At 44.0% G+C, this 135,689-nt stretch overlaps 1 protein-coding gene across 2 annotated transcripts; it reads right to left on the reverse strand.

The window, feature by feature from the left end:
- Positions 1-53,437: 53,437 nt before the first annotated feature.
- On the reverse strand, positions 53,438-112,970 carry NPR3 (natriuretic peptide receptor 3). 2 transcript variants are annotated; one of them, XM_048502711.1, is made up of 8 exons: positions 111,837-112,970; positions 95,736-95,858; positions 91,616-91,782; positions 63,982-64,117; positions 61,367-61,461; positions 60,683-60,815; positions 57,912-57,996; positions 53,438-54,386 (listed from the first exon to the last, which is right to left on the reverse strand). In XM_048502711.1, the coding sequence occupies exons 1-8, from the start codon at positions 112,558-112,560 to the stop codon at positions 54,275-54,277; spliced, it is 1,575 nt and encodes a 524-aa protein (XP_048358668.1). In that variant the 5' UTR covers positions 112,561-112,970; the 3' UTR covers positions 53,438-54,274. The 2 variants fall into 2 exon arrangements, with proteins under 2 accessions (XP_048358668.1, XP_048358667.1); XM_048502710.1 differs by having other exon boundaries at positions 57,912-57,999.
- Between the last annotated feature and the right edge of the window lie 22,719 nt (positions 112,971-135,689).

Raw genomic sequence — 135,689 nt, forward strand, 5'->3', positions numbered from 1 at the left:
GTTCTTTACTGATTTAGTAGCTATTAAGCCACTTTTATTTTGACATCCCCCCTTTGCTTGTTGAATGAGTTCTGTGCAAATGGTGAAGAATGGAATGAAAATAGTGCCCTTGGTATTTAAAATGGTATCGTATTGGCAGAAAAGTAAAATATCTTCTCCTGCGCATGAATAGGAGTGACGGGAAGTATGTCTGGAATGCTTCGACCATGTGTGCTACTTCCAGATGTGCATGTAAGGGGAAGAAAGTGACATTGTACCAGCTGTAACTTTAGACAGCCATTAGTTCAGTTTACACAGTGGCTTTTGGAGTTCACATGAAACCACAGAAACTAGAAAGCAGTTTACTGAAATACCTACACTAGACCCAGCTAGCTAGTATCATGTTCTGAATGACTTCCTTACTTTTTGATCAGAGTGATCCAAATGCAGTAATTAATATGTCGTACTTATCTCTAATCTGTATTAAATGTGAAAGCAAATGTATCCTTCCCACTTCTTATCCCAAGAGCTGGGGAAAGAGTATGTGCCCCAACTTAACTCTTTAACAAGAGGAGCAGCAGTATCTAATCTGGAGGAACCGGGTTTGATTTCCAGCTCTGCCGCCTGAGCTGTGGAGGCTTATCTGGGGAATTCAGATTAGCCTGTACACTCCCACACATGCCAGCTGGGTGACCTTGGGCTAGTCACAGTTCTTCTGAGCTCTCTCAGCTCCACCTACCTCACAGGGTGTTTGTTGTGAGGGGGGAAGGGCAAGGAGATTGTAAGCCCCTTTGAGTCTCCTTACAGGAGAGAAAGGGGGGGATATAAATCCAAACTCCTCCTCCTCCTCCTCCTCCTCCTCCTCCTCCTCCTCTTCTTCTTCTTCTTCTTCTTCTTCTTCTTCTTCTTCTTCTTCTTCTTCTTCTTCTTCTTCTTCTTCTTCTTCTTCTTCTTCTTCTTCTTCTTCTTCTTCTTCTTCTGTCAGCAGAATTTGTTGGTCTTAAAAGTGCTACCGGACTCAAACTTTTTTCTACTGATTCAGACCAGCATGGATACCTACCAGAATCTGATTAGACAATGTAACAGTAAAGATACTGATTTAGTAGTAAAGACAAGGAGGAAAAATCACCTCAGATATGTAAGCCCTTTAGCAGCGGCCACCCAGTTGCCATGTACTTTAATTTCCTGTAGAGTTCATCCCATCTCCCTCTTCACACAGCAATAAGTAAAAGTGAAATGCATCAGTCTTTATATTATCATGTAATTGAGGCCAGCTTATTCTAAAATCAAACAGCAGGTAACCACATTCTACTCTACTCCTGACACAGTTCAGATTAGCATTGAGAACATTAAATAGCAGTCCTAGGCCTCCGTTTCAGCAGCTGGTAGCAAGGTAGTAGCTCATAAGAAAACAAGGTGTCAGGTCCTGGTAGGATGCCACATTTGCAGGGGCAAAGCCAGGAATCTGAGATGGTTAGGAAGGTCATGTTCAACCTATTCATTTTCTTTTAACAGCTCAGTAGTCCCAAAGACTTGAGACAGTCACCAACAGCAATGGAATAAAAGAGTGGGAAGGGAATGAAAGACCAACCTTTCTGGTATAAGGTAGGACCATCCATCACCCAGCTTTCCCCGTCTCATTCCAGTTTAATTCACTTAAGTTACAACTCATAACTGTAAACAGTTAACCCTGGGCCTTTACCCACTCACTGTTTGCTGTGTGCTACTCTTGCCAAGTAGCGCGGGGTCCAGCGACACTCCCCACTACGGGGCGGCGACAATGCAGCCGCCCCGACTCTGCCGCTCTCGTGCCCCCTCAGTGCGTGTCATTTCTGGCGCTGCTGAAAACGGCGCCTTTTGATGACCCCGCGCCGGGGAACACAATCCCCGCGCTGAAAAGGTCCATGCTGGATGAAACCGACGTCATTTTTAAAAGTGGGGAAATGGCCCCTGTTGTCTAAAAGTGGGCTCAGAGAAGAGTATATGTAAAATACCTCATTCACCCAGGAACAGAATGAGAATTTTCTAAGGGTGAACAGAGCAAGATATAGTTTTACTCAGAACAGACTAGTATGAACAATGAAATTGGAGGACCCGGATAATCCTTGATACCAGTCGATTCAGTGGGTGAAAGAAAAGAAAAACCTGGTTTGGGCATGCTCCAAATTTTAATACTCTGTTGATATGATAAAGCATGGAATGGATTACTGGATAGAGCAGCGTCGTACGGTGCTGTTTGGCTTTCTGCAAGATGGTTGTTCTACTTTTTCTGCACTTTCTTTTTTGAAAAAGTGACACTTTACTGGATGAGAACACTAGCTGCAGGCCACACACATTCACCAAATCATCCCCATCCATCCCAAGGCTTTACGCTTGACTGCCCCCCTGCAATAGATCGACCTCTAATATGTGATTTAGTACCGGTGGTCATTCATCAAGGATGCCTAACTCAGAGCTACCACTCCAGAGCCAGGCTTCCCAGCAGAACCAGACTGTGACTCATTTGGGTCTATACTTCATGGAAGATGTTTATGAACTGGAATGAGTTCAGAGCCCAGCAAAAATGCTGACATTAGGGGAAAATAAATTAGGAAGCTATGGTGGGTTGAGTGTTATGAATTTTTTTTCAGCATTCATACAGTGTGATGCAGAACAATCTAAGAGGGGTCTGCAACCTTTGGCTCTCCAGATGTTCATGGACTACAATTCCCATCAGCCCCTGCCAGCATGGCCAATTGACCATGCTGGCAAGGGCTGATGGGTATTGTAGTCCATGAACATCTGGAGAGCCACAGGTTGCAGACCCCTGATCGAAGAGGTTTGCTACACATTAAATGTTAACCATAGTCCCAGTATCCCTTAAAAAAATGCTGAATCATTTGGGTGCTCTTTTCCCCCTCTATTCTCCATAGGTTCTCCATAGGTACCTTGTTACTCCCATATGTTCAAAACACATTTGAAAGAGAGAGGAAGGAAGGAAATGTCAGGGGGAGAACCGAAGGGGTAGAAGCAGTGCTGGGATTCAGCAGGTTCGCACCACTTCGGCAGAACCGGTTGTTAAAATGGTGCTTGTAAACAACCAGTTGTTTAATTATTTGAATCCCACCACTGAGTAGAAGTCAAGTGTAAATTAGGAGCAGCAGTGGCGTAGGAGGTTAAGAGCTCGTGTATCTAATCTGGAGGAACCGGGTTTGATTCCCAGCTCTGCCACCTGAGCTGTGGAGGCTTATCTGGGGAATTCAGATTAGCCTATACACTCCCACACATGCCAGCTGGGTGACCTTGGGCTAGTCACAGTTCTTCAGAGCTCTCTCAGCCCCACCTACCTCACAGGGTGATTGTTGTGAGGGGGAAGGGCAAGGAGATTGTCAGCCCCTTTGAGTCTCCTGCAGGAGAGAAAGGGGGGATATAAATCCTTCTTCTTCTTCTTCTTCTTCTTCTTCTTCTTCTTCTTCTTCTTCTTCTTCTTCTTCTTCTTCTTCTTCTTCTTCTTCTTCTAATAGTGGTGGGATGCGGGGGGGGCGCCTGGAGCAGGTGTTGCCCCAGGCACCATTTTCCCACCTTATGCCTCTGAGCAGGAGGGGCCATGACAGACGCTTACCTGGCAAAGGGGCAAAACCGCCAGCATGCACCTGGACACAGGCCTTCCCGGGTGCTTTTGGTACTTATGAAGAAGGGCATTCCGTAGTCCAAGTTAGTGGAAGAGAACCTGATTTTTTTTTCCAGATGTATGTGTTTGGCACCGTTAGTTTCATATGTGGGAAGAAACACCTGCAACTTAAAATAATGCGGGTTTGTCCGCCTTTCTTAAAAAAACTTTATTAGCTTCCCAGTGCAGTCAGCAGATATATTAACAAGGGCCAAAGTCTCCCGTTTTGTGTTTTTCTCCTTCTGTTTTGGTTTATTCATTAATAATGCTCTGAGGTTCGAACGAGGAGAAACTTTTTCCAGTGAACAATCTATATTTATAGATTTAATCATTGTTTTTTGGCTGTGTAAATATTGACTAAACAATTTGCTATATTCAGCCAATGCTAATATAACTTGTAGGTATGGCCCATAACAGTCCTAAGGGCAGGCCGCACTGGGTGGTGGGGGGGGGGACTTGATTTTTCCATTTAATTGGCTCCCGTGGGCTACGGCATGTTTGTTGTTGGTATAACTTTCTGTACAACTTCATTGGTGTAGTTCTGACTAACTGACCCCCAGAACCACCCAAAATCATGCCAGCACAGGGGTCTGTGCCTCAGTTGTACCACTGAGCAGCAGGGGTGTACCGCTCAGGGGGACACATGCAGCGGTGGGATTCAGCAGGTTCACACCACTTTGGCAGAACCGGTTGTTAAAATGGTGCTTGTAAACAACCAGTTGTTAAGTTATTTGAATCCCACCACTGGACATATGGGGTCAAATGTCCCAGGGGGGAGGCCATTTATCCATGTGGGGGGTGGAAAATCCGCTGTGGCATGGACCATTGCTGTGTTCAGGTTTGTGAGTTGGGGCATGTTCTATAATGTGGTGGTCAGTGGTGGGATCCAAAAATTTTAGTAACAGGTTCCCATGGTGGTGGGATTCAAACTGTGGCGTAGCGCCAATGGGGCTGGGTGGGGCACGACGGGGGTGTGGGCAGGCATTCCGGGGGTGGGGCATTCTGGGGCGGGGCTGTGGCAAGGACACAGTTGTGGCAAGGACACAGTTGCTGCGCCGGTCCTTGGGCGGGAAACGAATGCACGCAGGCGCAGGCTGCCACGCACGCCGGTGCACCTCCTGCTAGACTGGTTCAAGTTCTGCGCGCTACTGCTGAGAGGAGGGGCGTAACTAAGGCAAAAATCACGTGGCAAAATCACCAATTAGTAACCCCCTCTCGGCACACACAAATAATCAGTAACCTACTCTCGGGAACCTGTGAGAACCTGCTGGATCCCACCTCTGGTGGTGGTGACTTTGAGATGACCTGGTGCAAAAAAAAAAGTTTGGTCTTGGTGAGGAAGGGCAGCTGCCCATATGGGGGCAGAAAACTCAGATTTTCCACCAGGCTACATTTCCCCTAGATACGCCTTTGCTGAGCAGCCATTGAGGGGCTGTCCCAGTGCCCAAAAGCAGCAGTGTGGTGCTGAGGGCCTGCACCAGCACAAATTGGAGATACGCCAGAGTAAAACTCAGTCACCTACCCGAGTGCATTCAGCCCTAGCAATCATGGAATTAAAATGTTTAGTCTCTTGCAGCGCACAAAACAAAAAGGAGAGTTCATGCGGTCCAGAAATTGTTCCTGTCTGACAACTTGGTTGATTTTTTTTTCCTTTGGGTCACTTATCTGCTCTTTGTAGCTAGCACATTTTCCTAACAGTCACTTCTAAGTATTCACAAGATAGGCCCAAGTTCACTGTTTCCACACTGACCCGGAATGGCTGAAATGATTTCATGGTCTCTGCAGAGCACATGATAGCGACAGCAGATACTTGACTGGTTTGGCATAATCAACGTTATCTTTCTAGAAATATTTACCCATAATCCATTGGCTATGTCCTTTTGTGCTTGTCAGTTAACTGGAAACAGTAACAGTATAACTAATGTTATACCTTTGCACCTTTTCACACCTTGATTGAACTGTATGGCTAGAAACTCACGTGCCCCAAAGACCAATATAATTGCAGATAAAGTGGAATTTTTGGTCTGTTATAATTGTCGATGGGAGTTGTTTTGAAAACACTCTTTTAAATGGTACGCAGAATCATGCAACAGTGTTGCGTTTTCCTAATGGATTGCTGCTCTGTTATTCCACTTGTGGAAAAAAGTATAACACATTGCGGTTAGAGGGATGAATCAGAGGTCACCAAAGCCCTACACAGACTTAAAGACAGACTTTTTTTTTCTGGGCGTACATCCATATTTAAAGAGATATAAGAAGAGATTAAATTTCTTCTTGACCTTTTCTGAACCAAGGATGAAATATTACTGTAAACTAAAAATGGGGATTACTTACAGTATTTGCAGAAGTTATAGCCTGAAACAGAGGAAGTACAATTCTGATCTTGTCAGACATTAAGAAGATATAATTAAATATCTTAGACCCCACCTGGTCCTATGTGCTATATACCATGCTTCCTTCTCTCTCATAACCAAGGCTTAATGAAATGTTATTTACCAGGTGATGTTATTTTCTCCTGTACCATGAAAAGCTTCAACTGTTCATTTCATACATTGAGCCTACTAAGGAGGTGAGGCATTTTCCCTCTGGTCATTGACAACCTTAGTTTACAGCGTAATTAATTATGCAAGTATGCTTCTAAATAAGCACTGTCCTATTTCGAAATAGCTACTGCTATCAAAACATGTATTTTCCATCGAGCATCTACAACTGAAGCAGCTTTTAATTACAGTGATTATGTATTAATATAATTACTCACACACTAGCTTTATTTTATATTCTTATATGTTCTGTTATATTACACATGCTTTGGCTTATGCATACTGAATGTGTGTGTGTGTGTGTGTTTGATAACTTGAGATATTTTCAAAACTATCCATTAAGGCAAACTGCTTGAGTTCACCTTTTTAAGAGGAGCTGGCTCTATATAAAATGCTCAGAAGATGAATTTTCTGTAATTCAACACAGTTCTTATGATGATTTTCCTAGCTATTTGATAGCTCAGGCATGCACATCTTTCTGCCAGACATTTTTAGCTGTCTGCATTTGCGCTCCACCCTAGAATGTAAAATGCACTTATTGACAGGTGCAATAAATGCTGCGCAGCACAGAACAAAACAATTTTACTTTTTTTGGCTCAGTGTTCCCAATGGAAACCAACACCCAGCTTTTATTTAGTAATATTGTTAACTTCAGATCTATCTTGATCCTGCAAAGCTTCATGTTCTCTTAGCTGAAATAAAAGACCCTCTTTTTAACATTTATTTGTGGCCATTTCTGTATTGGCCAGTTTTAAGCTACACTGCATGTCAGGGTCTGTTCCCCTTGCCTCGTGCCTCCTTTGCGGCCAGCCCGTGACACTGCAAATGGTAATTACAGCCCTAATTCAGAGGGGTGGTGGTGGGGGGGAGAGAGAAAGACAGATCTGTGCTCCCAAGGAGTTAGGACTAATCTTGAGTCCATGCAGTCACATGTAACATGTTTCCCCGAAAATAAGACAGGACCTTATATAAATTTTTGCACCAAAAGATGCATTAGGGCTTATTTTCGAAGTAGGACTTATATTCGGGGAAATATGGTACCTTCACAGTTCATTAAGGTGGACTCTCAGCAACCTGTTGCTTCCCCTGTCACGTGTGACATAAGCTGCGTCCTCATTGGCAGGGAGCATAGGGCATTGTCGGCGATTGTGATCTGTAACTACGGATAGGGCCCAAGTTAAGGATAGCCCCTATCTTATATTAGCTCCCCTTGGAAACAATGGGGGATAGGGGCTACCCCTTTGGGGGCCATAACTTGGACCCCACTGAATCACATTGCACCAAACATGGGGGGCATGATGAGGACAGTGTTTGGTGCGCCCCCTGCAGGCCGAAATGCAAAAAAAGCAAAAAAATTAAAAAGGCATCCAAGAATCTCGAATGTCACTGCAAATTCGGGTGTATCCGAGCCTCACAGGCTCAGAGATAGGGTGATCTGACCCCATACATCCGAACTGGCCCCGAATCCGAACCGGGGCTGAATTTTTTCCCCATCTACCAACCCTAATCAGAACCATGGACTGAAGATGGCAAAACAAAACCTAATGCCTTTGTTCTGGATATAGATGGGGATGAGAAGTGATTTGAGAAATCACAAGCCAGTGAAGTGATTTGAGAAAGAAAGTCATATTGTATGGCTGTTGGGAGGAACAAATGAATTTTAAAAGACTGAGGTGTGACAAGCGAAGCCAGAGAGAAGCTTGCAGTAGTCAAGGAATCACGGATGTCTGGAGTTCTAGCTGAAGAGATGAATAAACCCTACCATATGAGCAGAGACTGGAGTGTCCCACTCATTGCCACTCAAAGGGCTCCCAATGGAACCCCAGCAGTTAGGTTTGCATGGTACCTGGAGTTTATGCAGAATTGCAACTGTTCTCCAGACTGCAGAAATGAGTTTCTGCATGAGCAAATAGCAGCTTTGAAGGACAGATTGAGCACTCTGCTGAATTACCAGATTTTATACAAAAAAATATCTAACATATAGTTCTCCTAAGGTGCCAAAAAACCTTGGGGAGAGCCCTGGTTGGGTCAATATACCAAGTAATTTTTCTTAATGCTAGGGTTGGGACCTGCTATGTTATAGGTTAAGGGTAATAAGCAAAACTGCCCTGTTCAGGTGATATACCTGGGGTGACAGAGACCCCTTCTGCCTTGCAGAATAACGCACTTTCAATCTACTTTCACAATGGTTTGCAAGTGGATTTTGCTGTTTCGCCCTGTAAAATCCAGCTGCAAAGTTCATTGAAAGTGGATTGAAAGTGCATTATTCTGCATGTGCGGACGGGGTCTGAGTGTACCTGGGGACAGGTAAGATTAATGCGTGATTAAAAGAAAGGCCAAGCAACATCCTGTAGTTAAGATGTAATTAAAGAGTCCTGAAAGTCCACTGATCCACAGAGGAAGCTGATTTCTGCATCACAGCAAGAATTACTTCTTCAGACTGGCCTCTTTCTAATGAGACAGTACACACGCACACACACACACACACACACACAACACACGATCAATGATTCGTGTAGAAATACAGGAGTACGGCTCTCTGAGGTTGGATACATTTTGCTTTTACATGCCACAAAGGTAAATCATTTTTAGCTGTGTGTGCCTGTGCCATCAGAAGTTTGGGAAATGCTCTCTGAGAATAACATCCCTTTGTCTGATGGGCATTATGCAGCTTCACAATATGCATGGATTCCACATTCTTCTTTAACATTATAAATCATATTTCATGAATTCATGTTTGTTCTTCCCCAAGACAAACATAGTAAAATAAAGCAAAAGTCCTTCTCCAATATAGACTTAATTATGTTAAGAAAACATAAACAACAGTTCCTACAGGGGCATTTTCTACATTTCTGGTATTTGTGGTGAATATAAAAAGAAAATGCAGCATTGTTTTCTGCAGTGCTCAAAAGAATGCAGATTGAGTTGTGTGTACTACACGAACTTTAGGAGAAATGTTATTTTTGTTGATTTACTCCTACACACTCAGTGGGGTTGCACAGATGTAACTATAACAGTAATGTGACCTTCTAGCCCTTATATCCCACTGCCTTGAGGCCCCGCAGAGAAGTGGAACATGCCACCGGCAGAGAAATGTACATTGTTACATTCATTCTGCCAGATAAAATGACAGCATAAAATGCTGGTCTGCAGGGAGTGTGGTCCGTTATTTCCATGGCAGTAAGCTATATAAAGGTCAATGAAGTTCATGTGATTAGTGAAGTCCCAGGTATTTCTTGTTGTTGTTTTTCTGTTATTTCCCTGTTTGTAGACAAAGAAGAACAAATGGTGAAACGCAATAGCATCAACGTATTTATCACATGGAAGATACTTTACGTTATGTTGCGTTTTGATGCCCTCCTTTAGGAGATACGCTAAAATTACAGTGTTTAAAGCATTAAAGGCCAAAAACATTCATGCTATTCACAGGGCCATCATTCTGCTATGAGGATTGTCATTCCAGGCCCAGATCAGTCTATCTGGGCAGAAAGACCTTATCTCAAAATACATTCTACATTCCTGGTTCCGGTCCGATGGGCCTTCAAACCTCTCCCACTATTCTCACTTAGTGATTCTGTCCTTCGTTTTAGTACATCCCACTGAACTTGAGGCTCTGAAAGCAGCACCAAATGCCAGAGGCATAGCAGGGGGGGAAAGTGCCTAGTCCACCGGTGAGTCCTCCGCCCCGTCCCACCCCGCCCCAGAATGCCCTTGCCACACCCCCACAGAAACACGCGCCCAGTGCGTCGCACATACCCCTGTTCCCTTGGAGCTATGCTTCTGCCAAATACACATCATGTGTTTACTCCCAATTATGCAGCAGCACAATACTGTGTACAAAAAGTAGACTGGGAAGGGAAACCTGGGGAGAGGGGAGGGAGACAGGAAGGGTGAGAGGGCCCACCAGCAGTTTTCATCAGTTGCTTGGTGCCCACCGAAGCCCACTCCTGATGCCGGGCATTCACAATATTAAGCTAAAGTCATATAATCTGCACTGTTCAAAGCTTGAGAGATTCCAGAGACTCCAGCAGGAAACCAGTCCTTAACAGTATGGTACTAGATACCTTTGGTATTAGAATTTCAGGTGTTACTTTCTGTATCTGGATACTTCTAGTTAGCTCTTGTTCCATCCAAAAGAATTTCAGGAGTGCCTAATTGCACTATTGTAGGTCAAAACCTGTTTGATATGTGGATGGATTCAAATTTATTATTATTATTATTATTGTAGATTTCACAGCTGCCAGATCTTTAGCTGGTTGTTGACCATCATTACAATTCGAGCCTCACCCAGAGGCCCAGGAAGTTGTAATGTATCAGCGTAGTATTCGTGCAGATCCCAGTAGGGCTGCCTTCTGAAGTTGACAGATGTTAATTTTGTCAATTTGAAGATGTTTCAAGTGCTGCCCTAGTGTTTTCGGGGTGGCGCCCAGCATGCTGATTACCACTGGGACGACCTCAGCTGGTTTGTGCCATAGATGGTGAAGCTCGATTTTCAAATCGCGGTATCTAGTGACCTTCTCATGTTCTTTATCAATGACCCTGCTGTCACCAGGGACTGCTATGTCGATTTTTGTTGTTGTTGTTGTTATTTATTACATTTGATAAACCGCTCACCCCCAGAGGGCTCTGAGCGGTGTACAAGGGCCGTATAGGCTGATAAAACAAAATAGGATAAGTAGGTAACTTTTTTTGGCTTTCGTTGAACATGATACATGTGATGAATGTACAAATCCACGCTTACATACAGCTTGCTATATATAGAAATTAAAATTTGTGGGCCAAGACTGACCTGCCACTTAAATTCATTAAAAGTTTAGTGCCCCTTTGTCCTATACCACTTTTAGAAGAACGTTCATGTCGTACCAGTTTTTGGAAAGCATACAGTTCAATTGAGTTCATTAATACTACTTTGCAATAAGGATCCACCACTGAGATTACTTTTTAATAAACAAGAGGAGTAGGCCATGTTTATAAAACTCATAGAGGCATACAGAGCGGAATGAAGTTGCAACCAAGAAAGAAATCAGCCTTATGATAGCTTTAGACCTGGATTTAACTTGTAATATCTTTTCATTAATAGCAGACACAGTGCTATTGAACCTTGGCACAAGTACAGTGGCCTCAAATTAGAGGAAGACTGGGGATTTGTCACGTCTTACTCGTGTAATTGTCCAGATCGCTGAAGAATCTTTTCAAATAGTGTAGTTTGTCTCCCAGAATTATGACACAGGACAAGCTTTTGAGAAACAGAGCAGGCCAACTTAAAAATAGTAATGCCTGAACACATAACTATGTGACTAGATTAGAAGATCAGGAATGCCTGGTGGGTTCAAGCATTCCTCCCTTTCTTTCTTGGATTGGGCAATGTTTTATCTGAACAGGGCCATCATGTTCATGACAAATATAGTGGCCACCATGGATAGCGTGGGCTAGCCTGAACTCATCGGACATTAGAAGTTAAGCATGGTCGACCTTGGCAAGTATTTGGATGGGAGGCCACCAAGGATTACCAGGGACAGGCAATGACAAACCACCTCTGAATGTTTCTTGCCTTGAAAACCCCATGGTGGTCACCATATTGTTACAACGGAGTAACGAATTAAAATAAGCTCAAAGAAGCTCAAGCCGATACGGAATAAAATCAGAGTTTTTATTCGGCCAACTGCTGGCAAAAACAATAATCAGGGGAGCCACACTTAAAATGGCTCTCACTTTTATAGTATTAATGACACGCTACATTAAAATGGCAGCAAAGAATACACCCCAAAATGCCAACATCATCAATCAATCACACAAAAGGTGGAGATTTTCCCTGTTCCCACAGCCCTTTGGGGTTGTCCAGAATCCCCATTGGAAGATGTCAGCATTACACTTTTTGACGTTCTATGAACCAAGAACCCTTGTTTTCTCTTATCATTAATGTTTCTAGTTGTCCTATTTCTCTGTGTATATATCAATGTTGTGCACCGCCCAGAGCCCCTTGGGGATGTGGCGGTTTATAAATTGATTGAATGAATGAATGAATGAATGAATGAATGAATGAATGAATGAATGAATGAATGAATGAATAAAGAAAGAAAGAAAGAAAGAAAGAAAGAAAGAAAGAAAGAAAGAAAGAAAGAAAGAAAGAAAGAAAGACAAAGAGCCTACGCTTTCCCATAGGCCTTTCTATTGTCTCAGAAAAGGGCAACTTTTTAAGGTATCTTTTGGGTACAACAGGGTCTTGAAAACAGTTTAGTTTTGCACATTTTGCATAATTGTGAACAAAGGGGCATTTTGGGAGTTATTATGCTAAGGTAGCAATAGAAAAGAATAGGTTTAAGGCCTGCATGATTTCTTTGGTCAAGTCAGCTGCATTATGGTTGCCATCTCTCCATTATAGGAAAAATAATGGAGGGAAAGAAGAAATAACCTTTCTTGTTTAATCCAAAACCCTTTTCTCTGTCTGACTTTCTACCACTTGCTCTAACTTTCTCTTTCTTCTGCGCCTACAGAATTTAAACATGTTACTTTGTTAGTAACAATATGTCAGCTGTGATTTGATAGCAAAAAAAGCCTCAAACACAAACGAACGTATTTTTATTCCAGTTCTTACTTCAGTGTTCAGTTAACCATTTAGAACTTGAGAGGTGAAAAACGGTATTGTCAGTTGGACACAGACACTAACAGGCAGCCAGTGACGAAACAGAAGAAAGATGTTCTTGACATCTTGGTATTCCCAGGAACTTGGTGGTCGTATTCTGGACCAGTTTCAGTCTAAAAACTCTTCAAAAGTAGCCCCGCAGATCACATCTGGATATTACAAAAGTATAAGTATATTCTGAGAAAAAGCAGCTGATTCGTCTATGGCTGGTAACATGCCCAGCACTTGAAATCCAGTAAATAAATGCCATGTCCATTGAAAAAAATTAATAATTCCAGAGTGTACAGATTGTGTCCAGCAAGTGCATATTCCAATTAGATTTCTGGTGCAGCATTAAATATTTGAAATCCTGGATTATGTCTGCTTTGTACACTTGATTTTTCATGGAACTGAATGGAATCGAGACATTCGAAACTGAAATGCATTTAAATTGTTGCCATGTTTGAATTTGGGGTGACTGGGTGGGTGAATGCAATGCCTTTGAATTGCATGGAGCCATTTTCTATACAAGTATTCTTTTGCTTCATTAATCCAAGAATATCCATGGACTGTGCAGTTGCTCTCCTGAAGTCATGCATATATGTACATAACTTTAATATTAATAATTTAATGTGATTATACTTTAGTTAAGCGATAGGAACTGTTGAATGTTCTTTAGTAAGAATCAGAAACATTTTTTGTTTCCCTTTGCTAATGGAAACAACAGGAATTCCCCAAGTCCCCATATTTGGAAGTATTCGCTAATTTTTTGGAACCATTGCATATGGAATATGTCATGTACAATTTTAACTGGATCTTGTGGAAGTATATCAATCCAAAAATGTCAGCGCTGGGCTAATTTCTACATTTTTGTACTGAAGAGACAATGCTTTCACATAGAGAAGTCTTGGTTTCTTAGGAATAATATTTTAATAATAAAACAGACAGAAGGAGGAGGAGGAGGAGTAGTTTGGATTTATATCCCACCTTTCCTATAAGGAGACTCAAGGTGGCTTACAATCTCCTTCCCCTTCCTCCCTCACAACAAACACCTTGTGAGGTAGGTGGAGCTGAGAAATCTCTGAAGGACTAGTCCAAGGTCACCCATTAGGAATGTAGGAGTGTGGAAACACATCTGGTTCACCAGATAAGCCTCTGCCACTCAGGTGGAGGAGTGAGGAATCAAACACATAAACCCATATTCTGTCATGAAAGAAACATGCAATTTTTCCCCATTTGTGGTATTTTTCTGGTAACATTTTGAAAGAAGAACAGAAATCACTGAATGTTAAGCAAGAAGATAATCTAGGGCTGGTTCTGCATGGGCCAAAAACAGTGGTGTGAAAATGGCGTAAAAGGGTCTAAAACGGTGTAAAAGGGTTTATACCGTTTTCACACTGTTTTCACACCGCTGTTTTTGGCCCATGCAGAATCAGCCTAGTAGAATTTATAGTGGTCCTAATTAAACAATAAAGTGTCACAACTTTGTGACAATTACAAAACCTTTTTCGTGCAAAATTTTGGATGTCGATAACAGTCATGGCTGGTAACATCTACTGTGCAGAAAAAAAGTATACTTAGATGCATCTAGTTGAAGTGCACTGTGCCAGCATATTAAAGTTATGGTTCTATATTGATGAACCTGGCTGTGGGTCTTGAGTTCAAATTCCCACTCTATCATGAAGCTCATGTGTGAATCTTGACAGTCATTCTGTCTCAGCGAAACCTACATCAACGGGTTATTGTTGCCCTGTTTGGGGAAGAGTCAGGATAAAAATATGATCTCCTATTCCCATTCTCTTTCTGTAATAAAAAAAACTCTTTCAGTTTTGTTCACAAAAGCAGACACTGGCATAACTGAATTTTGGAGTATTGCTGAGATACTAAAATTATTGATGTCTGTTTCCTGTTCACGGATGCACAAACTATTAAATAAAAATATATTCAGCTGTACACATTTGTGCTTGTATAGATTCTGTGTGACAATTTACTTTTTGCTCTTTTTATACATAGCATCCATTTTCTCTTGACCGTTGTGCTGGCCTCCAACTTATACATACCCATATGTCTTGAAATAAAACTGCCTGATGTTTTGGAATTGACATATATTCTCTGTTTAGCTAGCATGGCTTAAATGACACAGTGTTCTGTCAACATTTCTACTGTATCTCCATCACTGGAGATAGGGAATTTTTGAATAAAGCTAATGGACTAGATCAGTGGTGGCGAACCTATGGCACTCCAGATGTTCATGAACGACAATTCCCATCAGCCCCTGCCAGCAGGGCCAATTGGCCATGCTGGCAGGGGCTGATGGGAATTGTAGTCCATGAACATCTGGAGTTCCATAGGTTCGCCACCATGGGACTAGATAAACTCTGTGATTCCAACTCTATAATTCTATGATTCTAACAGATGCTAGCTGTCTCTAGACTTCTGATAAGGAAACTAACATCCTAATATATCTGGTCATCATTAAAGAGCAATATTACTCTCATTTAAGAGAGGAAAAACTGATTTTGTTTATCTCTCTGTCTGTCCCTAAAGCTAAAACAACTCCCATCTCCAGCATCAAACACTACATGCACACGCACTGTCTCGTCGCTCTTGGTTCGTTCGTGTTCCAAATTCATTTTGGGAGGATACTGTCCAGGGATCCAAGCTAGCGTGTGTGACCTGTAATGGACGTAAATATGGGAGCGCTAAAGGAAAGAATGCAGCATGGTAGGAAATACACTAATTCTGGGTATTCAACACTCTGCTGTTTTCCAAAGGGTGGAGTGCATTCTTGTTGATCATTCAGCAGGATTTGCGATCTGCAAAAAATTTTTTTTCCAGTGTTCCTCTTGTTCCTCAGAGAGGCTTTTCCAATAGTATGTTGATATGATTTGGACTGAGAGGCTGCTAGCTGAAACCAACTCGCCTAACAGTACGTGGTTTTCTTATCACAGGCATTTGATATTCCATAGAGAATGTTTTTTAATTCAAGAGAGTGTTGTTAAGTGGAAAAAGACGAACGATTGAAAAGTGACGCTGGGGGACAGAAGCCAATTTGAAAGCCATGGGGTGGGGGGGAATATAAATTCAAACTCCTCTTCTTCTGTTTCAAGAGGAGTTTGAATTTATACCCCCCTTTTCTCAAAGGGATTTACAATCTCCTTTCCCTCCCCCCCCCCACAGCAAACACCCTGTGAAGTAGGTGGGGCTGAGAACTCAGAAGAACTGTGACCATTCATTCATTCATTCATTCATTCATTCATTCATTCATTCATTCATTCATTCATTCATTCATTGGATTTATGTCCCACCCAATCCTCGAAGGGCTCTGGTCACCCAAACCAGCCCAAGGTCACGCAGCTGATGTGTGTTAGAGTGCACTGGCTAATCTGAATTCCCCAGATAAGCCTCCACCGCTCAAGTGGCAGAGCGGGGAATAAAACCCAGTTCCTGCAGATTAAAGGAGCAGAAAAGAGAAAGGAGCAGCAGTGGACAAGGCATCTGGGCCAGGAAGAACAGAGTGACTCTGGTGTTCATTTTGGAGGGCTTTTCTCAAAGCCACATCTTTTAAAACAGTGTATTTTTAACAGGGGTTTGCAGGGGTTATCTCTTTTTCTCCTTAAGGCTACTTTCTTTCTTTTTTCTTTTTTAAAATTAATTAATTAATTAATTAATAAGGACATTTCTTGAGGAATAGTAGATACAGATAGCTCCAAGGGGCACTGACTAAAAGTTTAATATCTAAATATCTAAACAAAAGCAGATATGAAGGCAGGAAGCCAGCAGGGGGATGGGGGCTTGTCAGTGTTTTGCACTGAGTGTCACATGTATGACTATCTGCCACTAGGCCAGAAGTTGTGGAGTGTGCCCTGCGCTGCAATGAGCTCCTGGCACCTGCCAAGGAACCCGTGTCCGTTCTCTTGAAGCCAAGGAGTGGCAGACCTGCAGAAGCTGAGAGAAGGCAGAGGAGGGTAACAAACAAGGCTTTCAGGGACCCTAGCAGCCGGGTCCCACTTCCTCCCACAGTGACATCTCTTCAGATGTCATGGAGAATGAGAGTCTGGGTGACAGAGGGTGCCAGTCTGAGGTGGGAGAAAGATGCTCCCCTTAGATGGGGATCCCTTCCTTAACTGAGGTGATCCAGCCCTATCCCTCTACAAGCACTCGAGGATACACCCCTCCCGGGGAGGCGGGGGGCTCCCTTGTAGTGGGTGGAAGATTCGATCATCCAGGAATATAGAGAGTTGGGTTTGTGGACAGGCGTGATGACCGCCTGATGGTGACTTGCCTGCCTGGTGCGAAGATTGGCGGATGTCTCGCTACGTCTAGATAGGCTGTTAGACAGTGCTGAGGTGGAGTCAGCAGTTGTGGTCCACAGTTGGTACCAATGACATTGGGAAATGTAGCCGGGAGGTTCTAGAAGCTAAATTTAGGCTGCTAGGAAAAAGGTTAAAATCCAGAGGACCCCCCCAAGCTGTGGCATTCTCTGAATGCTACCTGTTCCACAGCGCAGAGGCGAAGCTAGGCAAGCGGAGCTACAGGGTCTCAATGCGTGGATGAGAAAGTGGTGCAAGGCAGAGGGTTTCAGATTTGTCAGGAACGCTGGGGAACCTTTTAGGATAAGGCAGGCCTGTACAAAAAGGGACGGGCTTCTATCTTAACCAAAGAGGAACCAGGCTGCTGGCATCAACATTAAAAAAAGGTGGCAGAACAGCTTTTAAACTGGGATTCCTGGGGGAAAGCCGACCCAGGAGCTGAGGTGACTTAGGTTCGGAATACAGAGTCCATGCGGGGGATGCAGACAGAGAAGGAGGTTTTTAAATCAACCACATACAAGTGAGGAACATATGGCAATGTGATAGAGTGATGTAGTGTCTACAAAAAAGGCTTGAGGGCAAAACACATAAATCCCAGGTTAGGGACAGAGACAGAGTATACAAGTGTCTCTATGCTAATAGTAGAAGCCTTCGACCTACAAATGGGGAGCTGGAGTACAGAGTTTTGAAGGAGGGACATTGATATAGTACAGGCATCCACAGAGACATGGTGGAATGAGGAGAACCAGTGGGATGCTGTTATCCCAGGTTTACACAGGCTCCTTACTAGGAAGGATAGGACAGAGGCGTGGTAGGGGGTGGGGTGGCCCTCTACATCAAAAGAGAGCATGAGTGTCACATAAAATAGACAATGCAGGGGGGAGCTGATTCCCTCTACAGAAGCACTGTGGATCATCAATACCAGGGGTGAAGCTATTAGTTTAACATTAGGAATATATTATCGTCCCCCTGACCAAAGCGCACAAGAGGATTCTGGAGATGGAAAAAAAAAAAGAAATTAAGAGAGGCCAACAAAAGCAAAATAATGTACGTGGTAATGGGCGCATTTTAACTATCCCCATATAAGAAGCTGTGAAAAAAAATGCACGCATGTCAGTGTCCATAGTAAGGAGAGAACATTCCTGGATATGCTAAATGACTGTGGCTTAGGAGCAGATGGTTGTAGAAACCAACCAGGGGAGATGTGATCCTAGATCTAATTCTATGTGGGACCCAGGACCTGGTCGCGGGGGAAGTCAGTGTTGTTGAGCCGAGTGAGGGAACAGCGACCACAATGCTGTCAGATTCGAGGTATCTCTGCATCACCGTAACAAGTGACAACTACTAATGTAGTTTCACATTCGCCTTCAGAAAGGGAAATTTCTCTCAAAGATGATAAGGGGGATGAGTATGCGCAGGAAGCTGAAAGGGAAAATCAAAGAGGAGTCAAAAAATGTCCAAGATGCTTGGAGGTTATTTAAAAAAAACACAGTCATAAAAGCTCAACTGGAATGTGTTCCACAGGTTAGGAAAGGCAGCTACTAGTCCAAAAGAAAGCCACCATGGTTAACAAGGGACGCTTGAGGAAATTATTAGGGAAAAAAAGATGTCTTTTAGAAAATGGAAGTCCAACTTAACTGATAAAAGAATACCAGAGAGAACACAAAAAATGGTGGCAAAAGAGAAGCAAAGTTAGCTGTAAGGGGAGGCAAAAAAGGAGTTATGAGGGAACGCATGGCTGTGAACAACATCAAAAACCAGCAACAAACAGTTCTTCAAGTACATCAAAAGCAAGAGGGAAAGCCAGCAAGGGAAGCGGTAAGGCCCAAGTTAGATGACAAAGGAACAAAGGGGTGTGCTAAAAGATGACAGGGGAGATTGCAGAAAAGCTGAATGAATTCTTTTGCATCTGTCTTCACCCAAGAGGAGGTGAGGAAAATTCCTGCACCTGAACCAAAGCTTCTTAGGAGGTGAATCCGAGGAACTAACGAAGATGAAGTGGCGGTAGACAAGGAAGAAGTTCTGGCAGCCATTGATAAACTAAATGCTACCAAATCCCCTGGCCCACTGATTGCATTCACCCAAGAGTTCTTAAAGAGCTTCAGAAAAAACATGTAGAATTGCTGATGTTCTCACTTTAATAATATGCAACTTATCCTCTTGGAAATCCAGGCTCCATCCCTGAAGACTGGAAGATGGCCAATGTCACACCAATCTTTAAGAAAGGATCTAGGGGACCCGGGAAATTACAGGCCAGTCAGTTTGACATCTGTTCCTGGTAAATTGAAGTGGTGAATCTGTCATTAAAGATAAAATTATAAAACATGTAGAAAAAGCAAAACCTGCTGAGAAAGAGTCAGCATGGTTTCTTTTGCAGAGGCAAACCGTCCTGTCTTACCCTGAAACTTACTAGAGTTCTTTGAGGATGTAAATAGAGCATGTGGATAAGGGGGAACCAGTGGACATTGTCTACTTGGATTTCCAAAAGGCTTTTGACAAAGTTCCTCACCAGAGACTATTGAGAAAACTCAGCAATGAAGGAATAAGAGGGGAAGTCCCTCCTATGGATTAAAACTGGTTGAGAAACAGGAAGCAAAGAGTGGAGTGTAAATGGGAAATTCTCACAATGGAGAGAGATGTAGGGAGTGGTGTCCCCCAAGGATCCCTGTATTGGGGACCAGTGCTCCTTTAACCTATTCATAAATGACCTGGAAGTAGAGAATTGGGTAGCGTGGGTGGCCAAGTCATTGCAGGATGATACCAAATTATGTAGGGTGGTGAGAACCACAAAGGATTATACCCGAGGAGGTCCAAGCGGACCCGATAAATTAGGTGAGTGGGCTAAGAAATGGCAAATGCAGTTCAATGTAGCAAAATGCAAAGTGATGCACATAGGGAGCCAAAAATCCAAACTTCACATACACGCATGCAGCAGGGTCAGTGCTATCTGGGGTCACAGACTCAGGAAAGGGATTTGGGCGTCTTTAATTCGATAGTTCCATGAGAATAAGCCAACTCCAAATGTATGGGCGGCAGCTGTGAAAAGGCAAACTCTATGCTGTGGGATAATCAGGAAAGGAATAGATAATAAAACTGCAAAGATTGTCATGCTCCTTATATAAAAGCCGATAGTGCGACTCAATACATGGAGTACTGTGTTCAGTTCTGGTCCAAATTTCACATCTCAAAAAAGGATATTGAAGAGATAGAAAAAAAGTGCAGAGAAGGGCAACGAGGATGATTGAGGGACTGGAGCACCTTCCTTATGAGGAAAGGCTGCAGCGTTTGGGACTCTTTAGTTTGGAGAGGAGACGTCTGAGGGGGGATATGATTGAAGTCTATAAAATTATGCATGGGGTAGAAAATGTTGACAGAGAGAATTTTTTCTCTCTTTCTCACAATACTAGAACCAGGGGGCATTCATTGAAAATGCTGGGGGGAAGAATTAGAACTAATAAAAGGAAACACTTCTTCACGCAACGTGTGATTGGTGTTTGGAATATGCTGCCACAGGAGGTGGTGATGGCCACTAACCTGGATAGCTTTAAAAGGGGCTTGGACAGATTTATGGAGGAGAAGTCAATTTATGGCTACCAATCTTGATCCTCTTTGATCTGAGATTGCAAATGCCTTAACAGTCCAGGTGCTCGGGAGCAACAGCCGCAGAAGGCCATTGCTTTCACATCCTACATGTGAACTCCCAAAGGCACCTGATGGGCCACTGCGAGTAGCAGAGAGCTGGACTAGATGGACTCTGGTCTGATCCAGCTGGTTTGTTCTTATGTTCTTATGTTCTTAAAGTGCTCCTGCTCTTAACCACTATGCCACTATGCATATATGAGAGACTCTCATATAGGCATAGAGAGACGGGAGCAGCAGTGGCGTAGTGGCTAAGAGCAGGTGCACTCTGATCTGGAGGAACCGGGTTTGATTCCCAGCTCTGCAGCTTGAGGTGTGGAGGCTTATCTGGGGAATTCAGATTAGCCTGTGCACTCCCACACATGCCAGCTGGGTGACCTTGCGCTAGTCCCAGCTTTTCGGAGCTCTCTCAGCCCCACCCACCTCACAGGGTGTTTGTTGTGAGGGAGAAAGGGGAAGGAGATTGTCAGCCCCTTTGAGTCTCCTATAGGAGAGAAAGGGGGGATATAAATCCAAACTCCTCCTCCTCTTCTTCTTCTTCTTCTTCTTCTTCTTCTTCTTCTTCTTCTTCTTCTTCTTCTTCTTCTTCTTCTTCTTCTTCTTCTTTCTTTTTCTTTTTCTTTTTCTTTTTCTTTTTCTTCTTCTTCTTCTTCTTCTTCTTCTCTGATATGCATAGGCAAAGGACCTTTTCTGATATTCTTTTTCTATCCACATGAATTCTTTTGAATCATTCCTGTGGCAACAGAGGTATATGTGTGATAAACAGTGCACTGGAATATTTCAGCAACCAGAAGGAATCTAGCATCCTCCCTATGAGCCTTTTCTGAAAAATCTTCCGGAGTGACCAACTCCAGAGCAATGTTTTCCAGCTGTATGCTTCCTCACACATTTTCATCAAGTCAGATCTTACGTCCCAGTTAATTCTAAGTAATTAGATTTCATCATTCATTTCAACGGTCGGGCAGGCAAGTCCCAAACGCTGCCATAGAACGTTCAGCCTGCCAAGCACAGTCCAGAATTCAGCGTGTTGATTCAACTTTTTTAAAGTGGGTTTATTCTGATCTCCCTGAGCCTAGGAATACTTTCATGTCAGAATGAGAACTTCTTTGTATCAAGATTGTAGGATGGATAATCCTCAAATCAGTTCATCTGGATGAGTCTCGAGTGGTTTGATTTAATTTAATTCTTTAGCAAGTAACATGCCCAAGGTCACCCAGTGAGTTTGCACAGCAAACTGGACCCCCCAGATTCTAATCCTGCATGCTATATACAATAAAAATAGAGGGAAAGATGATAATGCTTGGAAAAGTTGAAGGCAGCAGGAAAAGAGGAAGACCACATGGATTGATTCAATCAAGAAAGCCATAGCCCTCAGTTTGCAAGACCTGAGCAAGGGTGCTAATCAGTGGTGGGATTCAAATAATTTAACAACTGGTTGTTTACAAGCATCATTTTAACAACTGGTTCTGCCAAAGTGGTGCAAACCTGCTGAATCCCACCACTGGTGCTAATGATAGACTGGTAGGGTCACCATAAATTGGAAGCAACTTGATGGCACTTACTACACCATTCTGTCGACTTCGGTGGAAGTACTGTACCATTGATGGCACTTACTACACCATTCTGTCGACTTCGGTGGAAGTACTGTACCATTGATGGCACTTACTACACCGTTCATAATGGAGCCGGTTGGAAGTACTGTACCATTGATGGCACTTACTACACCATTGCATGGAGCTTGATTGGAAGTGCTGTACCATTGATGGCACTTACTACACCATTCTTAATGGAAGCGATTGGAGTACTGTACCATTGATGGCACTTACTGCACCATTCTGCAATGGAGCTTCGGTGGAAGTACTGTACCATTGATGGCACTTACTGCACCATTCTATGCGACTTCGATTGGAAATGCTGTACCGTGATGGCGCTTACTACACCATTCTAATGGAAAACTTGAGTGGAAGTACTGTACCATTGATGGCACTTACTACACCATTCTGTCGACTTCGGTGGAAGTACTGTACCACTGATGGTACTTACTACACCATTCTGTCGACTTTGGTGGAAGTACTGTACCATTGATGGCACTTACTACATCATTCTGTCGACTTCAGTGGAAGTACTGTACCATTGATGGCACTTACTACACCATTCTGTCGACTTCGGTGGAAGTACTGTACCATTGATGGCACTTACTACACCATTCTGTCGACTTCGGTGGAAGTACTGTACCATTGATGGCACTTACTACACCATTCTGTCGACTTCGGTGGAAGTACTGTACCATTGATGGCACTTACTACACCATTCTTAATGGAAGCTTCGATTTGGAAGTGCGTATACCATTGATGATGGCACTTACTACACCATTCACAGCGACCCGATGGAAGTACTGTACCATTGATGGCACTTACTACACCATTCTGTCGACTTCGGTGGAAGTACTGTACCATTGATGGCACTTACTACACCATTCTGTCGACTTCGGTGGAAGTACTGTACCATTGATGGCACTTACTACACCATTCTGTCGACTTCGGTGGAAGTACTGTACCATTCTGTTGTCTTCTATGGAACATTGAAGTATTCTTAGAGTGTCACTCAGTAACATGGTTTTCAGGATCAGTTAATGAATAGTTAAAATACTAAGCTGGAACAATATCAGCCTGATAGGAATGAGAAAGGAAGGATTTTTTTTTTTAAAGATAGCCATTGGCCATTGCAAACACATCTATAGTTATATTAAAAACATTATGAACATACATGATAAATTAAAATATACAACACTGGCTAAAATATACAGTGATATTCAGTAAAATATACTACAATATACCGAGAATCAGCTCCCTTAGCAACCACATTGGGCCTTATTTTCTTTGCTGCCAGAGCATGTGAAGACATTCTATGAGAAACATACACATCAGAGTCTGATAACAAAGATATTAGTTTCTCAGCATTGGAGTAGGTATTTAAACCAGAAAACCATCCCGGCAAAAAATTTAGCCATGGGTTCTGCTTACAGTGGACAGTCAAATATTTAAGGGGGGAAGCCCTCTAGCGTTAGAGATTCATAGATACAAAACGCTGACCTTTTGGCGTTTGACAACAGTATCCGGCCAATACAGCCGTTGGCATTGTTTGAAAGCATAAAGACATTAAGGCCGCTCTAAGATTTTGATTTGAGTATCAGCCTGATAAGATCACTATTCTAGACAAAAACAATTCTGATGAAAAGAAAGACGCCAGGAAGGAATGTGGGAATAGCAGAAGTATTTCAGCATCGGTCCCAAGCCTACAGGCATCGAAAGCCGTCTGTCGATTAATAAAGAAGCAATGGAGGTCAGCCATGTTTTGTGTCCTTGCTTCCTCAGCTCTAGGAACTATATATGTAACTGTTTCTCATGACCTTATGAATGTGGAAAGGTTAAGATCATTGCCGTGGTCACAACTCCACAAATGTGGGGGTTGCTTGTTCCTTCTCCCAAACTGTGTGAGGTCTTTGGTAACTGCCTGAACTACAAGATGTGCTCAGTTCATCCCTTTGCTAGAAGAAAAACTAAAATATGACTTTTCATGTTAACAAATTGGGAGGAGGAAAATATGAAGAGTGATAACCAGAGGTGGGATCCAACCAGTTCTCACCACTTCTCTAGAAGTGGTTACTAATTTTTTCTGAGTGCCGAGAAGGGGTTACTAAAGCAACCTCCCTGCCCAATAGGGACTGGAGGTGCGTGTGTGTGGCGGCGCCACTGTTTGAATCCCACCACTATCGGAACCAGTTATTAAAATGTTTGGATCCCACCACTGGTGATAACTATCTACATAGGATTACTGTTGGGCTTCCAACACTGGTGCTAGAAAAGACCGAATTCCTTTGCTTTGACCCTGTTTGCAGGGCTCGCCTCCTGTGCATGCTGGTGCTACTGCATTACACAAACACTGTGGAAAGAGAAGTGGTATACTCCAATTTCAGTTCCTGGCATTTGCGTGTTTGTAAAATGTCATGCTATGGCAAACCACCTCTGAAATTTCGTTGCCTTGAAAACCCTTTTGGGGACACCATCAGTAGAATGTGGCTTGACACACAAAATGCCATAAAGTCACAGCAAAGTGAAAAGCAGAGGTGGTTTGCCATTCCCTTTCGCTATTGTCTTCTCTGGTGCTCTCACTTCCAAGTACCAACTCTGCTTAGCTTCTGAAATCTGATGAGATTGTCAGCCCCACCCAAAGGGAGGGGCTGAATCCACCGCTGGGAACTAAAAGCAGAAAAGCGCATGCTTAAATCAGGGGATAACCCAAAGGAGTATGGGGCCAGAACCAACAGCAATAAACCCCTGCAGAAAAGCCCCAAGGTGGTACTACACAGGGAAACATGATTGAAGCTTCCACCTGCCTGCCTGCAATTTTCCAAGAATTGAAATGACCCTGGGAAACATCTGTTTGCCCCATCTGGGTAACTTAGGGGTAGTCTATATAGGGGCCAGTAAGAAGGCAAATGAGGTAGGTGGGAGTGAGACGCTTAAATCTATTCTTCCTGTTTATTGTGGTCATGATCTGAATTGGGTTTGCATGAGCTTGGGAATGAAGCTCAGACCCCCCCAGTGTGTATTTATCTGACCATCCACCACGTGGACTTCATAATATGTGAATTGTTGAACTCAGATTCAGTCTGCCCTTTTGTCTTCTAAAAAAAATTCAGTCAGTCTCTTCAACACTGGGATTAAACATAGTGTCATTAGGAAATCTATCTGACAATTGTTTCTTTTTTTTTCTATAGGCAAAAATGCCTCTCTATGTGTAACCTGTCCCTCCCCCCCAACTTATTTTCAGACATTTCATTCTCACTGAGGGAACTCTCCCAGTGGTGGGATCCAAAAATTTTAGTAACAGGTTCCCATGGTGGTGGGATTCAAACTGTGGTGTAGCGCCAATGGGGCTGGGCAGGGCATGACAGGGGCGTGGTCAGGCATTCTGGGGGCGGGGCATTCTGGAGCAGGGCTGTGGCAAGGCGCTGGCAGCTGCGCCATGATCCCTTGAAGCCGAAGAAAGCTTGAGATGCACGCGCCCAGGCTGCCCACGCTACGTAAGTGCACCTCCTGCTAGACTGCTTCAGGTTCTGCGCACTACTGCTGAGAGGAGGGGTGTAACTAAGGCAAAAATCACGTGGCAAAATCACCAATTAGTAACCCCCTCTCGGCACACACAAATCATTAGTAACCTACTCTCGGGAACCTGTGAGAACCTGCTGGATCCCACCTCTGAACTCGCCTCTGTAATTGCTGATAGGACAAAGTGCTCCTGTTTCATGAGAAATAAAAAGTTCCCTTGCACAGCAAGCTCCAAGAGGCAGGAGAATATTGGCGTGATTAGCTTTTCTCCTTTTCCCAATATACTTAAGTGGCAGTTTGGATACGGGGCCTGTTGACAGTTGGAATGAAAGAGCATGAGCAGCAACTGAAACCAAAGATAGTTCTCGGTTGTGACTCTGCTGGGAATCTCTGCACTGTAGAGCTTGAGATACAGTTAAATCTGTGCCGTCTACAGAGTAGGAGTTCCAGCCTCTAGGTGGGACCTGGGAAACCCCTGGGATTACAACTCATCTCCAGACTACAGAGATCAATTTCCCTGGAGACTGTCTGGCATTGTATCCACTGAGATCCCTGTCCTTTTCAGACTCCACCACCAAATCTCCAGGCGTTTCCCAAACCGAAGGTGGCAGCCCTTCCCCTCCCCCGTCCAACCCCTGCCATTTGCTAGGAGGAACCTGGCAGCCCTACTGCAGAAACTTATTATAGTTTGAATTATTACTTACCACTCTCTTGCTGACTGAAAGCTCCCTTGTTTTTGCTAACTGATTAAACCGCCTGTAGTTGCTGGAACCGACCATGATCTAGTGTAGAAGCTGTTGCCCCAGGGTTCCCTTAAAACTCCTGATTGTCTGCCTAATGATTCTGATTGTCTGCCGTTCCGAATGTCTGCCTGATCCTTTCAATTTTATAAAAATATGCTACCGATTCATATTGTCATTTAATGTCATCTCTAAAGCTTGTCGCCTCTAATGGGGCGTCTATGACAAACCTGCCGAAGACGAAAAATGTCAGCATGTAGAAACTGACATTTATATAAACGTGTTATTTCAGAGGAAATTATAGAAAGAATCTCTCACTAGGGGAAAAACATGAAATAAAATTCTATATCTGTTTATATACAGAACGGTTAAAAAGATTTTTATGATCTCAGAACCGCAAGACTGGCAATAGTATTTCATAGACTTCCATACATTTAGGCCTGTTTACAAGTTAAAGTCTGGGATGTGTGAATATGGATTTGTGAAGGTTCCCGACCATGTCTAAAATCTACGCGAGGACTCTATGCCCTGGTTTATGTCAGATGTATCTCAGGATGAGGTCAGGGTCAGAAGGCATAATGCATTCACTCCCCTGGATTATCAGTTGTGAATAGGTGTGATCTTCCTGTCCAGATTTTAATGCTGAAAGTATGAGCTCACTGTCTACCTACCACCTCACTTTGAATTTTTTTCATTCTTTGTCAAAGAAATGTGTTAATGCTAACAGGACTCGCTGACGCAAATAGTTATATTACCTTGATGAGACTACTGTGTGTGTTTACTTTTTCAAAGGAAAAGCTGGTTCTCAAAAAGTTTGATGACATCAAAGATGAGGCAGAGGAAACCATTATATCTAATCCATCATATCTAGTTCTTTTCCAGCACTGTTTACAAAGGAACACAGGCAGTTCCTCCCCGTAACTGATGTTCTAAGGATTAGGAACATTGCTAGTACTGAAAATATAATTTATGGTCATTTAGTTCAATGCAGAATGATCATAAGCACTCTTGGTGGTTTCTTGGTTGGGATCAGACACAGGAATACAGCCAGCCTTTCTCACCGGATTTAGGCAACCATATTTCAAGGTGATGCTTCTAACAAATTAATGGAGAATTGGTCATTTCCTCAAAATTACCATCAGGGTATGCTTTAGTGTCTATATTTTAGTTATGCAGTGTAGACATCTTAAACCGTGGGGTAACATTTTAAACAAACACAATTAATACAATGCAGATAGAAGGGAACCACAATGTAAACTTGAATGCAAAGCTGTTTGATTGATTGACTGACTGACTGACTGATTTAAAACATTTTGATATCACTTTTTCACCCAACCAAAGTGGCAAACATTAAAAAAACAACAACACATTACAACATTTGAACAATTAATAACAACACTTACAATTATATAATAATTCAATAAAATGATGTAAACAAACAACACTAGGACCAGGAAGGAGGGCCAGTAGCCATTGTTAGGGGTTTACCTGCTAGAAGAAGACACCAATAGGAGACAACACATTTTCCTGGGGAAGAAGTTTTAAAGGTTATGCTCATAGATTCTGATACAGGAGGTGATACTACACACAAACTTGACAACAGATGGAGATCTTCCTAACTGGAAATGGTTGCAAGCAGTGGTAGGATTCAAATAATTTAACAACCGGTTCCGAAAGGACTCAGTGGTAGGATTACAACCAGTCCCTGAACTAGATAAAAAATTAGCTACCGGTTCTACCGAATAGGTGTGAATAGGCTGAATCCCACCACTGGTTGCAAGGTTTTAACTTACAAGAAGATGATGATGATGATTTTGGATTTATATCCCACCTTTCTCTCCTGTAAGGGGACTCAAGGTGGATTACAAGCTCCTTTCCCTGCCGCTCCCCACAACAGACACCTGGTGAGGTAGGTGGGGCTGAGAGAGTTCTGAGAGAACTGTGATTGGCCAAAGGTCACCCAGAAGGATCGGCCAAAGGTCACCCAGCAGGACCTTTGGATTGGCCAAAGGTCACCCAGCAGGAATGAGAGAACTGTGATTGGCCAAAGGTCACCCAGCAGGAGTAAGGAAACACATCTAGTTCACCAGATAAGCCTCCGCCACTCAGGTGGAGGAGTGGGGATTCAAACCCAGTTCTCCAGATTAGAATCCACCTGCTCTTAACCACCTTAAGTTTTTGGGTATTTTAGTGGTTTTCCATTTTTGGCCTGCAGGGGGTGCAGTTTTTAGGCTAGCAGCACCAAAATTTCAGCATATCATCAGGAGACTGTCCTTATGCTACCCCCCAAGTTTGGTGAGGTTTGGTTCAGGGAGTCCAAAGTTATGGACTCCCAAAGGGGGTGCCCCTATCCCCCATTGTTTCCAATGGGAGCTAATAGGAGATGGGGGGTACAGTTTTGAGGGTCCATAACTTTGGCCCCACTGAACCAAACTGCACCAAACTTGGGGGGTATCATTAGGGCAGTCTCCTGATGAGACCCTGAAAGTTTTGAGACTGTGCCTTCAGAAATGTGCCCCCCCCCAGCCTGCAACCCCCATTGACAGCAATGCAGAAAACTCAATGCAGAACAAAGATTCTTGGGCAAATTTCTAGGATGTTCCTGCAGGGGGTGCATTTTTTTGATGTATCGGCACCAAAATTTCAGGGTATCATCTGGAGATGATGGCACCCCCCAAGTTTGATGCAGTTTGGTTCAGGGGGGCCAAAGTTATGGACCCTCAAAACTGTAGCCCCCATCTCCTATTAACTCCCATTGAAAACAATGGGGGATGGGGCACCCCCTTTGGGAGTCCATAACTTTGGACTCCTTGAACCAAACCTCACCAAACTTGGGGAGTAGCATAAGGACAGTCTCCTGATGATATGCTGAAATATTGGTGCTGATATGTCTAAAAACGCACCCCCTGCAGGCACCAATGTCCTGGTGCAAAAAAAATGGTCATGGTTGAGTGGCCGCCCATGGGGGGGGGGGGCATCCAACTCAGGTTTTGCCCAGGGCTACAGTTTGCCCAGGGCTGCCTCGTTACGCCCCTGGAGGCAAACCTTGGGCACGTGCTTATCCTCATATGCTTCAGTACCGTTGTTTGCTTGAAAACAGCACAGCAGCATTAGACCTCGGTGATAGTATTGTCGAAGGCGTCCCTGAGAACCAAAGAGACAAAGCTGTTGGAAAATATGAGTGTTTGGTATGTGGGAGGTTTCTTTTTGTTCATAGCAAAGCAAATCTTGTTACCCAGCCAATTTGCACTGGCACAGGTTCCGGGGATTGATGACAGTGGAATTCCTGTGTTTATATGGGAACTATTTAATTGAAAGAAAGTTTCTGCCATGCCTTCCTGTTTTCAGAACGTATTCCAGATTTAAGCTTCCTGATCAAAAGAAATGGGGCACTGTGCCATATACACACATGCAGTTTTGCTTTCAGTAAGTTACCCTTGCCTGCGGTCACAGGCTGTTTTCTCTTAAGGATTTCTTTTTCTTGATGAATGCCAGCCACAGACGCAGGCGAAACATTAGGAACAAGATCTACCAGACCATGGCCACACAGCCCAGAAAGCCCACAACGACCAATTGGGTCCGGCCGCGAAAGCCTTCGACAATACATTTCAGTACTCCTGTTTCTTAAAATGCTCCAAATGGATCCAAATGGATTTATCCATGTGAAAGCATTAAGGAAAGAAATGTGATATAAAATGTACTTCAACAGAACTGGTTGAACTACGGTTGGCCTTTTCAGTCACATTTTGAAATCCTTTCAAAAAATGTCTTAATTTTGTCATGCTTTGATGTACCTGATCTCCTAATTGTCCTTTTCAAATATGAGGCCAATGTGTAATAGTTCAGCCACGTATAAACTCTTCCCCAAAGGCTGCCAGCTTTAGGTTGAGAAATACTTTCAATTTTGGGGGGTGGAGCCTGAGGAGGGCAGGGTTTGAGGAAGGGTGGGACTACAATGTCACAGAGTCCACCTTCTGAAGCGGCCATTTCCTTCACATGATCTCTGTTGCTTGGAGATCAGTTATAACCCCAGGTGATCTCCAGCCACCATCGAAAGGCTGATAACTCTGTTCCTCTATTAATAGAAGAAGAAGAAGGAGGAGGAGGAGGAGGAGGAGGAGGAGGAGGAGGAGGAGGAGGAGGGGTCGCAGGGCAGCGTGAGCGTGTCTTTCCAGCCTCCTGGAGCTGCAGAGGAAGGCAAGGTAAGTCCCTCGCAGATACTGGAGGGGCCAAAAGTGGTGGCCTCGTGCTGGTGTGATTTGCACCATGCCGGCGGGAAGACGCTGCTTTTTAAAAACTTCGCTCCCTGAGGTTTAAAAGTGGCGTCTTCGCGCCGCTTGGGCGGGCCCAGCACGCTGTGGGAACGGCGCCCCAGGGATGGTGTTTTAACTGTCCCTAGGGCGCTGTTTTCCATCTGTGCTGAAACAGCCTAAGCTTCCTTATTTTGATATCTTTATCATAATATTTTCACCTAGTCTCCGTACCATCTAAAATTTAGAAAAAAATTGTTGCCATTTCTTTTTAGTGTCATTCTTCACACGAAAAGGAATATTTCAGAATGAAAATAAGATTTTAGCTAATAAAATCATTTTATGATAGCTATTCTTCCAACCCACGAAGGAGGAACAGATGACCAAAAAAAAAATGATAACTTCAAGACTCTCAGATTGAATTTCAACATTATTATAATCTATCTAATATTCCTTCTGTATCTTGGGGAACCCCGGTGCCTAGATATTTAATAGGGGTTGCTTTATATTCAACATGTAATATGTCAGACAATTCAGCTAGCTGGGAAGATCATAAATTAAAGCCTTATGCTGCTATCTTGCTCCATTTCTCTGAAAGTCTTCCAGCCAGTCTCCCTGTTTTTGGTATCTCAAACTACTAATCTCTCTTTCCCTTTCTTTCCCTTCCCTTGCTCAGTTATACTAAATTTGTTTTTGGGTACAGGGTCGGAAACTTTCTGAGCCGTTCCATCCTTGGCTGGACCAAGAGCCATCTTTATATGTTTTATATATTTTAGCATATTATTGTTATTGTATTCTAATGTTATTGTTTTGATATTGTTGTGAGCCACTCTGAGCTCACCGCAATGGGGGAAAGTGGGATTAAGATCAAATTATTATTATGAATAATTAAAAAATCTCAGTGATTGAAAACCAGAAAGTGACCATCACAGACGTAGCCGTACCTGGTGATGGTTGTTGAAAAAGAAAGTCTCTTAATACCACGATTCGACAACCAACATTGGTGATATTCAGAAGAAAGCCTTGCAGAAAATCAAGATACAGCAACTATGGCACAAAACAGCTGAAGTTGTCCCAGTGGTAATCGGCACCCTGGGTTCTGAAAACACAATGGCGGAGCTTGAAACATCTTCAATTCGACAGAATCAACATTGGCCAGATTCAGAAGGCAGCCCTGCTGGGATCCACAGGAATACTGCACCAATATATTACAACACATTAGGCCTCTGGGTGAGGCTCAAATTGTAATGAAAGGCCAACAACCAGCTAACAAACTGGCAGCTGTGATATTAAACAAAACTAAAGAATAAGTATTATAACAAATCTCCCTAACTAACCACTGTACCACGTTGGTCACATTAGAGAATTCGCATTGTTATGGACTTGGATTCTGATAAGTTTGAATCAGTCTCTTTTCCTTGACACAAAGAACCATAACGTGTTTTGGAGCCCCATCCAAAGGGGAGGCCGAACCTGCTCTTGGGAGCGGCACGCCAGTGGATTTGCCCTCCCTGGGGTACTTACCCAGGCTGAGGGGCAATTTTACTGGTGTGGGGTCTTCGCCGCTCCTCTGGTGCTGGAATGCAGTGCTGAATGCCGCATCAGCATCCCAAGGGCTCTGCCACTGCAACCGGCATAAGCAGGGGCGTGTTCAGGGGAGGCCTTTGCCAATGTTATGCTGGCATGCCACCCTTTGGGGTAGAGTAGGTCTATTGAGGCCCATAGAGCACAGGTGTCAAATTCGCAGCCCTCCAGAATGTTATGGACTACAGTTCCCATCATCCCCATGATGCTGGCAGGGGATGATGGGAACTGTAGCCCATAACATCTGGAGGCCCACAAGTTTGACACCTATGCCATAGAGCAGTGGTGGCGAACCTTTGGCACTCCAGATGTTATGGATTACAATTCCCACCAGCCCCTACAATTGGCCATGCTGGCAGAGGCTGATGGGAATTGTAGTCCATAACATCTGGAGTGCCAAAGGTTCGCCACCACAGCCATAGAGGGTTCTCAACAGGGGGAAGGCTCTTTCACCTTGCAAGCCTCCCCAAGCCGCCAGGAAGCCTCTTTGAGAACTGCAGGTGGCTACGGCTATGGCTGTGGCACCACACAGCCAGGCACCTGGCTCTTGGATAGGGCTGCCCATCTCAACCCCTACCAATGGCCAAGAGTTACCTGCCAACCCTAGATCTCATACGTGGCCTTGTGTTTTGAAAAGTGGGTGAAAGATGTGTCGTCAGAACTGAAGTCCTAAAAAGCTCAGAATATCTTGGTTAGGCACCAAGCTGTTCAGTTATTCTGCAAATGCATAGTAAATATTTGGTCTGCACCTCTTAATTGACAGTCATATAGGCAATGAGCGTGACTGAAACCAAAGAAGTGAATGTTCATTGGACCTTGAAACCCAAATCCCTTATAAGCTTGCTGAAAATTGCAAATTACAAAACATTTATAAGAACTGGCAACCTCAACCTCAGATAGTTTCAATGGGAAGCTGGTCACGGCACCTCTAATATGGGAAGCTGGTCATGGCGATTTCATGCTCAAATTGATTGTGCAAAATTTCTGTGTGTTGTTTTTCGCACTGCTCATTTCATGCCCTTTAAACTGTCTGCCGTCAATTACTTTTACTGCCGAAAGCTGTAAGATAATTCCTATTTAAGGTTGGCCTTGTCTTGATGCGCCTCCTGCCTTTCTGTACCCTAACCTTGTACCCTTTGTCAGCGAAACCTGGGTTCATGTGGCTGTGTGATATGCTTGAGTGCACCTTACTCACTGATCCCAAATTTCTACCCTGTGACACTAGAAGTTGTATCACTGACCCTTTTAATTCCCATTCAAAAGAGCTGAGGACTGTAGCAGTACTGTGGACAGCTGCGTAGACACAAGTCCATTTAAAATATTTTGATTCAAATAACATCTGACACTTGCATGAAATACAAACGATATTTGTTGCCAGATCTTGGAGGCGGAGGGGCTTATTTACAGAGCAGGACACTGCCTGGATGCGACCCAGCAATTCACTGTCTGTTAGAGGTGATGGAATCTGTCTTCCACACAGATTTAAACTGGTCTCACTTTGAGTACTGAGCTGATTCCACCGGGCCTTTGGTGAGGCTGGCCGTTGATGGCCCCCCCCCCTTTTAACATCTGTGGACCCTGCTGTCCCTCTTCTCTTCTTCCCCTCCCCCCTTTTTTAGGGGATCTATTAGTAGGACGCCATTGCTTACCTGATGTTGGAACGCTGCATTTTAAACGGGGTTGATTTTAAAATGCATAGAGCCGTTATTTAATGATTACTTGACGACATTGTGCCTTCTAGCGATTTGAAATTTGTTCATCACTTGATCCCTTCGGGGGAGGGCGGTTTATAAATATAATAAATAATAATAATAATAATAATAATAATAATAATAATAATAATAATAATAATAATAATAATAATAATAATAATAATAATAATTTATACCAGCACTGCCACACGCAGGCATATCTGCTTAACCTCTGCAATATATAATTTAACACCTGAGGAATTACTACATAAAAGACATCCAGCCAAAGCCACAACTCATACGAGTCCAAAGTAGTTGTATTTCAGCTGATTTCCTACCAAGTGGAAACTACCATTGAAAACTTCCATAGCCTTTTCAAGTAGGCTGATCCAAGAGAAGTGCGCTGTGGACCGTAGTCAATTGGATCGTGCTGGTTTAAATTCCAGACATTCAGCTGAATCAAATTATGGCAGGGACTTTTAACCATTTGGTACAATTTGTCCTGTATTTAGTCTATGTTTATAAAAAATGAATCACTGAACAAAACCTTGACAAATTAATATCTAACTACATAGAGATTATTACCATCATCCAATGAGAGAGAGCTAAATAAAGAATCGCACGTAAAAAGAAAATAACTATTTGAAATCTGGGAAAAAACATATTCACGACTCAGACCTCTGACTTTACCTTTAAAGTCTCCGATAGAAGCGCATTATGATGCTGAAACTTTGAAGAAGAACGATAATATAGTATACAAAGAAATGATCAACCAGCAAGGGAAATTAAATCACGGCAAACAATAACGACAGAAAGAAGAAAAATACGATTGACATACTTTCGGTTCTCAACTAGACTCAAAAGAGAGCTAAGTTCACAGAGAGGAATATTATGGGACTTAACAGACTTCAAAAAAGAGATTATAACACAGAAGCAACATTTGGTGGGTAGAATATATAAGATTTTACTGAAAATGGAAACAGACACAGAACAAGTAAAATATGCATAATAAAATGGATGCAAAACTTCAAGGAAGAAATAACCTTTCAACAATGGGAATCATTATGCACCAATGGGTGGGGTGGCCAAACTGCACCCCCCCCCCCCGCCCAGTTGTGCCCAGGACAAATGCCCTGGCCCGACCCACCCACCTTCTGCCTTCGGGAGTGGGTTTAGGGGAAAAAATTATGATGGTTAACAGACTGTATTTGGGCAGGTGCTCATTTTTTCCCTTCAGTTAGAGAGAAATTCTGCAGTGCCACCAGATAACAGTCAACCTGGAAAGAAGGCAATATGAATCTGTTCCATTTCTTTGAGTCCTTGAAGAATCACAAACTTTATTTCATTCCAGTATAAAATTAAATAACAGGAAGATGGTTAATTTTCTGGAGAAAAGATGAACTGATATAGAGCAAGTAGTCCTCTTGTTTTAAGACCATTTTAATTTCTCATTTTTTCTTTTTTAATTAATTTTTAAAAAAGATTTAAAAGGGAGAAGATGAAAGAAGAAAAAGGATTAATAGAAGGAAAACAAATAGGGACGTGGGGCTTTTCTAAGAGCACAACTGCTCACACTGCTGATTCAAGATATTTTCAGAACTTGTGGGTCTAGAATCCAAACCCTTCCAGTCCACCTATCAAATTCAAGGTCCCAGATTGAGGTGGGCGCTAAGAAGAACTTGCTCTACAGTGGGCAAAAGAGCACCTATCAGCAATGTGCAATCTGGGAGCTCTCAAAGGCTCAACCAGCTTGAAACGCCACTCCACCACAAATCCCAGACCATTTTAATTTCTCAACACATTAGTTAGTTTGTAAACTTAGGTTGCTGAACATGGGGGGAAATAAATCCACTCCAAGTCTTGTCAGGACCACTGCTTGTCAAAATGTATTGTTCAACAAAGAATTCCCAGAGGTAAACAGAGAGATCTCCATCCAGGACAGCTGCAATAAACCTGATGAGAAACAAGTTGCCTTAAAGACTCTGGTTTGGTTATTTTGCATTTGGTTGTTGAGGAAGTGTGTGTATGTAAATTCCGATCAGCATTTACAAATCCCACTGATGTCAGTGGAATTTCCAAGTTCATGGGCATCATGCTTGCAGCTTGTGATCGATTAAGCAGAGTATTTTCCCAATGTTCCTTGAAACATGTACAAACACAGATGTGGAAGGGACCTCAAAGGTCCTCTAGTTCAACCTCCTACACAATGCTGGAAATTCACAATTACCGCCCCCCACACACACCCAGTGACCTTTGCTCCAAGCCCAGAAAATGGCAAAAAAAATTTCCTTCCAGGATCTGTGACTAGCCTTTTGTCAAAAAGCATGATAGCATTAAAGTTTTATATGTTCCAACTATTTCGTTACACTTAGCTAACACAGGGCATTTATGTATTTAACTGATAATTTATTGGATTTCTAGTTCAGTGCTTGCATACACAGACACCTCAACCTCATTTTGCTTTCTATCTACGTGGGTTGGTAGCAGGAAAGAAGAAAAAAAAGAAAGAAAAAGAGGGGCATTTTAAGCAAGTTATGTGAAACAAAAAAAGAAATAGGGCGCTTCTTGAAGTTAGATGGTCCACAGCTTTTCATTATAAATAGTTTCGATGCAGATTATTTATGGTGACCCACTCTCCCTATTTTTATTTTGCCATCTTTTATTAAGCAATATCACTAACATCTGTCAAGTGATGGCCTTTCCCTCTCCCCTTTCTTGGGGATTTGTTGGGCTACGAATTGTTGTTGTTGGACAGAGTTTGTGTTTGTTTTGCTTGTTTGTGATTTTTTCCCCCCAGCATGCGATTGCATCATAACAGGCAGCTGAGGATGAAACGGTTAGTGCATATATGCATGTTCATTGCGGAGCTCAGAGTTCTGTGGATGAATTTGCTTCTGAGACCCATGAAACAAACGTGTAGGCCACCTTATTTTGTCGAAGGCTTTCACAGCAGGATTCAACTGGTTGGTGTGGGTTTTCCAGGCTGTGTGGCCGTGGTATGGTAGATCTTGTTCCTAACATTTCGTCTGCATCTGTGGTTGGCATCTTCAAAGGTGTATCACAGAGGGAAGTCTGTTACACTCTGGGCACAGTGTCTACCAGCCCACGGCCACACAGCCTGGAAAACCCACAACAACCAGCTACCTTAGGTCGATTTCGCACTTGCGTTATCGACCTAAGTTCGAGCTGCGTTCGACCTAAGTGCTCCGCACAACCACTGGGATCGACGTGGTTTTGTACCAACTTCGCCCTGTGTAACGGTCAAATTTCCGACTCCAGTTGGGAACTACTACTTTTTCAGGGAACCACGCTCAAACTCAGCTCGATTCCAGTAGAGTGCAGAATCTCTGGTGCCAGGAGTCCCCCATTCAGCCAATCACAGCTGAGTGTTTCGGGCATGCATATAGCTGGCCAATCAAAAAACGCCACCTTCGTCCCTCCATTCCTGGGGCAGTTTTTTTTATAACGTGTGTGGGGATAGATGGAACATGGCCGTAGAACAGTAGCCAATCGGAACATAGCGGCGAAGAGGCACAGGATGATTCCGCCCTCCGAGCTGGGATCAAGCTGGTTGCAGTGGGGAACAACAATGGCTTCGACCTAGGTCAGTACCCTTCTCAGGGAACTAGGTCGAACCTATTTTACTTATGTGCGGAATCGCCCTTATTTGTCCTCCTTCTTCTTTTTCCCTACACAACCTTAAAATAGTGTCTTGATGGAGGGTGTCGCAGAAGTGTCTCCTTTGTGCTGGCCTGCAGAATGGAGGGGGGTGAGGCAATGGGGGGGGGGGTTGAAAGCCAGTGTGGTGTAGTGGTTAAGAGCAGGTAGATTCTAATCTGGAGAACTGGGTTTGATTCCCCACTCTGAGTGGCAGAGGCTTATCTGGTGAACCAGATTTGTTTCCGCACTCCTACATTCCTGCTGGGTGACCTTGGGGTAGTCACAGTTCTTCGGAACTCTCTCAGCCCTGCCTACCTCACAAGCAGTGGTGGGATTCAGCAGGTTCGCATCACTTCGGTAGAACTAGTTGTTAAAATGGTGCTTGTAAACAAACAGTTGTTAAATTATTTGAATCCCACCATCGGAACTGATTGTTAAATTATTTGAATCCCACCACTGCTCACAAGGTGTCTGTTGTGAGGAGGAGGAGAAGGGAAAGGAGTTTGTAAGCCATCTTGAGTCTCCTTACAGGAAAGGTAGGGTATGAATCCAAACTCCTCTTCTGAAAGCACTATAGAGCTTTCACCAAGTGTATTAATTCATAAAGAACACATCTGTTTTTGGTACCTGTTGCGGCAGGTAACTATCATGGTAAAACAAGTAACTGTTATCATATAACCTTTTTCTTCAGTCATGTACGCTATAGTGTTTTATTTTTAATTAGCTTACCATTTGCTGTTCAAATGGTAATAAAACAATTAGGGCATGATAGCAGTATGTTTAACCATAAAACAGTCAGAACTCCACTGACAGCAATCTCAGTTTTGTATGTATACAGCTGTCTTCTTTCCTCAGGGATCACAGAGGCCTGTTTCTGAAGCCAAAACTGCTAGTGCATGTTCTAAACTGGACCTAGTGTAGACTTGTGATAGGATTTTTCTAACTCATAGTATCCCTAATCATATTTTGATGGCTAGCTCAACCATATTCTTCTTTAGGTATTCAGATGTTGACCCTCGGTTGACCCTGAGGAATATTTAATGCCCAGTGTATAGATTTTCTTGGAAATCCTCGCCGAAACCAGATGGTCATCACAGATTTTGCCTCAGCACATTTTTGTCATCTTCATCAACATCCTTGGCATATTTCAAGTGTTGAAACAATCTATTTAGATTTGTTTCACTTTTGTCTGTCAAAAAACCATTCCCCAACATAGCTAACATCCAGGAAAAAAGTTGGATCCCTCTTTGTTAGGACTTTCTTTTAGCATATCTCTTCTCACATTAACTCCATAAGTGCGCTAATATGCTACTTAAAGCCGGTTCTGTGAACACTCCAGAAGAACCTCTCAGGGTTGGAAAGCAATGAAGGTAGTTAATCCAAACAGATTCCACCAAGAGTTGCTTTTCAGTTATCTGTGTCTGAAGATGCTGTAGTGTAGATATGTCTTTCTCAGTCCTAAAGTTCTTTTTAGGCCACACCCAAGATTATTGTACCATGAACAGTATTAGCAGAGGGAGATCCAAGTACTTTTACCGCACCTACTGTGTTCTTACAAGGAAGCCAGCACAAAATGGAGGGCGCAATTATAAGAAAAAGGCAAGAACTGCAAATACTCTTTGGATGAGCTTAAAATGCTCTTTTATCAAAGGACCAAGCTTAATAGTGCACAGAGTTAAGGTTTTGACATAAGTGGCGCTTAAAATGGCTTTTAAAATACTACCACAGAATTGGGCTGGGGTGGGGGCGCAGAACTGGGCAGGCACTGGGATCACAGACATCTCCTCTCCAAACTAAAGAGTCCCAAACGCTTCAACCTCTCCTCATAAGGAAGGTGCTCCAGTCCCTCAATCATCCTCGTTGCCCTTCTCTGCACTTTTTCTATCTCCTTGATATCCTTTAAACTTCGTACGTTTAAATGCTGTTTTAAATGTTCAGTTTGTTCATGTTTGCCTCCTGGAGTCCCTAATCAGGTGGAAAGGAAAGGTGGTAGAAAAATGTTTTGAGTAAATAAACTTTTTTCCGTTAGCAATGCATTGCAAATTTCTCAACAACACCATACTGGTATAGATCAGTTTAAGTGTTTTTGAAGAGTTCCAAAAGAAATGGAGCTTACTGCTTTTATGTTCAAGATTCACTTGTAAGAACCTTTAAAATTCAAGTAGCTCCTTTTGAATTGTAGTATTTTATTTATTACAAATACAAATACAAAACCTTTAATGGCATATAAAGAGTGGTAAAATACAGATTATGTTAAAACCAATTGACTAAAATTTACACAAAGGTTTCGCTCTTGATCCAAGTGCCTTTGTTAAAAACCTGGCAACTGATTCAGTAGTGTGGGGATGATGGTCACTAAGCAGGTGTGAAACTATTTCCTTGTCTGATCTCACTGAAAATTTCTTCAAGATGGCCCTCGGTGAAAAAAGCAAACCGATAGACTGCCAAATCTTTGCAATGAAGGAGCCACGTGGTTCAGTTGTTTCGGAAGGCCAATTCGCACAGGAACAAGTCCTGTTCTCTCTCGGATGCCATGATATCTGCCTCTTTGTTTTTGGGCAGCAGTGCACACATTTAGTCACGGAAGCAAGCGCATAAAAAAATACTCTGCGGAGATGTGGATTGATTTCAAATTACTTCATATATTTAGCCCATAAAACCCGCAATGGTGGTGAAATGCCATAAAATGTGTGGGAGAACAAAGTTCTGCAGGCTCCAGCTGCAGAAGCTAGCCCTTCAATGTCAAAGAGTAATCAGCAGTTTCAAAACTCCGAGAAAGCCTGTCTTCTTCGCCCCATCCAGTAGGAGTTGGTCAAAAGATACACCTATGTTGTTTATTTGCTTGATAATTTTGTGCCAGGTGGAGTGGAAGTGGTCGCTTAACAGAAAATATGTGAGACTGCCCGGGAGGGCTCTATAATGAAGGCGAAGCATTTTATTTATTTACAATATTTATTTATAGTCAGAGGTGGGATCCAACCAGTTCTCACCACTTCTCTAGAAGTGATTACTAATTTTTTCTGAGTGCCGAGAAGGGGTTACTAAAGCAACCTCCCTGCCCAATAGGGACTTATTTATTTATTTATTAGGCTTTTATACCGCCCCATCCCCGAAGGGCTCTGGGCGGTGTACAGCAGATAAAATGACAATATAAAACAAGTAAACATTTAAACATTTAAAAGCAGCGATAAAACTAGAAATTTAGTTTACACAGTCTCAATAATATATGGTTGGCGCCCGATATTCCAGATTTAAAATTCCCTCTCCCCTGGAAAGGGAGGCATGGCGAGTCCCGTTGGATGGTATGTGGCCTAGATGTCAGGGCCACAAAAAGGAGGGGGGCACCATTAGCGGCTGGTTTCTCCAAAGGCCCATGAACAAAGCTCTCCATCTTACAGGCCCCGCGAACTCCCCAGAACCTACAAGCGAGGGCCCGGACAGCTGGGAGGAAGATGCTGCTCCACCAGGCCGGGGCCAGGGGCTGTAAAGGCCTCCATGCCCGCGTGGGAGTGCCAGCTGTACCACCAGCGCCATTGGTGGGGACCACCAGCAAATCGGCCTCCCCCTAATCGGAGAGGCCCTGCACAGGGACATACATGGTGATGCGGTCTCTAAGATAATGACGGTCCCAGGTCGCTGCAGGGCCTTAAAGCGTCAACACCAACACCTTTGGAAGGTGATCCGAACTCCACTGGAAGCCAGTACAGCCGGGACGAAAGTATTGGTAGTTGGTTATGTTCTCAGGGTGGCTGCTGCCTGTTAACAAACGCCAGCTACAGCACATGCTGGACCAATTTTTTAAATTCCTCCGGATCAGACGCAGCGGGAAGCGTCTGCCGTAGAGCGAAGTTACCAGTCTAGCCTGGAGATGACCGCTGTGTGGATCACAGTGGCTAGGTCCGCCGAGAGTGAAGGGAGCCAGCCGCCGGGCTCGGCGGAGATGGTGGGAAAAAGGCAGCTCCGGGAAAGTTGCTAGCGGGCCACCTGGGTCTCCATTGACAGAGACAAATCCAGGTGGGACCCCCCAGGCTGCGGACGGAAGGGGTCAGCTTAATGTGACCTCTCCCACACCGGGCGGCTGGAAAGTCCCACTTCCGCCTCGCGCCTGAGCCAAAGCACCTCCGCCTTCGATGGATTCCGGCGAAGCTCGCTGCTCTTGTTGTAACCAACCAGCAAAACTACCTCCAAACAGTGCTGTAGAGCTGCAGGGTAGGCGACTCGCTCCCCTCTCCATCAACTGGTGAATGAGCTGCGGTGTCATCAGCGCATTGGTGACAAACTGCGCCCAAACCTCCGCACTAGCCTGAGCAAGGTCGCATGTAGATATTAAATAACAGCGATAATAGCTTCCCCTGGGGTACACCGCGATTGAAGCTGGCGCCCGGAGGCCTGGATCCCCGACTACCATATTCGATTCCAGCCCCGGAGAAAACGGTATCTATCCATTGAAGCGACAATGCCCTGCGACCGGAGGCTGCTAGGCGTGGGTCAAAGCAAGGTCGTGGTCGCATCACGCCAAACGCCAAGCGGTGAGGTCTAACAACACCAGTACCGCCGATCCGCCTCCTGGTCAAGCTGAATACCGAGTGCATTCCGTGACGGCTACGCATGTTCTCTATCCCATGCCCAGCATGCAAAGCCGGATCGTACTGGAAGGGGTCGGACTGAGGTGCTGCAGTAAAAAAGCGGTAAGTACCACTGTTTGAATCCCACCACCATCGGAACCTGTTATTAAAATTTTTGGATCCCACCACTGTTTATAGTCCCCCTTTCTAACTTGGACTCAAGGCGATTTACTCAGGAAGTAACACTTAGAGACTTGTGTGGAATGGCACAACACACTAGAATTGAATATGTTTTGCTAGCAGATGAAAAAATAGACACAAACTGCATGCCCAAGGTTTTTCTTTTTTTAATTCTCTTTTTGTTTGGAACCAACATCAAATATGTCTTCAGCTGCATTTTGCATTCTGCACTGATTTGCTAAGAACTCTGAATTGAGGGATTTGGCAGTCCCAATGGAGACTGCCATATTTTTGAATCAATGATGTTATTAAAAAGAGTTATAGGTCTTCATTGCAGGAGTTGAATTCATGAAAGAAAAATGAATAAGAAAGCCTTTTGAGAACTATGTACTGCTATACAATGTGCTGCTGTACCCTCAAGTATTCTGCTAATGGTCCTTAATTTTTAATGGGTAAAATAAATGTATTTAAGGCGGATGTTGTGAAATTTAACTAGTAATGTTATCATTCGTGAAGGATTAACTGTAGATGGTCAGGGAGACCCCTTTTCACATTGCAAAATATATTCAACTTACTGTCACTTCTAGAAGGAATTATGAAGGTTCTGTCATTTGTACACATTTTAGGCTGTGTTGCTTCTCTTCCCCACACAGTACCCTTCCGAGTCAAGAAGATCTCACATGGAGCTTATCTAACAACTGCTACTATAAGCTGGCATGTAATGGATGTTTCCACTCAGAGAACCAATGAACCACTAGTTCAAATGCTTGCTATGGATAACAAATTTAAACAACATTTGTGTCTCACTCAGAAAACAATATACTTTTCAACACTCGCTAGCCTGTATCTACAATACTCCTTTGGCAGCTCTGTGCTGATTCTACTGTCCCTAAAACCTGGTATAGCTGAGAGAATTCCTAAAATTGTGATATTGGAGTCTGTGTCCTTTTGCTTCATCTTTCAACTTGATCAAATAAGCAGGGTTGGGTTTTTTTGCCTGTTCAATTCTTGTACACTTTTTCAAGATCTATTTTGCTAGAGCGTAAGGGGGCAAATCAGTAATGCAGAGAGGATTAACGCTTGAAGGAACTAGGCTGCCACAAGCCGAGGGTGTACGATTTGCACACAAGAAATTAAGAAGACAGATAATCAATGGATGATTTCTTTTACTTTGAGAAGTCAGCTTACAATTTGGAACACGAATGGGAAGAACTTTGAATGAAGAAAATATCAGAAGCATCCATATAAGACACAAAATCCAAGATGTGGGAATACCTGAAGAAAAGTCAGACTTAACATTCCTTAACCAACCTGATATTTGTCATGATCAGTCCTCAGGAATTTCCACATTAGGAGAATGATAAGTATTACACTAGAGTGTGATCTACAAAACCACTTAGGCTGCTCGTTCACTGAAAAGGTTGTGTTGATGTCACAATGGTTTGTATTTGCATACATGCACCATTCAGAGTCTAGGTTGCTCAGATCTATCAAGAATTGCATGGGTGAAACCCGTGCATCGAAGGCCTGTGCCTATATATCAACATGCATTATTACTCTAGAGAAACATGGAGAAAGAGATATGACCGTACATCTGGTCATGTCCTCTGATCAGTGCGAAGGAAAATGGGATCGTGATATATATCCTTTTGCTTCTCTACAAGTGGAATACATGAGACGTGATAAACAAGTCAGGAGGATAATGAGCCATTTGGGGCACTTCCTCCCGATTTTACGGTTTGCTCTCCTAGCCGGGAGAACTCATCAATAACAATGTGCCCCACAGTTGAACTAAGGAGATGAGATTTATTAAAGAAATGCAAGGCAACGGCAGTACATTTAAGCTTTCTGTGTGCTTTTATGGCCTTTGTGATCAAAAGGAATAATTTAGGAAGGAGCTGCAGATACACTCCCTAAGGTAAAGATAGTCTGATACTTTGGAATGGCTCTTGCCACCCACAGTTACTGTGGGCAGTCACCTAATAAGTCTAAGGGGAAGGCTCCTTTCTACTACCACAATATTTATTTATGCTTGCACCACGACTTTCATGCCATAAAGCGAACAGTTGTAGAGTTATGAATGGTTCGTGCCATTAAATGATAACGGTCAATACAGTCTAGTCAACTGCACGTTTTACTTGGATCCGATTTCCAATTCTGGCTCACAGTGCAATTCTAAGCTGAATCACATCCTTCTATGTCCAACAAAGTCTGCTTAGGTCGAAACACACTGTAATACCAAGCAGTTGCACTCTTAGAAGGGTATAACTGCTTAGGGATAGCACTGTTAGTCATGGACTTCTCGTGCTGCAGAAGTAGCTTTCTTTTAGCTGAACGATAGTTTGCCAGCTGGATGATGATAAACTAAATAGAAAGTTGCGGGTTGCTTTCCCACACCACAGTTTTGTACAACAGTCCGTCACTGACTGAGTATACTCTTAACAGATCGTCAGAACTCAGTAATATAAGTAGTATTATGAATTTGGATCTTTAATAGGTTTTTTTTTGTTATAGCATGAAAATATGACCATTTTTACTATCTGAAAGGTTTACAAGGAAATGTACAAAATTAATAGCCAATGTACACAAATGATATTTTTGAATTAGCATCTTGTAAAGATAACAAAAACACACCACACAGAGGTTAAATCCACAGCCACAAAGTCTCATTTTCTACAGAAACACAATAAATAAAATCACAAAATATGCAAATAGTTCTACTTACATCAGTACAATATATTGTGCAGTGTTCCATTTCCATTTCTACCAGACCAGCATGATGCTTCTAGATCAGGGGTAGGGAACCTGTGGCTCTCCAGATGTTCAGGAACTACAATTCCCATCAGCTCTGTCAGCATGGCCAATTGGCCATGCTGGTAGGGGCTGATGGGAATTGTAGTTCCTGAACATCCGGAGAGCCGCAGGTTCCCTACCCCTGTTCTAGATTATCCAGCATATTTCCTTACAATCTTAGTAACATTTCCCACACTGGGGTTGGGAAGACAAAGTTAAACCTCCGCAATTTCTAACCTGAGTCCTCATAGTTTTGAATAACCACATACTCTGCACAAGGAACAAAACAATTTATCTTGCAACTGGAGTAACCCCAGGTTTCTGCTCTAATGAACATCTCAACCTATCATAGCTATATAATTTGGGTGGTAAGACTGCTTAGTGAGAGACTGGCTTGCTTGTGTTTTCAAAAGTTTTAATCCAGTATTGCTATCATGGAAAAACCAGCATTACTGATCAAATTCTCCTCGGAATAAGCTTCAGGGAAAAATATTCTAGAATCCAAATGGAGATTTGTTGTGTAGATAGTAGTCAAGTAGTGCCCCAGTTTGTCTGCCTAGTTTACTACATACATAGATCACACCAATACAAGAACTTGAAAAATGATGTTCTTTTATGTTCCATTGTCTTCTTGCCGGACAAGACAACAAAAGGCGGTATAAGTGGTTGTGTAATGGATTCAGAAAGTTGCATCTAATAGTATGGTTCTCATGAACAGAAATACCACCCTGACGACAACTGGAGTGTGAAAACGTCTGTTGCGCCTGTCACCCTGCAACGTCTTGTCAAGCCAGCCCTTGCTATCCTTGTATGATTCTTTGCATGTAGAAGTGATCTGTGGAAACATACTTGTGACAGATGACAGTAGATATAATCACCAGACTAGTATGTGCACTTGGATTTTTGGTTTGTTCAGCCACAGCTTGTGCTACTTAGTGCGCCAAATTGTTTTTATACTTGGGATGGGAGACAAAAAAAAAATTTAGTGGTTCAGCATGAGAAACTCCAAAGGAGAATGCCAGAGGTTTAAAAACCAAGTACTTTGTCCTACAAAATGTGACTTTCATTGATGCTATTGAAAATCAGTTTGTTTAGACCAGGGGTAGGGAACCTGCGGCTCTCCAGATGTTCAGGAACTACAATTCCCATCAGCCCCTACCAGCATGGCCAATTGGCCATGCTGACAAAGGCTGATGGGAATTGTAGTTCCTGAACATCTGGAGAGCCGCAGGTTCCCTACCCCTGGTTTAGACTCACCCTTCTTGTCACTGAAATCAGTGGCAAGTTTCCGATTCCTGTTTATCAACACATATAGTCAGTCCCATTAGGCTTTTAAAAAATCTCATAGGGAAATATCATGTTCTTATTTGTTTAAAAATTCATAAATTGCAGTTATGCCAGAAAAGAAAAACAAGCACTCAAAATGGTGTACTAAAACCTGCAGCAGAATTCTCAAGGGAGATCATTCTTAAGTTCATCCACAGTAAAATGTAAGCCAATATTTTCCAGTTGTTGCCCCAAGACAGTCCAAGGTACAGAAATGTGTGGAAGTCATATGAGATCCGGCAGTTCTTAACAGCTTGCTCTGGGATAGCCCCAGTGGTAGGAGTCAAATAATTCAACAACCGGTTCTGAAAGGACTCAGTGGTGGGATTACAACCATTCTCTGAACTACACGAAAAATTAGGCTGAATCCCACCACTGGATAGCCCCCACTGACTTTTCAGGATCTGCTCGGTAGTAAGTTATCTCAGCACAATCTTAGCTAGTCTGATGCACTTTTAACAACTTCCACGCTGCCTTTGCAGCCGTGGCACTGGAGGCAGAGATGTTTTTGTTTTGAACTGCAGCAGGAGCGGTCCTGGTGTTTGTGATATTTAAGTTATCGTGTTCGGGGTTTCGTCTTCCACAGTAAAATGGGCATTTGACTTTAAGCATCATGTGCAGTCAGAGGTCCAGGATTCCAGTCTTCAGTGTCCAAGTACCCAAGAACAAATCTCAACAGAACTGCCATCGTAGAGCCCCGCAGAGATCGTGCTTTTGTGTTCAGGGCAAAGGCTCCAGAACATGTTGCCTTTGAAAGGGCAACTCAAGGGGTCACGAAGGAACAGCCACTCCCCCCACCCCCAACAGACCAGCTATACAACACCCAGTGTGCAGATACAAGCAGAAAGTGGAGCTCAGGACTGAACTCAAGCTCTTGGAGGGTGCCAGAAGTGAAATGATGGTGAAGTTGGAGAGAACACAGGTCACTGTAAATGAGCTGAAGCAGTGTGAGAATCTACAAAAGGAAAACCAGGAGCTCAAGCAGTTTTAAAAAAAATGCTGCATGTTAGACCAGGAAACTCGCACCTGTCTCTCAGTTGCAGGTGGCAAAACCTTGGAAATGAAGGAAGAGCAGGCTGAGAGGATGGTTTTGACTGAGAAGATTAAGACTGACCTGGAGCTGTTCTGCAAGATGGCTAAAGAGCAGAAAGACCATCTCCAAACTGCAAAGGTGACTTGGAAGCAGCTGCAGGAGGTGCGAGCCCGCTTCAGACCGAAGCAGCAGGGTTTTCAAAGAGAGATGAAAGAATTTGCTGATATTTTGGATGAATCAGTAACAGCAGAAATGGAAACACCTATTCTTATACCACTCTTAGGCTCATTCCACACATGCAGAATAATGCACTTTCAAACTGCTTTCAATGCTCTTTGAAGCTGTGCGGAATGGCAAAATCCACTTGCAAAAAGTTGTGAAAGTGGTTTGAAAACGCATTATTTTGCGTGTGCGGAAGGGGCCTAGCTTTCAATCTCAGCATAGGGCTTAATTGGCTGGAAATCAAGGACTAACACAGAACATAATTTTTGGGTTTAAGGTTGTTTCACAATTGCCTCTCACTATCCTGGTGTCTAGGTTTCTATCTTTGTTGTTCGGGTGAGTCTTACTCACGGAAGTTGTGACTTGAGATTGGTTTGCCTGAATAAATATTACAGAAATTCTGAAAAAAAAAGAAGACTTGGCTAGTCTGATTATTAGAATGTACCAACCACGTGGTCACACCGGATATGTAGCTAAATCTTAATCAAGAGGTCTGAAGTTTACAAACAACATATTTCTTAGCTGGAAAAAATGATAAGACTTCTAGCTGAAAAAGTGGGCCAAGGATATTATCCATAGTTCGGTATTTGTGCATTTCAGTTCGTATTTTAAAAATAACTTTTAAAATGCCTTACTGGTTACATTTGCCTTGCTTGGTAAAATACCTTCTAATATCACATAGAACACACACCGAACACAAGCTTCCTTAATGTGTCATAGTACTTCGTAAATCCTCCTCCTAATTTAAGCACTGTGTGTATTAAACCTTTCATGTGGTTAAATGCTCAACGGGGTCCTAGAGACTGCCTTCCCGGTCCAATTTTCTTTTAGCCTTAGAAAATCTTATTTAAGTGCAGCTTTCGTCAAAACCATTGTTGCTTACACTGTTGAACATGAGCCCTTTTTCTCGGCTCCGCTGAGGATTCCACTGTTAGTCTTTTATATGAAGCTGCTCCTAGTGGAAGGGTCTTCCTCTTCAGTTGAGATATCAGTCTTTGATCCAGACTGATCCTAGGGAAGTATTCTAAAGTCCAGGTTTGAAAATTGGAGTCTTGTCCAGTTTAGCAAGTACTTGAAGATGACTGGTGACACGCAACTGCTTCTGGAACTATACACTGAAATCAACGCATGACCTTCATTTTTAAGCCGACAGCAGAATATATGTGATCTGGAAAGCCAAAGTGGCTGAATCCAACTTTGGAGTCTTTCTCCATTTAGACTTTCTAATGGAGATGCTCAGTAATTAATGTCTGGAAAAGGACAGCTAGATGTGGATGAAATATATAATTTTGTGCTCTCAAAGTAAAAACAATCATTTCAGTTTTAAATAGAAGCCTGATTTTATAGGAAGAATAATGTTTTGTACACTATCAGCTCATCAGTCTGAATTATGAACAGCTGAAATGTGCTTCTTTTGATGTACTCTGCTCATGTTAATTTTCTGAATTCAAACCAAACAAAGAAGGCAAGGAATGAAATTGATTATTCTTTTTATTGGTCCTGTTTCTGTGGGTACACGTGACAGTCTGAAATCATGAAGGGTTGGACAAAACTGGAAAGCTTACATCCTCCTTCCAACAGTGCCGGTTCGGTAAAATGTATATTCAGTCTTTGTCTTTCAGCTGGCTCAGTGTGAAGATATACATTCTTGTCCTTAACATTAAACGGCAGCACCTTCTTTTGAATGCTGTTTGTAAATTTTGGCAACAATTCAGTGCACCATGTTTCCTCTGATTTCGGTTGGACTTTACATCTAACCCGCTCAGCTATAGTGGGCTGTTATCGTGTACGAGTGTGTGCCTGTATGAATCACTTTAGCGGTTCATTTTTAATGCTTTCCTCGAAGAGCCTGAAGTTTCAACATAGTATTACTATTGGGAGACCAGGGACAGATGAGGTGTGAAATGTTGAAGGGACTGCAGTAAAAAAGTTATTATTATTTTTTTTTAATCACACACTGATTTAGAGGCAGAGCAGCAAATTATTACAAAACTGGTCATCTCCATGCCGTCTGGGACTGCATGATCTAAACAGCCGGCTTTCAAACGGTGCTCAGGGGAATCTGGGCATCACACAGCATTCCTCAGACATTATCAGGGATTCTTCAGTGAGAAGTTTAGCAACGAATGGCAAGCTTCCCTGAAAGGGGCAGGTCCTCTGTTACTAATCTTCCTCTGTACTACGTAGCCAGAGGAAAAAGGTTGCCAGTCTTTTAAGATTTGACACACAATTTTTATTCAGGGCAGCAGTAAAGTACTGTCAGTGTCCTCCATGACCTGAACCTATGCCTGAAAGCATGTTTGGACTGTGAGAAGAGCTTCAATTACAGCACCAGCCTTTTGAGACACCAGAGAATCCACACAGGGGAAAAAACCATACAAATGCTTAGGCTGCGGGAAGTGCTTCTGCCAAAGTTCGGGCCTTACCCTCCACCAGAGAATCCATGCCGGGGAGAAAGCATACCAGTGTTTGGATTGCGGGAAAAGCTTCCATGTGAAGTCACATCTGATCTGTCACTCCATCATCCACAAGGGGGAAAAAAAACCATATGAATGTCCTGAATGTGGGGTTAGCTTCTGTGAAAGATCAGAACTGAGAATCCATTAGAGGAGCCATACAGGAGAGAAACCATACAACTGTGCTAACTGTGGGGAAAAAACTTCTGCTGGAAGGCAGCTCTCACTCTCCACCATAGAATCTTCTACAATGTGCCATAGAATCTTCTACAATGTGCTGGGTTCAATGGTGGTCTGTGAGGTAGTGTGCTGAAACCAATGGGCAGGGACAGGTCACATTTACTGAATGACATGGATGGTGGTAGAAGCAACTTCATATGAATGAGTCAACACCACATAGATGCCCAGCTGCCGACGGTCTAGAAATGCTCAGGAGGTGGCATCTTTTTATGTCTTAGGTCCCAGGGCCTATCTCAGTGGATTTCTGCTGGGAAACATGTTAGGCGTGGCCCTCACAGGCCTGGTCTTGTGACACAGATCCTGAGGGCTGAAAGTCTGAAATAACAAACCTGATCTAACATTAAAACATTTTAAAATGTACATTAAAAAGGTTTTTTAGGGGGATTATTAAAGCTTCAAGATTTATGCACAATAGCTGGGCTAACACAGACTTACGCTAGACAATGGCTGGCCATGTTAACATGAACTGTATAGTACAGTCAATGGAATCCTGTCACTAAATAAAAGAACAATACCTGGGAAAAGAAAGGCTTGCGGAGTGCGATTCTTAAAGCTATATGCCTGGGAAATAGCTTTCCCGTTCCCTTCACCATACTTTTCACGCCTGCCCTGATCCATTCGTTTTTTTCTTGTCCTTGTCTGCTTTTTGGATCCCTGTTTCATGGAAGTGATGGCGCTCTGTCCCCAGAAGAAGACGCCCAGTCCAAAAGCTTCTCCTCTTTGGTCCATGTCTCCTTGTCTATGGTTGGAACTGCGCTCGGACTGCCTGCCTGAGGCCAGGGGAGACCCTCGGGACAATCCAGGAGGCTCTGCTGTTACCACTTGCTCATTGGTTGTTCCCTCTGGGTCCAAGACAAGGCCCTCTTTTCCGCTTCCCGCCACAGGTGGCAGCCTTAAGTCCCCGCACCAAAGCCTCTGGCCTTTCTTCCTCCACACCGCTGGCCACACTGGATTCTCCCAAGGACTTGTCCTTTGTTGCTTCTGCTGAACCAGCTGCTTCCTCCGTGTGCTCTGAAGCCGCGGTCTCCTTGCTGGCTGTTCCTGAGATTGAGCCTGGGATTGAGCCATAGCAGCCAAGTTTTGTTGTGCCATCTGAAGGAGGGAGGGCTCAGAGTAGTCTTCCAAGTACGTAAGCACTTTTTGCTGGAAGTCCAAGGAGGTCGAATTAGAGAAGTTCCTCTCCTGGATGACGGTCTGGGACAACGGAACTCTGCGATGGCTGCTGCATTTAGCACATGTGCCTCTGTTTGGATGAGGCTTTTTTGGACATGACTCTTTGGTTTTGCTTTGTGCAGGAACCACATCTACCAGACCACGGCCACACAGCCCAGAAAACCCACCACAACCAAAACAACAATAGACCTTTTTCTAATAGAAAAATATAAAATAAGAATACAGTGGAACCTTGGTTTGCGCTGATCTTGGGAGTTCGTCGGTTTCAGTTATTGTCGATGGTCGCCGGCCGTTTCTTACCTCGGTTTTCGTCGGTCGCCTTGAAATCCGACGATGCATGCCGACGAAATCGGAGACGACTTTTGCATAAGCTAGTTGCGCTGTTTGCGTTGCGCCTGCGCAAACGGTGTACCTCGTTTTTCACCGGTTTCAGTTTTTGCCGAGGTAATCTGAACGGGTTACCGACGAAAACCGAGGTTCCACTGAACCTACAAATAAAATGCTAGCCTGGAATGTCATCTTTTATACAACAATTGAGTTTTGAGTTAATTTTACAAAATCCAGACAATATTTACACAGTTTGGGCCACAGTCTGGTCTCAAAGGGGCCAGAGGGGTTTTCGCTTCCTACTGAAGCATTCTAGATTAGGGACGCCATGCTGCATCCTAATCTGATAATCATTTACTCGTCAGTAAGTACCACAGGTTTCAATGGAACATACTGCTGAGTAACAGCCTCTTTTTCAAAAATGGATGCATTAAGCAAGAACCCAGATACCCCCATAGCCTTGGTTTTCCTGCACAGATAAAAATTCTCACCTTGTTTATCATATTTAACGCCTGTGCTGGCAACCAAGTTTTGAAAGAGACGGGCAGTCTGGCAGGGAAAGAAGAGGAGCAAACAAAAGAAAGAGAAGTGAAGCGAAGTGAATGTCCAGCTGCTTGTGCACGTGTCTGTGTGGAGATTAGCATGATCTTCTTTGGCAGTGGCAGGAACCTTAGTTACAAGGACTGGTGGCAGGCCACATACAGCAGAATGAGAAAGCAATAAGGTCTCAACGTTGACATAATACACTGGACCCCTTCAGAAGTGGAAACCTATCACAGAAACCGAGAATCCTTTACTCCAATATACTAATTTTTTTTTGCTCGCAGTGATTTTTTATTGTAAGGGAGTACTGTGGATCAAAAAATGTCTCTGTCACCATCTTGCAGTTTAAATGGTTCAGTCTGCTTTACCATTTCAGGATTCCATCCTCCCCTGGTGCTTCATGTGTAGGCCAGGCCTGAGTCTCAGTTTTTCTTTTTTGGCAACTGTTTGGGTTTATTTTATATAAAACAATCCAGAGGATCTAAAGTAGGAAAGCTGCGCTGGTCAATTTGGTATCCTGAAGTGATCTTTGAGACAGAGTTCCTGTTTATATTAGTTATGTAGCAAGAACTATCCACCACTTATGAATAATTTGCTGGAGAGTGAGTGTGGTGTAGTGATTAAGAGTGGCGGACTCTAATCTGGAGAACCAAGTTGATTCCCTACTCTTCCACACGAACCGCAGACTTTAATCTGGTGAGACGGGTCTGTTTTCTCACTCCTACACATAAAACCTGCTGGGAGATCTTGGGCCAGTCACAATTCTCTCAGAACTCTCTCAGCCTCACCTACCTCACAAGGTGTCTGTTGTGGGGAGAGGAAGGGAAGGTGGATTGTAAGCTGCTCTGAGACTCCTTAAAGGTAGAGAAAAGCAGGGTATAAAAACCAACTCTTCTTCTTATTCAACCCTTTTTCTTCTTCTCCAGAAACAATGCTGTACAGTTGCCGTACACTACCAGAACAAAAACTTCATGAAAATCCTTTCCTCGAAGCAATGATCAACAGATTACTATGGGAACAATCTCCTCATTTGATAGAGGAAAAAAATCTGTTGTTTGAAAAGGCTCTTAGAATCAGACTGTCTTTTCTCAGCGCTTTTCTCCAGTTCCATGAACAAATGGGCGTCAGTCCTCTTTCCAGAAATTATATTGTACTGGGCTACCGATACATTTCCTCCTTTCCTTTGCTGCCCCCCATAAACTCAACGTATTTCTGCTCCTGCTACAAAAGCAGTAATTATGTCTCTGAGGTCCTTCTTTTACAACTACTCTGGTGTGAGATGAAGGCCCATCTGAAGGTCACAAGAAAGCACCAGGAAGACCCATTCACATCTCTAAGAAGCAAATAGCTCACCAAAGCCACCTGACTCAGAATACACACAAAGTGTTACGGAACATCTCGCGCAGAGGGAAAAACAAACAGCACTCTGTTTTTGCAATTATTCTTCCCACAAGAGAAAAAAAGGCCATGTGGCATAATGTGGCTAGTAAATCATTCCTGAGTTTCTGAAAGAAATTAAGACAAAAATTACTCTACTTTTAAAACGCTGTCCTTAATGAGCTGCTTCTTTTCTGTTGCCTTCTTTGGTAGGATCCCATTTTCTACAGATTTCCCCCCCACAATTTCTTTCTCTCCAGTTCAGGCCGTAGAAAAGTGAGATCTGATGGAGTCTTCTCGTAACTGTTGGTGCTTGCCGATGTTGTACTCTTCCAATTGATTTCGCCTCTCAATAGTTATTTTGTACTTTTTCCTGCATAAAAGGAATTGATAGCATCAGGTTGAGAAAGCCTCCCCCTTCTAGTTGGAAAGAGAAATAGCACCCTTCACAAAAGAATGTCTATGAAAGACATAAGAACATGAGAACCTAAGAACATAAGAACTAGGCCTGCTGGATCAGACCAGAGTCCATCTAGTCCAGCACTCTGCTACTCGCAGTGGCCCACCAGGTACCTTTGGGAGCTCACATGCAGGAGGTGAAAGCAATGGCCTTCTCCTGCTGCTGCTGCTCCTGAGCACCTGGTCTGCTAAGGCATTTGCAATCTCAAATCAAGGAGGATCAAGATTGGTAGCCATAGATCGACTTCTCCTCCATAAATCTGTCCAAGCCCTTTTTAAAGCTATCCAGGTTAGTGGCCATCACCACCTCCTGTGGCAGCATATTCCAAACACCAATCACACGTTGCGTGAAGAAGTGTTTCCTTTTATTAGTCCTAATTCTTCCCCCCAGCATTTTCAATGAATGCCCCCTGGTTCTAGTATTGTGAGAAAGAGAGAAACATTTCTCTCTGTCAACATTTTCTACCCCATGCATAATTTTATAGACTTCAATCATATCCCCCCTCAGACGTCTCCTCTCCAAACTAAAGAAAGGTCCCAAACGCATGCAGCCTCTCTTCATAAGGAAGGTGCTCCAATCCTTCAATCATCCTCATTGCCCTTCTCTGCACTTTTTCTATCTCTTCGATATCCTTTTTGAGATGTGGCGACCAGAACTAAACACAGTACTCCAAGTGCGGTCGCATGATGGCTTTATATAAGGGCATGACAATCCTTGCAGTTTTATTATCAACTCCTTTCCTAATTATCCCCAGCATAGAGTTTGCCTTTTTCACAGCTGCCATGCATTGAGTTGACATTCCCATGGAACTATCAACTAAAGACAAGTGGTTCTCTAATGATAAATGGGGTGAATGAATAGCGCTGACGAAAGATTAAAGGGGTATGTGCCTTGGAGCATTTTCACTTAACTCGAACGTTTCAAACATATTGGCCCTTCTTCCTCAAATCCGAAATTAACCAGTCCTACAACTTCTAAAAATCTGTTAAATGTTGTCAGATATTTAAATAGAATCAGCTGTTTGGTTCCTTAAGTATCTTAAATAAATGGAATGTACAAGTATACCACTCTTGTGGTTTGTTGTAACACAGACACAGGCCGCCAGGAAAACAAAGGAAAAACCCTGCCGGCTGTGAAAAGCCCCATTGAAAGCAACAGCTGAGGCCACCCTTGTTTGGATGGGGGGGCATCCCCAGGCCAAAAGGGGTCTGGAAGCCAACTAAAGCTGTCCCTGCCCCCAGGAATGCCCTCAGAATGCCCCCATCCACACCAATGGGGCCTCCCATGGCAAACTTCTGCTAGTGACATAGCTGCCCCATGTCAGTGTCTGTTTGGGTGGCACAAGGGACAATGATGCCAGTACAAGGCTCATGCTGTTTTCAGTGTGGTTTGCCCCCCACTTTGGCTCACACAGTAGCACTGCGCTTCTTAGTGCTCAGTTCTTAGTGCAGAAACTAAGACATCACAGACAGAAACAAGTTTGTTTGTGTTCTAGTAATATAGTTACTAGAACAGTATTACGGTTATAAAAACAAGCCGATTTTGTGAAATTGAAAGTTGTAAAGGAAGTGGATGTGCTACGTGCAGTGAATGAGCGCACATTTTTGTCTTGATAATGCACGCTCACAAACCTCCCACAAATAGGGACCTTAAAGATTGGCCCTTGCTGCATAAAAGACCGCTTTGTTTCCAGCCCACAAGCTGTTATTCATCTGCAGCAGAAAGTTCTCCTCCTGGTCTTACATAATAATGCTAAGTATTCCTCTTGATATGATATAATAATATAATATCGTTGTGAACTTGGGCAAACTAAAAAACATCAATTTGCTACAAAACCTGTAAATGTCATTTAGATTGGACATTTTAAAAACAGTTACTTATAATGAATCAGAAGGAAAGGGATGGCCCCAGTACTAAGCTGAGTGAAGGGATGAAAGATAAAGTGCAAAATGTATCTATTTATTCAACAGTGGTATATTGTGCTCCCAAAGGGCTTGTTAATCAAGATGTTGCCCTGTTCATACAGGGTCTATCTTTCAGCATGTGCATTCCTTGCATATTCAGCCAGAGGGGGTGAATACCTTTTTCCATGGAAAGATGACTGGAAGTGTGAGAATTAATCCGCCACATCTTGCTGGACCCTTTCTGTGGATGGGACCTAGTGCCTGCCCTCCCCCTCACTTCCGATTCTCTAGAAACATTTTACATAGAACTTTGATAAACATGCATTTATGGTGCTCTGGACGGCTGTCAGCAACAATTTCATTTTTGTAAAGGCGTGCCCACCATTTTCTTTCCCCTGGCAGGGAGAGAAAATGAGTGCAACTTTACAAAACCGGAAGTGTTGCTGATAGCTGTCTGCAGCACCACAAGCACACTTTTATCAAAGTTCTATGTTTAATAGTACAGAGAATAAAGATTTTGAAGAAGGCAGAACTTAGAGCAGCAGTGGTGTAGGAGGTTAAGAGCTCGTGTATCTAATCTGGAAGAACCGGGTTTGATTCCCAGCTCTGCCGCCTGAGCTGTGGAGGCTTATCTGGGGAATTCAGATTAGCCTGTACACTCCCACACACGCCAGCTGGGTGACCTTGGGCTAGTCACAGCTTCTCGGAGCTCTCTCAACCCCACCTACCTCACAGGGTGTTTGTTGTGAGGGGGGAAGGGCAAGGAGATTGTAAGCCCCTTTGAGTCTCCTGCAGGAGAGAAAGGGGGGATATAAATCCAAACTCTTCTTCTTCTTCTTAAATACTGTTCTCTAGCGCTTCTAAAGAACCTAGGCTTTTTTAAAAGGCGGAAACATGATGCTGCAACTTCTGCCGAAGAACGCAGGACCGCTCTGTCTTCTTTCCATGGGAAAAGGCATAGTGGCTAAGAGCAGGTGAACTCTAATCTGGAGAACCAGGTTTGATTCCTCACTCCCCCACATTAGCAGTGAACTCTAATCTGGTGTACCAGGCTTGTTTCCCCATTCCTCCAGCCCCACCTACTTCACAAGGCGTCTGTTATGGGGAAGGGAAAGGAAGGGATTCATAAGCCGCTTTGAGACTCAGTACAGTTGAGAAAAATGGGGTATAAATCCAAACTCTTGTTCTTATACAATTATATGTAAAGGCAAGCAGCCATTTCAATTGTCATGGCTGTGCCCTCTTCACCTGCCATAATCATGGGACTTGCTAGAGTTATTTCTAGAAATGGCTTGATTCATGTTCCCACCGTTATATATAGAAGTGTGAAGCATGAATGCAAGAAAGGGTGATCACATGGAAAGCCCAAGATTCCTACAGAAATTACATGGGAAAACACAGTACGGGTTCTTACTTGGACACCTATCCTTCCCCTACACACACCCCCTTTTTTTTTTGCAAGCCAAAAAGGGACATTATTTCAAAAGGCACAGCAGGTGCAAGTGGATATTTCTTTTTCCAATACTGAACCAACCTGAAAAAGTAGAAGGCTGCCAACAATCCAGCTCCTAGCAAGGCGCCCACGACGATCCCTGTAACTGCTGACTCTCCTAGGCCACCTGCTTGAAAAATTAAAAAATAAAACACCAAAAATTCACACAGAAGAAATGTTAACCCTCACGGGACTGCTGATGACTAATTTATACTGACTATATCCATTTTGGCAAAGTTTTGAAACAGGTGTTTTCTTTAGCTTCAGTTCTTGAGAGCTTATGATCTTCCTGCAGGTTTTAAGTTTTGTTTGAGCTTTTAAAAACCCCCAAATCCAACTGAAATTCAGTCAGACTTATGACAGAGACAGGCTACGTTGCAGGGCTTTTAAGAGAAATCCATGCATATTGATGTTATATGACAGTGGTGGCGAACCTATGGTACGGGTGCCAGAGGTGGCACTCAGAGCCCTCTCTGTGGGCACGCACAGAGTCCCCCCCCCCCACCACAGTGCTGACCGAAGGAAGTTCAAGTCGGCTGCACTCGATTACAGCATTAAACCTAAGACTCACTTATGAGGAAGCAGTGTAGGTAACCCTGTTAAGCGCTGGTTAAATCCCGTACCGATTTTCATGCTAAGAACTGAAGTGCTGACCCTTTACTCCGGGAGTAAGCTCGGTTGCCGGCAATGGGATTTGCGTTTTAGTAAACCCCCCCAGGGTCAGCGCATCTACCCATTGGAAGAGTTGCACGGTTGCTTCAAAGCAAAGCCACCGACTACCTGCTTTACCCTCTTGGAGCCAAACCGTTTTTTTGAAGCTTTCAAACATCAGTATTCAGGTTAGGTTGTTCGTTAAAAGTTGGCAATTTCCTTTGCATATGCGGCAAGTGGGTTCTGGGCCGTACTGGGGTTAATTCTGGCTCAGAGGTTCGCCATCACTGTTATATGACATTCTGCAAGCCTGCCACAATTGTCTTGGCAGTTCATATTTACTCAGAAGAATGTGCCATGAATGGAGGTTATGGTCAAAAAAGGGTGCATATGATTGCAACAATATTAATTTAGGATGGCTTCTAAGAAATATTTACCAAAATGTGAAATTCATAGGTCATTGTTTCTCAAATGTATGAAAATGCATCTTTTTTTTGCATACACACTTCCTGCTTTGATCAACACTGGGCCTCAGTTTACCAGCCCAGCTCCTAATCACTATATTCTGCTTCTTCTGTAGTCTTAGAACACATATTCTAATGCATTCTGCTGGCTGGTCCTACTTTCCCTGCCCATGGATTTCCGTGCAGCCTTTCACCTGCCAATTGTTTCTCTTCTGCTCAATCGTTTCTCCATCAGTAGCTCAAAGTGAATAAAATATCAGTTGGGTACCCATGTTGCCCCTTCTGCCTTGTAGAGATGTTGGTAAGATTTGGAACTCTTGAAGGTATTTCCACTAAGACATGGAAAAATATTTGAACGCGTGCACTTTGCTGGTGTACCACAGCTTTTGAAACAATTCGATGGATCAAACTATGTGTTTTTCTGTACGCTGATGGCTTTCATTCCCTGAACAGTTCTTTCCGGCATGTAGCGAACTTCACATGATGGTGGCACCTTTTGATCCAGTTCTCGCGATGATCTGGAACCAACTCATTGCCACCAATGGTCCCATGAAATTTATAACACAAGCTAAGTGCATTGTCGATGACAGCCAGTGGTTAAGGTTTCATCCTGGGATCCGGGAAACACAGGGTTGGATCTCTACCATGGAAGCTGGGTGACCTTGGACCAGTCACACATTTGTAACCTCAATCCTGGTGTCCAGGGACAGGGCTGCATCCTGGCACCTGGAAGCCTGTTCCACTCTCTCCTTGTCACAAATGCCCACCCAGGGACCTTGGAGCACAACAGACAGCCCACCCACAGACTTACCACAAGGAAGGGCCCCCAGGAAGCCAGTAGCAAGAAGGAACAGCAGAGAAATGGCAGGAAAGCCTGAACAACAACAGCAAGTCTCAGAAGTTCCAGGGAACAGGGTGGAGACAGCACAGCCTTAGTCAAGCTGCAGTCAGTAGTCCACAGCAGCTGTAGAGAGTGGGGCGAGACTGACACAGTCCCAGCCGGGCTGCAATCAAGGGCCAGGAAGGCTGAAGAATCAGTCTCACACAGCAGGGAAAGATAGACAGCTCGCCAACCACTAGGAGGCTGGAGCAGATAGCTCCCCAGGAGGAAGGGAATCTCCTCAGAGGGATAAAAGGCAGGCAGGGCAGGAGGTTGGTGTGGCGCAAGGGCTCAGGTTGCAGGAGTGCTGTTAGCTACCTGACAGAACTAAAGTGCTTGCAATTAGAAGCCAGAATCATGTCCTGTTTATTCCATAAGGGTAGCTGAGGTCCTGGATGGCCAAGGTGGTCTACTTTGCAGGGGTGGCTGGCAGAGGGGATGCTCACACCTGGCAAGTATTTGGCCGGGAGGCCTCCAAGGAATACCAGGAATGTGACAGGAAGGCAAACCACCTCTGAACATCTTTTGCCTTGAAAACCCTACACAGTTGCCATTAGTTGATGGCACTTTACATACACACCCACATTGCCTGTAAGCAAGCTGCTTAGAAATACAGTTTAATGATGCTGTCAAGATGCAGAAGTGTATTTATTTATTTATTTGTTTGTTTGTTTGTTTGTTCCACTTTTATAAAAGGCAGGCAGGGCAGGAGGTTGGTACACACTTCCTGCTTTGATCAATGGAACATAAATGGAACATTTAAAGTTAATACATTCCCTAGTACAAAGAAAAGAAGAAGCTGAAGTCAGTAAACTTACATGATTTGCAGGGTGTGTTGCTCGGATGCTCTGTACCTCGGTTATCCTCTATTCTCAGTTTTGATTCCCAGAAATAATTTACGTTTGGAAGCATTTCAAGCTGACCCTGCTTTCCATAATAGTTCGCAATAACCTGTGCACAGAAACATAATAGCAAAATGACGCCATGCCATTTATCCCGGGAGAAACAGGCTCAGTAACTTCTCTGGTCTCTGGTGTGTACAGGACAATGGAAACGCATCAGAATTCTGTTGCTTCAGTCCAGCAATTAAAAGTGCTAACAGATAGCAAACTATACCTGTCACCTCCTCCTGTGTTTCCAGCAGCACCCCTGGCTTCATTGCTGGACTGCGGCTCTCCAACAGACCACTTGGATAGCTGGGGTGCTGAACTAACCTTTTCTAAAAATAAAGTAGTCAAAGTTCGAGCAAATTAATTGTATTATGATGAAATATGTTTACTGGAGGAAAGTCAAGTTATCTACATCTCTGAAGCTTCCTTTGGAGTTCTTCAATCTTCTTCCAATTCAGTTATCTAATAATCAGATAGTCAGCTAGTTGTTCTGAGACTGACCGACTCCTTGCACAATACTTTGGTGAATTGAGGATAAGACTTCAGAGCCAAGTATTAGCTACTAACTCAGAAAAGCTACCAACTTAGAACAGAGTTGATTTCTTCTCTTACCTGCTGTGTCCCAGTTTCTGGATCAGTCATTGCAATCACAGAGAAATCCCCATATCTGTCTCCGTTGGCATCTATGGATACTGGCCCTGCAATGCCTAATGGCACATAAGGAATCAGCAAATGAATGAGATGAAAAATACAGACTGCTTTCAAGGAAAACAAGAAAATGAGAAAGCAAAGCTCTGTGGACTGGATAGAGCAAAAAATGTCACTAGTCTTTTAAGACTACTACTGGCATTTCAAAATCATTTGTACGCTCACCTGCGTATCTGCATTCTGAACATTTGTCTACAGATAATAAATAAATAATACGGGGTTTTTGGGTGGAAATTCAAGTTACATGTCAGACCACCCCCAATCCTGAAATAAAAAATAATTAAGGGGAAGACTAATTTGCTTGCAGATCTTGGAAGTCTGAATTTTGGGGGTCAATTTGTTGGGCTAACGAATGGAGGATTCCAGCTTGTTATATTACTTATTGACATTATTTATAGTCCACCTTTCTCGCTAGGATGGTCAACAAGATGGAACATTCAATGAACAATGAAATAGGAATCGGGTTGTAGAACCAACTAGAATGCTAACAAGCAGAACTGAAGCAAATCATAACTGTTACAATTTTAAATCATGCAAAATTATATGCAATAGGATCCAACCCATAGCAAACTATACACAATAGTACAGACCAATAATTTGTCCAAGTAACTTTGTGAAGCCCTTTGTAACAGGGCTGCCCCATCTCTTGAATAATTCCATTTTGCATAGTTTGTAAAAAGACAGGTGAGTGGGAACTATCCTCCTCAGGCAAAACATTCCACAAGGCAGGGGCCACAATGGAGAAGGAAAAGGTATATTCATTTTGTCTATTTAAAGAAGAACAGTTTGGATGTATACCCCACCTTTCTCTCCTATAAGGAAACTCAAGGTGGCGTATGAGCTTCTTTTCCCTTCCTCTTCCCACAACAGACACCTTGTGAGGTAGGTGGGGCTGAGAGAATTCTGAAGAACTGTGGCTAGCCCAAGGTCACCCAGCAGGAATGTAGGAGTGCGGAAACACATCTGGTTCATCAGATAAGCCTCTGCCCCTCAGGTGAAGGAGTGAGGAATCAAACCCAGTTCTCCAGGTTAGAATCCACCAGCTCTTAACCACTACACTAGGGGTCTGCAACCTGCAGCTCTCCAGATGTTCATCGACTACAAATCCCATCAGCCCAATTGGCCATGCTGGCAGGGGCTGATGGGAATTGTAGTCCATGAACATCTGGAGAGCCACAGGTTGCAGACCCCTGCACTACACCATGCTGGCTCTTGGAGACTGGCACCACTCAGATGAGCAACGCAGTCAAGGTGAAGCAAAGGGGGAGAGATGGTCTTGTAGACCCTCATAACTTTGTATGTGACCTTTGTATGTGATAGTCAATACTTTAAACCGAGCTCAGTAATTGGTGGGCAGCCAGTGGGGTGACTGCAGAATGGGAGCGATATGCATGCTCCATCTAATTGCTGAGCTGCAGCATTCCGCACCAACTGGAATTTCTGAACTGATTTGGTGGGGAGACCAATGCACAGTGCACGACAGTAGTCTAGTCTGGATGTCACGGTGGCATAGATCTAACTGAGGCCCCTTCCACACATGCAAAATAATGCACTTTCAATCCACTTTCGCAATTGTTTGCAAGTGGATTTTGCTATTCCTCACAGTAAAATCCAGCTACAAAGTGCATTGAAAGCGGATTGAAAGTGCATTATTCTGCACGTGCGGAAGGTCTCCGAATATCAGATGAACACAGCACTGACAAGAAAGGAAAGAAAAAATGGCATTTGTGCAGTTCGTCAAATGCTGTGTCTCAGAAGAAAAAAAGCCCAATGGGGGGGGAAAAATGAAGCAATGCAACCTGGCAAACTAAAAGGATGCACATGAAAAAGTCAAATGGTTGCTACTTTGGAAAACAAAAACAAGGAAGGGACCAAGAACCCGCAAGTCACTTTTAAAAAAGATGTTCTCTACGCAGAAAAATACACTGAGGCTATAAAACGTTCAGAGTAGATGGTTACAAGAATGTGCAGGGGGCCCATGTTATCTACATAGTCTTGTTTCAACTCATCAAGTCAATCACTTTCACTTTTGCCTAGAAATTCCCTTTTATCTGCGGAGATACCCAGAGGCAGAAGGGAGATTTCGAAACACAACTAGCCCAAGGGCAAATTCGGGGAATGAATCAAGAGAGGAAGACTTTCTCTGCATCAGAGGAGCGTCTTTTACCTATATCTTCAAACTACCACCTTGTCTTTTTGTACCAAGAATTATATACCAGAAGTTAAAGGTCGCTCAGATACACTTCCTGCTTCCAAAACAGCACACTGGCCAGATTTTTCTTTAATGTTTCTTCTTGTAAAAAAAAAGTGAGGAAGGACTTCTGTCAAGGAGAAGTAAGCCATACCCACATTTCATGGCATGATATCAGAAGAAGATATGAGATTTCAACTATGAAAACCCACGAAATGCCACAAATCTAATAAGGGAACTTGACCACTGATTATTATTCCAAAAGGTAAACGAACAATACAGCTTCGGGTGTTTAACCAAATCAAACAGAATACTCAGTTGTCCACACCTTCATATGTTCTGTTCCACGTCTCATGGACAATCTTCTCTCCATCTTTTTTAGTGAACCCGTTCTTCAGAACGTCTCGTAAAGCCAGAACATAGAGTATAATAGCATCATGGAATCCTTCCACAAACATGTTGACCTAGAACATAAGAACATAAGAACATAAGAACAAGCCAGCTGGATCAGACCAAAGTCCATCTAGTCCAGCTCTCTGCTACTCGCAGCGGCCCACCAGGTGCCTTTGGGAGCTCACATGTAGGATGTGAACGCAATGGCCTTCTGCGGCTGTTGCTCCCGATCACCTGGTCTGTTAAGGCATTTGCAATCTCAGATCAAAGAGGATCAAGATTGGTAGCCATAAATCGACTTCTCCTCCACAAATCTGTCCAAGCCCCTTTTAAAGCTATCCAGGTTAGTGGCCATCACCACCTCCTGTGGCCGCATATTCCAAAATAAAAGGAAGTGTTTCCTTTTATTAGTCCTAATTCTTCCCCCAGCATTTTCAATGAGAATTGCCCCCTGGTTTTCCTAAGTATTGTGAGAAAGAGAGAAACATTTCTCTCCTGTGCACAGCATTCTCTACCCCATGCATAATTTTGTAGGACTTCAATCCATATCCCCCCCCTCAGCCCGCCTCCTCTCCAAACTAAAGAGGTCCCAAAGCGCTGCAAAGCCTCTCCTCATGGGGAGAGGTGCTCCAGTCCCTCAATCATCCTTGTTGCCCTTCTCTGCGCTTTTTCTATCTCCTCAATATCAACTTTTTTGAGATGCGGCGACCAGAGACTGGACCACAGTACTCCAAGTCTGGGTGTAGCACCTGACTGCACTTTATAGTAAGGGCTTATGACAATCTTTGCAGTTTTATTATCAGATTCCTTTTCTAATGATCCCCAGCATTAGAGTTTGCCCCCCTTTTTTCATTGAAGCTGCCATGCATTGAGTTCGACTTGTTCCCATGGAACTATCAACTAGGGGCGCCTAAATCCCTTTCCCTGGTCTGTGACTGAGTAGCACTGACTCCTGTAGGCGTGTATGTGAAGTTTGGATTTTTGCCCTATGTGCATCACTTTACATTTTGCTACATTGAACTGCATTTTACCCATTTCTGAGCCCACTCCACCCTAGCATTTATCAAGGTCCCAGCTTGGAGCTTCCTTTTACTCAAAAGAATCCTTTTGTAGTTCTCACCCACCCTCACATAATTTGGTATCATCTGCAAAACTTGGCCACTCATGCTAGCCTTTACCCCTACTTCCAGTGTCATTTATGAATAGGTTAAAGAGCACTGGTCCCCAAAACGGATCCTTGGGGGACACCACTCCCGACATCTCTCTCCATTGTGAGGGAACTTCCCATTTACACCCACTCTTTTGTTTCCTTGTTTTTCAACCACAGTTTTTAATCCATAGGAGGACTTCCCCTCTTATTCTCCTTCTCCATTTGCTGATGGAGTTTTCTCACCAGTTCTCTGGTAGGGAACTTTTTATCAAAAAAGCCTTTTGGAAATCCAAGCAGACAATGTCCAAATTCGGTTCACCCCTGTCCACATGCCTGTTTACACCCTCTCAAAGGGAACTCCTAGTAAGTTTGTAGAGACAGGATTTGCCTCTGCAAAAGAAACCATGCCTGACTCTCTTTCTCAGCAGGTCTTGCTTTTCCACATGTTTTATAATTTTATCTTTAACATAGATTCTTACTAATTTACCAGGAACACGATATCAAACTGATCTGGCCTAGCAATTTCCAGGTCCCCCCTAGATCCCCTTTCTCTTAAAGATTTGGTGTGACATTGGCCATCTTCCAGTCTTCAGGGATGGAGTCCTGATTCTCAAGGGATTAAGTTGCATATTAAAGTGAGAAGATCAGCAATTTTACATTAGCTTGAGCTCTTTAAGAAGAACTCTTGGGTGAATGCAATGATCTGGGCCATGGGGATTTGGAAAAACATTTAGTTTATCAATGGCTGCCAGAACTTCTTTCCCTTGTCTATCACTATCTTAGCTAGTTCCCTCGGATTCAGCCTTCCCTAAGAAGCTTCTGGTTCAGGTGCAGGATATGTTCCTCACCTCACCTCTTGGGTGAAGACAGATGCAAAGAATTACATTCAGCTTCTCTACCCAGTCCTCCCTGCCATCTTTTAGCACACCCTTTGTTCCTTTGTCATCTAACTGGAACCTACCGCTTCCCTTGCTGGCTTCCTGCTTTTGAGTGTACTTGAAGAACTGTTTACGTTGCTGTGGTCTTGATGTTCGCATGACCATGCGTTCCTCCCCTTAATCCTTTTTTTGCCTCCCTTACAGCTTAACTTGCTTCTCTTTTTGCCACCATTTGTGGTTTCCCTCTCCCATATTCTTTTCTGTATCATCCAATAGAGCTTTGGACTTCCATTTTCTAAAAGACATTTTTTCTTTTTTCTGATAATTTCCTCAACCTCTCTTGTTAACCATGGTGGCTTTCTTTTGGACTGGGTGCTGCCTTTTCTAACCCGTGGAACACATTCCAGTTGAGCTTTTATGACTGTGTGTTTTTTAAATAACCTCCAAGCATCCTGGACAGTTTTGACTCTCTTGATTTTCCCTTTCAGCTTCCTTTTCACTATCCCCCTCATCTTTGAGAAATTTCCCTTTCTGAAGTGAAGATGTAACTACATTAGTAGCGTTGCCACTTGATCGCATGCTGAGATACTGAATCTGACAGCATTGTGGTCGCTGTTCCCTATCGGCTCAACAACACTGACTTCCTGCACCAGGTCCTGGGTCCCACATAGAATTAGATCTAGGATCACCTCTCCCCTGGTTGGTTCCACAACCATCTGCTCTAAGCCACAGTCATTTAGCATATCCTAGAACCAGAGCAAAGCTTTATTACTGCATTGAACTACTGTTACACTGTCAAAAAAATGGTAATGTTCAGCAAAACCTAAATATGATGAAAGTGCATTAACATCAGGCAACCATGACGGAACAAGATAAAACTATCTTAAAGTTTTGCTCAAACAGTGGTAAAACAAAATTGATTCATTTTGTGCCAATCCTTGCAAAAATCAACATAGTAGGATAATAATGGCCTGTCTGTGGCCTTATCAAAGATATCTGAAAAGCCTGTGGAAAAGAAGTTAATGATCTTTGTGGCTTTTATTTTAACAAGACAAGGGTTTTATTTGCCACTCTCTGGTATGCCCTATGATCAAGCAAGTACACTTGGAGCCATCCTGAAGTATCCTAATGCTCCCTTCAATCCGACAGCCAGAGACTACTCTTCTTGCAGTCTGGAGCCAGAAGCAGACATGATCTACCAAATGAAAAGGAAGCGTATAAAGCAAGCGATCTTTGGGAAGTTTATGGCCTACAAAAACTGCTCTATCGGTTCCCACCAGTCAAGCAACAAAAGCACAAAACTCGCACAGGAACTGGTATTGTAGTGATGGCAGTGATGGAATACCTTTTTGTCAATTAATACAGGAACATTTTTCATAGTCGCTTTTAACTGTTATCTGCAGACAGTGGAGAGACACGAGATCTCCCTGAAGTTTGCTTTTAAGAACATGAAAGCCCTATTGAATAGAGGAGAAGTTTGGATTTATATCCCACCTTTCTCTCCTATAAGGAGACTCAAGGAGGCTTTCCCTTCCTCTCCTCACAACAGACACCTTGTGAGGTAGGTGGGGCTGGGAGAGTTCCAAAGAACCGTGACTAGCCCAAGGTCACCCAGCAGCAATTCAGGAGGAATAAAACAGTGGTACATCTATTTAGCACCCAGTTTCAGAAAGGATTAAAAAAACATGGCATAGACATCATGATTGTCCACTAATGTTGCCTCCTGTAATGGATATCCGGAGGTCTGCTGCTTCTAAATACAGAGTTTCCTTTCAATCACCATAACTAGTAGCCACTGACGAATCATGAATCAGTTAAATCCTCTTTTAGGGCAATCTGTGCTCGTGATCATCACTGTCTTTATAATTTAATTACCGGTACCTGTTTAGGAAAGAAGTGTTTCTTTTTGTCTATCCTGAATAAATTGCCCATCAAGTTTGCCCAATTGAGTGCCCCCAAGTCATAGAGCAATGGGAGAAAAGGTTCCTAACTTATTCTCATCCAAGATTTCCAGGCATTACTCTTATTGAGTTACAAATTTACACAAGCAAACCACTAACTCTGTTTTCTCATCTGAAGGGCATTTGCATAGGGTTGGATAGGAAACCCTGTTTTGCACAACACACTTCACTGGTTGCTTTTAGGGAGAGAGGAAGTTTTATCTGTGTGTGATTTTCCCCTGTGACACTGTTGGACACAGAATCGAATGCAATTCCGCAGGGCCTGTAACGAATAGCTGTTGCACCAGGCTTACAGTTGAGGCTAGCTATGGCAATACATCAATAGACAAACCCCTTTCCCTCTTCTCCATCTTTTTCCCTCCTTTCCTTCCCCTTCTCTATTTTCCCTGTTCCTTTTTCTCTTTTCTCAATTTCCCCCTTTTCCCCTTCCTTTTATCCTCCCCTTTTCTTGTTCCCCCTGATTCCTCTGTTGGGGTTCCACTAAATTAAATAGTAAAAGGTGGGACCCACGTATAAATCGACTGATCGTCTGTAGAAGTTTTATGTTGCTTATATCTCCATTTTAAGTGGTATTTTTATAGTGTAAGTTTTAAAGTATTGATAACGTTTCATATTTTATCGGATGTTGCAAACCACCCCTGAGCCTACTAGGGAAGGGCAGTGGGGAAAAAAATCCAATAAATAAAAAAACAAACAAATTAACCCAGTGTATTGTCAAAGGCTTTCATGGCCGGATTCAACTGGTTGTGGTGGGTTTCCCAAGCTGTGTGGCCGTGGTCTGGTAGATCTTGTTCCTAATGTGGTCTGGTAGATTTTGTTCCTAACATTTCACCTGCACCTGTGGCTGGCATCATCAGAGGTGTATTACAGAGAGAAGTCTGTTACACTCTGTCCAGACACTGTGTCACTAAACATTTCCTTCTCACTGGACACAGTGTTTAACAGACTTCTCTCTGTGATACACCTCCGAAAAAGTCAGCCACAGGTGCAGGCGAAACGTTAGGAACAAGATCTACCAGACCACGGCCACACAGCCTGGGAAACCCACAACAACCCAATTAATCCAGTGTTAGTGGCCTAATGGATAGTGGGCCTTGGTTGTCTTAAAGGTGGGCTGGAGCCAGGAGTCTGAGCTGGAAGCCTCCTTTGTTCCACAGAATAGTTGGTAAGTAGGAAAAAAATGAAGTTATGTGACATGTAAGAGAATGTGGGAGAGAGATGCAGAATGGAAGGAGGTGATCTACGGGAGTGAGGAGCAACTTCACTCCTACTACTGGTTCACAACTAATCTCACAGTACAGTTTTTTTTTTTAAAAAAAGGATACCATGAACTATTTCCACATGCTCCAAATGATAGACAGACAGTTGTTTTCCTAGTCATCTGCCAATCTTAAACCCAGCCCCCCTCCCAATCTTAAACCCATCCCCCTCATTTCTTAAAACCAGTGACCTACCACTGTGGGATAGCCATTTTCTTTCTTTCTCTGCAGCAGAAATTATTTCACCTCCCTGACCTTTTTATAGCTCTTGTGAGTCTCCTTGTTCTTATTTTTAAAGTTTTGTTTATTTTTCCTGTGTGCCATAAAGATGAACTATTTGTTCATTCTTCAGTTTTGGCTGCATCTCCCAAATGTTTGACGCAGGGCTACGTTTAAACAAAACACAGGTGGAAATTAGAACCCTGTGAAGACTTGAGCCAGATGTTGCAGATAAAGCTGAACTAATAAAACGAACTGAGTTTGTCATACCTTCATGAATGTGTCTTGTACATGCAAATGGCTTGAAGAGGGAAGCATCAGAATACTTTAGATAAAAGGGATAAACCTGCAGCAAAACTGAATGCTTCTGATGTAACAGACCAAAAAGGAGAATGGAATTATTTGAAAGGCCGAAGCCTGTTTCTCAATTGCACCACTTCAGATTGCAAGTGGGGACTTGCATGATGAAATGCTCCCTCAGGACCAAAATATTCCATTCGTCTTAGTATGGGCCCTTTAGCTAGCACGAATAAACCAATACGGCTACACCAGGGGTCTGCAACCTGTGGCACTCCAGATGTTCATCGACTACAAATCCCATCAGCCCAATTGGCCATGCTGGCAGGGGCTGATGGGAATTGTAGTCCATGAGCATCTGGAGAGCCACAGGTTGTAGACCCCTGGGCTACACAAACCGTAGATATAAAATAAGAGGAGGAAGCAGAACAGTTGGCATTTATACCCCACTTTTCTTTAACATTGGCTGATTCCCCACGGTCAATTAATCAAGGATTCAGGAAGAACTCCCCACTGCCTCATTGAAAAACAAGGATCCATCCCGGTTCTGGCACTCATTCTCCCCCTTATCCTGTGTCTTTGCCGAACCTGCTTGAAAGTACTACTTTTTCAAAAACACGATCCAGTTTGGAGGGGAGGATCGGGGGTCTCATCTTGGTTCAAATTTCCCGCTGTGGAGCGTGATGCAAATGCCTTACAACCAATCAATGCGTGCGGTGCTGTTCTCGCGAGAGCACGAGAGAACGATAACCAACCAGAAACTTTGGCGGGGGAGACGTGCTGATGTGATAATGTGAGCATGTTTTTGCGGGAGGAAAAAGGTCCCGCCCCAACATGGCACGACAGCCAATCAGGAGAGACCCGCCAAGGCGATCACGTGGTAGTGGGGATTGTTACATTTCTTGAATCCGAGATAGGCCTAGATGCCTTCACTGGAAACATGCTGCGGTGGGGAGGTTGAAACCTCGATGAAAAGGTGCAGTTTATTTTCAAACTTGGTTTGATCTAGATTGAATTTCCCGGTAGGGATTCAGCCATTAAGGAGTTTCAAAGTGACTTACAAACTCCTTCCCTTCCTTTCCCCACAGCAGATACCTTGTGAGGCAGGTGGGGCTGATGGAATTCTGAAATAACTGTATCTGGCCCAAGGTCACCCAGCAGGCTTCATGTGTAGGAGCAGGGAAACAAACCCAGTTCACCAAATTAGAATCTGCCGTTCTTAACCATGAGAGGTTGCACCAACTGACTCAAATGTCCTGGAGGTCTCATTTTTTGTCAAGTGCAATTTGGAGAATATTCAACATGAGAGGCTGCAAAGAAGGCAAGTCTGTGCATTGCTATTTGCATTATATTCGTGCATTTTTGCATTTGAATTTATTTATATTCCGCTTTCCTCCATATTTGGGACTCAAAGCATCTTTAGTACATCATTCTCCCATCCTGTGGTTTCTCATGACCACCCCCCTGTAAGGTAGGCTGTTTTTGAGAGTTTGTAATGGGCCCAAAGTCACCTGCTGAAATTCCATGATAGCAAGTGGGGGTTCAAAACTGGGTCTCCCAAGGTCGAGTCTACCACTCTATCCAGTAGGCCAGGGGTGGCCTACCCATGGCACTCCAGATGTTCATTACAATTCCCATCAGCCCCTGCCAGCATGGCCAATTGGCAGGGGCTGATGGGAATTGCAGTCCATGAACATCTGGAGTGCCATAGGTTGGCCACCCCTGCACTAGGCCATGTTGACTTTCTATTCTTCTCTACCTTTAAAGAAGGAGACCAACAAAAACTGGGGCAGAGCATCTTTTACCAACCAAGTTGCACATGGTGGTTTTTATGTAGTTTCATCCAGAAGATTGAGGTGGATGCACCAAACATCTTGACCTAACTCACAAATTCTGTGCCTGAAAAATCCAGTTTTGTACTGTATGCACATTGAGGAAATAAATTGATGCAGTTGTGGCAGCACTGTTGTTAAGATTTATGTGATAATGTCTGCAGAAAGCTTTAGAAAGTACTTATTAACGACATATCTTTACCATACTATTTTTCAGACATATTAAGCTTTTCATTGAGCATAGTTTTGGAAAGGTGCCAAGATCCCTCTCACGGATTCCTACCTCATTCAAGGAATAATTACATTCCTAAAGAGTTGCACCTTACCTGGCCATTCATCTTTGTAGCCCTACGGAAAATTCCAGTGTCTTGATTCAATTTTTTTTAAATACTTCAAATATGCTCAGTTCAGGACAGCACCAAAATGATCTCTCTTGCCTCTGCTCTGCAGAGCAGCACTAAAGTAGAATGCGGCGTATATCACAGTGATAAATGGCTTACAAATAAGAAAGCAAGTTCCCCCTCCACACACAGTACCTCTTGTTAGCGTTTGCCATTGTATCCTTTTTTTACTACCATAGTGTTAAAAAATAATAAATGGCTCTAAGCTCCTGGCAAGGGCCAATTTACCAAACAATAAACCCAATAAATAATCTCCCCCTACAAAGATTCCTGGAACTGCCTTCCTTACCAGTGAAAACAGTGCCGCCACTTCGTCAGATTTAAGACACGATGCAAAGTCAATGGGAGGTTTTCATGGACTTCAAAAGGCTTTGAATCAAGCTCCTACAGAAACCAGAACCTTGGCTCCACATCAGACATCCTGTTAACCCCCCTCCCCCAGCTGCTGGAATAAAAATGACGTTCCTTTTTGTTGCACAGGGGAAGCAAACCCAGATTTCTTCCATTTATAAAAGTTCGCCATAGCCAAATCTGAAAAAAAAATATATAATTTCCCCTCAGGTACACAACCCTAGTATCCATGTAAGAAGACCGTAAGTAGGTAAACGCACTCCCCCTTGTTTACAGCCATCATATCGGACAGTATTACATTTCACATCAATTTTTTTTAAAAAATGAAAACAATCTGAACATGAAAAAAATGGCAGGTAGTGGCCTTGTGTGTGTACTATGTTGTGTGTACAGATTCAGAAAATAGTCTGAAGGCACTTAATGCAACTCCCTCATGGGGCAGAGCAAGTAGACACTATCAACATTTCTGAGTCGCTTGGAGCGAGAACAGAATGTAAATGTGGTGAACTAGCATAAGACCTTCTAGTCTGGACCAGCTTTCAGTAGATGGAGTTGACCTGACAATCAGACTGGGACTTTATTCTTTACACTGTAGTTCCATAGGTTCACAGAATCATAGAGTTGGAAGAGACCCCAAGGGCCATCAAGTCCAACCCCCTGCAATGCAGGAACACACAATCAAAGCGCTCCGCATGGCCATCCAGCCTCTGTTTAAAAACTTCCAAAGGAGGAGACTCCACCACACTCCAAGGAGACTCCACATTTCACTGTCAAACAGCCCTTACTGTCAGGAAGTTTAGGTGGAATCTCTTTTCCTGCACCTTGAACCCATTACTCCTGGTCCTAGACTCTGGAGCAGCAGAAAACAAGCTTGCTCCCTCACCAACATGACATCCCTTCAATCATCTAAACATGGCTATCATGTCACCTCTTAACCTTCTGTTCTCTGAACCTGAGTTCAATGTAGCTCAGTAGAATCAGGTGTCAATGAAAGCAGCCGTCCTTCTGAGTAAACACTCCGAAGATCAGGCTGTAGGAACATTTTACCCAGCCTTGTCATATTAGCCAAGACATGTATATACCTATTAAAATGTTCAGTTTTGGATGAAGAGTTTAGGACAGTGATTCTCAACCAGGGTTCCGTGGTACCCTGGGGTGCCATGAGCACGTCCCAGGGGTGCCATGACAATGCTACCGCCTGCCCCCCCCCCCAGAATCAAATGGATTTTGAAGGGGGGGGGGGGTTTGGGAGCCTCATGGGCTCCCTTTAAACAACATTGAAAAACAGCACTGCTTTATTTGCCTAAATTAGGCGTGGATGGGGGGGGGGGGTTAGATTTAAAGGGAACTCTCCTTTTAAATCCCCCCAATCCATGCCGAATTTAGGCAAACAAACAACACGGCTGTCAACGCTGCTTTCCCTCCCCTCCCCCTGCTTGCCACTCCCCCCACCTACAGGCCAAAAATGGGGAAAAAAACCTTTAAAAATGCACACACAAAAAAATCAAACGAACCTCAAGGGTACCCTGAGATATGAAGAGTGAGGTCAAGGGTACCACGACGTTGAAAAGGTTGGGAAACACTGGTTTAGGATGTTATGCAACTGCCTCACCCTCCCACTCCCAAAATTAAAGCCTACAAAAGCAAGATCTTCCATCTAGTGTTCTAAATATATGTACAGTTATCATAACGTGTTGCAGACATCTTGGTGCTATTGGTCAAAGAGTTTGCAGCAGCACAGCTTCAACTGTTCAAGACTGAGCACTTTTTTGAAGCCCGATTCCTTAATTTTTAAAAGGCAGCCATCCTATCGGACAGTATTACATTTCACATCAATTTTTTTTAAAAAAATGAAAACAATCTGAACATGGAAAAAAATGGTTCAGTGGATTGTGCTGAGAGCATGCAGATCCCTCTAACACTGTCCAAATCCTCCTCCCAATCCAACCTCCCTAAATATAAATTTCATCTCTGCTTTAAAAGTTCCTGGTGGTGGCTTGAAGGTCTCATTGCCCTCGGGGGATTTCTCTTTGGAACAGACTTTCTTAGCATCTAGTGGAAACATGGAACTCTAAACACACAGCTTTTCATTAAACAGAATTATACCACAGCACCTACTCAAATATAGGTTGCTTTATTTGGGGTACAGCTTGCTCAGCATCAAGGACTATGTCTTAACTATTCCATAAATGGGAGACCAGTTCTATTTTGCATGTTTTTTTCCAACTGAGTAACATCCCTTGCCTACCATAGGAAAAGCATCTACATCAAAGAATGTCTGGAGCACTTAATTTATTCTACGGTATTCTTAGGCAGTTTTATCTTCACGCACAGATGATTTCAGTTTTATCTTCACGCACGGATAATTTCAAATATGGGCTTCTTTATCATCAAAAAGGTCAAGCTTCTCTTTTCTGCCACAAGGACCAGAAACTTAGGATGCAGTTAATGATTACTGATTCCAATCGAGCTGGACCCCACAATCGATTCCAATCGAGCTGAGGCCCTTTCCGCACATGCAGAATAACGTACTTTCAATCAACTGTCACAACTGTTTGCAAGTGGATTTTGCTATTCCACACAGTAAAATCCAGCTGCAAAGTGCACTGAAGGTGGATTATTCTGCATGTGCGGAAGGGTCTCAAATGCAATTTGTTGTCCCCATTACTAAATTTTACCTATTTTGGGCGACATAACTTGCAGTACATTCAAAACAGTCTACACTAGTTGCAGTGAAAAGAGTTCACATAGTCTTTTGGGTTTGTAAACTGGGGAACACTTGCACCCATTAGATCTGCATGAACAATTCTGAATACATCTGTAGTGGGGTGCAGCTGCAGAGAAGGCACTGATTCGTAGAACTTGGGAGAATGAAAATAACGCTCACAAAATTTGTCCTTTAGTTAGGATCCAAAGGGCGACAATCTTACCCTTGCGCATCAGGGCTCCTCTGCTTCTCCATTCCAGCAACAATACAGTGGAACCTCGGTTTTCACTGCCTTCGGTTTTCATCGGTTTCGATTTTCATCAATTTTTTCAGTGAAAATTTTGTCTCGGTTTTCATAGATTTGCCTCGGTTTTCATCAATTTGCAGTAAGGTGCAGGGGTTTGTGGAGAAAAATCACCTGGACAAAGCTGTAGCAGGCTGTGTCTGCAACTTGTTTGACAATGTCTTGCCCCATTTCAGACAAATCTTAAAGAGGCGTCAGAAACAGACCTCTTTGGACAGCTTTCTGGTGCGACATTGCTCCACCGGCTCTGAAGCTGGTCCTAGTGTTATTGTTTGCTACTGTTTTCAGCATTAAACACTATGTTTATTCACCCAAAAATGTGCTTTTGGTATGTTTTTTGGAGTGCCTAGAACAGATTAATTGGATTTACATTGATTCCTATGGAAAAGTTTACTTCAGTTTTCATCGGTTTCGGTTTTCATCGATTCTTTTCGGACGAATTACCAATGAAAACCGAGGTTCCACTGTAACTGGAATCCTCCCTCTGTCCCTCCCCCGCCCCTGCTGCCGCCTTTATGCATTTGTACACTTTATTTCTTTATTTCATTTCTTTACACTTATAACCTGCCCTCCCCTGAAGGGCTCAGGTCAGCGTACCCAACAATATAAAAATAGTATAAAACAACCAATATATAAAAGTCAGTAAAACAGTTCCAAAAATCAAATGAAGTCAGATGGCAACAGAACCCCCGCCCTTTCCCTCCACACCCACAGAAGGCTGAGGAAGTAGCTGGAAGTAGTTCTTTGCCATTATTCCACCTGAACCCCATTAAAATCTTCTAAAGCTTGCATGGTGCAATGGTGGAATCTAATCTGGAGAACTGGGTTTGTTTCCCCACTCCTCCATATGAAGTCTGCTGGGTGACCTTGGGCTAGTCACAGTTCTCCCAAATCTCTCAGTCCCATCTACCTCACAAGATGCTTATTTTTTGGGGTGGGGGTGATTGTAAGCTGCTTCGAGACTCCTCAAAGGCAGAGAAAAAGCAGGGTATAAAAGCAAACTCCTGGAATCTATTGAATGAGTTCCATGAACAGAATGGGCAATTTTCAGTCATTATCCCTTTTCACTGCAAACTTTTGACTCCTGTCCCTGCAATTTTGGGGGTGTCCTCCCCAGTAGGACCACTGGGGAGCATGTGGGACTGCCAGCAGAAGGGGGAGGTAAGGAAGTCCCACTCTGCTGACCGACAGTACTCCCATCAATGGAAATCACTAATGGATCCAACTATAGCATCCGTTGTTACACTTTTATCCCATGCTTCCTCCTAGGAATTTAAGATGACATTCATGATCCTCTTCTCTTCCATTTTATCCTCACAACAACCCTGTAAGGTAGGCTAAACTGATAGATGGCGATTGGCCCTGATTCACCCAGTGAGTTTCAATGCACAGTGAGGAGCTGCAGCCAGGTCTCTTCAGTCAATAATATCCTGTTCCCTGCGGTCTGCCTCTCACTTGCTAATCTCAACTGGAGCTCTCCGCATCCAGCTTAATACAACTATTTTGCATGGGGTTTCTTGGAAGATGGGAGCCAATTTCTTATTAAAGGATTAGCTGACCTCAGGGGCTGCCTTCCAAGAATGGAAACAAACCCGTTATCTTTGTTGTGCTTGCTAAGAATGCCTTACTAGGCCAAAAATAAACTCTCCAGAAATTGCACGGCTATCACCAAAAACAGCTGCCCGGCATGTCCAGTCAGAAGGACGATTTTGGAGGAGGAAAAAAAAAGCTGCATTCGACTTGGCAAGACTGAAGTACCCTTGCTGAAACATTTTTTCTGCTGCAAAACACACTGATAGCGAATGTCAATTCGGGGTCACCGGAAAAGTCTCAGCCAAAGAAATCTGCCTTTTCCAACACTGAAAGAAGAGAAATCTTCAGTATACTTGGAAAATTGTGACTCCCCCATGGGTTTTATTGAAGAGCTTGATTAAGCAGCTGTGCCATACCATAGGTTCTAATGTATTTTTTTGGAAATGTTTGCCATTTCATTGCATTTTGATTATTTTCATTGTTGGGAGTACACACACCTTTCATTTGGCAGGACTTGTGGATACTGGAACAGGCATTTTTGCTGTTTCATAGAATCACAGAGTTGGAAGAGACCACGAGGCCCATCAAGTCCAACTCCCTATAATGCAGGAATACATAATTAAAGCACCCCCGACATATGGCCATCCAGCCTCTCTTTAAAAACCTCCAAAGAAGGAGACTCTACCACACTCCGAGGCAGTGTATTCCACTGTCGAACAATCCTTCCTGTCAGGATGTTTTTCCTGATGTTTAGGTGGAATCTCTTTTTCTTCACCTTGAACCCATGACTCCTGGTCCTAGTCTCTGGAACAGCAGAAAACAAGCTTGCTCCCTCACCAACATGACATGTTTGATGATTATGAGTTCTTCATTAACATACAGCTATGCTATTCTTTTCCATGTTGGACTTGGGATTCTAGAAAGAATCATAGAGGTGGAAGAGACTATAAGGGCCATCAAGTCCAACCCATTGTTGGGCAGGAATACACAGTCAAAGCATCCTTGATAGATGGCCATCCAGCCTCTATTTAAAAACCTCCAAAGAAGCAGCAGCAGAAAACGAGCTTGCTCCCTCACCAACTTGACATCCTTTCAAATATTTAACCATGGCTATCATGTCAACCTTCTCTTCTCCAGACTAAACATACCCAGATCTCTAAGTCTCTCCTTGCATGGCATGGATTCCAGACCCATTGCTCTGTTGTTTGATCACCTTCTTCAGGACTCGTTCCACCTTGTCAATTTCCTTCTTGAATTGTGGTGCCCAGAACTGGACGCAGTATTCCAGATGAGGTCTGACCAATGCAGAATAGAGAGGTGCTATGACATCCCTCAATCTAGACCAGTGGTTCTCAACCTGGGGGTCGAACAACCCTTTCACAGGGGTTGCCTAAGACTCTCTGCATCAGTGTTCTCCGTCTGTAAAATGGATAAATGTTAGGGTTGGGGGTCACCACGACATGAGGAACTGTATTAATGGGTCACGGCATTAGGAAGGTTGAGAACCGCTGGTCTAGACACTATACTCCTGTTGATCACATTGGCTTTCTAATCTCAGGAATATGTTGTGTGTATGCTATCTGGAGCCCAGCCTGATCTCAGTATAGATCTATTTATACTGGAGAATTTGGGGGAACATTTAGTTTTTTAATAGTGTTTTATTAAGTTTTACTGGGTGAAAAGAAGCTTACATGAAATCCATCCGACATGGACAGATATGATTCACTTAAAAGCTTCCATGAAATCATGAAAAGATAAGGAGACAAATTAAAGGTCTAGTGCCAAGTCTGTTATTTTTAAGATATAAGAGGAGAGTCTATTTTCTGGCCTGGGAAAAGTTGGGAATCTTGACATTTATTGTACAATTCTCAGCAGAGTTACATCCTTCTAAGCCCACTGATTTCAATGGATTCAGAAAGATGCAAATCTGCTTGGAACTGCACTGCTGACCTTTCGCCGGAAGCAAGAGCAAGAACAGCTGCTGACTTCGGTGGCCCATACAGCTGCGCTCCAAACTTTCTAATTAATAGTGGATCAATTCTCCCAGCAAAACACAGGCTGACATGTGAATTCCCCCCCCCCCCCCCCAACCTTGCTTCCAAAACTCAACTTGTGGGTTTCTTTCATTCTTTCCAAGACAATTAGTAAAGCACTCTAGCCGCTGAATAGACCTATTCAACTGTACAAATTATTCCCTGGTAGCAGCCTTTCTGTTTTCTCTTCTGCTGCATTTGAGAGGACACAAAAGCTTGCCTATCATTCATCCTGCTTAGCTGGTTAGGAGAAAGACAAGTAGGGCACCCACCACCAAGCAGGTTACATTCTTGGCTTTTCTTTCATTGATTTTACTAACCCCCACTCACACCAGTTCAGAGGCTGGGCTGTCCTAATTAATGGGTAATATCAGGCTGGCTGCGTGTGATTAGGAGAAATGGAATATATTATGCATCAGCTAACAAACGTTCCCATTCCTGCTGCCTTCCGAGTAGCTTTTGCAGATAAGCGGTAGGATACCAAACAGGTTACTTCAGAAGACCGGTGCCTCTGCCTCTTGCAAATGCTGCAGATAACGGATGCCCTTCTTTCTTTTGGGAAAAAAAGGATGCTGCCAATGTCTGTCCAATTCTAAAAAAAATGCATTTGCCCAATATGTAAACGCAGAAGGAAAAGAGTGAAAGAAAGAAAGAAACAGCAAGTGATAGAAAGTAAGAGCAATAAAGAAAATATAAGAAAGAGAAAGGGAAAAGGATTTTGGATTCATAAAGGAAAGATAAACTCTTCTTTCCCTCCATTATTTTTCCTTATAATGGAGAGATGGCAACCATAAAAGCTGCTGACCAAAGAAATCATGCAGGCCTCAAACCTATTCTTTCACTAATAATCGCTGGTCTCCACAATAGGCCCAAAGATTCCTTTGTTCGCTAAAGTTATACAAAAAGCGCAGACTATACTGTTTTTTGATCCCTGTTAAAACGCAGACTGATACTGCCGTTGCCTTCTTCATGTAAGCCAGGAAAGCGTCTATGGGAATGTTCTACACTCCTTTGCCAAAGAACAGGGCAACAAGAAACATTGATGATGGAAGAAATAAGGGTTTTTAGTTCACTTTGGCGTCAAAGGGTGAAATCTTCCAATGGTGACTTTGGACAACCCCAAAACACTGTGGGAACAGGGAAAATCTCTACCTTTTGTATGATTGATTGATGATGTAGGTACTTTGGGGTGTATTCTTTGCTGCCATTTTGATGTAACCCGTCATTAATACTATAAAAGTGAGAACACGCTGCCATTTTGTGTGGCTCCCCTGATCCTGTCTCTGCCCGTAGTTGGCTAAATAAAGTCTTTCAGATCTTTATTTCATTTCGACTTGGGCTTCTTTTGGAGTTTTTTATTATTGGAACCCGCGCCCCAAAGAAAATAAAATAATACTTCACATTCTTTCGGGCAGACCAGTTACAAAGGCTTTTCGATCTTCCCCTGCATGTGCTGAGCATTGATCCCAAACAATGCATCCCCTCAAAAAGAAGAGTTGGCTTTTATATTCCACCTTTCTAAACCTTTAAGAAGTCTCAAAGTGGCACACAATTTCCTTCCCTTCCCCCCTCCACAACAGACATCTTGTGAACAGAGGCATATCTAGGGAAAATGTAGCCCGGTGCAAAATCTGAGTTTTCCACCCCCCACCCATATGAGTGGCCACCCTCCCCCACCACGACCAAACAACTTTTTTTTGCACCAGGTCCTGAAGTCAGTGAATGGACACGGGGGAAGGAGGAGGGGTGTGTGTGTGTGTGGGGGGGGGCAATTTTCTGCCCCTTACATGACTAAATGGCTTTAGCCCAGGGACATTTGACCCCATATGTCCCCCTGCTTGTGAGGTAAGTGGGGCTGTGACTAGCCGAAGGTCACCCAGCAAGGACTGAGGAAACAGAGCTGATTCACCAGATCAGAGTTCACAGCTCATAATGACACCTCCATCCAGCCAACATGGCTAAAACGTTAACTAATTTAGCTGAGCCCCCCCCCCGGCCATATCTTGCTTTTTAATTAGAAACAACAAAATATGGGTGGTCTCATTAACCTCAACTATTGAAACAGCTAAAGTCATAAAAGAGAACTCAAAGTTCAGGCTGGAAATAAAAAACCCGCATTTCATGAAAGCCCACGCCTCAAACCAGCAGTGGTAAAGCGGCATTAAGAAAGCCAAAGCCTCAGTTTCAATACCCAGTGAGAATTACGAATAAAAGCAAGCAGCAATAGAACTCTATCTGAAAAACAACGTTCTGGTTAACCAACATAGGTCAGGCTATTTTCACCCTAAGCGTCCTTCAGGCTTCCAGAATACCTACGCTCTAACGCAGGGGTGGGCAATTATTTTTTCCATGGGGCCGCATAAGAAATAGAAAATATTCTGGAGGGCCGGGCCAAAAGGCAGGGGGCAAGGCGCTTTTGAAAGCCCCGCAGAAGCCGGCAGCCAAGGCAACCGGCTTCTGCGGAGCTTTCAAAGGCGCCTCGCTCCCCAGCACGGCAGGGTGGCCAGTCAGGGTCATCTGGCGGGCCGGATGTGGCCCGCGGGCCTTATAATGCCCAGGTCTGCTCTAACGTGTGCTGCTTTGCTGGTGCATCATTTTGCTTTTAAAGACAATTCTTTTTAGTATCGACATGCTATACATAAATAATTTTCTCCAACGGCAGTTTCATTTAGCTGTTAACGGATGATTCAGGCTTTTGAATCAATACAGTCGCTGTGTTTCTCGCTTTTGTGAGGCTTAGTCCTACGCCCGGAAGTAAGATGTGTTCTATATTAAAAAGTGGTACAGCAATCAGAAGATTAACAAAGTGGGCAATTCTAAAGAGGTCTACTCAGAAGTAAGCCCAACTTAGTTCAGCAGACTTGATCCAAGTTAGATTCCTTCCCCTTTGGGACGGCAGAATAGGTGTGCCGCCACTACCAGGCTGGTGTGCAAATATAAACTGGTGGTATCAACAGAATCCAAGTGACTCCTGTTGTTTTTGGCTGGTGGTATTTCTTACTGTCTTGGCATGCTGAATCAGTAATTCAGGTGTTCTTTCACTCGCTGTTAAAAAACAGCAGGAATTTTCCCTTCTGCTGCTGGTTTTGCAAGAACATGTTAGTGGATGACCAAGGAACATCTGCCATGTTAGCCAAGGGATGCTTGAAAGAGTCTAGTCTATGGTTCCAGAGATTTATTATGTTCTCTTCTTCTGAGTGATATCCCTGAAGTACAGACACCAAGATAAGATGAGGAACAGTGAGTTATCAGGACAAAATACTGCCAACTACAGCAGTGGTCGTTTCCCCACTTACCTCGACCACCCTTTGCTGCATGCTACTCCTAGCGCGCTGCCATTTAATGCTCCCGGGTTTCCCATAATAAACCCACATTGCCGCCCAAAGGCACCAGTTTTGAGGAGTTAGGAATGACGCCAAGACTGAGAGGGAAAGTGTGTGATGTACGCAGCCTTAGCCGGGCGTTGTCGCTGCCCCTGTAATGGGGAGTGCCGGGGGACCCCACGCTACTTGGGGAGAGTTGCGCGCAGCAGCAGGTAAGTGGGGAAACAACCAGTATCATGCCCTGACCTGTATAGTCCAGACTCACCCAATCTCACCAGATCTTGGAAACTAAACAAGGTTAGCTCTTGTTTGTATTGGGATGGGAGACCACCAAAGAAATCCAGGGCTGCTACACAGAAGCAGCAAATGGAAAACCACCTCTTGAAGAAGAAGAGTTGGATTTATACCCCCCATTTCTCTTCTCTAAGGACACTCAAAGGGGCTTACAAACTCCTTTCCCTTCCTCCCTCACAACAAACACTATGTAAGGTGGGTGGGGCTGAGAGGGCTCCGAAGAACTGTGACTAGCCCAAGGTCACCCAGCTGGCATGGAGGGCACACGCTAATCTAGTTCACCAGATAAGCCTACACAGCTCAATTGGCAGAGTGGGGAATCAAACCCGGTTCTCCAGATTAGAGTGCACCTGCTCTTAACCACAACACCACGCTGGCTCCACACTTGCCCTTGAAGACCCTATGAGGCTGCTATAAATCAGCTGTGACTTGACAGCAAAACCAAAAAAACCGTGGCCTTCAAGCCATCTTTTCTTGGTTCTCTTGGCAAAGCATTTGATTACTTTCAGTCACATACTCCGAAGAGGCACAAACCACCACCAGTTTCTCCTTTTACCTGGATGTAAGTTTTATTGAAATCCATTTTTTTTCTGAGTAACTTGGCATAACATTGAAATGCCAAAAGATTAAACATTATTGGAGATTTTTTAGCTGGGAAGCAGTAGGACATTTTGATGGAAACTGTTCTTACAGTTGATATTAACTTCTGGTAACAGGTTTAAATGTATCTGAAGTATGTTTAGCACACTATTAATCTAACTTGGGTCTGAAATGGCTGAGGGAAAGGCAAGCCTATCACTATTTTAAATACATAAACAAATGTATTCTGCCAGTAAAAGCAGCAGCCAGTTATTTGCCTTGAAATGCCAGAAAGCTGTAATATAAATTATAACAGGAAGGTCCCTTATGTACCTATGGCACTGGTGCCAGAGGAGAACCTTCCAGATTCCTTTCTGTGGGCACACAGCACAGAGTTCGCCATGTGTGGGGGACCGGAAAATCCACACACAATAATCCCCACACACATATCTTAGGGCTACCCGATACCCATCCTTTACCTGGGAGTAAGGTGGGTTGGTAGTAATTGGGTTGTTTGTTTCTGAGTATACCCTCCTGTGGAAGTCGAATCACCCATTCGAAGTGTTGCGCAGTTGCGCCACCAAGTTTAATTTTGTGCACGTACTTCTGAGCTTCTAACTGTTTTTTTTAAACTAAAACCTCAGTATTCAGGCAGGTTAACCTGTCGTGTTGGCACTGGGCGCGATGTCAAGTGGGTTTTGGCTGTACCAGCGCCTGGTCTCGCGCGCTTTCGCCATCACTGTATTATGTTATCCTATTTTCCTGGCGGCTTCCCAATACAAGGATTGGGTGCAGTTCTCAGCAGCTGTGTCGGTGGCCTTCCCTCTTCAGACTGGGCCTCTTGCTCGTGGGAGCTCAGAAAGCAACCTTCCCTTTCTGACCTTTGTTCTCCTTCAGACTCATTTTGTGCAGGACGGTCATAACAGCATTACAGACCCTCCCGGGCAGGGCTCCTACCTGCAAAACTACTCAGGAATAAAAAATGTGAATGGTTGATGAAAGTCAGCATATATTTGTTGGTTATTGGTTTCAGTCTTGAAAATGAACGTTCTCCTGCCCAGTTGGTCACCACTATGCCCAGGGACACTCTGAATGCAATTTCAGCGTCTGAAATTATTTTTCTGTACAATGCAGGGAGAGTCTCGCAGTTTTCATCAAGAATAATTTAGCGCTTTGAGATGCTCATGTACATTTAAAAGGTCACCCTAATCAAGGGCTTTGTGATACCCATTAGCCAGATGTTCACATTTTTTGTTCCAGCCTAATGGAAACTAACTGCTTTTCAGACTACTGGAGGCTGAAACATTAGATCCAATCAATGAATAAGCTTCTGTACTTTAGTTCAAAGATTAGAGAGTCCAGACCAGGAAGGAATGTTTCCACCTTGAACTTTTCACTTCACTGAGAAGTACCTCTTCTTCGGATCTATCACATCTAATAAGACACACACTTTGCTTTCGTTCCTGTTTTTTTACGTAGCTATAATCTAGATTAGCATGAGGCCCCTATGCTTGTGGGGGCCCCCGGGCAACTACCCAGCATGCCCATCTGTTTAAGACGGATTTTGTGACAGGCCTTTTCTTCCCTATTGAAGAAGAAGAGTTTGGATTTATATCCCCCCTTTCTCTCCTATAGGAGACTCAAAGGGGCTTACAATCTCCTTGCCCTTCCCCTCTCACAACAAACACCCTGTGAGGTGGGTGGGGCTGAGAGAGCTCCGAAAAGCTGTGACTAGCCCAAGGTCATCCAGCTGGCATGTGTGGGAGTGCACAGGCTAATCTGAATTCCCCAGATAAGCCTCCACAACTCAAGCGGCAGAGCTGGGAATCAAACCCGGTTCCTCCAGATCAGAGTGCACCTGCTCTTAGCCACAGCGCCACTGCTGCTCCTTGAGGGGATGCACATAGCCTCCTGAACTTTCCCCTCAGTTTCTAGGTGTTGTGTAGTGTATACATTTCATTCCACTTCTTGAAGGTGACTGGATGCTGAAGCAGTGCATCCATTTTCCCCTTCAGGGCTCTGATATTTGGGCAACAAGCTTTTGTAGCTATTTGGCTGTAAACGTTGGGACAGCCATTGATCAAAGCAATATTTTTAGCCTTTTTAGCAAGTGACTTCATTGTACGCCCTTCCGAAACGTTCCCAGGCAGTCACCACTGTCCATAGATTCCAGGATAACAGAACAAAAAGCAGTTTCTTTTTGACAAACCCCCCCCCGCTTGACTGCTGAGTAACTCTTATATTCTCTTCTGATTACAGCACTTCTTTTAAGCGCCAATTTTGCTGCTCTATTCCACTTCACTAAAGCAGTTTTCAAGGATCCTGATTTGCATGGGCAGGGGGGCATCAGGAATAATTATATACACTTCAAAACCCATTAACCTTTTGTCATATTTCGCATAAAAAAATGTTTTACCCCAAGTGACTGCTTCCAATTATCTACATCTACAAGGAATTGGTTCATTAGCAATAAGTGCCGCACCATACTAAATATAGAACCTTTATTCCCGCTATTCCTATGACCACAGAGAGGGTAAGCTCATGAGGAAGAGAAGGAGAAACAGCCAAGATTACAGTTCAGTGCTCCTGAACAGCCAAAGACTTGGACAGGGGCATTCTCTACCTCTTGACATCCTGTCTGTCAAACGGTGTATTCAGCAGCTCAGATACCAAGCCAAAGAGGACTGTTCCAAGTGCAATGGTGTAATTGTTTTGCTCTGATAGCGTACCCCTCAACTGACTGAATTTAACACCAAACATCCAGTATTTATCAAAATATTCCATAAAAACATCTGTGAATCACCACTTGATACTGTACAGTAGTGCACTTCAACTATTGCTTTGAAGGAAGAACTTTGCCCTCTTATCCATTTTCATTTGCTGCGATCACACTTCTTCACATTTACATTATGTTTCTTTACATTTTCTGTAAAGATGTATGAGGAAAATAAACTTTAATTTATCAGGGAAAATAATTTCACTGCTTACTATTTAATCTAAAAAAAAGATAAGGAACTTTCATTCTTCTTCGTGTGATACTTGGAATTTTTGACACCATTCTATCACTGCAACAGAATCCAAATACTTACAACGGTAAGTGCAACCATGGCAGTTATATCAGAGATAATCCCGAACAAAGATGCTATGATGACCAGGAGGCCAACCAACTGTACAAAGTGGACTCCTCAAACTAGGAGAGAACCTGAAGAACTGAGGTGTTGTAATAGGGCATGTAAGAGGTGTTGTAATAGGGCATGTAAGATGCAGTTGTCCCAAATTAGTGAAGAAAAATACCTCAGGACCTGTGAGGTAACTTGTGTGGTTACACAAGCAGAGGATGTTAAAAACGCCAAGTGACAGAAACAGCAAATCCTCCTGAAGTAGAAACCTCTCGTGGGTCTAATGGGCGTAGGGATTACAAATGAATGTATGAAACCATATATTTGTGTATATGAACAACAAAATCTTTGGTTAGAGAAATTCAGGAGCTCAAGCAACCCTAATAAAGTCAGAGCTAGTGAAGCCTGAGCAGTACTTATCTGGAAAGGAAATGGCTATAAAAGGATTGGGAGGGCCTCATTTTAGTGGGCCCTTAGCTAATACACTGATAACATATAAGGACTTGTCGGGAGACTGGGAGATGGGAGTGTAGGGGGAAATCCGATCTGATCGGCAATGACTGGGCCAGCCATGCCCAATGGATCAATGTAATGTATGGAAGCCGAAGTAAAATATTGAATAAGAAGTCAGCAACTGGTTTGCAGCCGCAAAGAATTCCTCAGAGGGGGAAGGAAATTGCAACAAAGAAGTCCATGAGCGGGAACTGGCCAGTGGAGGAGAAATATACCGCCTAGGATGCTGATTGCAGAACAGAAGAAGTTTGGATTTATACCTCGCTTTTCTCAGCTGTAAGGAATCTCAAAACCAGGTTTCTATTATTGCTGCTGCTACTACAGTGGAGCCTAGGTTTTCGCCGATTGTTGCCAGCAGTTTTCCGCCTTGGTTTTCATCGGTCGCCTTGGATTTTGTCGGCTTGCCGACAACTTTTGCGTACCTTGGCTGAGCCGTTTGTGTTGAGCCTGCGCAGACAGCGTAGACTCAGTTTTCGCCAATAGTTGCCAGACGGATTACTGGCGAAAACTGAGGTTCCACTGTATTATTTCTACTACTTATTAGGCCTGTATGCCACTCTTCCCCTAAGGGTGGTTTGCAGCATATTCAATACTACAGAAAACCAGCATAAACAAAGATAAAAACCAATTAAAATCATTCTAGATCTGATGGTACCGATATATACATAATATACTTTGTCTTCCTAGAGAGCTGTGCTACTGGGTTGTTCCTTAAAAACCGACCTGTAAATAAATAAATCTTAGTTGTTTATATATTAATGCAGCCTTAGGGATTTCAACGTCCTTGTGCACCACAATCCTTACCTCACAGAAGCAAACCCAAAGCCTACATACTAGCTACTTATAGAACATCTGGAAACAAACCTAGATTCCAAAAATCTGAGGAGGTTTGTGCGTCCCCACAGTAGGGAAAAAAAGAGCTTGCCACAAATGTACCTATATAACATTGAGCTGTGTTCTTGGCTATTTCTTCCTTGCCTTCGCCACAATAACTCCCCGTATGGAGCTGTTGTAAGAATACAATTCTCTGCCAGTCACAAAACGGCCCTCAGTGCCTTGGAGACCCTATTTGGCTGGAAGACATGCAAATGTCTTAAATAAATCCAAAACGCTGGATCATATGTTATATATGAACGTATGAAACTGCCTTGTAACACAAACTGAAATTGGCCTGTCTAACATGGTAATGTCTGACTTGCGGTGGCTTTCCAGGATGTCAAGTCTTTCCCAACACCTGCTACAGAGGAGGAGGAGGTTGGATTTATACCCCACCTTTCTCTCCTGCAAGGAGACTCAAGGTGGCTTACAAGCTCCTTTCCCTTCCTCTCCCCACAACAGACACCTTGTGAGGTAGGTGGGGCTAAGAGAGTTCTGAAGAACTGTGACTAGCCCAAGGTCACTCAGCAGGAATGTAGGAGTGCGGAAACACATCAGGTTCACCAGATAAGCCTTTGCCACTCAGGTGGAGGAGTGGGGAATCAAACCTGGTTCTCCAGATTAGAATGTAACAGGAGATGCCCGAGTGTACAGCATGTGCGCTACACTGAGCCATGACTCAGATCTTGTTAAATCTTCTATTTCCCTTTCATCATTTGTGTTATCATTTTGTTGGTAACCTACTTACTAGTCTCCTGTGAATACAGCAATTGACTGAGATGGTCTTCCTAAAATTCTCCTGTTCGCCACTGCAACCTACTTTGTAGCAAGAGAATGAAGTACCACCTACATGCATTCTTAAGATTCTGGTGTCAGAACTTGGGACAGAGCACTGTGGAAGGTGGAGCCAAGACTAGAGATAATAAACAGCTGTGGTAAACCAGAAGCTAACTTACAGAAATATTTCTTCAAGGTTATTATAAGTGTTAAGTTACTTCAACTCTCCTATTCCTCTAATGTAGCTCCTTTTTATATTTATGCAGAAAGTCCTTGCACCCTCCTTCTCCCTGAATGTCCAAAATCTTTCCTCTTACACCTTTAAATTGGAGGGATAGACACCCCCCCCCACCCTGGGATTTCCCATTTAAATTAAATATTATTTTTCTTTAAAACATCTGTTAAGTCACTATAATCTTTTCCTATTTTCAACAGTTTATGAGGTATCTCTTTCATCACTAGAACCTCTATACCATTGACTTTCAGTTAGTTTTCATAGTGAACATGTAATATTTCATCTCTAAGACATTTTCTTACAAAGCCTACTAAAATATCCCTAGGAACTTTCTTTTCTTTAGCAAATGTTCAATTCACTCTAAATACCTCATCAATTTCTACATTCAACTCATTTTCAGATTTCCCCATAAAGTCAACTAGAGTCTGTATTATCCTTTGAGTAACATTCTCATTATCTGTTTCATGTATGTCCCTCAACCTTAGAAATCTCTCTTTCTGTCTTATTTCTAATAAATGTTAAATCCTGAGAGTCTCTTCCTTTATCTTTTTCTGAAGATGCAAGTTGCTCTTCCAAAGTATCCATTCTGAGGTTCATAGTTTTGAAGTCCTTCAGTAAATGACTGACACCCTGGTTCCAAAGAAGTGATTTTTGCAACTTCCCTTTTAATCTTCAAATCATCATCTATTTTATTCACTTTTCCATTGGTATCCAAAATAGTTTATGATATTAAGTCAATTTTAGCCAGCAACTCCTGAGAGAGGCATATTTTAGGGGTCAACACAGAGCTTTGCGCCTGGGCATTCTTCTTGCAAGGTGTCATTTTCTCAAATACATTCTAATTAGCATTCCAAGCTGAATGGCAGAACAGTCTCTGACACAATAGGCTCTTGAAGTAGAAGGTACTTAACTAAAGCAGGTCCTTATTACTCACAATCCACTCTTCTCTGCTTCCTGCTTCTTTGAAAAAGCCAGACAAGACTGTAGTTCTGTAGTACTTCTCTTAAGAAAAGAGGGTAGCTTTCTCCAAACCGGAATCAGTGAAGATAACTCCTGAAAGTCCTCCTTATATTTATTTATTTATGTATTTAATTTATTTGTTAGATTTATAGGCCGCCTCACCCCCGAAGGGCTCAAGGCGGCTCACAATATGGCTGTTCTCCAACACAGCAAATCAATACAAAAATATAACTTAAACCCATTAAAACTTAAGCAGCAATTATTAGAAATAACTGGGATGAAAACTGATAACTTTCATAACTGGGGTTTGATTTGATAAATTTCATAACTGGGGTGAAATTTGAGCTCGAATCTTGTACTTTACTGTTCTTTGTATCAGAGGTATATTTCCCCATGGGCTACGAACTCTTGTAGGAGTTGCCTACAGCAGCTCTTGCTGCAACTTGGCAGGTACCCCACTCTCTCTGCTTTTTGTGGGGGGTCCTCCGCAGGTCTCCTTTATGCCAGTGAGCTCTGAGTCCGGGTAAAGAGGATTTTGTACCTGCAAATCTGATATCAGTGAGGCTCTGTTCTCAGACAAAGCTACTGGAAGCCATCGAGTCTGGATCTTGAGTAGTTACGCTCTGTTGCTAGAATTTCCATGTTCAATTTACTCACATGTGCGATAGGGGACTTTCTTTCAGTTTTTTTGTTGTATTGACAAAGTTGCTTAAGGATGCAAAATGTAGATCCAAAGTTTGAGAAGCTCTACTGGTTGATACAGCTTTTCATCTTTTTAGTGGGTTCTCCATTGTTCCTTCTCTTTCTTATTTCCCTAGGAGACTGTACTGTTTTGCAAATTGTAAATTTCATCTGCTGATAAAGAACTTAACATTAGCTAAAACCAGACTTCTCAAAGAGAGCCTGTGAAAGTCAAGATGATTGACAGAATTCACTCTTATCCACTGTTTAGGGCAGTGGTGGCGAACCTATGGCACGGGTGCCAGAGGTGGCATTCAGAGACCTCTCTGTGGACACGCACGTACAGGGAATTCCCCCCCCCCCCCATCTAGGCTGGCCTGGGCCACTGGACTTGATGTGCGTGCATCTCAGCGAGCAGGGAGGACTCGGCTGGCGGGCCCGGTGCCTGTGCTCCAGATGGCTGCTGGGGGGGGGGGGGGGGCAGAGGTGGTAGAGATACTAGAGAGATGCAGAGCAGCGCATGTGGGACTTGCTGAAGGCTATAGCAGGCTGGCCCCTGCTCGAGGGGGTTATTCAAGTTAAATTGCCGCATTGGCACTTTGCAATAAATAAACGGGCTTTGGGTTGCAATTTGGGTACTCGGTCTTGAAAAGGTTCGCCATCATTGGTATAGGGCCTAGGCAGATCTGTAGTCAAGGGCATGTATTTTGACTGCCAATATTATCAACTGATACAGCTAAACAAAAATCAGTGTGTTGACTGGCTATGATAAGTTACTCTCATGACGATGGGCAGAAAGTGGATACATTGTCGAAGGCTTTCACGGCCGGAATCACTGGGGTGCTGTGTGGTTTCCGGGCTGTATGCTTTCCGGGCTGTATGTAAGGACGGTATGGCCGTGTTCTAGCAGCATTTTCTCTGATGTTTTGCCTGACTCTGTGGCTGGCATCTTCAGAGGAATGGATACATTGTTCACTATTAAGAGTGGTTTTTGCATCACTTGGAGGACCATGAAAGGACTGGTACCAGAACGCATTAAGGATTATTGGGTCCATTCCTTCAGTACTTAATGTCTTAGATGCCCCATGATGAGCAAGAATGAAGACAAAAAGAACTCTGTTGCAAATGACTGTGAACAGAGCATTTTCTTTTGCAAGTGGTTAAAAATGGCTACCAAAGAAAGTTCTCTGAACATTTGTGGACACCCAGTCGTTTTAGTCTGACTCAGAAAAGGCCACTTTGTCACCTCTGATTCAACAAGGAGAGCGTTTAGAAGACGTTACTTACGTAATCATCATCATTGATTCCTTGTTTCTGAGCAGACCTTTTCACCTCCATGGCAAACGTCTCAAACTCGGGTTTCACTGTCCTCAGTAGCGTGACTGTCTGGAGGGATGAGTATGCTTGCTTTGCCTCAAGGTCGTATTTGTCTCCCCTCTTCCATGAGCCGTTTCCTAAGGGAGAAATAAAAATATTTACAATTCCACGCCAGTCACCATAAAGAGCTCGTTTTCCCCCTTTTCAGCAGCTGTATTCCTGATGCGTTGCTAAGGACAGTCAGCAATATAAAGCACTAACATAATGTGCATATATATACACTAAAAACACAATCCATCCACTTCAAGTCTAAACAATATCAGATAGTGATTGACTGACTCTAAGAACATCCTCAAATCTCTCCCCTTGAAATTAGTTAATTAACAAGAAGCTGATTAAATGCTTGGCTGTGTCTGGAATACAAAGTATATTATTCATGACTGAAGAATCTTTTTCCTCAAAATTGTTATGCATTGTCTTTTAAGAAACACAAACGTACATGCATGCATTCTGGCTTGGAGGACCAGGGCTGCACGAATATTTGGACAAAAATGCAATGAACATATGCGTACATCTTGGGCCCAAGAATGCATTTTCACAATGAGCAATAATCTGAAATTTTTACACTACATTAACGAAAAATTTAAAGAAAATAGGGAGAAGGGAACGAAAAGCTAACCCTTTACCTCTTCTATTCTACCTGACTGGTTCTATGTCTTGGTTTAAAGCCCTACACAATTTGGTACAAGCATGTCATAACAACTGCCTACTCCAATACAAACCTTTACAACTGCTTCAGTTATTTTCTGAGCCCTTTTTCAGGTGCCTCTGCCTTCTGAGGTTAGACAGATGGCAACTAGAGAGGGCTGTCTTGGTTGCGGCACCAAAATTCCAGCTTTCCCTCAACGATCGATTTTGCCTTTCCTATATTTTTATTGTTGCTTCTGTGTTGCTACACGTGTGTTTTGGTTTTATTACGTTTTTAAAACGGTTTTTAAAAAAATTGGTAGCTTCCTTGGCGGCCTCCTGATTTGTTAGAAAGGAAAATTACAAATTTCATGAATCAATAAAAATGAGGTGTATTAATCCTTCACTGGGAAGAAACGCTAAAGGACTGGCTCAATCAGAAAACTTTGCCGGAAGGCTGTTTATTCAACAAATACAGAAGAGAACTTCAGGGGAAGATTGTGACCTTAAACTGTTGGTTTATGAATGCTATAAAAAGGCACTAAAGGTGAAACTCTTGTTTTTATTCATTTGCAAATAAAAAAGCTAGTCATAGATGAAAATACGAAGGCTAAATTGACAAAAGAGAGCTGAGGCATCCCTTTTCTGCAATTGGCTGGCAGTGAAATTAACATGACGTTTCCACAGGTCACTTTAAATGGCACCATATTCCCCATAAATCCTGGCCACACCCACCTGCATAAGCAACATCTTACAGAGTTACTAAAAAGTAAATTTGATTGAGCAAAGGTGTTCGGCTTCTCCCTACCTCTGTCCTTTTGCTATCACTCCCTGCTACCGCTTTTTCACAACTTGCTTCTGCTTCTCAGCTTCTTAACTATTTGCTTCCTTGCAAGTATCTTGCAGGAATGTGGAAGGGTATAGTAGTCCCGTGTTGGCGAACCTTTGGCACTCCAGATGTTATGGACTACAATTCCCATCAGCCCCAATTGGCCATGCTGGCAGGGGCTGATGGGAATTGTAGTTCATAACATCTGGAGTGCCAAAGGTTCGCCACCACTAGCCTGATCTTGTCAGATCTCAAAAGCTAAGCTGGCTTGGTACTCGGAAGGGAGACTTCCAAGGAGGACTCTGCAGAGGAAAGCAATGGCAAACCAGCTCTGCTTAAGCATAAGCATAAGCATTTTATTGTCATTGTGCACGCACAACGAAATTTACAATTTAGCCATTCACAAACACACACAAGAATTTTGCAGAGCCACAACATTTACGAATCAGTAGTTGGCCAATTACTGTTGTGCTGTGTTCGTGGAGGGATTAGGTTCCAACCACTTTTTGCAGTTACACTAATTGTTCATAATTTTTACGATATCAAAACAAACACTAATGAGCATTTACTTTGGCTGCAAAGAGCAACTAAGCCATCAACCTTTTCCTAGCAAGAAACAGGAAATATCCAATTATGGGTTGATTCAGGAATTAACAGGAAGAAGAGTTTGGATTTATACCCCACCTTTCTCTCCTGTAAGGAGACTCAAGGCGGCTTACAAACTCTTTCCCTTCCTCTCCCTACAACAGACACTTTGTGAGTGTTGCTACATTGCACCCTTACCCTGTCGCTATGTTTGCATGGTTACATGACATTCTAACTAGTTACTGTTATATGTTTCCATTCAATGAACTCTATTGCTCCGGAAGTTTTCAACTGGGCTCCCAGGACCAATAAAGGGCCAACTATGGGAAGTTTAGAATTAGTCCTGCCTCCCAGAGGAATGGGAGGGAATAACCAATCTGTGAAGATGCCTCCTAACCTCAGAGAAGAAGGAAACTTCACGGTGAGTATCCAAGGTTCTGTTGTCATACACAACCTGATGTAGCTCTCCTTCCACCCTTAACATCACATGCTGCTACAGAGGATCCAGACATATGAATGACCCCATATACAGCCTTAAAAACAGAGTTTATCTAATTCTTTACTGATAAAGATAATGAAAGCCAAGCTGTCTGGATCAGCAACATTTCATGCATGCATGATTTCGCAAAGCCCAACGGGAGTTGTGGCTTACTTCCCAGCCCCAAATACACAAATCTTTTCTGTTTTTCAAGTTGCTTACTATATTGGAAGTTTAAATTTCACAAGAACAGAGATCCAAACGAGGGGGAAAAACACAAGGAACTTCCTATGAAGAATGGTTTCTCCCATAGGCTTCTACAGTTATCCCCCTCCACCCCCCCCCAAAGAAACTTCTCTCTTTCTGTCGCTCTCTCTCTCTTTTTTTGGTCTTTCTAGCTATGATTCACTAGCCAGTTAAACTGGAAAACATAAACAGATTTAGGTCAACTCATTGCTTTGGAATTGCTTAAACAAATCCAAGCATCGAAGTCAAGCCCTGAAAACTGTGCCTCAAATCAGCTTACAAGAGCCACAAACCACACACGCTTGCTCATTTGGGATTTGCTCCAGCCCTAAAACATGCTGGACCAAAGGCTACCCTCATCCTAAGTGAAATCCATTACTGGCCTAGATCTCAGCTCAAACTTGCACCACGATACCGTCACATCAGTGAACGTAAAGGATGTTTGTTTTCCCAAAGATGAGGACAGCCAACCATGCTGTCATCTGATGCGACTCCAACTACATTGTCCTGAGCAAGGGCCTCATAGTGTGGAGGAAGCTTATCACAAGGAACTGGGTCACCTGACTAAATGCTCCAATCCTAGCACCTCAGGGATGCCCCTAGTCCATTTAGCAAAACGGGGTGTGATTTTGCTACTGATTGATTCCGTTTTTCAAAGACTGCTCCCAACATAAATTGTTTGATGGATCTAGCTTCCCATGCATGGCTTATCCAACTTATGTTGTTATATTCTGATGAAGCATCTACAGTCCTGGGGCTCGCTCATAGAAAACCAGTTTCAAAGTAACATTATTTGATCACAAAGAAAACTTGATGGCCTCTGGAACATTGGTCTCTCAGATCAGCCCCTCTCTCCGGATATGTGTGAGCCTAAAATTCTGCTTTCAACTCCTTGGTAGCACAGCAGTATGCAAAAAATAAACAAAAGATGCATTAATTTCAAAGAGGGGAGGGCTCTCTGCCTGTTAACAGCATTATAGAAATGCATGCTAGCCTCAAAATGTGGAATCTCAAAGTTAGCTTGAGATGATGGCCTATTTTAAGGCTTACACTACTTATTTTAGAATATTATCTCTAAAACGTTACTTTTATGAAAGGCCTATAACCATAGTGGCGAACCTATGGCACGCCAGATGTTCATGGACTACAATTCCCATCAGCCATGTTGGCAGTGGCTGATGGGAATTGTAGTCCATGAACATCTGGAGTGCCATAGGTTCGCCACCACTGGTCTATAACATCCCAGAAGAAAAGGAATACTTTACCATACGACGAACTGTTGAAGAGTTCAATGTTGAAGAAGGCATAGTCTCCGTTGGTCATTCCTTGCCTATGGGCGGCCAGCATGATGTTTCTTATTGAGTCACTGCTGGCACACATGATCACAACTGGAGGAATAAACAGAAAACATTGGTAAGCAGCTGTCCTTTCAGCTCTCCAGCTGTTATTTTCAAAGGAAGATTTATCTCCTCAATGATGAACTTGGTCGTTCTGTGAAGAACCTTCTTCTTCCTCAAAAAAGTCCTGTAGTGGACCAAACATGCTCACTGCTATCCAAGAAACATGAAATGCTGATGACCCTGGAGTTGATATCAATGAAACTCTTCCCCAATGATCCATAATACGATAAACTTTTAAAGTCTCTGACTACTTTGAACCTACTAGTGCACCTGAGAGGAATGGTGGAACAGAGGAAGTATCTGATTTTAATTGCACATATTGGACTCAGTTGCACAAGGATCAAATTCCCTAACAGCTTAGAGGGGTGAAACGGGGGTCAGAGGCTACAGCCCTGGCCTCAAACAGTACCAGGAAAGCAGAAGTAAAAATAACATCCTGTAAGATATTGCACACATTTTGAATGTTGTTATCAGGTTATTACATCATACTGGAAGACGTCTGAAACTCAGAGCTAGGTAAATGGGAAGACATTCATCTAGTCCAGGGGTGGCCAACCTGCGGCTCTCCAGATGTTCATGGACTACAATTCCCATCAGGCCATGCTGGCAGGGGCTGATGGGAATTGTAGTCCACGAACATCTGGAGTGCCATAGGTCGGCCACCCGATTCTAGTTCAAGAGCTCAGTGGTCCAGCACTGGTTCACCTAACACTATTGCACAAGAAACGGGTCAAGTCCCACCTTCCTTTCCCTCCTCAATTCTCCCCATTTATTAACTGATGAGACCCACTTTCGCTGAGATTCTGCAAAAGTCCCATTCTTTACACTATTAAATTCCTCTGAAAATATCATTTTCCCTCAATTTTGTCACAGCCATGGGCACACGGCACACAAGACCTCGGCACTGTTGCCAGACTCGTCATTCAGATACATTGTGTGCGTGCATAAATATTAAAAATTACATTCAAAGAAGTCTCATGTAAACTCAGCTCCAATGGAGAACTCCTAGATAATAACGCTACAGCTTTTACATTTTTTTAATCAAAGATCAAAGCTCAGTAAAAAAAAAAAACAGCCTCTATAATACCTGGATGTTCTGACCTAAAAAGAGATGACAAACTATTTTTCTAATGTAAACAAAGCCCAAAATAGAAACTCATGGAAGAGAATTGTCAAACTGATTGCAATAAATTAGCATAATAATGTGCAAATCAATGAGGCCTGACATCATAGCTGATTAATATAATTGACCAGCAAACGAACAGATTACTTCATTAAGAAAAAGCACCAAGATTATTGAAGCCCTGAGGAATTCTCAGGACTGCCCGAAGCATAACCGCAACCAAGTGGGGCAGGGAGAAGGCTATATGTATTGGGGAGGGGGCAAGGAGGCACATGGGCAAGTAGATACATTTGGTAGGTGTGATGGAATAGTGCTATCAAAGCTAGCAGCATCACACCTACATGTTAAAATGGTATTTGATCCGCCGGATGCGGAAACCAAAAGGCCATGGAAATGTACCCAGGACAGGAAGATGCCCAAATAAGGCAATTCAAAGGCTTTGGGTAACCGCATGGCAAGGAGGGAAGTTTTCTTGGACAGTAAAGGACAAAGACCTAGGTGACACTATCATGGGCTAAGCTAACAGGAGCAACTCTTAGACAAGAGGTCCCAATAAGACCTAAGAATGTATTCATCTGAGCAATCTCTGTAACTGAATTTTTGTTTTAATTCTTTGATTTCTGTTTTCCAATAAATCTTTGAGAACTCAGCTGTCCTGGAGTCATTTGGAGGGAAAAGGACCCGGGACTGGGGTGAGATAAGCTTGATCTCAGCCTCAATCATCATAGTAGGGTTGCCAATCTCCAGGTGGTGGCTGGAGATCTCCTGGGATTACAACTAACCTCCAGGTGACAAATACATTTTCCTGGAGAAAACAACTGCTTTAGAAGGTGGCATTATATGGCACTATGTCAGGGGTCTGCAACCTGCGGTTCTCCAGATGTTCCTGGACTACAATTCCCATAAGCCCTACCACCATGGCCAAGGTGGCAGGGGCTGATGGTAATTGTTGTCCAGGAACATCTGGAGAGCCGCAGGTTGCAGACCCCTGCACTATGTCCTACTGAGGTCCCTTCCCTTCTCAAATCCCTCCATCCCCAGACTCCACCCCCAAAAACTCCAGGAATTTCCCATCTTGGAGCAACCTGCTGCCATCAGCATGGTGTAGTGGTTAAGGGAAGGTGGATTTTAATCTGGAGAACCGGGTTTGATTCCCCACTCCTCCACCTGAGTGGCTGAGACTGATCTGGTGAACCAGATGTGTTTCCTCGCTCCTACATTCCTGCTGGGTGATCTTGCGCTAGTCACAGTTCTCTCTGAACTCTCTCTCAGCCCCACCCACCTCACAAAATGTCTGTTGTGGGGAGAGGAAGGGAAAGGAGCTTGTAAGCCACCTTGAGTCTCCTTGCAGGAGAGAAAGGTGGGGTATAAATCCAAACTCCTCCTCTTCTTCACTTTGGTCTCTCACCACTGAGTTATTGGAACTAAGGAATTTTTGAAATACTGCCTCCAAACAAATAATGAGCGTACTTAATGATCAGAATCAAAATCCTTTTTATGTGCAGATCGGCTCATCATGAATCTCAGGTCATTTCAGCTTGGCCTCCACAGCAGTAATATAGGTAAGGAGGATCCAAAAGGAAGATGGCCCATCATTAGGCCTGAAAGTCTTATCAATGGGACGTAACAAGCATAAAGGTCCCTGGATATTGGAGTACACCACAGTGCGCTCAGTGTAGCCATAGAATCAGAAAATTCATCATAGAATCTGGCCATAAAATCAGAGACTTGGAAGGGGCCACACAGACCTAGTCCAACCCTTTGCTCAATGCAAGATCAGCCTAGAGCAGGGGTCTGCAACCTGCGGCTCTCCATATGTTCATGGACTACAAATCCTATCAGCCCCTGCCAGCATGGCCAATTGTAGTCCATGAACATCAGGAGAGCCGCAGGTTGCAGACCCCTAGCCTAGAGCATCCCAGACAAGTGTTTATCTAGCTGATGCTTAAAGACTGCCAGTGAGGGAAGGGAACCACCTCCCTAGGTAGCCAATTCCACTGCTGAACAACTTACTGTAAAAACTGTTTTCCTAATATCAAGCTGGTACTTTCCCACCCATAATTTAAACCCATTATTGTGGATCCTATCCTCTGCTGCCAACAGGAACAGCTCCCTGCCCTCCTCCAAGTGACAGCCCTCTAAATCATAGGTGTCAAACTCACGGCCCTCCAGATGTTATGGACTACAGTTCCCATCATCGCCTGCCAGCAATGTGCTGACAGGGGATGGTGGGAACTGTAGTCCATAACATCTGGAGGGCCACGAGTTTGACACCTATGCTCTAAATATTTAAAGAGAGCAATCATGTTTCTCCATCAATCTCTTCTTCTCCAAGATGCTCAGCCTTAGGACTTGGTCTCCAGGCCCCGATTATCCTCATTGCTCTCCTCTGTACCCACTTGATTCTGTCCACATCCATTTTGAAGTGAGGCCTCCAAAACTGCACACAGCACTCTAGGTCAGGCCTGCCAATGCAGTGTACAGCGGGACTTGGCCATCTTATGATTTGGCTCTTATGGGCATTCTGTTCTGGCCGTGTCACACACATTCCTCTTCAAAGAGCAGGTTAATAGTTTACAAATGCTGATATTTCTGTTTAGAGAGCGAGGTTCAAGTCTTGCCTGTGATCTAGTAAAGGGGGAAAGGGGAAAACTGAGGCAGGGAAGTATTCGGAATGAGTTGGATTTCCACCTGGTTCCCCCCTACCTCCCAAGAATCCTGACAATGAAGGCAGACCTGGACCCACTCTGGACTGAGATGCAGGGATTTGATACAGTTCATCAGATAAAAGGTCTTGAGTTCATCAGATAAAAGGCCCTTGGGGTGTTCTCCTTCAGGGGAAAGCCCTAAGCCTCTTCTGCTGTCTTTTCTAAGTAAATAAAGGTAATTCCTTGGGCACCAAATGACAAACTCCGCAAAGACATGAAGAAACCTGGATCAGTTTCTATTTCAGATATGCTCTGATAAGTGTCACTTTGACATCTGCTAAAAAGCATACAGGAGGAAGATGAGTTAACACCGTTAACTGCCTGTGACAAGACTGCGCACAGCAGGAAAATTTCAGAGTTAAAATCATATTACTGTACAATGCAGAAACATTAAAAAATCTACTAGTTTAAAGGATACTAAACACAGATAAAATTATGCTCCGATGGATTTCACGGAACTGCCAAGTGCAATTTGCATGCTGAAACAGGCTTGAGTGAAGGAGGGAAAACCCACTAAGACACAGCTGCCAAGGGGCAGACCCCAGTTCACAGCTCCTGATGCATGCAAAGATATTTCCTTATTTTAGCCAAGGAAAACCATTTTGACTGCAGGGATCTCCCCCAGAAGTAAGGGAGATAAAGATATTGCATTTCTTTCTCCCCCAAAAGAATAACATTGATCCCATGTTCAAGGGGCAAGAACACATTTCTATAGAATGTTTTCATCAGCGACCAGCAGTGCAATTCTCTGCTGGGTTGGATTGGTGCCATGGTACATGAACAGAAAGAGCTTCAGACTTCCTCCCCTGTGTCTCTTACATGACCTGAATTGGCCCTGGGGAGCAGCTATTAGTCTCCTTGACAGAAACTTATGCATAGACACTAACACACGTAAATTTTCCCAAGAGGGCATTTCAGGTCAAGAAAACCTTAAAGGAAAAAAGATGCAGCTCCTTTCCCTCTCACGTGGTGGCCCCAATCCATGCAAATTGGACCTCCACAACTCTGGGAGCAGAGTACCCAACAAAGAGCCCCACATAACATGTCTGTTGATAGAGCCTCCATGTGAACTATGCAATGTGTGAATTGGCCCCGCCTGGTAGTGTGGGTTAAGAAAGGTCTCTCTCTACCCGAGATTTTGGGAAGTTGATACCTAAAAATCAGAAATTTACTGTACATAATTTTTGAAAATAATCTAAACGTAAGTATTTAAGAACCTTCAAGTATACCCACTGAGGTATATAAAACATGCAACTCCCCCCCCCCCCCGCCAATCATCATCGGCTACCATGTGCTGTGCCCGGTCCCCTCCCAGGTGGGGGTGGGGGGAGATTTTTTCGGGCTGCCAATTAATGTTTGGTTCTGGTGGGTTTCCCAGACTGTGTGGCTGTGGTTGGTGGATCTTGTTCCTATAAAAATAGGAACAAGATCCACCAGACCACGGCCACACAGCCTGGAAAACCCACCAGAACCAGTTGAATCCAGCCGTGAAAGCCTTAGACAATAAATTAATGTTTGGTTTTTCTGTTTTGCTGAGGTTGTATTTCACGGAGTCTGTTTTAATTATTAGATGGTGATTTTAATTGTTTATCTTTTATTCTTTGTACATGGCCCGAGCCCTTCGGGGGTGGGCGGTCTATCAAGTTGAACAAACAAACAAATAAACAAAGGCTTTATTTAGTTTTAATTAAATATGTTCCATGGTTATGGCAGCCAGTTAGTATACACTACATGGAAGTATATACGTAAATTTTTTTATTGGAACTTTTAAATCCCCCCCCCCCCCCCCCCGCTGATTAAATCATGAGTTAAAGCCAAGACACTCAAGGCCATCCAGCTACTGGCCTTTGTCACAGAACTCTACGTAAGTTAGATCTGTCAAATTTTGTGCAACTCAAACCAAAGTTATATTGTTGGCTGTATGAGGGAAATGCGTAAAGCCTCTTCTGTTCTCACACTGACATCCTTATGTATCCTAATGTCCCTGGGACTGAATGGACCACACATATAATTTCTGCTCACAGTCCATGTGTCCTACATCTGAGTAACAGTGGATTGGGAGGAATAATAGTATGGAATGATAAAAGCCTAGGCTGCCTAGTAGCCTATAAAAATAGTTTACTATTTGAAGCATATATGTTTCTGGTCACTTCACACCAACCCTGGATAAGACCCTGGTCAGAGGATCAAGGTGCTCCAAGGTGGCATTGCTCGTCCTCAAAAAGAAGAAATGAAACCATGTACGCTGTTGTCAGCTTCTTCAAGAAAAGGTAAAATAAAAATGCTACAGATGAGATTTTGCAGTTTACCCAACTTGAGGTCACTTAAAAAAAATATCTCAGCTTAGGAAGCTATCATGGAGGCTCACAGCCACAAATTGTTAAAGCAGTGTGTCAATATAAAAACATTAGGAGAACAAACCAGCATAAAAAGCAAATAAAACTGGTAATATCCAATGGAAACATGGTGGGAAATGCCATCAAGTTGCAACCAACATGGCGACCCAGTAGGACTTTCAAGGCTAGAGATGTTCAGAGATGGGTGTACCATTGCCTGCCTCTGTGGAGAACCCTGGGCTTCCTTGGTGGTCTCCCACCAAAGTACCAACCAGGTCCAACCCTGCTTTGCTTCAGAGATATCACAAGATTGGACTAGCCTGAGCCACACAGAATCACATATATCATAAAGGCAGCACCCCAACGTGTATAATAAACCAGCATCATTGAACGGAAGCAATGAATGAATGAATGAATGAATGAATGAATGAATGAATGAATGAATGAATGAATGAATGAATGAATGAATGAATGAATGAATGGCGGGAAAGCAAGTCTACAGTTGAGAAGCCACCACAGAAAAGACTCTGTCTTTGATCACTGTTTTACCTTACTTAAGGTAGACGGCTATGCACAGCAAAAACTCAGAAAAGGCACATATGGGAGTAGGAGGTCCTTATTTATTTAGACAGTTTACATGCCACCTCTCCTGTCACCGTGCTCAAAGCAGCTTACAAAGTCAGGGTCTGATTTTGGAGGGATGCAGTACTCAGCCCTCCCTCCATTTACCTCCGCACAATCTATGCCATGGAAACTTTGGTCCAATATTGGAAGTGAAGGAAAGCCCTCGGGAGAAGAGGATGCGTAGGGAGGGTTCAGCTGCCCTCTCCCAAGTGCCCCACTGCTCTTAAAGGGCGTTTCCCCACTCAGCATGCTGCTCTCAGTGCGCGGTATCCCTGGCGCGCAACCGGGCGTCCCCACGACCCCTGCGTGGGGTCATCAAAAGGTGCCCTTGGCAAGAGCGCCAGGGATGCTGCGCATTGAGGGGCTGCGACAGCGGCAGCGTCAAGGCGGCTGCGCTGTCGCCGCCCCTCTCATGGGGAGTGCCGGGGACCCCGCGCCACTCTCCTCAAGTAGCGCGGGGCTTAAGGTAAGTGGGGAAAGGCCCACTGTCAAGCCCCACACAGTGCATTATATGTGGTTGCAGAAAATTAGCTTGCCAGCAGGGTATCCAGTCTGAGCCTAATTTTGTACTGTAGCTTCTCTTAACTTCACTTATGTTTGAATTATGTTCTATGTACGCTAAGCATTACACCACTGGGTTCCTTCATCTGATACATTTTTTAAAAGAACGCTTTCTAAGCTATTTGTGTCCCATTTGTTTTGCTAAACTGGTGGCTCTATTACTGAAGAGTTAGGAATTCTTGCTCTCCCCTGATAGCGACTTCCACAAAATGCCTTTGTTATTTATGCAATACTCAACGGGATCTCTCCAAGGTTGTGGAGGAAGAGACTCTCCATTCAGCAGGGCCAAAAGAAAACATCTCTCAGATTTGTAACATATGCAAAGTTGCTATAAAAGAATGAAAGGTTAAGTATCAGGTTTTTTGTCAGCCAGCCAACATTTCTTTTTAGGTGCACTCTTGGGGATTTTTTGAATTCTTAGAACTAAAGATCTTGAAAAGTCAACCGGGTTTCTCCTGTTAAGTGTGGACGTTTTACTCTTGGGGATTTTTTGAATTCTTAGAACTAAAGATCTTGAAAAGTCAACCGGGTTTCTCCTGTTAAGTGTGGACGTTTTACTCAACTACACAACAACAAAAAGAATATCTGAAGTCAGACAGGAGGCTCCCCTGATTCAGCAAAAACATAATGTTGCTTAGTGGATTTCTTTGCACATAATATATTGTCTGAGGACCAGACTTCAGGGTTGTCAACAGGTCTGGAGAAAAATGCCCTGTCCCTTTAATAGAGGCTTCATAGGTTGGAAATGGGCAGCTGAAGTGTTTTAAGTCACTGTTAAAGAGACAGGACCTGTTTTTCTTCAGGCACTTGGCAACCCTTGCTAGGCTAACACTGACAAACATGGGATTGCTAACTCTTGTTTTAAATGTTTGCGTTTGTGTGAGGAGATATGGAGAGAAACAGAGGCAGGAAAATGTGTGACCCTTTCCCCGCCTATTGTTTTTCCCGGGCAACCTCCGAGTAAGAGATTTGAGAAGCATGCTCATCAGACAAAGAAGAAGAGTTTGGATTTATATCCCCCCTTTCTCTCCTGCAGGAGACTCAAAGGGTCTTACAATCTCCTTGCCCTTCCCCCCCTCACAACAAACACCCTGTGAGGTAGGTAGGGCTGAGAGAGCTCCAAGAAGCTGAGACTAGCCCAAGGTCACCCAGCTGGCATGTGTGGGAGTGTACAGGCTAATCTGAATTCCCCAGATAAGCCTCCACAGCTCAGGTGGCAGAGCTGGGAATCAAACCCGGTTCCTCCAGATTAGATACACGAGCTCTTAACCTCCTACGCCACTGCTGCTCCTGTATCAGATGAAGGAGAAAGGGTTAACACCTCTCCTATCAGAAGAAAGGGTTACACACCTCTCCCTTGCCTTTCTGCTTTACCCTTTCCCCACCATCTTCTACCTCAGCTCCCCACAGCGACGTAGCTATAGATTTTTAATGGGGTGGGTTCAGTGACTGAGGGCTTTCCGGATGTAATGGGAGGGGTTTGAACCCAAGAACCTCCCCTTACCTACATCCCTGGCTCCCCACCTATTTCAAAGGAAGCCTCTTCTCTTCTCTCCATCCTGTGAAAATGTCCTTTCTCACACTGTATTTCCACATCAAACATTGGGGTAGAAATTTCATGTTCTGTCGCACAGGGTACACTGTTTTTTAAAACATTGAGGATATTGTGACAGCAAACAGTTTGCTCTAAGAAGTGGACTATAGAAGCAGTGGCTTTTATGGCCCTAGGCCAGGGGTAGGGAACCTGCGGCTCTCCAGATGTTCAGGAACTACAATTCCCATCAGCCCCTACCAGCATGGCCAATTGGCCATGGTGACAGAGGCTGATGGGAATTGTAGTTCCTGAACCTCTAGAGAGCCGCAGGTTCCCTACCCCTGCCCTAGGCTATAGCAAGTGGTCATCAAGGTTTCTTGGCCCCTTAAGCATCTCTCCACAGCCCAAATTGAGTGCACAGTCCCCCTGGATCAGTGTTATTCACTCAGGTAGATCAAGAGGCCATTTGGACCATTTGATGCTCAATCCTCTTCTTAGGGAAGATTGGAATGAAAGATCGCTCCATCAGAGACTCCTGCTCTGCTGTCGAACTCCCTTTCTGGGATCAGGACTAGATGCTGCGCCAATATGCACCCTGACCTGCATGATGGAGCAATTCAGCACACAAGCAAAAAGCCTTTATGCAGACATGGGAGTGAAGACAAACATTTTCTTGGCCTCTAACATTTACTCCCATGCACCCCCCCCCCCACACACAAAACAATACAGGAGGGCTATTTTGTTTATTAAAGCCAAACCCTCCCCATTTCCTGCATCCACGAGATGATGACATCAGACTAGAGAAATAAGGAAACACATTTCTGGTTGCAGAAGAACAAGACGGTCCAGTGCAAACCAATGCATGGTTACTCAGACCTGCCCTGCTACATTCAGCGGGTTCTACTCTCAGGTGAGGCACACAGAACTGCAGCTTGCTTTCAAGGAACCGCACAGCCACACGTGGAATTACAACTCCACTGCAGCTAGCAGCAAATCTTTCCGGATTGAGAAGACCGGGAATCCCATCACCACCTGTTCGGTGGAAATTTCCTTCCGTGGATATTCTTGCTCTCAAGCTCCATGACATTCTTTATGGTGGTTGCATTTAAATATTTAATGAAAAGACTTATTTTCTGGCACACCTGAACTTCTTACCAAAACTTACGGCAGGTTTTCTTTTTTTTTGCACTGCCGTTTTAATGTACGCTTTCGGAACAGGTGGGAGTGGAATTCATTGAACAATATCTGTATTTCAGCAAGGAGGGGACAGACTAGGAATAAGTAACCGTGGGACAATGTTTAATAAATGTCCCAGGACAGCAGCACTGCCTGTCTTTTGCAACGTCTCTGGGGTAACTCTTGACAAGTGCACGCCGGTAAACAATTCAGCAGCTTTTCTCAGACGTTTCCCTGCACGTCTCAACCCCCACTCTTGTAAATCTGCCTTCCGCGGTCCCTGCTGACCAAATGAGTCCAAAAGCCATCAGTGTGTGACCTGCCGGAGAACAACTTCCTAATCTGAATAAAAACAGGAAACCTCACAAAAGACGGACTCAGCCGATATTGAGTGAGGTCAGCTTGAAAGGCCCGAATGTGAAATATTCAGATTAGAGTGAAAAACAATTGAGGAAGGTCCTGAAAATCCAATCCATCATCATCACCCAAACAACAGTTAATACTGTCGAAGGCTTTCACAGAAGGATTCAACTGGTTGTGGTGGGTTTTCCGGGCTGTGTGGCCGTGGGCTGGTAGATCTTGTTCCTAATGTTTCATCTGCATCTGGGGCTGGCATCTTATGCCAGCATCTCATGCCAGCCACAGATGCCGGTGAAACATTAAAAACTCGATCTACCAGACCACTTCCACACAGCCTGGAAAACCCACCACAACCAACAGCTAATATATTTTTTAATTTACCAGATTTTTAAGGAAAATGCTAAGGGGGCAAATTCAGGGGACGGCAAATTCAGGGGAACTTTGGCTTTACTTGCAATAGCAACAATGAAACAGAGAATGGAAAGGAGAGTGCTGGCAGGAGTACCAAAATTCATTTGGAGATTGTGGCTTAGGCAGAAAGGATAACACTTCGACTTGACTCACTCCTGCTGTACACGGCTCTGTTCTCCAGTGCACGTTTCTAACTGAATTCACATTTGCCATTTCTTGATTCCCTCTCATTGGTTCCCAGATAAGAGACACTGAAGCTAAGGCCCCTTCCGCACGTGCAGAATAATGCACTTTCAATCCACTTTCACAATTGGTTCTGGTGGGTTTTCCAAGCTGGCCGTGGTCTGGGGGATCTTGTTCCTAACGTTTCGCCTGCATCTGTGGCTGGCATCTGCAGAGGTGTATCACAGAGGGAAGTCTGTTAACACACTTTCACAATTGTTTGCAAGTGGATTTTGCTTTTCCGCACAGCTGCTAAGTGCACTGTTTTGAAAGGTATGCCAACCAATCCAAGCTGATCTCTCTCGCACAGGCATTAATTATTTTAGTCATTCATACCCCACCTTTCCCCAAAATGCGACATTCTCCACGCCTCCATTTTATCTTCACATTTTAACTTAACTCTGCGAGGTAGGCTAGGCTGAAAGAGGATGCCTAGTCACACCATGAGCTTCCACAACATGGGGATTTGAACCTGAGTCTCTCAGATACTAGCACAGTGATGGAGAACCTATGGCACGGGTGCCAGAGGTGGCACTCGGAGCCCTCTCTGTGGGCACACGCAAACAGAGTTCGTCATGTGGGGTACCGAAAATCATCCCCCCCACACACACATCTAGGCTGGCCTGGGCCACTGAGCACGATGTGCACACACCACAGTGAGCAGGGAGAACTCGGCTGGCAGGCCTGGTGCCTGTGCTCCAGGTGGTTGCTGCCCGAGGGGGGGGGGGGCGCAGAGGAGGCAGAGATGCTTGAGAGGCACACAGCGGTGTGCACAGGACTTGCTGGAGGCTACAGCAGGCTAGCCCCTGCTTGAGCATGTGGGGCAGAGGAAGAGGGAGCCAACCGGTTTTTTCTAAACTAAAACATCACCATTGGGATTAAATTGCTGGGTTGGCATTTTGCAATAAATAAGTGGGGTATGGGTTGCAATTTGGGCAGTCGGTCTCAAAAAGGTTCGCCATCACTGTACTAGCATAACACAACGAACCACATGAATGTGTGTCATTCCAAGATATGGTGAGTGGACGGATCACTCTCTACAGGTGTTGGAAAATAACGGTACCCAAATAAGGTCTCATTTTCCAGCATTGGTACAGAGACAACAGGCAGTTAATCCCACTGAACTGAAGAGATTCATACAGAGATGTCCATTCTTAACAAGGTTTTGAAACCACTTAACCATTTCAAAGCTCTTTCTACCATAATCCATTCCAAATTATTCTTATGCCCTAACTTTTATGAAAAGCAGGTGAAGAAATGCTCCAGGAATAAAACCGAACTGGGCATGGTGTGATTTATAGTGTTCAGCTATCTCATCATGATCCTAACAACAGCCCTGTAAGATAGACCTGTACTAGAAGAGCGCAGATGGTGAGAACCTCACGTTTCAAAGGGAATGAAGGGTCTGAGAGCCCAGTGCCTTGCTTATGACCACACAGGGAACTTTACGGCACATGTAAGATTCAAACCAGGGACATTCTGAGTCAGTGCAAGGCCCTTTCCACACGTGCAGAATAATGCACTTTCAATCCACTTTCACAACTGTTTGCAAGTGGATTTTGCTATTCCACCCAGTAAAATCCAGCTTCAAAGTGGATTGAAAGTGCATTATTCTGCATGTGCGGAAGGGGCCTTAGAATCACTACACTGTATCACCTCTCTACTGGTGCAAAAGAGCCCAGGAAAGTCTGTGGCATGTTAAAAGTTGCGATTTAGCTGAACGTTTGTACAGTTGGCATCTGAGGGAGCCATTCATCCACAGAAACAAAGGAGAATGCGTGAAGAGCTGTTCTCTTTCCAAACCACTACGTAGCTTGTGGGCAGCAGCAGCAGCCTATAGCAAATATTCCAGCAGTATACAAAATAAAGCAAGTAATAAGGTCAGTTCCAAGAAAACTGGGAGTGGCAGTCTGGTGTTCGGATGACAAATCTTTTCAGCGATTTAAAAAATGGGTTTAGATCAAGATCTACTCTAGACAACAATAAGGGAATCACTGAGTTGGAAGAGACCCCAAGGGTCATCCAGTCCAACCCCCAGCCATGCAGGAACACACAATTAAAGCACTCCCAACATATGTTCATCCAGCCTCTGTTTAAAAACCTCCAAAGGAGACTCCACCACTCTGAGGCAGTGACTTCCACTGTCGAACAGCCCTGACAGTCAGAAAGTTCTTCCTAATGTTTAGGTGGAATCTCTTTTCCTGCACCTTGATAAACTGGGAGCAAAACTAGGAATTTCCAAAATAACAGAGTTAAATTCAGTGGCACTAGTAAAAGAGGTTTGCACTGGTTACTGAAGAATACAGCCAGGGCAAGTTAACAGCCAAGGAGAAGAGTTGGAAACCGTCCAATCCAGAAGATGCCCCATTGAAAGAAAACCCTTCATATCCGTGATCTATTTGTTTCCTTTCTTTTTTTTCTGCTGCCAAATCACAGCTGACTTATAGTGACCCCTGATGGAGTTTTCAAGCAAGAAATGTTCTGAAGTGGTTTGTCACTTCCTGCCTCCATGTCACAATCCTGGTATTCCTTGGAGGTCCCTCATCCAAATACTGGCCAGGGTCGGGGACTGGGAGTGTATGACCGGCCCAAAGTCAATTCCAAATGGGCCAGCCACAATCAAATGGGCCAGTCATACAAATGGCACAAACGGAAGCTTGCTAAATATACCATGGGTTACAAAGGAGTCAAACATGTTTCTTCTACTGAATCTAGCTAATAACATTGTGAAAACAAACATATTTCCCTAGTGTATCTATTGTAGTTGGAAGTACCATGTGTACTGTGATTGCATGTGTGTTAGGGGCACCTACTGGTCAGTGCCTATATCATCACCAAAAGCATTCGAACTCTCATTGTCACCCTGTGTCCACATCATTTTAAAAGAACCATTTAAAGAGGAAGAGTCTGGATTTATACGCTGCCTTTCTCTTCTGCAAGGGGCATACAAACTCCTTTCCCTTCCTCTCCCCACAACAGACACCTTGTGAGGCAGGTGAGGCGGAGAGTTCTGAACAAACTGTGACTAGCCCAAGGTCACCTAGCAGGCTTCATGTGGAGGAGTAGGGAAACAAATCTGGTTCACCAGATAAGAGTCTGCCACTCAAGTGGAGGAGTGGGGAATCAAACCCAGTTTTCCAGATTAGAGTCCACCTGCTCTTAACCAAGAGGTCTCACTTATTTTATATACGCTCCCCACCCCCGAGACTTGAGTATTCCCCAGCGTACTAATGCATCATACAGTCTTTTCAATTTGGAGAAAAACCTGGCAGACACCTGTATTGCTCCCTCCATTTCCAAAGTTTACTTCGTCAATCATAAAATACAGTTCTGGCCAACTCCCCTCTGCAGAAATGGAATGGGCAGCCCCCGTTCACAAGCTCTGCTGTTAATCACAGCCAATGGCAAGCTTTAAAATGTTACATTATTAAATGCATATGAGGGTGCTTAACATATGCTGCACAGAAGGGGAATTCTCCCACCCACTAGAGCGGCAACACTGAAAAGGTGGCACCAAAGTAAAACCAGCTTTATAACAGCAGTGGAATGGGAAGAACATCAGAACTATGCCAGCAGGGGCTGTTGGGAATTGTAGTCCATGAACATCTGAAACGTCAGAGTTGGACACCCGTTTTAGACGGAACCGGTGCGGTTAAGGGACTGATGGAGCCTGGAAGATCCAGATTCAAGTTCTGCCTCCACCAAAGACTCCCAGCTGCTCTGGGAAAAACTGATCTCTCTCTCTCTGTCTTAGTGTTCCCCTTATAAAATGGGAATAACAGTGACCAAAGAGCTTTCGGAAAGCAAAGCCAAATAAATAAAGGTAAGATGGGCCCCTTCCACACATGCAGAATAATGCACTTTCAGTGCACTTTGCAGCTGGATTTTACCATGCGGAATAGCAAAACCCACTTGCAAACAATTGTGAAAGTGGATTGAAAGTGCGTTATTCTGGGGAAGGGCACATGGAAATCCTGACACATGTTTTTCCTGCAAGCAGCGTGATATCACCGGGTCTTACCTCTGAAACATAGGTCAGTTTGCAAAGTGAAGAACTCCAGGAAGAATAAAGAGGGCAAATGTGCCTTACGGAAAATAGTGCTAGGCTCCAAACGGGGATAAGGGACCTTCAGGGAAAGAAAGTTCTGACCCACGATGGCTAAACTTGGGCTGCATCCCCCAAGCGTTCCGAAGCCGGTAGTCCAACTGGGCACCATCCTCTTAAACTAGACGGGGCAGCTGTTCCGAAGCGCAGCAGGTCTCCAAAGTACCCGCTCATTCCCAATTCGGTGAAACTAAATAGTCCCACTCCGAGGTCACAGCGTGGCACGCTACTCCCCTGGCGCTCTCCAACCCCCTGCTCCATGGGCGATGCCAACCGAGCACAGGGGAAATGCAAAACAACCATTGCAGCAGCAGTGGCGTAATTTCCCCGATTCCCTTAGGTTACACGTCCAAGCATCGGTTAAAAAGGTGTACTTTTGACCGAGGGTGTAGGGATAGATGCGCGGCCTGGTGACTGGCTACTATTTTATCCCTCCTTTTCTCCAAGACTCCACAACAACCCTGCGAGGTAGGCCGACCACCTATCTAACGCCAACCCAATACGGTGCGACTCCAGTCCGAGTCCCTCCAAAACAGCGGGCTGGGCTTGTATTGCACCAACTGCAACCCCCCCCCACTCCCCAACAACCCTGAGAGGTAGGCCGGCCAACTATCTAATGCGGTGCGACTCCAGTCCGAGTCCCTGCAAAGCAGCGGGCCTAGCTTGTATTGCACCAACTGCAACCCCCCCACTCCCCAACAACCCTGCGAGGTAGGCCGGCTAACTATCTAATGCGGTGCGACTCCAGTCCGAGTCCCTGCAAAACTCCCCCCCCCCCGGGTTCTGGGGCTCCCCGCCGGTCTCACCTCTCTCGTTGCCCTGGACGGCGCGCACCACCTCTTCGGCGTCCTTGGCGCCCTGGTCGAAGGCAAAGTCGTCGGTGTGGACGGCGGCGTCGCGGAGGACGGCGTGGACGCCCTCGACGGCGAAGAAGCAGTCGCGCTGTTCCTTGTCGTCCTGGTAGACGAGCGCGACCCGCGCCCAGCGGCGGTGGCGGCAGAGGGCCAGGAAGAGCTCGCCCAGCTTGGAGTAGGGCGGCGTGACGCGGGTCAGGTGCGAGTACTCGCCGGCCTTGGCGTCGAAGGCGGCGGCCAGCGTGCCGGCCGAGAGCATGGGCAGGTCCCAGTGCGAGGCCAGCCGGGCCACGGGGGCGGCCGCGTACTCGCACACGGGGCCCAGCAGCACGTCGGGCCACAGGCGCCGCACGGCCACCAGGTCCACCAGGCCGAAGAGCGCCCCGTTGCCGCAGGCCGAGTCCTCGAAGAAGAGCCGCAGCCGGTAGCCGGCCGGCAGCAGCGTCCCGTTGGCCTCCACGCTCCGCACCGCGTACTCGACGGCCGGCCGCACCCGCGACAGCGAGAACAGGTACGAGTCGTCCTTGGGCAGCAGCACCAGCACCCGCAGCGACCGCTCCTCGTCCGCCGCCTCTTCCTCCGCGCCGCCACTGCTACTGCTACTGCTACTCTTTGCAAGGAGCAGCCCGGCCACGAGGCTGCAAGTGAAGCAGCCGAGCAAGAAGCAGGGCGGCATGCTTGCAAGGCGACGCGAGGGGACGGCGAAGCGCGCCTTGCACGGAAACGGCTTGCAAAAACCAGAGGGGGCGCGGAGAAGGAAAGCATGCAAAGTTGTAGGAAAGCATGCAAAGTTGTAGGGGTCCAGTGCGAAGGAGCGTCTCCCCCCCTTTTTTCCCCCCTCCGCTTCTTGATGCCTGCTAAGACATGGAACGGATAGGTCTGTGTTTTAAGGGCGGCGGCGGGGGGGGGGGGGGGGTTTGCAAATCAACTACGACCGTGCAGGGATGCGTCTCCGTTGCAGCATCTTCTTCCTCCTCCCCCGTCCCCTGCCTGGCTGCTCGCGGAGCGGTCTTGGCGCGCCTCCCTCCCTCCGCCCGGTCTCATCGCCTCGGTTTAAATAGGGTGGGAGCAGCCCGCGCGCCTCTCCGCCGCACACATGGCCCCGCCGGGCCGGGTTTAAGCCGGGGGGAGGAGCCAGGCCTCGATGTGCCCCGCCCCCTCTCGCTCCCCGCCGCGACACGCCCCCGCCCCCAATTCTGCCTCCTTTGCCGACCGGGTTGGGGTTTCCCGCGAGGAACTCCGACGGGCGCGTGGCGGAGGATCGAGCCCCTCTCTTCCATCTCCGTGCAGATTGAAGCGCCTGTGAGTTTGGGAAGAAGCGCCTTCCCCTTAAATGCAGTGGGCTTTGCTTTCTAGCGCTCCTGTCTTTGCAACCAGGAGCTTTGCAGCCCGGGATGGGTGCCCATGAGGTGCAGGGCTCACGGTATGGGTGCCGTTGGGTGCAGGGCTGCCAAATGGAAAACTTCTCCGTCACCCACACTGTTGAGTGCAAAGTCCCTCTTAAGCGGGAAATGCTCCGAGGCTCCCTCTCTCTTCTGCTGCCCCACTTCAGACTGTGGCTTTTAGTGGGTCCCACTGATTTGCCCGTTCGCTGGCACGAAGCACCAGGGCTAGCACTGGGGAAGAAGGTTTGAGTACCTGTAATGGGAGCTAGATACAGAATGGCATTTCTAATTTTTACCCATGAAACCTTTCCCCCTTTTTAGGTAAGTAAAATATTTTTTTTATACAAAAGCAACTCAGCATCCCTGTGCATTTTTACTCTCCTAACTTAAGAATCTTTTTGCACATATCCTTTTGAATACCCGACATATAGCCTGATCCTCGTGTCATAGCCTGATCCTCGTGTCAGATTTCAGAAGCTAAGCCGGGTCGTACTTGGAAGAGAGACCTCCCAGGAAGACCCTTCAGAGGAAGGCAGCGGCAAACCACCTCTGCTTAATGTCATGCCTTGAAAACCCCATTAGAGGTCGCTGTAAGTCTGCTGTGACTTGATCAGTGACAAACATACTGCTCAGCGATCCAGCGCAAAGGAAGCAGAGGTTCTTCTGGAGAAAAGAAATAATATTAAACATATGTAGAGCCAGTGATGTAGGTATATATTTTTATGGGATGGGTTCGGGGGCGGGGCCATGCCCCCACCCTCCCCTGGGGGCCTCTCAAGCAAGCTAGACGTGGGGGGGGGGGGGTTGAATGCGTAACCCCGCCTTACCTAAATCCTTGTGTAGAGGCAATTGCTTCATCTTCCAAAGCAGTATACAGTTAGTGTAGGTTTCTTTCTGTTCCTCCATGAGGACCGGAAACTTGCCCTTCCATTAAAAATGTATTGACACCCTGTTATATCAACAGCACACTGTGCATGAATGTGTCTTATGGGAGTAGCGAAGAGACTTACAGCCCAATTCGGGGGGGGGGGAGGGGTTGCCTATGGAGGTGGCACCGATGTATTTGCCCTCCCTGGGTCACTCATCCCAGCATAGCAGAGGCACTTAACCCAGCATAGAAGGGGTGTTCCAGAGGCATGGGCGTTAGTCGACTCCCACCCGGCCTTTGCCTGCTGGAACACTGGTGCAGGGGGCTTGGAAAGGGTGGCGTAGGCCCGTGGAGCCGAATAAAGGGCTTTTTGGCAGGAAGGAGGCTTTTGGGGTTTTTTGCCTTCCTGCACTGTCGAGAAACCCTCTTTCACAATTCAAACATTTCCGTAGTCCTACATTACAAAATTACACTTTAGAAATGAATATGCAAGCTCATTATATTGGCATGCTGCGATGAGTTAGCATCCCGACTTTAATGCATCCGTGTTTCGCTAATGGCAGCAACGACACCCAAGAGCCACTCAGACGAGGGCCAAAGGCAACATGAAATCAAAGAGAAGGGACAGCTCCAAACAAAGAGGTGTCCAGTTGAAATCCACTAGGTATAAAAGAGTCTGTGGACTAACAACTGTGGACAAATAACACACTCATGATAGCTTGAGGTGTGTGTGAGATGTGGTTTTTGGGCTCGACATTTGACACAGTAAACATGTTTGCCACACTCGATGCATGAAAGGTGAGTGACATACTTGGTATTTTTTTGACATTTCAGTATTTGTTTTGAGTAACCGTCTAATTAAAAGCATTAAAAACATGGTGGGGGGGTTTGTTTGTGTGTTTTATTTTTATATCAATATTTTCCATAATGGAAAAACATCCAGTTTTCAGTACTTTTTTTAACAACAATTCTCTAAGCAGCTCAAGATGCAACATTCAAACGGAGTCTGGGAGTCTTAGTTGACCACAAATTGAACATGAGTCAGCAGTGTGATGTGGCGGCCAAGAAAGCCAATGCGATTCTAAGCTATATCAATAGGAGTATAGTGTCAGAGTCTAGATCGAGGGATGTAATTGTACCTCTCTATTCTGCATTGGTTAGACCTCACCTGGAATATTGTGTACAGTTCTGGGCACCACAATTCAGGAAGGATATTGACAAGCTGGAACAAGTCCAGAGGAGGGCAACCAAAGTGGTAAAAGGTCTGGAATCCATGCCCCGAGAGTCTCAGGGTGCTGGGTATGTTTAGTTTGGTGAAGAGGTGACATGATAGTCCTGTTTAGATATTTGAAGGGATGTCATGTTGGTGAGGGAGCAAGCTTGTTTTCTGCTGCTCCAGAGACTAGGGCCGGGAGTAATGCACTCAAGGTGAAGGAAAATAGATTCCACCTAAACATAAGGAAAAACCTCCTGACAGTACGGACTGTTCAACAGTAGAATGCACTACCTCGGAGTGTGGTGGAGTCTCCTTCTTTGGAGGTTTTTAAAGAGCAGCTGGGTGGCCATCTGTCAGGAGTGCTTTGATTGTGTGTTCCTGTGTTGCAGGGGGTTGGACTTGATGGCCCTTGGGGTTTCTTCCAACTCTATGATTCTATTTCTGTCATATTCGCTCCAATGACAATTGGCATTTTATTGCTGACTTCAGTTGTCTGTTTACAGAACTGCTTTCCCAATTTTGTGCAAAATCTCTGAACTGGCTCATAAAATTAAACAGTTTAGGAACTTTCTGGAAGCGATAGAGCTACTTCAGAGTAAATTTATTGGCTGTTCTGTAAATAAGAACATGTGTAGTTGTCTCATGTTCTGTGAAAAAAACTGCTTCAAAAATTAAGACATCAAGTCACGAAATAGTTTTCTGTGACCTTACAAGGGTAAACAACCAGGGCATCATGACAATTGACAAATCAAACTGGTGCAATCAATTGGGTGTTATGACGGAAACCTTGTGTATTCATTCCACCAACATTTCACAGGCTTTTGCAAATTCTTTTGCCAAGTATGAAGAAACCCTGTGTCAATTTTTTTTTATTTCCCCTGTCCTTTTAAAAGAAGGAGGGGAAAGCTTTCTGTTGATAAGACAAACAGCAGGAAAGGAAGTTGCTACAGCTCTCTCCCATAGCAATTCTGCCTTCCCCTCCAAGAGCTCTGGTGGCAATTTTCAGGAGCCTGGGATGGTACATACTCCAAGATGTACCATATGCTGAATTCTGCGCAAGCATACCCGTTTGAGAATTTGAATTGGCCCTACGTTCTTTTCATTGCTGTTTTTAAATCCTTCTGCAACAGTTGTAGGCATTTGAGCAGGACCACACTATGAAAGGGAACATTTAGGGTACACTGTGACCAGCAAATCATGAGAGGCCAATTTTCCATCTCCTGGTTGGATCACTCAGTCAGGGCAATTCTGCATGTGCAAATTTTGTGCAGCATGACAAAAACGAAGAAGAGCTGGATTTATATCCCCCCTTCTCTCCTGTAAGGAGACTCAAAGGGGCTGACAAACTCCTTTCCCCTCACAACACCCTGTGAGGTAGGTGGGGCTGAGAGAGCTCAGAAGAACTGATTAGCCCGAGGTCACCCAGCTGGCATGTGTTGGAGTGTACAGGCTAATCTGAATTCCCTGAATCCATGAACAGGTGGAGAGTGAAGATGTCGCTGGCATTGCTGAATGCAAGGTTTTGAATATTTTAAAAAATGGTTCTGTGGATGTTACCTTCAAAGTTACTGTGTTAGAGCTTCATGAATTTGTATTTTGGGGTGTAATCCAGCGTGTGTTCTAAACATGAGTAGGCGCATTCTATCAATCACACAGTAATGAGTATCTGCTAATGATCTGAAAATTGGAAGCATCTATTTCCAGTTGGACAACACAAGTAGACCTTTTGTATCTCTGCTGACACCTTAAGCCAAGTCCACATGTTCAGATGTAAGTTTATGCATGACAAAATATGGTTTGTTTACATGTTTGGAGCTTGTGGGGAGGGGCACTTGGAACAGAAAAGTCTTACAGAATGAAACAACCTAAGCACAACACACTTCCCTTCCAAAGTGGATTTTCTATACAAACAAACAGATCACTGGGCTGTTATACATATTTGCATGTTCTTTTACTCATTGATTTAAACAGTGATAGACCACATTATCTGCTGAAAGATAACACCCAGTGTGGTTTTTGAAAGAAGCTAAAATCAATGTAAATATTTGTAGAGACACCTTAAGAACTATTAGTCAATAAGTAATCACTTAAAAAGATTGGTCAGGAAGCACACGAGATACAGAAATTTCCACATGCAGTTGTGCGAACCACTGGTTCACCAGCTTTTGAAATCACTAGCTCCTGTACTGCTTAATAAACCCTGTTCAAAGGAGAGCCATAATGCTCGCCAGGTTTAATGTTATGCCTTCTGCCTTGTTACATGGCAGATTTAATAAGCAAGAAAAGGCTAAAAGGTTGTGCCCATGTAATGATGGCTCAGTTGAATCTCTGGCCCACCAATTACTACACTGTCTCAGATTCAAGGAAATCAGATCCAAGTATGTGAATCTTACTCCTTTACATTTGCCCCATCTCCCCGATTTAATTAGATTACACTACTTGTTGGACAACCCTGATCCTTCTCTCTGTCTGATAGTGGCAGACTTTCTCCTGGAAATTACTAAACACCAGTAGATTTCCTTCGACCTAACATTTATTTCCTGTATTGTATATGCTTTTCAATCCATTTTTTATTATTGTTGTACTGTTGTCTATGCCAATAAAGGCTAGCTTCTTCAGCTCCTTGTCTATTAGTATAGGGCCCAGATGAGCTAAACTTGGAAGGCTTTCTATACTGTGGCAACTGACACCCACGACAGAAGTCCAGATCTGTGGTTTCACCTTCATGAGTGGGGAGAAAGGCTTGTCCACTTATCTAAGGGGGTGGAGAGAAATCCAGGCACATGGCTTGCTCCCAGAGATTGGGGAACCCTGGACCATGTGAGACATTTAAGGTGAGCACCAGTCCTTTGACTTGCATCCGAAATCCAACCAGCAGCCAGGACAGCTGAGCTAAAATAGGAACCATGTGCTTCCCATGGTGCTTTGGACAGTAGCTGAAGCCTCCGCCATTTCTAAGGCTGACCCGCAGAAAGCACAGTAGGCCAAAAATCTTACTCTTAAATTTCAGCCAAGGTTCAGAAGTCACCGTCATAATATCGGGACTAAACTGCAGTTGGTTAGCCCTCATCCAGATGCTACTTTCACTGGGGGATTTGTTCAGGGAATCTCACAGTTCTTGCCTTTGATGATAAAATTGTAACTGGCTGACTTCAACTTGCTGATGAAACTACCTGCCATGCTACAAATTTTTCTCCCCCAGTGGTTGCATGTAGATATTTAAAAAGGCACCTGAGACAAAAGGAACTTTGCAGTACTGCATATATTGAAAAACTCACAGCACTATCTGAAAGATTTGATGATCCGTATTATCAAATGCCGCAGAGATCTAGGAGAACCGAGCTGGGGTCATGCTCCCCCTTCCCAGCTTCATACAAAGATCTGCAGCAGTTTTAGATCTGAACTTTGCTCTCAATCTTGTCTGTTGCAGAGCCAGAAAATCCACACTTCCAAGATTTGCTGGAACAGGCCTTTTGATGGCCCAAGAACAAGTCGATACAAGCCTATAGTAATTTAAGTCACCCCGTGTCTCATGAAAACTTTTAAAAGAGAGACAGGTAGCAGGTTCCTTTTAGAGTATCTGATTTCTCTCTTTCACCACAGCTGTTAAAAGTGGACCTAACATGGGCCCCATTCATGCATACTGGTAAATAAGGTGGCAGAGAAGATAAAATGGGCTACACCAGACTGCAGGTGCAGGATCACAAAGAATCATAGCATGGAAAGTTTCCACATGTTAAAAAAAGTAAAATCCCTGCAAACAGGAAAACGGCTAAGAGGACATGAACCTTTCCCCCTGCTGTACTTGTTGGGAGGTTTTTTGTAAAAACAAAACAGAATATACCACCTAAAGCTTAAAGTGGCACAGTTCCTATCTTAGGACACTCATGACTATTTGATTCTCTGGTATGTCTGACTTAAGAGCTGACAAAACAAACCAGGACATCCTGAATGTACAGTTTAGGCCAGGGGTCCCCAAACTACGGCCCGGGGGCCAAATGTGGCCCCCTGAAGGCATTTATCGGGCCCGCCAGGCATGGCGGCGATGGCTCCATTCATGTGCAGTGGGGTCTCGAGGGAGAGGAGGAACCGGCCCCAACGGCCATTGATGTAGGGCTTGGGTCTGGCAGCGCGGGAGGGTTTCCCACTGGGTTGTTGTGGTTGCAGTTGCTTGTCTGCCTTCAGGCCCCCCACAACCCGAGAATGGGGCTACCCACCTCTGTCCCTGCCAACAAGGCCAGCTGAGAAAGCAAACAGAGGCCGCATCCCCACCCCCCACCACTCCTGGGGACCCGGGCTGAGTGATGGAGGTGGCGAACGGGTCTCCGTGGCTTTGACTGTTGAGTCTGCTAGAGGGAAAACAGAGCTCTGGATATACCAGCGGCCTTCGGGGTCTGCCAGATTGGCTCCCTTGGGCTCCTGGGCTCCTTTCTCCCCTATGCAACAAGGCAATGCCCACAGGTCTTCTCTTTTTCTGTGACTGAAGTTGCTGCTTTCTAAACATTGCTGATCACAGGCAGAAGACATATTTGTGGATATTACCTCTATGTAAGAGTAGCCAACCTCTAGGGGAGGCCTGGAGATATCCCAGAATTACAGCTGACCTCCAGGTGACAGAGATCAATTCCTAGAGAAAATGACTACTACACCCTTCCCTCTCGGCTACTCCATGTGTTGCTCTCAGGCTTTCTGTTCCGCCTCACTCCCATTGGCATCAGCCAGGCTGGTGAATAGCTCACTGGCTGCTAGGGAGGAAAGAACCCAGGAAGATACCTGATCCTGGGTTAGATGGAATGCTTCATTGGGAAAGTTCTGCTTTTTTTTTTTTTTTACAGGGGAAGGTATTCCACAGCCTCCCCAACAATATTTGGAGCCCACCCTGTACTTGACATACTTTGGTCACTGTTCTAAAAATAGACCATGACAGAAAGCTGAAAGGTGAAATCAAACATTTTACAATCATTTGTGCATTGTTCATTGTTTTTTTTTAGTCCAGCCCTCCAACAGTCTGGGGGACAATTAACTGGCCCCCTGTTTAAAAAGTTTGGGGACCCCTGGTTTAGGCCTTCACTCCCACTGAAATCAGTACATTAGGCCAAAAAAATATATATCAGAATTTAGGCCAAGGAAAAAATGTAATTTTAATGTAGTTAGAAAACAAATTCTAAAGATGTTATTATTTTGCACCCATAGAACGTAATGAAATCCCAGGAGAGTTAACAGATCATAAATATTTTTATCATGGAAATGATATGAAATAAAAAAGGCAAAATAACCATTGAGGAGTGAAGTTTCAGTTTTAAATGTTTTATTCAAACTGACCTGGAAATCTACATTTTAAAAAATTAACCTGATATGGTTCATTTTCTGTATTGCAAAATATTGTTGTAAATTATAGTCTGTGTAAATTGTAAATTATATTCTGTGAGCAATATGACATGTACAACAATGTAATTATAGTTGAATATACTAAACTTTCAAAAATTGTATATTTTTGGTATGATTTAATGCAGTTACTTGCATGTAACCCCTTAAGACCCATACTCTTAAGCAAGCATGCCTAAAAGCTCAGAAGGTAAAACATACTTCTTACCATTGTCTTATATGAATACATTGTCTTTTATACAATCCAAACACAGATTTAATATGAGTTATTTGAAAAACACTCTTACCTGCATGGCCCTGATTATGGCCCATCTTGGAAATGAAGCAGGGTTGGTCCTGGAAAGTCCTTATATGGGAGACCACCAAAGAAGTCCAAGGTTGTTACACAGCAACAGGGGATGGGAAAATACCTCTGAACATCTCTTGCCTTGAAAACTGTACGGGATCACCATAAATTAGCAGTGACTTTACAGCACTTTGCAAAACCACTTGGAAGTTTTTTTCCCATCCATGTTACTTGAATGAGATGAATGGCATTTCCACATGAAGGAGTTCACAAGTGATCTGAGACAATAATCAGTCACCTACTGGGTGCCAAACTGGGCCCAAACAACCATGGGTAGTTCTGTGTCCTTGCAACAGGAAGTACATCTTCAGTGAGATATTTCCTGTTGGTCTGTTGCCCTCTAAAATCAGATTATGTGAGTTTGGAAACTGGTCTGTTCCTTGTTTCCATCTATGGGAAACCATTATCCAATCTTCTGTTGCGTCCAACCCCCTACTTGAAGGGCGGGATTTTTTAACTGAAATGAACTAACACTGTAAGTGGAATAAGCCTTATTGGGTTCAGTGAGTGTATTTACAATAACATGCATTAAGTGCGAAGAAGAAGAAGAGTTTGGATTTATATCCCCCCTTTCTCTCCTGTAGGAGACTCAAAGGGGCTTACAATCTCCTTGCCCTTCCCCCCTCACAACAAACACCCTGTGAGGTAGCTGGGGCTGAGAGAGCTCCGAGAAGCTGTGACTAGCCCAAGGTCATCCAGCTGGCGTGTGTGGGAGTGCACAGGCTAATCTGAATTCCCCAGATAAGCCTCCACAGGTCAGTCGGCAGAGCTGCAGATCAAGAAGAAGAAGAAGAAGAAGAAGAAGAAGAAGAAGAAGAAGAGGGAGGAGGAGTAGTAGTTTGGATTTATATCCCCCGTTTCTCTCCTGTAGGAGACTCAAAGGGGCTTACAATCTCCTTGCCCTTCCCCCCTCACAACAAACACCCTGTGAGGTGGGTGGGGCTGAGAGAGCTCCGAGAAGCTGTGACTAGCCCAAGGTCACCCAGCTGGCATGTGTGGGAGTGTACAGGCTAATCTGAATTCCCCTGATAAGCCTCCACAGCTCAGGCGGCAGAGCGGAGAATCAAACCCGGTTCCTCCAAACAGTTGTGAAAGTGGTTTGTGAAACAGTTGTGAAAGTGGTTTGAAAACGCATTATTTTGCATGTGCGGAAGGGGCCAAAGTATATGGAGGGAGAAGTTCCCAGAGAATTCGCCCCCAAACGCTTCTACCCCATTTTATTTTGCTGAACCCGGGTTAAATGAAAGTCGCGAAATTAACAAAACTCAACAGAAGGTCACTGCCACCTTAAAGATCAACCAAATTTAGTATTAGCAGTGAGCTCTGGTCCTGAAAGTATATGCTGGAATTTTAAAAATTTGCTTAAATGCTGCAGGATTTGTGTTTCATTTAAAGATTCAGCATCTAAAACCTTTATCGGGTTTTGTTGCAATTTGTGGGAAATTGTGCTCACCTGGCCATTAGGACACCAGAAACACATTGTTTTCAGTTAACCATAGAGCACGGGTGCCAGAGGTGGCACTCGGAGCCCTCTCTGTGGGCACGCGCACACAGAGTTCATTATGTGGGGGTGGAAAATCACCCCCTCCCCACACACACACACATATCTAGGTTGGCCTGGGGCACTGAGCATGACGTGCACGCACTGCGGTGAGGAGGGAGGACTTGGCTGGCAGGCCTGGTGCTTGTGCTCCGGGTGGTTGCTGCCCGAGGGGGGTGGGTGGTGCAGAGGAGGCAGAGATGCTTGAGAGGCGCAGAGCGGTGCACGCAGGACTTGCTGGAGGCTAGAGCAGCCTGGCCCCTGCTCGAGAAGGTGGGGCGGAGGAAGAGGGAGCCAAACGGTTTTTTCTAAACTAAAACCTCAGCATTCAGGTTAAATTGCCGGGTTGGCACTTTGCGATAAATAAGTGGGTTTTGGGTTGCAGTTTGGGCACTCGGTCTCAAAAAGGTTTGCCATCACTGCCATAGAGCCTAATCCTCCATATCAGGAGACAGTGATGCAACACTGGACTTGCTATGTTTTTTCTTCATGGAGGGGAAAAAATAAGTGATGTTAGAATGCATGTGAATTTGGTGTGAAAGAATGGTGATGTTAGTATCCATGTGAATTTGGTGTGAAAGAATGGCATGCAGCAGCCTAGAGTCTTCTCCTCTCTTCGTGGGTCTTCTGTGCACAATCCAAGTGCATTTTGCATGACCCTCACCCTTCGTAGGTATTGCTCTATGGAGGAAAAAGAAAAAAAGAATTGGAGAAATGAGTTAGCAAGTTGCAAGACTTTTCATGCCCCAGATTAATGGATCTGTGGGGTATCAGAAGGAGAGCTGCGCCCATCAGGGAGACCAACACCATTTATTCTACTGTAAGACCTCCTTTGTTTCATTAGTTGCCTCGAGCAAGATTTTGGAGAGGCAGTGATAAAAAGATTCCCAGCAAATGAACTGATGTGAGTCTGCCACAGTCACTACAATGAAGAGGCTTGTGGCATTTTTAAAAACCTTTCTCTCTTTCTCTCTTTCTTTCTCTTGTCTCTGTTTCTCTCCCTCTCCTTTTGGCCCTAAGTGGCTTACAGGTAGCTAGACTAATGTGTTTATTGTGGCCTAGGATGTCAAATGTGAAACTTGGTGGGTACAGAGAAGGAGGGGAAATTGTCAGACGGGCCTGTTTACCAGGACATTACATTGCACAGAAGGAAACAAGAGCCAGCCGAAAGGGTCTGTGGATCACTTCGAGCTTCAGAAACAGGGAATTCCCTTCCCCCGGTTCCTGCTACTATGGACAGGACAGAATATGTCGATGTTGTTCTCAGTGGGGAGTCTGGGGACCATGCTGGTTGACTGGAGGAGAGTGCAAATCCTGGAAGGGGGGAAACATTATTGACGGCTGAAAGCGCTGTCAAGTTGCAGCTGACGCAACTTGACCCCATAGGATTTTCAAAGCCAGAGATGACCAGAGGTGGTTTGCCATGACCTGCCTCTGCGCTGCAACCCCAGGCTTCCTTGGTGGTCTCCCATACAGGGCCAACCCAGCTTAGATTCCAAGATCTGGTAAGATCAGGTTGGGGGTCAGAGAAGCTCTAGTTGGAGCTGCTGTAAAAGCGGGGGAGGAAGATTTTAGTGGGCGGTGCTGCTTTTATCCTACAGGGCAGCATGTGCAGATATTTCATTTATTATAAACACACATGAGCAAGGAGATGCCAAGGGTTGAACCTGGGACCTTCTGTGTACCAAACCAATGCTCTTCTACTGAGCCACAACCAGTGGTGGGATCCAAACATTTTAGTAACAGGCTCCCTCGCCAGCCCGCCCTCAGCAAAGGGGGCAGAGGCATACCTAGGCAAACCTGAGCCCTGGGCAAAACCTGAGTTGGATGCCCCCCCCCCATGGGCAGCCACCCCACCACGAACCCCATTTTTTTTGCACCAGGTCATTTCTAAATCATCATCACATTATAGAAAATGCCCCAACTCACAAATCTGAACACAGCAATGGTGAAACACACAGGTTCTTTGATAGAGACTGGTGAGATAAAAGGTACAAAAGGCTGAGAATCAAATGAATTGCAGTACCTGTAAGGGATTAACCCAGTTCAGGGAGCTACATTATTAGTTGCAATTGCTATATGGAACCTTCACGTTCAAAGGCAGTATGCCTCTCGGGGAGGCGAGGACGTGGAGACAGGAAAGCGGACCCAATTAGTAACTCCCTCTCGGCACACACAAATAATTAGTAACCCACTCTCGGGAACTGGTGAGAACCTGCTGGATGCCACCTCTGGCCACAACTCTTCCTGTGGCTGCTGGAAGGGGCACATTGCCAGTGGCTTCAATGGGATGGAGCAGGTACCCTTTTTCATCCCTTTCCTTCAATAGCCTCAATGTAAAATTGTGCAGATCATTTTTCTCCAAGCAGAGTTTAATGAAAACAGAGCGCCACCTAGAGGCTGATGAGAAGAAAAACATGAAGAGCAAGACACCATACCATTTATTGGGATCAACCTTATGACATATATACCTATGTGCTAGCTTTCAAGTTCCCAGAATACTACATCAGGCCTCCTGGTACAAAATCAGAAATAGGGGGAACAAAGATTTTAAGTATATTTTTGAGATCCTGATGTTTGAGGTCCTGGTATAAAGGCCTCCTCATATTAGTCATATATATTCTGGCAGGCCACAAAGGTTATGGAGTCAAGTTGCTGTAGGTCAGGGGCCATAAAAACAAGAAGCAATTCAACCCCATAGCAATTCCCCTCCGTGTCTCTCTTGTCCCGCAAGACTGCAGTCTCTTTGGAAGAGCGGTAGAAATGAGAGGAATCCAACATGTTGTGAGGCACATCAAGCCAATTAAAGCCAAAGTAAGTAGTTATTATCTTGCATTGCATTTCCATGTTTGCATACTGTTACTAACTCCGCTTCCAGATGTCATATACTTCTCCTGATCAATGCATAATAGTGTGCCGAGATCCCCAGAACTCTCCCTCAGCTAGGACTGTGTTCAAAAGGCAGGTACCTTAAGGCGGGGGGGGTGGGGGGGGCGGGTTTAAATGCAACTTTTAAGATGTTTACAGGAGTTTTAGCCTGCAAAGAACATGTGCACATTCATTTTATTATGATGGTGAAAAAAGAATGCTCAGCTGCTATCCCTCCCTCTTAGGTCGTTTCCCCACTTACCTGCTGCTGCATTCTACTCTCCCCAAGTAGCGCCGGGTCCCCCGGCACTCCCCACTACAGGGGCGGCGACAACGCAGCCACCCCGATGGTGCCGCTGTCGTGCCCCCTCAATGCGTGTCATTCCTGGCGCTCCTCAAAACGGCGCCTTGTGATGACCCCGCGCAGAGTGCGGGGTCGTGGGGAAGCCCGGGAGCGCGCCAGAAATGACGCGCGCTGGGAGTAGCGCGCAGCAAAGGGTGGTCGAGGTAAGTGGGGAAACGACCATAGTGGTCCTTTATGTGGACTTCATCCTATATTCGGATTCTTATCTCACTATGGATGCTTATTTTCTACTCCCAAGCATTTTTCCTCTATTCTAACCAACTGAGTGATTACAATATGCATTGTACGTCTGCGTTCTTTACAACACCCTTCCCATCTTCTGATTGGGATATAAAGACTCCGTGATCACTATCCCTACTTGAATCTGGTGAAGGGAACTTTGACCCTCAAAAGCTTACACCCTGAAAATCTTACTGATCCCCAAGATGCTACTGGACTTTCTGGAGTTGTCTCCACTTAGTGTTATTCTATGAAGAGCTACTCCAGTCTAAACCCATTCATTTGGTAACTCTCCTTAGGATTGTACTGGTAGCCTCTATTGCATCCCAATGACTGCAGTTCTTATATTTATATATAGGTAAACAAACTTTGGCCTGCAGAAGAGGATACCCTGAAGCAGTTTTGCCCACTAAGACAGCTCCTGTTTACAAAAAGCAAGCGAAGCTTTGATAAGAACACAGCAGAATCAGGTGAAGAATCTTGCAGAAAATTCAGGCGGATTCTGCATGGACCAAAAACAGCAGCGTGAAAATGGTGTAAAATGGTTTAAAACGGTGTAATAGGGTGTAAAACGCTGTAAAAGGGTTTTCACACCACTGTTTTCAAACCGCTGTTTTTGGCCCATGCGACATCTGCTTCAGAGACAAGGCACGGAGTAATAGATTCAAGGTGCAGGAAAAGAGATTCCACATAAACATTAAGAGACCCCAAGGGCCATCAAGTCCAACCCTCTGCAACAAAGGAACACACAATCAAAGTACTCCTGACATATGCTCATCCAGCCTCTGTTTAAAAACCTCCAAAGAAGGAGACTCCACCACTCTCCGAGGCAGTGAATTCCACTGTCAAACAGCCCTGACAGTCAGGAAGTTCTTCCCACTGGTGTAATGCCCATTGGGCAAGGTGGGCAGCTGCCCAGGGCATCACCTTGTGGGGGGGGCATCAAAATGCTGGGCATTACGCCAGTGGGAAGAACTTCCTGACTGTCAGGGCTGTTAGACAGTGGAATTCACTGCCTCGGAGAGTGGTGGAGTCTCCTTCTTTGGAGGTTTTTAAACAGAGGCTGGATGAACATATGTCAGGAGTACTTTGATTGTGTATTCCTTTGTTGCAGAGGGTTGGACTTGATGGCCCTTGGGGTCTCTTCCAAGTTCCAACTCTATGATTCTATGATCTAAATTGGCTACCAACACTTCAAGGGCCACTAATCTTAACAGGTAATTAAGATCAAGTAACCCAATCGGAACAGAACCTCACAAAGACGGCATGACCTGCCTCACGTTGTTTGAGCACAAAATATAGCCCTAAGGTTAGATTCAACTTCCAGAGCTCCTTAAAGACCACAGAATGTTTTCTTTTCTTTTTTTTTTGGGGGGGGGGGGGTACAAGCTTTTAAGTTTTAAAGCTCCCTTCACCAGATACCAAATCTTGAGCTTGTCCAAGTGAAACCGCCATTTCAGGCAAAAGTTCTGTTGAACATTTTTTAAAAAAATATGTATTGTTTAAAAATATTTTCTTGCATACACACAATTGATCTTCAGTCATGCAGGGACGATCTTTGCATGGGTAGCAGCTGCTGAAACAATTTTTTTAAAATCTGCATGGCCAATCGGAAGCCCTGGCAGACAAAATCCCCTCCAGGCCCTGCCCAGTTTCTAAAAACATTTGCCAGGCTCCAGGAAATGTGGTAGAGGGTGCCCCATTGAAGACCCCACCATAAACTATCAGGCGCAGGGTGTGTTACCCAGTAAAAATGCCCCCAGTTGTCATTTTCCTTTCGTGAACTCTAGCAATGGAAACCAGCATCAAATAGTTGAAAGGGTTCTCTGGATATGCCTAGCATACCCAACGTCCCGCTTTTCTCCTGAGTTCCCACACTGGAAAAAATGTAGACATCATGCAACTTGTCCCTGGGCTGCTTCGACAGATGTGGTGTTCTGTAGATGCTTTCTTCAATTTTTGTCCTTCAAATTCATTCTGAAATTCAGGTCAGGATGAAAAGAAACTTCATCGACACAACACAGTTGCATGTTTGTCACGAAATCCCTGATGTCGTGCCTGGGAAACTGAAGCATGGCTGTATAGACAGAAGGCATCACTTAGTGATCCCCTGTAAACTTTTTAAAGTTACTTTAAAGGCAAACAGATGTTTTCCAATAAACAAATATTTGCTTCCCATTCTTTTCTTCCCTTCATTGTTTGTTTCTTAATTTAAAATGTTGAGGGCAGGGGTTAGTGCTCAGAAAATCAAATATATTAAAAAGAAAAATGTGATGGCAGTGTACTATTCTAACATAGAAACGGGGGTGTCCTTGATAGGTGCAAATGACCCATAATAACCTATACCGGGGTGGGCAACCTATGGCACTCCAGATGTTCATGGACTACAATTCCAATCAGCCCCTGCCAGCATAGCCATGCTGGCAGGGGCTGATGGGAATTGCAGACCATGAACATCTGGAGTGCCATAGGTTGCCCACCTTGATTATACCCATCAAAAGAAATCTTTCCTAGCTTTGCTGCATAAAATTTCCCCCCTTCTTGTCCTTGATAAGTACAAACAGCCCATAGCCCAGTGGTGGTGAACCTTTGGCACTCCAGATGTTATGGACTACAATTCCCATCAGCCCCTGCCAGCGGCCATGCTGGCAGGGGCTGATGGGAATTGTAATCCATAACATCTGGAGTGCCATAGGTTCGCCACCACGGCCATAGCCTATACCCATTGAAAGGACAGCCCAGCCATTTACAAGTGGCTTTTTTGTGTTCATACACAGCTGTTGTGTGGCTACACAGTAAGGACTTTTAAAAGCAGGTCTTATGTGGGAATCAAAATTGCTAGTGTAATTGCACAGGCACATTATTCAAACCATTTCACACATGTACAGGAAGCCTCATGGATTTGAGCAGTGGAGGGCTTAAAAAGCAGGCTACTTATTTTCTTCAGGCAGAGTATCCAGAGGTTGGCAGTTTGGGGGGGAAAGGGTAGCAACCCAGGGTGCTCGACGACTCCTCTGTGTCACAGCTTTTGGAATGCAGCTGCATACCACCAGATTCCCTTGGCCCCACAACTGGAAAACAAAAGAGACCTCAATTCCTGCCTTGGGAATTACACAAACACATTCAGCATTGGCTAACTTTGCTGAAATCCCTCTCAAGAGGGGTTCCCCCCACCCTTCAAACCATCTTATGATCACCGATTACATAGTGGGGAGTCTTGTGCCAGACAGTGCAAATGCCAGCACACAGTTTCTTGTGGGCCAAAGTTGTTATTCAGGAAGTTGGAAAATTTGGATGCTCCTCAATATCCTCTTTGCTCTTTCACCCATTCCCATGATTTGCGTTAGGCCTACTTGCAGCTATGGAGTACAGAGGAGAACCTCACCCTCCACCAATTTCTCCTCTTAATTATTTTTAGAGCACAGGTCAACCGTTGCCGTATCAAGCATACGCCAAGGAGAGAGAAATGTTTTATGCAATGGGTCAAAAGAATGCTGATGGAATTTGGTTCTGTTCCTGCCATTTTCTTCATTATTACTTAACCTTTTTTTTAAAAAAAAGGTTAATAGAGTGTTCTTTGTAACCACTCACAGTCACTCATAGTCCAGAAAACTGAACATTCAAGAGAGCTCCAACAAGTGCAAAACGATTTGCCTCCCCTTCAATGCTGGTCTCTCCAAACCAAAGATGCCACCAAGATTACTTCTTGATTAATTGCCTCTCCTTCAAGCAAAGCAGCAAGTGGGAAAAGTGATTCCTCCAACTAGGCTGCAGGTTTTGGGCAGTAGTGGGGCTGGGCGGGGCACGACAGGGGCGGGCCTGAGCATTCTGGGGCGGGACATTCCTGGGCAGGGCTGTGGCAAGGACACAGCCGCTGTGCCGGTCCTTGGGCAGGAAACGAATGCACGCAGGCACAGGCTGCCATGCACACTGGTGCACCTCCTGCTAGACTGCTTCAAGTTCTGTGCACTACTGCTGAGAGGAGGGGTGTAATTAAGGCAAAAATCACGTGGAAATCACTGATTAGTAATCCCCTCTCGGCACACACAAATAATTAGTAACCTACTCTTGGGAACCTGTGAGAACCTGCTGGATCCCACCTCTGGTTTTGGGGGATCCTGGTAGAAAGTATCCAGGGCCCCTCTGTGCCCACTATCAGGCCCTTCTTCTTGCCACCTACCTGTGTGCCCCCACCTGCCTGTAGCTATTTATGCTTGTGTGGTCTCCTTGCTTTGAGCATACATTTCCCTCAGGTTTGATTCTTGGTTACACACGCATTTCCCCCTCTTTGACACTCACCCCGCTGTCAAATCACAGAATCCCCATGGTTTCCGAAAGCTCTGATAAGCTTTTTTCTCTTCCTTCACAGGAAAAGTGAACATCACCATGCAGCAAATAATTCTTTGAGTTTTCCCGCTCTTCCCCATGTTCTCTGCCACCAAGCGTCCATCTGATGATGTATGGTCTGATTCTATGAAAACATATGCTGGAATAAATGTTGCTAGTCTGTAAAGTGTTAGTGGACTCCCACTTAATTTCCTAAAATCTTTTAGGTGTCACTGGACTTATGTTTCATTTTGCAGCAGAAACTCTGACTATAGGAAGTTGTTCTCGCCTGGAGCTAGAAACTCCCACACGAGTATTTCAGTTGGTGCTATTCTCAGGGTGGAACAATTTTGCATAGAATTGCACTATTTAAAAAATTACAATTAATAGATGTATGTTTCTTGAACTTGATGGCAGCTGTTGTTACCAGATTAATCTGTCCTTGGCTTAATCTAAAATCACCTAGTCGGGACTTAAATTGCTGTGTGACAAATCTACCCACATATCTTGTAGCTGGAAAAAATGTACAGCATGCTTATGACTCACTGAAAGCCAAATTTGTTGCTAAATGAGGCTGTACAAGCCAGAAAACCTTCTACACACTGCTGTGTTCAATTCACACTGATTAGGCAGTGAAAGGAATAGTTTTTATCAGTGTTCACAACTGCAATTAGTTTTATTTCTGCATTATAGCCCATGTGGATGTCAAGTTTGTCATTTTTCTTGCTCCTTTACCTCAGGGTCCCTTTATATTATTAGGGCCCGCTGTCCCACCCCCCCTCTTGGGGAGAGTTCTAAATATGGGTCTTGCTGGATGCCTTTTATTGTATTAACCGCTGTTTTTAAAGGGAATTAGTAGTTATATTTTAAAATTGATGGCGCCTGTGCAATTTGTAATTTATCCACATGTAGTTAATCTTTGCTCCCTTTATTGGGTTGCATTGTGTAGAATTTTATGTTGTACACCGCCCAGAGCCCCCCGGGGATAGGGCAGTATGGAAAACCAAATAATAAATAAATAAATAAAATAACATTTCTGTTGAACAAAATGTGGACTGACATTTTGGTAACAGCACAATAAGTATCACCTCCGTGTTGCGCCGCCTACACTGGCTCCCAGTGGAATTCCGGGTCACTTTCAAGGTGCTGGTGTTAACCTTTAAGGCCCTTCATGGCTTGGGACCCTCATACCTTCATGACCATCTCACCCCATATGTCCCAAGTAGGCCTCTGCGGTTGGCAGAGGCCAATCTACTGGTGGTCCCTGGCCCCTCTATGATGCGGCTGGCCTCTACCCGGGCCAGGACTTTTACGGCCTTGGCCCCCTACCTGGTGGAACACCCTTCCATCAAATGTGCGGGCCCTGCGGGACCTTGGAGAATTCCGCAGGGCCTGTAAAACGGTTTTGTTCCACCGGGCTTTTGGTGAGGCCGGCCGCGGATTCCCCCTCCGGGATGCCCCTGTGTTGCGTGCCATTCCATCATTGGCACGCCCAATATAACATCTAACCTACACTGCTACCCCCCGCCTGGCCTTGGGTTCAGGCGCCAAACTCTTATAATCTTACTGTTATATATATTGTACTGATGCTGCTTGTTTTCTGAATTCTGTAAATTGTTTTAACCTGTTTTAATTTATTTATTCTGTGTATTGTTGTTTTCGCCAATTGTATGTGATATTGTGTCTGGCCTAGTGTACACCGCCCAGAGCCCTTCGGGCGGGGTGGGTGGGTGGGTTATAAATGTGACAGACAGACAGACAGACAGACAGACAGACAGACAGACAGACAGACAGACAGACAGACAGACAGACAGACAGACAGACAGACAGACAGACAGACAGACAGACAGACAGATAGATAGATAGATAGATAGATAGATAGATAGATAGATAGATAGATAGATAGATAGATAGATAGATAGATAGATAGATAGATAGATAGATAGATAGATAGATAAAGTAGTTGACTCAAAGCATGATGGGAACTGTTCACTGGCATGTACACTTGTCTTCTATTGCAAACGTTTGAAACCTCCGAAGGAGAAAATCTTTTTTGCCACTTCCATTATGTTACATGTCTACACCCTAACCTTACTCCAGAGTACCCCTTGATGCATTTACCAGAGCCCAGCTGTTATACTTCAAAACCAAAGGGGAAAAAACAGCTCTCAGATTAAACCTTTTATAACAGTAGGTAGACACAGGCAATTAATTTCACCGTCTTAGAAGTTCTGCAGATTTCTCAACCAGCTATTGAGTCTGAAAAGCCTGTTCAGGATCAAGAAGTTCTATTTCTGAATTTCCTGACGATGTCCTCACAAAAGCAAATGGTAATTGAAAACAAACATGGGAATGAACTTCACACGGTAGCTTAAAGGAAGTTTTTCCTGGGATGGTTTTAGCTAAACTTAGCATCAATGGAAATCTGGTACAGGAGGACCTTTAGAGAACAAAGTATGTGTCATCTTGATTTTAATATTGACTTCTTGCCCCATTTCTGCATTGTTTTATTGTCCTGTTGCGTGGTCCTGGCATTTGTTTGGCACGCTAGTTTTCATTTTTCACACTGTTATTTCCTTGGATTGTATTTTCCTGGCCGCTTTCTTTATAGTCTGTTTTAAGAAGAATGTGAACTCAATAACACTCTTAATTTCAGTCAATTTTTCCAACCACAGTTTTCAAACAGATTTAGAGACCAACCAAACCACATCCTCAAGTAATAGTTGCTAAATACACCAGCCTGCACCCCATATTTTCACCGATAAGGAGTTTTGGCCTAACTGACCTTAATGTGATTGGCAACTGTGGTCTTTAATGTCCCTGGGGTTTTTTTTTACCTATATAGTGCCACATTTAGGGTGAATCATGCCAAGGCCCAGGATATGTTCTGGAAATCTGCAATGCAGCAAACTTGCTGAAGCAAAGGAGATCTTGGTTTGGCACTGCCTGATGAGATATCGCCCAGGAACCCCATGTAACTTGCTGGGAGTCTGTTTTTAGAGAAAGGTGGATTATAAATAAATGTATGTTGCCTTGAGTTCCATAATGGAAGGATAATAGGAAATATATCATAAATATCTAAACTAGCACAGCTGAGATTTCCTTCCTTCCTTCCTTCCTTCCTTCCTTCCTTCCTTCCTTCCTTCCTTCCTTTGCTATGGTGACTTGCAGAGAAGATATAACAATCAATTGTTTGCATCAGCCTATAAACATAATAAATTCAACTGGCTTTTTTTGTTGCTAACTAATATTTCACAATAAGACGATGATGAAAATTGAGATATTACCATATTTACTTGAAAGGAAGGCAATCCTGAATGTAAGATGACACACCCACACACCCCACGTCATACACATACAAAAATTGTTATTGGACATAACTGTAATGGATACTAGTCACAATGCATACCTATTCTCCCCAGTATTAGAGGAGCATGCCTGTTGTTTCATGCTGTGGAACACAGGCAGGATAACGCTGCTGCAGTTATCTTGTTTGTGAGTTTCCTGGTTGGCCACTGTGTGAACAGACTGCTAGATTTGTTGTTGACTTCTTGTTGACTTGATGGGCCTTGGCCTGATCTAGCATGGTGTTTCTTATGTGAATGTAAACAACACTCTCCTTTCTTGATGGCATACATGGGGGAAGGGGGGACCTACTGTTGCATGTGTGTCAATACAGTCCTATGTCTGCAGAAGATATTCAGGAGCGAACCTCACTTCGGAATAATTACGCTTAGCATCAGGCTATTTCAGCAGAAGTTTTTTACGAGTCAGAACTCATTCAATAAGCAGAGAATGAAGTGAAGCTTTAGTTGTGCTTATGCCAAAATAAAAATTTTCCTTGTCTCTAAAGTGCCGCAGGACACTTATTGCAGTAATGGCTATCATTCTGAAAATGGTGTTTAAAGATCCCCTATTATTATTATTATTATTATTATTATTTGCCTTACAATTCCAGTTTCGGTTGGCCTCCTCCCTTGAGATACTATCATGTGAATTGCCAGTGCACAGGGATCACCTAAACACAAAATAAATGTTTTTAGAGTTTTTGCAGTGGGGGAAAAAAATCTGAATCTAACCGGAATAGTGGCACAGATTGAAATCTGTAGCTTTGCTGCCATCTCCTGGCTAAAATGGGTTTTATTAATTTTATGTCTATTGCCAGGAGGTGGAAGAGTTTGTCCTTTCCCATCAGCATTATTTACTTGTTTGTTTTCATGTATGTTGCTTGTATTTTGCACCACAACATAGCATTGCAATTTTATTTCAACTACCTGTGAATGATTTTAACAGTCTTCTTTGTGGCATATCTGTGTGCTATCCAGTTTGGGTTTGACAGCTGGAATGTCATTTCCCCCCCTTCTCTGCATATAGAGACAACCCAATGAAGCAGTCCGTCAGTTGAAAACAATGTTGTGTTTTATTTACAAGTGTGCTTGTAAACCCTGGCTAGAGTCTGCTTATTAACTCTAAAACTGTTCCATGGATTTTTTTTCTTCCAGCGCTACTCAGAAACAAGTGACATAAAAGCTGGACCAATTGTTCTGTTCAGCGGAGGAATATTTAATTACCTACATAAAAAGCTTCATATATATGAAGTCAGGTTTGTTTTAATTCTCTTTTTAGATTCTTTGTTTCTAACAGGGTATTTGGCCTAGTCCATTAAATTTAAAGTTGGAATAATTTTGTTTTCTGAAAAGGATTAAATGCCTAAGTATTTGCCAAAACAATATCCCTCTCTACTACTGCTGATAATTTAACAGTTATGGGCTAAATGTACAGAATTCAAAAGTAACATTTTTTAATTAAATTTTATTGAGTTAGAAAAATTGACAATTCGAATTTCAGTTATTGAGGAATTAACAGAAATTGTTACATATAAGTTTTAACATAAAGTTACTACATGAAAAAAAATATCCATTTAAAAACAATTCATTCTAACTTATACATTATAGTTTTTAAACTAATATACTTCCAGCTAGGATACCTATAATCTAATACATATAATTCCGTTCAATTTTGATCTATCTATTTAGTATATATACTTGTTGCTGTTTTATACAGAAAGAGATTTGTATATTAAATTCTAACTAGATGACCTGAGATACATATAAACTAGTCCATCATATCTATGTACTTCTTCTTTGTTACTTAAATCTAATATTTTCTCCTTAATAATTTGAAGTTGAATAAGGTTTGTTACATCAATACATATTATCTATACATAAAAGAAACAACTAATAGTCTTCCGTCAAATGCTGTCTATAGAGAGGAAAAGAGAAAAAAAA

Source organism: Sphaerodactylus townsendi, linkage group LG07 (genome assembly GCF_021028975.2).
Source record: "Sphaerodactylus townsendi isolate TG3544 linkage group LG07, MPM_Stown_v2.3, whole genome shotgun sequence".
Classification (NCBI taxonomy): domain Eukaryota; kingdom Metazoa; phylum Chordata; class Lepidosauria; order Squamata; family Sphaerodactylidae; genus Sphaerodactylus; species Sphaerodactylus townsendi.

Bases quoted from the DNA above. Each gene is read 5' to 3' on its own strand.
- NPR3 (XM_048502710.1), bottom strand. From the start codon at position 112,560: ATGCCGCCCTGCTTCTTGCTCGGCTGCTTCACTTGCAGCCTCGTGGCC. The intron at 91,783-95,735 runs GTAAAGTATTCC...TTTCTCCCTTAG, and splicing joins CTTCAACAGTTCGTCGTATG to GAAACGGCTCATGGAAGAGG. The intron at 60,816-61,366 runs GTAAGAGAAGAA...TTCTGTGCACAG, and splicing joins CAGAAACTGGGACACAGCAG to GTTATTGCGAACTATTATGG.